General features: G+C 48.2%; 1 protein-coding gene across 1 annotated transcript; it reads right to left on the reverse strand.

Moving 5' to 3' along the window:
- Positions 1-20,032: 20,032 nt before the first annotated feature.
- On the reverse strand, positions 20,033-81,515 carry EPPK1 (epiplakin 1). The gene is made up of 2 exons (XM_075581172.1): positions 81,412-81,515; positions 20,033-42,696 (listed from the first exon to the last, which is right to left on the reverse strand). The coding sequence occupies exon 2, from the start codon at positions 42,616-42,618 to the stop codon at positions 21,688-21,690; it is 20,931 nt and encodes a 6,976-aa protein (XP_075437287.1). The 5' UTR covers positions 42,619-42,696; positions 81,412-81,515; the 3' UTR covers positions 20,033-21,687.
- Positions 81,516-144,179: the final 62,664 nt, after the last annotated feature.

The raw sequence follows: 144,179 nt of genomic DNA on the forward strand, positions 1-144,179 counted from the left end.
GAAAGTTACCACCGGGAGTCTTATGTCCGGTATGGGGTCTGCATGGCATTGCATGGGACCCAGTGGGTAGCGGTTTGTGGTGTCACCAAGTTCCAAACACTATTGGACTTGATGTTTCAGGAGCAACTTTTACAGCAGTGTCCCTCGGACATAAGGGCATGGGTTTTTGACCGTAAACCTAAGACCCATGTGGAAGCTGCTAAAATGGCAGATGAATTTGTGACCAGTCGAGCTTTGACGCACAAAAAGGGGGCTACCAAAGAAATGGCCACTCCGGCCAGGGGAGCGAAAACCACCCCATAGTGGACGAACAAGCCTGTAGCAGAGGGTAGCGCACCCAAAGCTGCAGAGTTCAAGCATGAGAGGAGGTGTTACCTGTGTAACAAAGTGGGTCACATCAGACCAGACTGTCCGGACCGTGCAAAGTCCAGTGGACCCCATCAGGGGCAACGCTCTCCAGCTGCAAGGCCGGTCGCCCGTGTGCGACTGTCACACACAGAGGAGCCAAGTACAGCCATCGGACCAGTCCAGGGAGGGACTTCCACAGAGAGATCTGCACTTGTCACCCGGGTATCAGCAGTGGAGACAGAGGGACATACTGTTGCACCAGTCGGGATGCAGCCCAGCGATGTCCGGCAGAAACATCTGCGACCAGTGACCATCGGAGATCGCCAAGCAGCCGGCTTGCTTGACTCCAGTGCCACTGTTACCCTGGTCCGACCTGATATGGTCCGGCCAGAGGATTTGCTCCCGGGCACCGGGATGCAAGTGACCATGCCAGACGGTGAACCGCGGTCCATCCACGTTGCCCGGGTCTTTTTTTATCAGGGTGCCAGGCATGGCATGAGGGAGGTGGGGGTATTGCCCAAGTTAGATGCTGAGGTCCTACTTGACAATGACCTGGGGCATGTAACATGCGTTTTCACGGCAGAGCTGGCTCCTGTTGCAGCGATTACCAGGAACCAGCCATCAGGAGTTGCACCTGAAGGATCCACCATCCCCCTGCATTTGGGACTAACAGTTCCCGGGGTCTCTGAGACCAGGCAGGTAAGCCAGACTGAGTCAAGACAGTCTACTGACTTTCTTTCTCCTTTACCTGTTCCCTATCCCCCTGACTTAGAGACAAAGGAAGGGTGGCCAGAATTAGGAACACAGTTTAGGGATGTGGTGATGTCTGATCCCAGCGTGGAGCGCATGAGGCTCCGGGTGTCCGAGCCTAACTCAGGCAGTGGGTTAGAACGGTTCTCATGGCACCGCGGGCTCTTATATAGTGAGCAGATGTCTATGGGTCTAGGTAGGGTCTGGACCTGCAGGCGACCGTTAGTGGTACCGAGGGAGTATAGGCAACAGTTGTTACAGGTAGCCCACTCCATACCGCCAGTGGGGCATCGGGGTCACTTGGACGAGAGCCCGGCTGTTGCAGCGTTGCTACTGGCTGGGGGCATTAGGGGCTGTGGCAGATTTCTTCCGCTCCTGTGATGCCTGCCAGCGAGAGGGTAAAGCGGGTGATAGTGTGAGGGCACCCCTGAACCCACAACCGGTAATCGTGGAACCTTTCCAGAGGGTAGCTATGGACATAGTGGGACCCCTCATGATCCCCAGTTGGTCTGGCAAGCGTTACATACTCACAGTGATGGACTTTTCCACCCGGTACCCTGAGGCTGTAGCACTTTCCACCATCGATGCTAGGGCAGTAGCAAAGCATTGATAGTTATTTTCACTAGAGTAGGTTTCCCTAGTGGGATTCTTACCGATTAAGGGTCGCAATTCATGAGTAAATTGCTACAGTGTCTCTGGGATGCATGCGGGGTGAAGCACCAGCGCAAGACCCTTTACCACCCCCAGGCCAATGGTTTATGTGAGAGGTTCAATGGTACTGCTGCGGCAGACTTTATTCTTACTAATCACTGGCTTGTACCTGGCATGTTCCTGGAATGTGACACTTTTCACCCAGAGCATGCCGGGCTCCTTTTGCCTTCCCAGCCAGGGGTCATGCCCGGCTGACGCGCGGTTGATGTGTTAATTAATAATGGTTCAGGATTTACTAGGCTGCAATGCTTCGCGTGTCCGCCAGATGGCATAAATTCATGAATTGTAATGCAGTATATATATATATACATATATATATATACTTTATAACAACAACCCCTATAACCCCTAACATACAGTACTGTACACATATAGTACTGTATATGCACATCAATGATACTGTAGGCCGGCGGGGGCGAGATGTGTTTGCAGCAGAGAGAGAACCGCTGCTCTCTCTGCGCAAACATCGGCACATTAAAAATTATTTAAAATACATTTTTATTCATAGTGTACATGTGCAGGGGGTCTCCGGAGCTGAACCGCGTTGGTTTCAGGTCGGGGGACCCCCTGCTCCCCGAGATACAGCCCCCTTTATGAGGTGCCGGTATCCCTCTGCGTTTAAAGGTCCCGATCACGTGACCGCGGCCTGTAAACCAAGCAGAGGGATACCGGCACCCCCTAAAGGGGCCTGTATCTCGGGGAGCAGGGGGTCCCCGGACCTAAAACCACAGCGGTTCTGCTCCGGAGACCCTCTGCACATGTACAGTATAAATAAAACACACACATCAATAACGAATCGTTCTTTACCTTAGCGGCTATGTGCTATGGTAATGAAGCAGCATTTCTGTATTTTAATAATATTGTACAGTGAGCAGGGGGTTCTCTGAGCCAGAAATTAATGCTCAGGGGACACCCTGCTCCTGCACAATATTATTAAAAATACAGAAATGCTGCTTCATTACCATAGTGAATAGCCGCTAAGGCAATGAAGGGGTTAACCCACCGTGCCCGCTTTTTTGTGGGTAGCGGGGGTGGGTGAGGGGGGTATTTGGCCCTTGGTGTGAGTTTAGGACTTGCGGGGGGGTTGCGGGTGCACTTAACCCCTTCACGACCGTAGCAGTTAATACCGCTACGGTCATGAAGGGGTTAAGTCCTCCCGCTACCCCCCGCAAGCCCTAAACAGCCACCGTTGGGACTAATACCCCCTTCACCCACTCCCGCTACCCACAATAAAAAAAAATCACACACAGCAGCCGCCAAAAAATAAATAAATAAATCTAAATAAATAAATGACTATAAATAAATACATTTGAAATACATTTTTATTTATAGTGTAGATGTGCACGGGGTCTCCGGAGCTGAACCGCGTTGGTTTCAGGTCGGGGGACCCCCTGCTCCCCGAGATACAGGCCCCTTTATGAGGTGCCGGTATCCCTCTGTGTTTAAAGGTCCCGATCACGTGACCGCGGCCTGTAAACCAAGCAGAGGGATACCGGCACCCCCTAAAGGGGCCTGTATCTCGGGTAGCAGGGGGTCCCCGGACCTAAAACCACAGCGGTTCTGCTCCGGAGACCCTCTGCACATGTACAGTATAAATAAAACACACACATCAATAAAGAATCGTTCCTTACCTTAGCGGCTATGTGCTATGGTAATGAAGCAGCATTTCTGTATTTTAATAATATTGTACAGTGAGCAGGGGGTTCCCTGAGCCAGAAATGAATGCTCAGGGGACCCCCTGCTCCTGCACAATATTATTAAAAATACAGAAATGCTGCTTCATTACCTTAGCTGATAGCCGCTAAGGCAATGAAGGCAGAATAGCATGTTTATTGGGGACATTTGATTTGCCCCCAATAAACATTGCAATAAACAACATACAGTACACCCCCTGTGTATTTAAAATACATAAACAATAAATACATGACGTACATATTTTTATTGTGTGTTGTAAACCTGCCTTCCTTCACTGTAATCTATGTAAACCCCCCCCCTATTGTGTGTTTTAAACCTCCTGCCTTCACTGTAATCTATAAAAAAAAAAACTCCCCCTATTGTGTGTGAAGCTTCCCTACCTTCACTGTAATCTATGTAAAACCCCCTCCCCCTATTGTGTCTGCTAAACTTCCCTGCTTTGACTAATCTGTGTAAGCCCCCCTCCCCCTATTGTGTCAGTTAAATCTGCCTGGCCTGTGTTTTCTGTGAGTGCAGTGTACTGTATGTAAATGTGGGGAGGGGGATCCCGTGTAAAGAACCACACCCACACCCACTACCCACTACCCACGGCCCCTCCGCTGCTTGCTGCAAAACAGAGACAAAAATTAAAACATACAAAGTAATGTCCCCTAACCCCTTAATCACCATAGCAGTTATTAACCGCTACAGTCATTAAGGGGTTAACCCACCCTCACCCACCACTCGGAATGCCTACATACCCTCCCACACTAACCCCCCCCCCCGTGAGGCCTAACCACCCAGTACCCACAAGGGAGGCCTACCCACATACCGTTGGGGAAACACCCCCCCCCCCACCCCCAGTACCCACAATAAAAACAGTAGTGACCCACAATAAACAGCATTATATTTATTAAATACATTACCCACCCCCTGTGCCCCCCCATAAATACAAGATTTATCCTTTTACATACAGGGTTCATAACGCAGCCCCACGCGAGTCCCCGGTGGGCTGGCGGGGCACCTGGACAGACCTACAGTTTACCAGCAGCCCTTTTTACACAGGTTCTGGAGGCCTGCTGGTGGATCCCGCCAGCACCATGGCCCCCAGGTGGTCTCCTTGGGTCACCGTGGGCCACAATTGGGTCCCCACGGTAGGCCCGCGGATGTCTGGGAGCCCCGGGTCAGACCCACAGGTGTCTGCGGGGCCTCGGGTGGTTCCCTCGGGGGTCTGGGGAACTCACGGGTGCTCACTACGGGTCCGCGGTGCCCCCACAGAAGTGGGACCACAAATCATCATCCCCGCACCTACGGGTCGGCGGTGCCCCCATAGAAGTGGGACCACACATCGTCATCCCCGCAGACTACGGGTCCGCGGTGCCCCCACAGAAGTGGGACCACACATCATCATCCCCGCATGTGTCACCCGTGGAACCACCAGCCTGATACCCTTGGGATACCCGAGGATACCCACAGGTGGTCTCCAGAGGTCTGGACAATGTTTGAACTGGGGCGCTCCCTAAATAGTTTGGCTTAAAAGTATTACAACGCCTTAACTATATTAAAAATAAAATGATATGAGTGTGAAGTAGTGTTCGTGGTGTAAAAGAGTATATAAAATGTATACTGGCCCTTTTTTTGGATTTGTGGTTGCTGCTTGACCTTGAAGAAGGGAACCCCGTGTCCTTCTTAGCGTGGCAGTGGTAGTGTAAAGATGGTCAGCGCAAACCTCGTGGACCTCAGGATATTTGATGGAACCGGATACAATTGATTTAAAAGAGGAATAAAAGAGGAATAAAAACACAAAATTAGTGCATCATATCCACATGTGTGGGGGATGTGGGGAGGGGGAGGGGGGGGATGGGTGTGAAAGGAGGATAAGCTGGAAGGGTTAATGATGATTTTCCACTATCTAATCAAAGAATACATAAATATATGGATTCAGTGACTCACACGGCCTTGTGTGGTGTCTCTCCCTCAACGCAGACTGAAGTGGGTTAATATAGACTCATAAGCTGGAGTCTTAATACATATAAAACTCACACGGCCTAATGTGAGTTCTTGCCCTCAGAGGGTGGTGTCCTGTAAGGATTGTGTCTGGTCATCTCAGCCAAATCTCCCCCAATAGGTGTGATGTGTGAGTGTCTCCTCTCCCCATTTCCCAGAAGACCAAAAAGAATGTGTGCAAACCAGGGTTAACAATTGAACAGGTCTTTATTGGGTTAACAGTTTAAGACATGAGCATAAAACATGCATACATGTTGTGAAACATAAACATAAAAGGTATAAAACAGTATATGACACAATGAACTAGACAAAAACAGAGTACACTCACACTTTAATTTAACTTCTGATGCCCAGCATCAGCCGCTCGGTACAATCCTGCACGGTCTCCTCCTCCGTTGTTGTTCACACTGGCGCGTCCGGCAGTGGAACCGGAAGAGGGGATCTGCACCGGATGTCCTGTGGTCGGCTGGGTCCCTCTCTCAATGAGCTCCGGCAGGGAACAACGCGTTTCGCAATAAGCTTCGTCAGGTTCCTGCCGGATGCTCATTGTGTGCTGTATATATAGGTGCCCTAATTGGATTAACTAGTAACACACCTGAAAATCATTAAATGTTGTCCGTTTTGAGATAGACTCTTATGGTGTTTTTATAAGTGTGACTGATCGTTGCCCTTAGGAACAGGGCCAATGAAATGTACCTAAACCTACATCTAGTTGATGTCTGTAGTGTTTAAGCCATTGTATCAAAAACAGTGTATTGCACACAAATCATCTGCTGTATTACAAGAATGGATATGACAGGAATTAAACACAATAGTACTGGATTGTTGTTGGAAAGAACATCAATTCGTAGTGCAGCATACTAAAATATACATGGTGTACTTTGTAATCAGTTAGGGTGACTCCGTGAACTGAATTTTACTGCAACCTTTTTGCTGTCAGTTAAAATCTCTTCATTTGTGATGCAATAGTGCCATCATGTGGCGACACTTGCAAATTACATTAACATTTTGACTATTCCTCATTGTGCCAAATTATGGCTGAGGATGTATTTTCACTGTGGGTAATGTGGCACACTTTTATGAACAGATAAAACAAAGTCCTTTGTAAAGAAATCAAAGGAAACTCAAAAAAAATACTTAAGACACAAAAAAATAATCTTTTCACAGGCATATATTAGTGAAATGTGATTTGTATATGTGATTTTGATGGTGGTGCCATCATGTGGCTGAGTGCTAAAATTACATATGTGTCCCTGGATGCTATTTTCACTCTAAGCCAGGGGTGAGCAAACTTTTTATGCCGAGCCCCCCTTTTAATCCATAAAATTTCTCGGGCCCCCCCTGCCTTATGTAATCAAAATCACATGACGTCAGTGCACGTGAGCTGGTTCAGCCATTGAGGGCGAACCAGCTTTGTAACGCCAGCGCCACGCGTCTACAAAAAAAGTATTTATAGCTGAAACTACATAACTTAAAAATAAATATTATAATATTTGTCTAATAGCGTTCCCATTTCTGCTGTATTATTAATCTCTCTCTTCCCGCCACATTAGAACCTCTCAGGACCTCTCTCCCTTCTTCCAGTCTCTCCCTCTCCCTGTATTTCTCACTCCCCCTCCAGTCCCTTTCAATTCCTCCCCTCAGTGTCTCCCCCTCCATCCCCCCAACTCTCTTTCCCTCCAGCCAGTGTGTCTCTTTCTCCCTCCACCCATTGTCTCTCACTCTCTCTCCTCTTCCAGTCTCACACTCCTCTTCCAATCTCTCCAACTCCCTGTATTTCTCACTCCCCCTCCAGTCCCTCCCCCACTCTCTTTCCCTCCCCGTGTGTCTCTCTCTCTTTCTCCCTCCCCCTAGTGTCTCCCTCCCTCCATTGTCTCTCACTCTCATTCCAGCCATTGCCTCTCCCTCCAGCCATTGCCTCTCCCTCCCTCCAGTGTCTCTCTTGCACTCTCCAACCAGCTATTGTTTCTCCCTCCACCCGGTGTCTCTCTCACACTCTCCCTCCAGCCATTGTGTGTCTCTCTCCCTCCTGCCAGTGTCTCTCTCATCCCCATCCCCATCCCCATGTAGCTCTTTCACCCCCCCTCCCCATGTCACACTCACTCTCACCCTCCTCCCCATCTCACACTCTCACCCCCCTCATGCCACTCACACCCTCCCCATGCCACAGTCTCACACTCACTCCCCCATGTCCCAGTCTCACTCTCCCACCCCCCCATGTCCCAGTCTCACTCCCCCCCATGTCCCAGTCTCACTCCCCCCTTATGTGCCAGTCTCACTCCCCCCCCATGTGCCAGTCTCACTCACCCCCCATGTGCCAGTCTCACTCACCCCCCATGTGCCAGTCTCACTCACCCCTTCTCCCCATGTCACACACGCTGCTGATACAGGAAGCAAGGAAATGCTGCTGTGTACTGTAGCACAGCGCCACCTAATGGCCAAAAGAAAAATTGCAGCTGCAGACGGCTTTTTTTCCTCTGCTACTGGCAATATCGCCGCTGCTTCCTGCGCCCCCCCTAAACAATCTTGCGCCCCCCCAGGGGGGCGCGACCCCCAGTTTGCGCACCGCTGCTCTAAGCTATTTTATACTTATATTTGGAATCTGCACAATTTAGAAATTAAAGATACCTCAATGGTATATGCATATGTATACGTAAAATCTTAAAAACAAACAACAAGTGTAGTAATGGTTATTAATAACTGATTTGTAATTCAAATCACATTTATATAATTTTTTTTAAATTTTATAAAAACTTTTATAAACTAAGTGTGTTCATTTGTTGACACGATGGTATGCGTCAGTTTGGTCTTCAAAGACTGGTTCAAGGTGGATTCGTATTTGAGTCGTGCACTCCTATTAAAAATGGGATATGAAATGAATCAGTGTGTGTTACATGTTAAAAAGACTACTTAGGAAATGTATTTTTGTTACCTAAAAATTAAATGTTAACAAGGTGGAATGAAAACAGATCAGTGTGTGTTCAAAGAAAGGCTGCGATATCTATTTCCACATTGAGGCCTGTGGGGGCCAGGCTTTTCAACTTATAGATCCAAAAAGTTTCTTTTCTAGATAAGGTTGTTAGTCTGTCCCCTCCCCTCCAATGTGGGGGGACTACTTCAATGCCCCTGAATTCAAGGCCTGATGTATCTCCTTGGTGGTGTAGTGCAAAATGTTTTGATACACTATGCGTCATGAGTTTCCATCTGATGTTCCCTAGGTGCTCCAGGATGCGCACCCTTAATGGTCTACTGGTACGCCCTACATACTGAAGTCCGCAGGGGCAATTTAGAAGATAGACTACGTATTCAGATTTACAATTGATGAAACTAGCGATTTTGAACTGTTCTCCTGTTGTTTTGGAGCTAAACTGAATTTTCTCTTTTGTTCCCTGTTTGCATGCTTTACAGGTGTTACATCTGTGGAAACCTTTTACTTTCTCCAGAGGTCCCACGCAGAACCACAGAACCAACCCTGAATGTAAAAAAAATAAACCTGGCCTATACATTCAATACATACACCCTCCCCCCCAACACCTACAGTATAATAATGTGCAAAATAACTATTATCCACATATGGATAATAGATTAATTGCCCATTATTAAAAACATTAACTAGCATACAGGCATACCCCACTTTAAGTACATTCACTTTAAGTACACTCGTGAGTAAGTACATATCGCCCAATAGGCAAACGGCAGCTCACGCATGCGCCTGTCATAACGTCCTGAACAGCAATACCAGCTCCCTACGTGTCCCGAAGCTGTGCGCAAGCGGGGAGACTATAGAGCCTGTTACAAATGTGTTATTTACATCAGTTATGCACGTATATGACGATTGCAGTACAGTACATGCATCAATAAGTGGGAAAAGGTAGTGCTTCACTTTAAGTACATTTTCGCTTTACATACATGCTCCGGTCCCATTGCGTACGTTAATGCGGGGTATGCCTGTATACAAATAAATAAAGTACTACTGACCTCATCAATACGAAGTGTCCGTCGCCAGCAAAATCCTTGTCTTGCCCACAACATACATAGCAAATACAAAGCCAATACATTGCAATTACATTCAGATATCAATTAACCCCTTAAACACCTTATCAGATAATAACCGCAAAGGTGATTAAGGGGTTAAGCCACAGTGGCCCGATACCCACCCTTCACCCATGAATTTGTACAGTGGCTTCATCATGCAACTATATATATATATATACTGTATATATATATATACAGAGATATATATATATATATATATATATATATATATACAGTATATATATATACTGTATATACACAATATATATACACACGATGAACCAATATACAAATAAATGTAGAAGGGTTATCAAAACTATACTGTCCTACAACCAAACACTTCTCCATACAGACACTACATTAAAATCAATTTCCTTTAATAATCCTAACTGATCTCACAATCTATATCATCACAAGCCAATGAAACACCGCACATTCCAATATAAATGATGCATAAAATCTATGCACCATATACATTCTGCAAATGAATCAACCAAGTAAACAAAAATCAATTAGCAATCATTATTTACATCCCTAAACAATTCACACTCCATCCTGAACAATTAAACAATTAACTAATTCACGCCTGGAGCAGAACAATTTAGCCTGTGAAAAAATACAGTACCGACCAGAATACAACCTTTAAAACCAAGGCAACACACAATACAATACCAACGATTACATCTATCTAATTTTAAAATACTTTAAACACACAATAAAGCATAGCAGCATAGACAAATTAATTTAAAACACATCAAATCAAGCTTTTAAAACAACATCACTTCTTACCCTGTATGTATATATCTCTCTAGACATATATACATACATACATACAGTGGCAAGAAATGATATACCACAAAAAAAAAAAATACACATGTTAAAAAAGCTTTTGAAAAAATTAACAAGTTAAATAAAATACATTTCTTTAGTTCACTTACCATTACTTGCCCCCACCGATTCCCGTTGCGCAGCTTACTCACGAACCAATCCACGATCAGGAACCCATAAAATAATAAACCATAAAAAAATAAACATTAATTTAAAAATCCAAATCAATCCACGTGTCTTCTATTTGTAATCCATCTTCATCTGTATTCTTCTTCTATCTCCTTCCAGCGGGGCGGGGTCTTCTCCCCGTCTGCGGCCACGCCCTGGTCTTCTTTCTTGCCCGGAGGTCCTTCCTCCGCAGCGTCTGGCTTCAAAATGAGACGACATAGGCTTTTAAAGGCCTATGACATCACATTTTTCGTCATGGTTCCCACGGTCCTGATTGGGCCGTGAAAACCATGTGTTTTGGCCGACAAATAAAAAAATGATGACGTCACTTAAAGGGAATGAAAGCACAGCCAATCAGAATGGCTTTGCTTCAATTGCCTTTAAGATGACGTCATGAAAAGGCACATAGCCGCCCTCACATGGTATGGTAGCCAATCAGAGCGTGGGAACTCCATCCCTACTCTGATTGGCTCTAGTATACCATGTGACAGAGGCTTGGGGGAAAAAAGGATGTGACGTCATTGAAAGCTTGTCACATGGTACTAGAGCCAATCAGAGCGTGGGAACTCCAGCCCTACTCTGATTGGCTGTAGTACGTCACATCCTTTTTCCACCCGCAACCCCCCCGCAAGTCCTAAACTCACACCAAGGGCCAAATACCCCCCTCACCCACCCCCGCTACCCACAATAAAGCGGGCACGGTGGGTTAACCCCTTCATTGCCTTAGCGGCTATACGCTATGGTAATGAAGCAGCATTTCTGTATTTTTAATAATATTGTGCAGGAGCAGGGGGTCCCCTGAGCATTAATTTCTGGCTCAGGGAACCCCCTGCTCACTGTACAATATTATTAAAATACAGAAATGCTGCTTCATTACCATAGCACATAGCCGCTAAGGTAAAGAACGATTCTTTATTGATGTGTGTGTTTTATTTATACTGTACATGTGCAGAGGGTCTCCGGAGCAGAACCGCTGTGGTTTTAGGTCCGGGGACCCCCTGTTCCCCGAGATACAGGCCCCTTTAGGGGGTGCCGGTATCCCTCTGCTTGGTTTACAGGCCGCGGTCACGTGATCGGGACCTTTAAACGCAGAGGGATACCGGCACCTCATAAAGGGGGCTGTATCTCGGGGAGCAGGGGGTCCCCCGACCTGAAACCAATGCGGTTCAGCTCCGGAGACCCCCTGCACATCTACACTATAAATAAAAATGTATTTCAAATGTATTTATTTATAGTCATTTATTTATTTATTTATTTAGATTTATTTATTTATTTTTTGGCGGCTGCTGTGTGTGATTTTTTTTATTGTGGGTAGCGGGAGTGGGTGAAGGGGGTATTAGCCCCAACGGTGGCTGTTTAGGGCTTGCGGGGGGTAGCGGGAGGACTTAACCCCTTCATGACCATAGCGGTATTAACTGCTACGGCCGTGAAGGGGTTAAGTGCACCCGCAACCCCCACGCAAGTCCTAAACTCACACCAAGGGCCAAATACCCCCCTCACCCCCCCCGCTACCCACAATAAAGCGGGCACAGTGAGCTAACCCCTTCATTGCCTTAGCGGCTATACGCTAAGGTAATGAAGCAGCATTTCTGTATTTTTAATAATATTGTGCAGGAGCAGGGGGTCCCTGAGCATTAATTTCTGGCTCAGGGAACCCCCTGCTCACTGTACAATATTATTAAAATACAGAAATGCTGCTTCGTTACCATAGCACATAGCCGCTAAGGTAAGGAATGAGTTTTTATTTATATATGTTTTTTATTCACAGTGTAGATGTGCAGAGGGTCTCCGGAGCAGAACCGCTGTGGTTTTAGGTCCGGGGACCCCCTGCTCCTAGAGATACAGGCCCTTTTAGGGGGTACCGGTATCCCTCTGCTTGGTTTACAGGCCGCGGTCACGTGATCGGGATTTTTAAACGCAGAGGGATACCGGCACCTCATAAAGGGGGCTGTATCTCGGGGAGCAGGGGGTCCCCCGACCTGAAATCAACGCAGTTCAGCTCCGGAGACCCCCTGTACATGTACACTATAAATAAAAATGTACAGTACTGTATGTTAGTGGTTATAGGGGACGGCTTTAAAGACAACCGCTCACAAACGCCCCCATGCATTTTTACACGGCATTGCAGTATTGCAGCCAGCGGGAATAAAATGCTTAAATCACAGCCGCGAATATAATGCTATATACCCCGGGAGAAAACGACACAAAACCGCACATCACCGGGGTCCTCTGAAATTCGCGGAGCTAGCCAAGTAAGAATAAAGTTGGTCGCCAGTGTACTCTGACGCAGATGCTGCAAGCTTTTATAGAGGCTGAAAGGAAGGATTGGGTGATTCACCTGCAGCACTTGCTGTTTGCATACCGAGAGGTACCACAATAATCTACTGGGTTCTCTCCCTTTGAGTTGCTATATGGTCGCAGGATACGAGACCTCTTGACCTATTCCGTGAGGGATGGGAAGGGGAGACTACTAATACGGATGCACCTGTAGGGAGGGAGACTGCAGCTCTGCTTGAGTACCCACATCCTGGGCTAACACAGGGCTATCCGGCCACCATTTGCCAGATCCCAGACTCTCTGGAGCCTGGGCAGTGGGTGGGCTCAGTATGCAAAGAGGCAGAGGTGCCAGTTTGGCGCATGCCCCTTTACAGTCTGAGAAAAGGTGCCATCCCGGCTATACAATACTGTAAAATCTGTGATTGGCTGGCAGGAGAATTCCCACGCTCCGATAGGCTGTAGATGTTGGTGAAGGGGACCCTGAAACCCATAGGGGGACTTGCAGCCAATCAAGAGCAGAGATTCCAAGCGCCAAACCATCAGTGGAAAATTCAAAATGCTCTGCACTGAATAGACGAGAGCCGGCTTCAAGGATTTTCAACTCAGAAAAGTCCCACTTTTGAGAACATAGCGGTTGCGGCTGGCATTGCATGCCTAAATCAGTTCCAAGACTTTTGTGAGTACCTACCGGTCAAAGAAAAGGGCTCCTACAGAGGTCATTTTTGCAAATTTCGTTCTAAGGATAGATTTATTCTTTATCCCCATTCCCAGTAAGTGTGTTAACCCTGTAAATTGTGTTACTTTGATGATCGGGGAGTCACGCCGCCTTCGGCGCACTCCCCGCTTACCACCCTCTACGACCGGGGCTCCTCTCTCTCCCGCGCGGGTCATCGGCCACGGCTCCAGCTCCCGCACAGGGCGCGCATGTGCTTCGCCTCCACAGGCTCATCCGCGCCGCTCGCCTCCACCTCCCGACGTGTCAGCCGGCTCCTGCTACACCACCACACGCGGCCCAAACTAAATAGGGCCGATCATGGGCGCGCGGGGCACGCACGCAGCCACGCACAGAAACGCGATCTTTAGCCCTGAAGATCTGCCTCCCTACTCTTAGAGGTTCTCCTTGCACCTGCACTCTACCTACCACAGCCCCTGCTGTTGTTGTCCCGCCTTGTTTGTGGTGAGCACAGTGTGACAGTTACATTGTGTGTATGTCTTTTCCTGAAATAAATTACAATTTATTTGACCTCCTTGCTTTGCTCAATCAATGAACCCGGTATAAAAAGGTGTTAATAAACCTGGTCTCCCGTGACAAGGCCCCCCTAAGGTCATTACCAGTGATTGGAGAACCCTTCCAGCCGATGGCGGTAGACATCATCGGGCCCCTGATGTTCCTCAGTAGATCGGGGAAAGGTATATTTTAACAGTCGTTGACTTTGCGACCAGGAACCCGGAGGCAGTGGCTCTTTCCTCCATTGACACCCGGAAGGTGGCCGAGGCGCTTATAAATATTTTTACTGACTGACCAGGGAGCACAGCTAATGAGTGAGCTGCTCCAAAGTCTCTGGGCTGCGTGTGGGGGGACCCCTCTCTGCACAGCCCCCTGCCATCCTCAGATCAACGGACTGGGTGAGAGGTTCAATGGCACCCTGAAACAAATACTGCAGGCATTTGTGGAGGTCGATGGGGGGAATGGGAAGCACACCTGCAGCACCAACTGTTTGCATACAAGGAGGTGCCACAGGAGTCTACCGGCTTCTCACCATTTGTGCATCTATACAAGCGCCGGGTCCATGGACCTCTCAACCTGTTCCAGGAGGGATGGGAGGGGGAGACCACCACAACAAGTGTATGGGGTGGAGCTCAGGGTTCGGTTGGCTGATCTGATGCAATTAGCGCAGGCTAACCTCAAGGGATCTCAGATCAGGCAGAAGCGCTGGTATGATAGAAATGCCGTAATAGAGAGTTCATCCCAGGTCAGCAGGTGCTTGTTCTTAGGCCAACTCACCAGAACAAGCTTCTGGTTTCCTGGTCGGTCCCGTACCCGCTAATCCTGTGAGTGAACAAGTCAAATTACGTGGTAGCTCTGGATCAGGAGTTAGGTAGAAAACGGAGTTGCCACATCAACATGTTAAAATAATACCATGCGAGTGGGCCAGTGGTGATGGAGGTGTGTAGCCCACCATCGGGAGATGCGGCGAACAGAGCTCTGCCCGATCTCCCAAGGAGATCTCTAGAGGACGTGGGGATAGGGTCCCAGCTCGCGGCTTCCCAACTGAAGCAGGCGCGAGAGGTTTTAGGAAGGTATGGTAGTCTGTACACTGACAAGCGGGGACGGAGCCAGTTCACTGATCATCCGGTCAACACTGGTGATCAGAGGCTCCTCCGTAGGTCCGCGTACTTAGTGTCTGTGGAGGTAAAGCGAAGCATGGAAAAGGAGATTGAGGAGATGGGGGCGATCTCCAGGTCGCAGAGGCAATCAGCCTCGCCAGTGTCCTTGTCCCCAAAAAGGAAGGAACTACCCGATTCTGCGTGGACTACCGACAGTTAAATGCCCAGACCGTGTTGGATGCCTATCCCATGCCTTGGATTGCTGATCTGTTAGATGAGCTCGCTGGGGCAAGGTATCTGACGACCATGGATCTAAACCAAGGGTACTGGCAGATCACATTAACCCAGGAGGCGCAGGAGATGTCGGCCTTTATCACCTGAGTGGCTTGTATGAATTTTCGGTTATGCCATTTGGGATGAAGAATGCGTTGGCTACTTTCCAGAGTCTGGTCAATCGCTTGCTGGAGGGAATGCAGGGGTATGTCCGGATGTACTTGGACAACCTAGCGGTCTTTAGTAATTCCTGGGCTGACTATCTTACTCATGTAACGGCAGTCCTAGCCTGCATCCAAGTGGCCGGGCTCACGCTAGAGGTTGTATACCTCTGACACAGGGTTGGCGGGGGGCATCTCAAGCCTGAGCCTGCCAAGGTGGAAGCCATTGTGGGGTGGCCGGTTCCCAGGACCAAAAAACAGGTGCTAGCCTTTCTGGGGATCACCGGGTATTACCGCAAGTTTGTACCCCACTACAGTGCCCTGGCCAAACCCTTGACCAACCTGATTAAAAAGAGGCTTCCTCACACGGTAACCTGGTAACAAGAGTGTGAGTGCCTTTTCAGCTCTCAAGACTACCCTGGGAAGTGCTCCAATCTTGGCAGCTCCCGACTATGACAAACGGTTCCTGATTCAAACTGATGCCTCTATCTGTGGTATCGGTGCAGAGCTGAGTCAGGTGGGTGCCGATGGAGGTGAACACCCAGTCGTGTACCTAAGCCGTAAGGTATTAGATTGGGAGGCTGCTTATGCTACAATTGAGAAGGAGTGCTTGGTCATAGTATAGGCCCTCCGCAAACTCCAACCATATGTGTATGGATGCCCTTTTGTGGTCATTACAGACCATAATCCCCTGAGCTGGTTGCAACGGGTCTCTGGGGATAATGCCAAGCTGCTGCGATGGAGTACCGTACAACACAAAAGGGGAATGAGCACGGCAATGCCGATTAACTTTCCCGGCAGGACGATCCAGGGCCATTTAAGCTCAGACCTTCAGGCGTCATGTTTGGGGATCAACCCGTTGGGGTCGCTACCCCAGCGATCTCTGCTTAAGGGGGAAGTGTGATGGTAGGAGTAAATGTGACTGCTTTTGATAAAGGTCAAGCCCTTCATTACCCCTACCGGTCAATAAAACATCTGTATTATGTGTATATATATCTATGTATTATGAAAAAATTACAGCGTTTCTTAATGACTCAGTTGAGCGGTTCATAGCATCAGGGAGAGACACAATACTATGTACACCAGTGGTTTTCAACCTTTGTTCTTTTGGGGCACCCCTAACCAGAGTACACAGTTGCTGAGGCACCCCCATAACAGGACAGGGTCATAGAAAACACAGGACACAGTGGCAGAGTCACAGGGGACAGAGACAGATAGACTGTCACAGGAGTCAGAGGGGGCTGAGTCACAGAAAACACACACACAACAGTCACAGAAAACACACACCAATAGAACAGGACAAATACACACACACTAACGTCTCTCAGTCCATGCTGTTTTGTTCCTCTGATTGACCACACCCCGCAGGCACCGCCTCCTGATTGGCTGCGGCTGGGTAATACAGATAATAAGGATGGAGGAAACTGCACAGCCCCTAGAAGCTACCCTGCTATTGGAGATCAGGGAAATCCCTCGGCATCCTTTTGATCCTCTCACGGAATCCCAGGGTGCCGCGGAACCTTAATTGGGAAACACTGATGTGGAGTACCTCAAGGATCGGTACTGGGACCCCTGCTTTTTAAATGTTTATTAATGACTTGGAGGTTGGCATCAAGAGCAAGGTATCCATCTTTGCTGATGATACTAAGTTGTGTTAGGTAGTAGAATCAGAGCAGGATGTAATTTCTCTTCAGAAGGACTTGGAGAGACTGGAAACGTGGGCAGGTAAATGGCAGATGAGGTTTAACACAGATACATGTAAGGTTATGCAATTCGGATGCAAGAATAAAAAGCCGACTTACAAATTAAATGGAGATATATTGGGGAAATCCTTGACGGAGAAGGATTTAGGAGTACTTGTAGACAGCAGGCTTAGCAATAGTGCCCAAAGTCATGCAGTAGCTGCAAAGGCAAACAAGATCGTATTTTACATCAAATGGGCAATGAATGGAAGGGAAGTAAACATAATTATGACCCTTTACAAAGCATTATTAAGGCAACACCTTGAATATGGAGTACAATTTTGGGCAGCAACCCTAAGAAAAGACATTATGGAACTAGAGAGAGTGCAGAGAAGAGCCACCAAATTAATAAAGGGGATGGACAATCTAACTTACGAGGAGAGGATAGCTAAATTAGATTTATTTACATTAGAAAACAGGCGTCTAAGAGGGAATATGATAACTATCTACAAATATATTCAGGGACAATACAAGGAGCTTTCAAAAGAACTATTCATCCCACGGGCAGAACAAAGGACTCGGGGGCAACCTGTTAGGTTGGAGGAAAGGAGATTTCACCAGTAACAAAGGAAAGGGTTCTTTACAGTAAGGGCAGTTACAATGTGGAATTCATTACCCATGGAGACTGTGATGGCAGATATAATAGATTTGTTCAAAAAAATGTTGGACATCTTTTTAGAAAGGAAATGTATACAGGGATATACCAAATAAGTATACATGGGGAAGATGTTTCTGTTTGCCTTCCTCTGGATCAATAAGTAAGTATAGATATAGGATAAAGTATCTGTTGTCTAAATTTAGCATAGGTTGAACTTGATGGACGTACGTCTTTTTTCAACCTCATCTACTATGTAACTATGTGACTATGTAACTATGTACACTATAGCTAATTGGAAAAGAAAATACAATGTGATATTTATTGTGGCTGTCTATACAATGTTTGTACAGTGAACCATGAACCCTCCCAACCCCCTCTCATTCCTCTCTGTTTTCTGTACTCACCCACCCCTTTCTTTGTTTTACTTTCTGTAGCCCCTATTTCACATACAATCCCCCAAAACCTTAATAGATCCAGCAGTATGGCTACTCAATCCTGAGACATATTCCATTCCAAAATGAGCAGCCACTTTATCTTTTGTTTTATCACAGACGAGGGAATACATGCAGGATATGGCAGAGCTTGTCCTTGATGCTGGGTAGGTGCAGTAAATGGCAGTGCTTGGCCACAATGGTTGGTATGAGTGACCATGGGTGTGGGACAGTAGCCATGAGTCCAGGCTATTGAAATGCTTAATTTAACAGGTTAGTTTTAAGGTTTGACTTAAAGGTGGGGAGAGAAGGTTCTTGGTGTATACTGAGTGTGAGGGAGTCCCACAGGTAAGGAGCAATTAGGGGGAAATGGTTTAAGGTGAGAGAGCAGTAGAGGTGAAAGGGGAGAGAGGAGACAGTTATATGTACAGCACAAGGCACGAGCAGGGGTATAACTAGAGATCAAAGATGATATGTAGCGAGGAGCAGATGAGTGGATAGACTTGATGGTAAGGAGGAAAACTTTGTAGGTGATCCAAAATTTGATGGGAAGGCAGGAGAGGAATTTAAGGAGGAAATGAGCAGAGACTGTTTTGGGAGAAAGTTAAATTATTCTAGCACCTGAATTTTTAATAGATTGTAATGGAAAACGTTGTGAGGCAGGGAGGCCTTTTAGCATTATGTTACAGTAATCCAGACAGGAGAGGATAAGGGCATGCATTAGAGTTTTAGCAGTAAACTGACACAGGAAAGCATTGGATCTTGGTAATATTATGGAAGAAGAAGTGACATTTTTAGCCATGTAGTTGAATGTGATTTGAGAAGGAAAGGGAAGAGTCAAATGTCACTCATAGGCAAGGTGCTTTGGTGTCAGGATAGATGGTAGTGCCGTTTAATGTGATGAAAATGGGGACATTTGGCCAGGTTTAGGGGGAAATATGAACAGCTCAGCTTTAGACATATTAAGTTTAAGGCGGCGGAGCAGCATCCATGAGGATATAACCAGGAGGCAATCTGAGACTTTGGACTGGATTGCAGGTATGGGGGTAGGGGTGGATAGATATATCTGCGTATAATCTGCATAGAGATGATACCTGAGGCCAAAAGAGTTGATGAGGTCAGCAAGTAATAGTGTGTAGAGAGAGAAAAGGAGAGGTCCCAGAATAGAGCCCTGAGGTAAAACCATCAGACAGATCAACAGAAGAAGTAGATATATTAGCAACAGAGACCGAAACTGTGCAATGTGAGAGATATGATGAGAACCAGAATAGAGCTTTGCTGCGGATACCAAGAGAGTTTAGAATATGAAGGAATATAAAGAAAGCAGCAAATAGATCGAGTAGCACTAGTAGGGAAAAATGACCATGAGATGTGGCTTCATGCAGATCATTGGCTACTTTAGTGAGCACAGTCTCTGTTGAGTGAGCTGTATGAAAGTCGGATTGTAAATGTACAGGAGGGCATGGGAATTAAGAAAGTTGATCATACGGGAGAGCACGAGACGTTCAAGCTATTTGGAGGCAAAAGACAGGAGGTGTACAAGCTGGTAGTTAGTAAGGTACATAGGGTCTAGGCTCGGTTTTCTGTTGGCTTATAGAATGCAAACAAAAATCTCCCACTCGTACAGAATACATACAGACATACACATACACGTCATAACTTCTCATTACTAGTGCACTAAATAAAACTCAGTACTGCGGATCATGATAACATGTTGCATGTTTATTATTTCAGACATATGTAGAAAAAGTTCCTGTGGGTCTTCCTTAACCAGGCATTGTTACCGTGCTCCAATTTAACAATAAGAGACAGGAGTAGGCAGTGGAGCATATATATATATATATATGAGTAAGCAAGCAAACTTATCAGCTCTATAATAATCCACTCTTACTGGTGTCAGTTTTAACCCAGCTTTCACTCTTTGATAACCATACAGCATTTCAGGAGTTTGGTTTCCATTCAGTAATCTGTATAGAAGTCGAATACAGTATCTTATCTGGATGCATATTTATGAATGGGAACCTAACCCCAATATCACTAGCCTGGCTCCATGTCATCATGAGGTTTTGACTCAGTCCTGTTTTTTTTTTGGCTCTTAGCCCTGTGCATTCTTGTCTTACGATGGTCCTGCACTTCTAGGGAAAGTGGAGATGTAGAGCAGCAGGAATGGGAAAAGCCATGGTGATGACACGGAGGAAGGTCGGCATTCCAATGCCTTGTTACAATTATGGCAACATTTCCAAAACGTATAAAAGCATTAGATGTTATTACACATTATTTACAAAAGGAAGAAAGAATTAAGAGGTTAGTGACCACTAGGTTCACAAGGACAGACTCAGCGAGTCCCTATTATAAGTTCTTATTCTCTGTGGCTATTAATGCAGATCTTCTTTGGTTTAAAATACTGGGATAGCCTGTATAAAGCTATCCTGGTCACTTCGGTTCCGGTGGTCCTCCTAAGTAGATTAGGCTCTTCTAAAACTAGATAACTAATTATGTGACCCGTAAAGGAATGAAGAATAACATGGATTAAGTTAGGGCCATTAACTAGGGTTGGCTGGGGAATAGTTCCAGTCAGTGCTGTTATTTTCGCATTTCATGAACCATCCTATATATTTATAGGGAAAAATTACCTAGTTTTGGAATCTCCCCATACAATGTAAAAGCCAGTACACTCTGCAGCTGTCCCTTTAACAACCTAGCCAATGAGTGGTATCATTGAAAGAAAGGTATCTTAGAGATGGGACACTACTGCATACAGAAAAGAGCCCAAGACAAACACCAGTTAGAGGAGCAGCGGGTGGAACTGGGGCTCCTGATCTCTTCTGTTGAGCAAACACATTTGAGAGGTAATATACCAAGATCTCCTGAATGACTCAGTTGATGAATTGGGTGCAATATTATATGGCTTATAGTTATCTACGAGTATTAGTTAACTACCCTATATTCTATTTGAAGTAGTAATAATAGAAGGGGATAACAAATCAATAATTTATTCGTAGGGACCACTCGAACTCAAGGGCGGCAAGGTTACAATTTTTTTTTTACCCCGTTGGGCTTCAAGGTGAACAAAAAGCTTGAAGACACAAAATGAGACAGATTCAACCCCACGCAGAGGGTCACACACATTTGGTGCACACGCACTGGTGTGCAACACGTTATACTGCTAGAAGTTGGTCACAGTTAGTATCTTGCAGTCAGTATCATGGAAGTGTCACATTTAAACGCTTTCAATTCATATTTCTACACATCTGAACCATTACTTCTTCAATTTCTTGGTATAATGTCTAGTATGGCTGATCATAGCCTGCTAAAGGCAAAACATTAGAACCATTTAAATCTCTTGCGTTGTCAATCTATTTCTTGGCCACCTCCAGCATATATAGACCAGTGTCTGGGTCTTGAATGCATCTCTTGACCAGCTGCAGGTAGGTGAGGTTCTCATGAGTGTTGGGGTCAAAGAATCCTTTGGTGTCATCAGAAGGGTCAGAAAGGATCTGGTTCATCTCTTCATCGAAATAGCCTCGTTTGTAAGCCACTTCCACAGGAACACGGTGGCTGTGCACTGGGTCGATGATGCCCCCAGTGGCAATCTGTGCTTCCAGCAGACGGATGCCGTGATCTTTCACAATAAGGTCTTTTTGCATGGCTTGGAAGAGGGAGATTTTGTCCCCGGTGTTCGGGTCAGTATAGCCAGTCACTCCTTTTTCTGCAGACAGAAGTTTATCATAAATCTCATGGCCAATCAGTCCAGCAGATAAAGCTTCATCTACAGAAAGCTTCTTATTGTGTAAAGGATCAATCACAAATCCAGTAGCTGCCTGAGCCTCAAGGAGAACCAACGCTGTCCCTGGTCTCAATATACGCTTTAACATGGCACTATAAATGTCCATCTTCTCTCTTTGTGATGGGTCTTTCTTGGATGGGACAAACACACCAGCAATGCAGCTGGTTCCTTCCAGGTATCTCTTTACCGAGTCCATCTGAGTCACCTGTTCTACTGTTTTGCTGCCCTGAGTCAGTTCATTCAAGGTACTCTGATCAATAATTTCAGACTGGAGCAGCTCAGTGGCTGTCACCTGCCTCCTGAAGCCTTTAAACTTTAAATTGTGGCTCCTCTCCTCTGTCTCCTCTATAATGGTAATGATAATTCTCAAAAAATCCCCCTGATTTAATGCCCCTGATTTGTACTTTTCAAGCAGTTCTTTCCTTTTCTCCTCAGTGATATATTTAGAGTGAAGAAGGGCCCATAGAGAAACCTTTTGTCCTTTGAACTCACCAACACTTAACTCAGTGGTCACCAGTTCTAATGCTCGTCGTATTTCATCATCAGTTTTTGCTACTGGATCTTGATCTAATTTTGTAAGAACTTGTTTAGTTTTTTCTACAGTGGCCTGGTGTTTGTTCAGCTGATCCTTGCGGGTATTTTTCAGGGTGACATTTAAGGCTTTCTGGAGTTGCTCATCTGTATGTGTTGATTCTTCAGGCTTTGGTATAGATGTTGCTATACTGACAATTTTTGTTTTTTCTAGTGCATCTTTTTTATCTTCTGTTTCATTAATAATGGATGTGATAAATTCAATTATCTCACCTATAGTCCAAGCCCCTGACATGTACTTTTGCAGAATCTCTTCCTTTTTAACTCCTGTGATGTATTTGGAGTTTAGCAGCTCCCAAACTGATAGCTTTTGACCCTTGAACTGGCCTTTGGTAATGGACACAAACACAGACTGCAGGGAACTTTGCTGGTTTTGTTTGACGGTTCCCACCTTATCTGTATCTTGAGCTGATTGTTCCTTGCTGGATCCATACGAGTTATGGCTACTATTACTTCTATTTTCTGTCGCCTCTATTATGGCGATGATTATTTTGATCATCTGATTTATACTCAATGTCCCAGACTTCAGCTTCCCCAGTAGCTCCTTCCTTTTCCCCTCTGATATGTATTTGGAGGTTAGTAGATCCCACACAGAATGTTTCTGACCTTTGAATTCTCCTACAGAGATATCAACCTGGATTGTCTTTAACAACTTGTGTATTTCCTCATCCGAGTCAAAGATTCTCATCTCATCCAAGTTGTATTCTGTCTTTAAAGATGACTTGCTGCTCTTGTTTTCTATCTCTTCAATAGTTTGAATGACAAAGGTCATGATGTCTTGGACAGTTAGTTTGTAATTCCCTAGCAGTTCTTGCCTCTTCACCTGTGTGATGTATTTGGAATGAAGAAGGTCCCACACAGAAACCTCCTGGCCTTGAAACTGTCCTGTCTTGACATGAATGCTGATACTCTGCAGGGCTTTCTGGATTTCATCCTCGTGTACTGATTGGTCAGATTTCTTGGACTGCTCCATTTGTACCTCCTGACCTTTGTGTATCTGCTCCCTCTTTTTAAGTTCTATTTCCTTTATGATTGTGGAAATAATACTAATAATTTCTTGTATGGTCAAAGTCTCTAATTTCATCTTCTCTAATAATTCTTTTCTTTTGTCTTCTGAGATATAATGAGAGTTGAGAAGTTCCCACACTGATACACTTTGTCCATTAAAATCACCTACTGTAACATCCACCTTTTCTGATTGCAACAATGTCTGATTTTGTTCATGTTGGTTAATCGAGTCTGTTGTATCCACATGTAATGATGTTGTCTGTTTGCTTTTATCTTGAGCTCTTTGTTTCTCTGTTTCAGTAATTATGCTGATGATTATCGTCATGAGTTCCTCTATGGATAAAGTGCTAGACCTAAACTTCTTAAGAAGCTCCTCTCTTTTTTCCATGGAGATGTATCGAGAATAGAGAAGTTCCCAAACAGAAAGATTCTTGCCTTGAAATTGACCAGTTGTGATATGAACAGTCTTAGACTGTAATGTAGTCTGCATTTTCTTATCTATCTGGAAATGTGATGACCTCTTGTCTTTCATCTCCAGCATATGCAGGCCAGTGTCTGGGTCTTCAGTGCATCTCATGAGCAGCTGCAGGTAGGTGAGGTTCTCATGAGTGTTGGGGTCAAAGAATCCTTTGGTGTCATCAGTGGGGTCAGAGAGGATCTGGTTCATCTCTTCATCAAAATAGCCTCGTTTGTAAGCCACTTCCACAGGGACACGGTGGCTGTGCACTGGGTCGATGATGCCCCCAGTGGCAATCTGTGCTTCCAGCAGACGGATGCCATGATCTTTCACAATAAGGTCTTTTTGCATGGCTTGGAAGAGGGAGATTTTGTCCCCGGTGTTGGGGTCAGTGTAGCCAGTCACTCCTTTTTCTGCAGAAAGAAGTTTATCATAAATCTCATGGCCAATCAATCCAGCAGATAAAGCTTCATCTACAGAAAGCTTCTTATTCTGTAAAGGATCAATCACAAATCCAGTAGCTGCCTGAGCCTCAAGGAGAACCAAAGCTGTCCCTGGTCTCAATATACGCTTTAACATGGCACTATAAATGTCCATCTTCTCTCTTTGTGATGGGTCTTTCTTGGATGGGACAAACACACCAGCAATGCAGCTGGTTCCTCCCAGGTATCTCTTTACCGAGTCCATCTGAGTCACCTGTTCTACTGTTTTGCTGCCCTGAGTCAGTTCATTCAAGGTACTCTGATCAATAATTTCAGACTGGAGCAGCTCAGTGGCTGTCACCTGCCTCCTGAAACCTTTAAATTTTAAATTGTGGCTCCTCTCCTCTGCCTCCTCTATGATGGTAATGATAATTCTCAAGATTTCTTCCTGCTTTAATGCCCCTGATTTGTATTTTTCAAGCATTTCTTTTCTTTTTTCCTCAGAAATATATTTAGAGTGAAGAAGGGCCCATAGAGAAACCTTTTGTCCTTTGAACTCACCAACACTCAACTCAGTGGTCACCAGTTCCAATGCTCGTTGCATTGCTTCATAATCCGTTTTTGCTTCTGGATCTTGAACTAATTGTGTAAGAACTTGTTTTGTGTTTTCTACAGTGACTTGGTGTTTGTTCAGCTGATCCTTACGTTTATTTTCTGGGATGTATTCGGAATGGAGAATTTCCCAGAGAGGCACCCTCTGTCCTTGGAAGTGGCCAGTCGGGACATTGACTTTGATGGCATTTAAGGCTTTCTGGAGTTGCTCATCTGTATGTGTTGATTCTTCAGGCTTTGGTAAAGAGGTTGCTTTGCTCACAATTTCTGTTTTTTCCAGTGCATCTTTTTTATCTTCTGTTTCATTAATAATAGTTGTGATGATTTTAATTATCTCATCTACAGTCCAAGCCCCTGACATGTACTTTTGCAAAATCTCTTCCTTTTTAACCCCTGTGATGTATTTGGAGTTTAGCAGCTCCCAAACTGATAGCTTTTGACCCTTGAACTGGCCTTTGGTAATTGACATAAACACCGACTTCAGGGAACTTTGCTGGTTTTCTTTGATGGTTCCCAACCTATCTGTATCTTGGGCTGACTGGTCCTTGCTAGTTCTATTCAAGTTATGGCTACTTCTGTTTTCTGTCTCCTCTATTATGGCGATGATTATTTTGATCATCTCATTTATACTGGATGTCCCAGACTTCAGCTTCCCCAATAGCTCCTTCCTTTTCCCCTCTGATATGTATTTGGAGGTCAGTAGATCCCACACAGAATGTTTCGGACCTTTGAAATCTCCTACAGAGATATCAACCTGGACAGTCTGTAAAAACTTGTGTATTTCCTCATCCGAGTCAAAGATTCTCATCTCATCCAAGTTGAATTCTTTCTTTAATGTTGACTTGCTGCCCTTGTTTTCTATCTCTTCAATAGTTTGAATGACAATGGTCATGATGTCTTGGACAGTTAATTTGTAATTCCCTAGCAGTTCTTGCCTCTTCACCTGTGTGAAGTATTTGGAGTGAAGAAGGTCCCACACAGAAACCTCCTGGCCTTGGAACTGTCCTTTCTTGACATGAATGCTGATACTCTGTAGGGCTTTCTGGATCTCATCTTCACGTACTGATTGGTCAGATTTCTTGGACTGCTCCACTGGAACCTCCTGACTTTGGTGTATCTGTTCCCTCTTTTTAAGTTCTATTTCCTTTATGATTGTGGTAATAATACTAATAATTTCTTGTATGGTCAAAGTCCCTGATTTCATCTTCTCTAATAATTCTTTTCTTTTGTCTTCTGAGATATAATGAGAGTTGAGAAGTTCCCACACTGATACACTTTGTCCATTAAAATCACCTACTGTAACATCCACCTTTTCTGATTGCAACAATGTCTGATTTTGTTCATGTTGGTTAATCGAGTCTGTTGTATCCACATATAATGATGTTGTCTGTTTGCTTTTATCTTGAGCTCTTTGTTTCTCTGTTTCAGTAATTATGCTGATGATGATCGTTATGAGTTCCTCAATGGATAAAGTGCCAGACCTGAACTTCTTAAGAAGCTCCTCTCTTTTTTCCATGGAGATGTATCGAGAATAGAGAAGTTCCCAAACAGAAACATTCTTGCCTTGGAATAGACCAGTTGTGATATGAACAGTCTTAGACTGTAATGTAGTCTGCATTTTCTTATCTATCTGGAAATATGAGGACCTCTTGTCTGTCATCTCCAGCATATGCAGGCCAGTGTCTGGGTCTTCAGTGCATCTCATGAGCAGCTGTAGGTAGGTGAGGTTCTCATGAGTGTTGGGGTCAAAGAATCCTTTGGTGTCATCAGTGGGGTCAGAGAGGATCTGGTTCATCTCTTCATCAAAATAGCCTCGTTTGTAAGCCACTTCCACAGGGACACGATGGCTGTGTACTGGGTCGATGATGCCCCCAGTGGCAATCTGTGCTTCCAGCAGACGGATGCCATGTTCTTTGACAATAAGGTCTTTTTGCATGGCTTGGAAGAGGGAGATTTTGTCCCCGGTGTTGGGGTCAGTATAGCCAGTCACTCCTTTTTCTGCAGACAGAAGTTTATCATAAATCTCATGGCCAATCAGTCCAGCAGATAAAGCTTCATCTACAGAAAGCTTCTTATTGTGTACAGGATCAATCACAAATCCAGTCGCTGCTTGAGCCTCAAGGAGAACCAAAGCTGTCCCTGGTCTCAATATACGCTTTAACATGGCACTATAAATGTCCATCTTCTCTCTTTGTGATGGGTCTTTCTTGGATGGAAAAAACACACCAGCGATGCAGCTGGTTCCTCCCAGGTATCTCTTTACCGAGTCCATCTGAGTCACTTGCTCTACTGTTTTGCTGCCCTGAGTCAGTTCATTCAAGGTACTCTGATCAATAATTTCAGACTGGAGCAGCTCAGTGGCTGTCACCTGCCTCCTGAAGCCTTTAAACTTTAAATTGTGACTCCTCTCCTCTGTCTCCTCTATAATGGTAATGATAATTCTCAAAAAATCCCCCTGATTTAATGCCCCTGATTTGTACTTTTCAAGCAGTTCTTTCCTTTTCTCCTCAGTGATATATTTAGAGTGAAGAAGGGCCCATAGAGAAACCTTTTGTCCTTTGAACTCACCAACACTTAACTCGGTGGTCACCAGTTCCAATGCTCGTCGCATTTCATCATCAGTTTTTGCTTCTGGGTTTTGATCTAATTTTGTAAGAACTTGTTTACTTTTTTCTACAGTGACCTGGTGTTTGTTCAGCTGATCCTTGCGGGTATTTTCCAGGGTGACATTTAAGGCTTTCTGGAGTTGCTCATCTGTATGTGTTGAATCTTCAGGCTTTGGTAGAGAGGTTGCTGTGCTCACAATTTCTGTTTGTTCTAGTGCATCTTTTTTATCTTCTGTTTCATTAATAATAGTTGTGATGATTTTAATGATCTCATCTACAGTCCAAGCCCCTGACATGTACTTTTGCAGAATCTCTTCCTTTTTACCTCCTGTGATGTATTTGGAGTTTAGCAGCTCCCACACTGATAGCTTTTGACCCTTGAACTGGCCTTTGGTAATGGACACAAACACAGACTTCAGGGAACTTTGCTGGTTTTCTTTGATGGTTCCCAACTTATCTGTGTCTTGGGCTGACTGGTCCTTGCTGGATCTATTCAAGTTATGGCTACTTCTACTTCTGTTTTCTGTCTCCTCTATTATGGCGATGATAATTTTGATCATCTCATTTATACTGAATGTTCCAGACTTCAGCTTCCCCAGTAGCTCCTTCCTTTTCTCCTCTGGTATGTATTTGGAGGTCAGTAGATCCCACACAGAATGTTTCTGACCTTTGAATTCTCCTACAGAGATATCAACCTGGATTGTCTTTAACATTTTGTGTATTTCCTCATCCGAGTCAAATATTTTAATGTCATCCAAGCTGTATTCTGCCTTTAAAGATGACTTGCTGCTCTTGTTTTCTATCTCTTCAATAGCTTGAATGACAAAGGTCATGATGTCTTGGACACTTACTTTGTAATTCCCTAGCAGTTCTTGCCTCTTCACCTGTGTGATGTATTTGGAATGAAGAAGGTCCCACACAGAAACCTCCTGACCTTGAAACTGTCCTTTCTTGACATGAATGCTGATACTCTGTAGGGCTTTTTGGATCTCATCCTCATGTACTGATTGGTCAGATTTCTTGGACTGCCCCATTTGTACCTTCTGACCTTTGTTTATCTGCTCCCTCTTTTTAAGTTCTATTTCCTTTATGATTGTGGTAATAATACTAATAATTTCTTGTATGGTCAAAGTCCCTGATTTCATCTTCTCTAATAATTCTTTTCTTTTGTCTTCTGAGATATAATGAGAGGTGAGAAGTTCCCAAACTGATACACTTTGTCCATTAAAATCCCCTACAGTGACATCCACCTTTTCTGATTGCAACAATGTCTGATTTTGTTCATGTTGGTTAATCGAGTCTGTTGTATCCACATGTAATGATGTTGTCTGTTTGCTTTTATCTTGAGCTCTTTGTTTCTCTGTTTCAGTAATTATGCTGATGATGATCGTTATGAGTTCCTCAATGGATAAAGTGCCAGACCTGAACTTCTTAAGAAGCTCCTCTCTTTTTTCCATGGAGATGTATCGAGAATAGAGAAGTTCCCAAACAGAAACATTCTTGCCTTGGAATAGACCAGTTGTGATATGAACAGTCTTAGACTGTAATGTAGTCTGCATTTTCTTATCTATCTGGAAATATGAGGACCTCTTGTCTGTCATCTCCAGCATATGCAGGCCAGTGTCTGGGTCTTCAGTGCACCTCATGAGCAGCTGTAGGTAGGTGAGGTTCTCATGAGTGTTGGGGTCAAAGAATCCTTTGGTGTCATCAGTGGGGTCAGAGAGGATCTGGTTCATCTCTTCATCAAAATAGCCTCGTTTGTAAGCCACTTCCACAGGGACACGATGGCTGTGCACTGGGTCGATGATGCCCCCAGTGGCAATCTGTGCTTCCAGCAGACGGATGCCATGATCTTTGACAATAAGGTCTTTTTGCATGGCTTGGAAGAGGGAGATTTTGTCCCCGGTGTTGGGGTCAGTATAGCCAGTCACTCCTTTTTCTGCAGACAGAAGTTTATCATAAATCTCATGGCCAATCAGTCCAGCAGATAAAGCTTCATCTACAGAAAGCTTCTTATTGTGTAAAGGATCAATCACAAATCCAGTCGCTGCCTGAGCCTCAAGGAGAACCAAAGCTGTCCCTGGTCTCAATATACGCTTTAACATGGCACTATAAATGTCCATCTTCTCTCTTTGTGATGGGTCTTTCTTGGATGGGACAAGCACACCAGCAATGCAGCTGGTTCCTCCCAGGTATCTCTTTACCGAGTCCATCTGAGTCACCTGTTCTACTGTTTTGCTGCCCTGAGTCAGTTCATTCAAGGTACTCTGATCAATAATTTCAGACTGGAGTAGCTCAGTGGCTGTCACCTGCCTCCTGAAACCTTTAAATTTTAAATTGTGGCTCCTCTCCTCTGCCTCCTCAATAATGGTAATGATAATTCTCAAGATTTCTTCCTGCTTTAATGCCCCTGATTTGTACTTTTCACGCATTTCTTGTCTTTTCTCCTCAGAAATATATTTAGAGTGAAGAAGGGCCCATAGAGAAACCTTTTGTCCTTTGAACTCACCAACATTCAACTCAGTGGTCACCAGTTCCAATGCTCGTTGCATTGCTTCATAATCCGTTTTTGCTTCTGGATCTTGAACTAATTGTGTAAGAACTTGTTTTGTGTTTTCTACAGTGACTTGGTGTTTGTTCAGCTGATCCTTACGTTTATTTTCTGGGATGTATTCGGAATGGAGAATTTCCCAGAGAGGCACCCTCTGTCCTTGGAACTGGCCAGTCGGGACATTGACTTTGATGGCATTTAAGGCTTTCTGGAGTTGCTCATCTGTATGTATTGATTCTTCAGGCTTTGGTAGAGAGGTTGCTGTGCTCACAATTTCTGTTTTTTCCAGTGCATCTTTTTTATCTTCTGTTTCATTAATAATAGTTGTGATGATTTTAATTATCTCATCTACAGTCCAAGCCCCTGACATGTACTTTTGCAAAATCTCTTCCTTTTTAACCCCTGTGATGTATTTGGAGTTTAGCAGCTCCCACACTGATAGCTTTTGACCCTTGAACTGGCCTTTGGTAATTGACATAAACACCGACTTCAGGGTACTTTGCTGGTTTTCTTTGATGGTTCCCAACTTATCTGTATCTTGGGCTGACTGGTCCTTGCTGGTTCTATTCAAGTTATGGCTACTTCTGTTTTCTGTCTCCTCTATTATGGCAATGATTATTTTGATCATCTCATTTATACTGGATGTCCCAGACTTCAGCTTCCCCAGTAGCTCCTTCCTTTTCCCCTCTGATATGTATTTGGAGGTCAGTAGATCCCACACAGAATGTTTCGGACCTTTGAAATCTCCTACAGAGATATCAACCTGGACAGTCTGTAAAAACTTGTGTATTTCCTCATCCGAGTCAAAGATTCTCATCTCATCCAAGTTGAATTCTTTCTTTAATGTTGACTTGCTGCCCTTGTTTTCTATCTCTTCAATAGTTTGAATGACAATGGTCATGATGTCTTGGACAGTTAATTTGTAATTCCCTAGCAGTTCTTGCCTCTTCACCTGTGTGAAGTATTTGGAGTGAAGAAGGTCCCACACAGAAACCTCCTGGCCTTGGAACTGTCCTTTCTTGACATGAATGCTGATACTCTGTAGGGCTTTCTGGATCTCATCTTCATGTACTGATTGGTCAGATTTCTTGGACTGCTCCACTGGAACTTCCTGACTTTGGTGTATCTGTTCCCCTTTTTTAAGTTCTGTTGCTTTTAAAGTAGTGGTAATGATACTAATAATTTCTTGTATGGTCAAAGTCCCTGATTTCATCTTCTCTAATAATTCTTTTCTTTTGTCTTCTGAGATATAATGAGAGTTGAGAAGTTCCCACACTGATACACTTTGTCCATTAAAATCACCTACAGTGACATTCACCTTTTCTGATAGTAATAATGTCTGAATTTGTTCATGTTGGTTAATCGAGTCTGTTGTATCCACATGTAATGATGTTGTCTGTTTGCTTTTATCTTGAGCTCTTTGTTTCTCTGTTTCAGTAATTATGCTGATGATTATCGTCATGAGTTCCTCTATGGATAAAGTGCCAGACTGGAACTTCTTAAGAAGCTCCTCTCTTTTTTCCATGGAGATGTATCGAGAATAGAGAAGTTCCCAAACAGAAACATTCTTGCCTTGGAATTGACCAGTTGTGATATGAACAGTCTTAGACTGTAATGTAGTCTGCATTTTCTTATCTATCTGGAAATATGAGGACCTCTTGTCTTTCATCTCCAGCATATGCAGACCAGTGTCTGGGTCCTCAGTGCATCTCATTAGCAGCTGCAGGTAGGTGAGATTTTCATGAGTGTTGGGGTCAAAAAATCCTTTGGTGTCATCAGTAGGGTCAGAGAGGATCTGGTTCATCTCTTCATCAAAATAGCCTCGTTTGTAAGCCACTTCCACAGGGACACGGTGGCTGTGCACTGGGTCGATGATGCCCCCAGTGGCAATTTGTGCTTCCAGCAGACGGATGCCATGATCTTTCACAATAAGGTCTTTTTGCATGGCTTGGAAGAGGGAGATTTTGTCCCCGGTGTAGGGGTCAGTGTAGCCAGTCACTCCTTTTTCTGCAGACAGAAGTTTATCATAAATCTCATGGCCAATCAGTGCAGCAGATAAAGCTTCATCTACAGAAAGCTTCTTATTGTGTACAGGATCAATCACAAATCCAGTCGCTGCCTGAGCCTCAAGGAGAACCAAAGCTGTCCCTGGTCTCAATATACGCTTTAACATGGCACTATAAATGTCCATCTTCTCTCTTTGTGATGGGTCTTTCTTGGATGGGACAAGCACACCAGCAATGCAGCTGGTTCCTCCCAGGTATCTCTTTACCGAGTCCATCTGAGTCACCTGTTCTACTGTTTTGCTGCCCTGAGTCAGTTCATTCAAGGTACTCTGATCAATAATTTCAGACTGGAGCAGCTCTGTAGCTGTCACCTGCCTTCTGAAACCTTTAAACTTTAAATTGCGGCTCCTCTCCTCTGCCTCCTCAATGATGGTAATGACAATTTTCAAGATTTCGCCCTGCTTTAATGCCCCTGATTTGTACTTTTCAAGCATTTCTTTTCTTTTCTCCTCAGAAATATATTTAGAGTGAAGAAGGGCCCATAGAGAAACCTTTTGTCCTTTGAACTCACCAACACTCAACTCAGTGGTCACCAGTTCCAATGCTCGTTCCATTGCTTGATAATCAGTTTTTGCTTCTGGTTCTTGAACTAATTTTGTAAGAACTTGTTTTGTTTTTTCTACAGTGACCTGGTGTTTGTTCAGCTGATCCTTGCGGGTATTTTCTGGGATGTATTCGGAGTGGAGAATTTCCCAGAGAGCCACCATCGGTCCTTGGAACTGGCCAGTTGGGACATTGACTTTGATGGCATTTAATGCTTTCTGGAGTTGCTCATCTGTATGTGTTGATTCTTCAGGCTTTGGTAGAGAGGTTGCTGTGCTCACAATTTCTGTTTTTTCAAGTGCATCTTTTTTATCTTCTGTTTCATTAATAATAGTTGTGATGATTTTAATTATCTTATCTATAGTCCAAGCCCCTGACATATACTTTTGCAGAATCTCTTCCTTTTTATTTCCTGTGATGTATTTGGAGTTTAGCAGCTCCCAAACTGATAGCTTTTGACCCTTCAACTGGCCTTTGGTAATGGACACAAACACCGACTTCAGGGAACTTTGCTGGTTTTCTTTGATGGTTCCCACCTTATCTGTATCTTGGGCTGACTGGTCCTTGCTGGATCCATTCAAGTTATGGCTACTTTTACTTCTGTTTTCTGTCTCCTCTATTATGGCGATGATTATTTTGATCATCTCATTTATACTGAATGTTCCAGACTTCAGCTTACCCAGTAGCTCCTTCCTTTTCCCCTCTGATATGTATTTGGAGGTCAGTAGATCCCACACAGAATGTTTCTGACCTTTGAATTCTCCTACAGAGATATCAACCTGGATTGTTTTTAAAATCTTGTGTATTTCTTCATCCGAGTCAAAGATTCTCACCTTATCTAAGCTGTATTCTGCCTTTAAAGATGACTTGCTGCTCTTGTTTTCTATCTCTTCAATAGTTTGAATGACAATGTTCATGATTTCTTGGACAGTTAGTTTGTAATCCCCTAGCAGTTCTTGCCTCTTCTCCTGTGTGATGTATTTGGAGTGAAGAAGGTCCCACACAGAAACCTCCTGGCCTTGAAACTGTCCTTTCTTGACATGAATGCTGATACTCTGTAGGGCTTTCTTGATCTCATCCTCATGTACTGATTGGTCAGATTTCTTGGACTGCTCCATTTGTACCTCCTGACCTTTGTGTATCTGCTCCCTCTTTTTAAGTTCTGTTTCCTTTATGATGGTGGTAATAATACTAATAATTTCTTGTATGGTCAAAGTCCCTGATTTCATCTTCTCTAATAATTCTTTTCTTTTGTCTTCTGAGATATAATGAGAGTTGAGAAGTTCCCACACTGATACACTTTGTCCATTAAAATCCCCTACTGTGACATCCACCTTTTCTGATTGCAACAATGTCTGATTTTGTTCATGTTGGTTAATCGAGTCTGTTGTATCCACATGTATTGATGTTGTTTGTTTGCTTTTATCTTTAGCTCTTTGTTGCTCTGTCTCAGTAATTATGCTGATAATGATAGTTATTAGCTCCTCAATGGATAAAGTGCCAGACCGGAAGTTCTTAAGAAGCTCCTCTCTTTTTTCTGTGGAGATGTACTGAGAATAGAGAAGTTCCCAAACAGAAACATTCTTGCCTTGGAATTGACCAGTTGTGACATGAACAGTCTTCGATTGTAATGTAGCCTGCATTTTCTTATCTATCTGGAATTCTGAAGACCTGTTGTCTTTCATCTCCAGCATATGCAGGCCAGTGTCTGGGTCCACAGTGCATCTCATGAGCAACTGCATGTAGGTGAGGTTCTCATTTGTATTTGGGTCAAAGAATCCTTTGGTATCATCAGTGGGGTCAGAGAGGATCTGGTTCATCTCCTCATCAAAATAGCCACGTTTGTAAGCCACTTTCACAGGGACACGGTGACTATGCACTGGGTCAATGATACCCCCAGTGGCAATCTGTGCTTCCAGCAGATGGATGCCGTGATCTTTCACAATGAGATCTTTTTTTATTGCTTGGAAAAGAGAGATTTTGTCCCCGGTGTTGGGGTCCGTGTAGCCAGTCACTCCTCTTTCAGCAGACAGAAGTTTATCATAAATCTCATGGCCAATCAACCTAGCAGATAAAGCTTCATCAACAGAAAGCTTCTTATTTTTTACAGGGTCAGTTACAAATCCAGTGGCTGCCTGAGCCTCAAGGAGAACCATAGCTGTATCTGGTCTCATTATATGCTTCAACATAGCATCATATATGGTCATCTTCTCTCTCTTTGTTGGATCAAGTTTAGAAGGCACAAGCACCCCAGCAATGCAACTGGTTCCTTCAAGATACCTTTTAACCGAATTGTTTTTAGCAATATCACTCACTGTCTGCTTGCTCTGCTCCAACCTTTCAAGTGTTTCTTTGTTAATAATTTCTGCATTATACAATTCAGATGCTGTAATTTGCTGTCTCAGTCCTTGAAACCAGATATCATTCCTACTTCTTTCCTTTTCTTCAATGAGTGCTAGGATAACATTGATGATGGTTTTAAGGATGGATGATGTCTCAGTTTTGTATTTCTTTATGAGTTCCTTTCTCTTCTCTTCCGAGATGTAGTCAGAACACAGAAGCTCCCACAGTGAAATATCTTGGTCTTTGAATTTTCCTACATTCATTTTCAACTTTGTGGACTTCAGGACATTTCTTGTTGGGTCATCAATATAGAAATAATCATCACGTCTCTCAACCAGTTGAAGTAGATACATCCCAGTTTTTGGGTCTTTGATGCACCTCTCCAGCATCGTTTTGTAAGTTATCTTTTCTTTTGTGTTGGGGTCCACAAATCCTTTTTTTCCATTAACAGCATCCAATATCATAATGTACATATATTCATCTAAGTAACCTTTCTTGTAGGCTACCTCTAGAGGCACTCTGTGACTGTAAATTGGATCAACAATACCACCAGTAGCCACCTGGGCTTCCAAAAGATAAAGACCGTGATCTTTTTTTACAATATTTTTTTGGATGGCTTGGAAAAGGGATATCTTGACGTCAGATTTGGGATCTGTAAATCCAGTAACGGCTTTCTCAGCAATTTGAAGCTGTTCTTGAACTTCATTATTAACCAGACCTACAGATAAAGCCTCAGAGACAGAGAACTTCTGATTTGTTACAGGATCTATAAGGAATCCAGTAGCAGCTTGAGCCTCAAGAAGTTTTAAGCCAATATCTTTCTCTAGAATACCTCTCTTCATGGCTTCATTGACGCTGATTGTCTCATTGTTTGGTGACACCAAAACACCAGCAATGCAGCTTGTTCCCTCCAAGTATCTTTTCACTGAGTCCATTTGGGCAACCTTCTCCACAGTTATCTTGCTTTCTTTCAGATTATCAAGTGTCTTTTTGTCAATTATCTCTGCATTGAACAAGTCTGTGGCTGCCACTTCACCCCTGAGCCCCTTGAATTTTAAACCACTACTTTTGACCTCGTTCTCCTGTATAAGAGTAGTGAGGATTGATACCAGCTGTTCCATAGTTAGAACGCCCATTGTATATTGTTTTACAAGCTCTCTCCTTTTGAGATCCGTGATATAGTGAGAGGTAAGTATTTCCCATATAGATACCGTTTGATTCTTGAACTTTCCAAAGTACATTTGCAGGGTTTTCGATCGGAACTCTTCTTTCATTTTGTCAGTAATGTAAAAGTAGTTCTCCCCTTTCTTCACCACCTGGAGAAGGTACAATCCAGTTTCAGGGTCTTGGATACATCTTTCTACAAGTTGCAGATAAGTGAGGTTCTCGTGGGTGTTGGGATCAAAGAACCCTTTGGTATCATCACTAGGATCAGAGAGGATCTTGTTCATTTCCTCATTAAAATAGCCACGCTTGTAAGCCACTTCTACAGGGACTCTGTGACTGTGTACTGGATCAATAATGCCACCTGTGGCAATCTGGGCTTCCAGAAGGCGGATTCCATGACACTCAATTATAAGTGTCCTGTTCATAGCCTGAAACAGGGAAATTTTTTCTTCATTGTTAGGATCTGTGTATCCAGTTACAGCTTTCTCTGCAGAGAGTAACTTATCATATATTTCATGTCCTATCAGCCCTTTGGCCATTGCTTCATCTACAGAAAGCTTCTCATTCTTCACTGGGTCAATAATAAATCCAGTGGCTGCTTGAGCCTCTAAAAGCACCAAGGCAGTTCCTGGTCTCAGAATTCGTTTCCACATGGCCTCATAAATGCTTATTTTCTTGTTAGTGGACTGTAGGAGTACTCCAGCTATGCAGTTTGTGCCTTGCAGATAACGCTGTACATTGTCCATTTCTGTGACTTCCATGATAGTTTTCTTGCCCAGGCTAAGCTCATCTAGGGTTTGCTTGTCTATCACCTCTGACTGGAACAGGTCACTGGCCGACACCTGTTTCCGGAGACCTTTAAACTTTATATTTTTGCTAGCACTTTCTGTCTCTTGGATGATGGTAGTGACAGTTTTTATGACCTGTTGGAGCACATCAGAACTGGTGCTGTTGTACATGCATAGTAGCTCTTTCAGTTTGCTCATGCTGATGTATTCAGAGTTCAGAAGGTCCCAGACAGAGACAGGTTGGCCTTTGAATCTTCCCACTTCCACATTGACATTTACAGATTTTAGCACAGCGATGGTGTGTGCTTCAGCATAAAAGGCAGCGCTTTCAGAAATAGACAGCAGCAAAAGACCTGTATCTGTGTCCACATGACATCTTTCCTTTAGCTGCAAGTAGGTTAGGTTTTCTTTGGTGTTTGGATCAAAGTATATCTTGAGAGCCTGTGTGGGGTTGGACAAGTCCATTTCTTCATCCAGAAAGCCCATCTTGTAAGCCACTTTCAGTGGGACATAATGACAGTGGGTTGGGTCAATAATCCCACCGGATGCCACCTGAGCTTGGAGCAGGGGGATCCCTTCTGCCTTTGGAATACGTTCTTTGCTGATAGCTTGTCCTAGAGAGATTTTGTTCCCTGTATATGGGTCCGTGTACCCAATCACGGCACTTTCTGCAACCAAGAGCTTTTCATGAAGTTCTGGCCCCACAACCCCAGTTTTCACTGCACTGTCCACAGAGAGTCTCTGATTCAGTATTGGATCAATCACAAACCCGGTAGCTGCCTGAGCTTCTAACAGCATTAGTCCATTGGCAGGCATAATGAAGTTCTTTTTCATTGCTTGATAAATGCTCATCTTCTCTTTTGTGGGCTGTAGGAAAACCCCAGTGATGCAACCTGTACCTTGCAAGCACTTCTTCACACTCTCCATCTCTGACACTTCCTCAATGGTCTTCAGCCCCTGTGCAAGCTCTTCAAATGTCTTTTGACTAATGATGCCCACATCCAACAACCTCACGGCAGGGACATTTCCTCGCAGGCCTTTGAAACTAATATGAGTCGTTACTTTGATTTCATTATCCTTGACAATTTGTAGAATTTTTGCAGTCAGCTCCTGAAGGTTGGATTTCTTGGACTTGTATTCTTCCAGGATTTCATTTCTCTGCTCTTCTGTGAAGTAGCCAGAATGAATCAGATCCCACAATGTCATGTTTCGCTCTTCAATCCTGGTGTTTTTGAACACCCGTCTTACTTCCTCATCAGAGTGCATGTTATCCATTGGGACCTCGAAAAAATCTTCATGCACAGGGAGCAAATGGATGCCAGTAGTTTTATCCTGTTGTGAGCGACTGATGAGCTGTGCGTAAGTCACCATTTCCTTGGTAGTGGGATCATAGTAGGTTTTATTTGCATCTGTAGGCGTGGAGAGGTTTTTATGCATTTCTTCATTAAAGTAACCATGCTTATTAGCTACTGCAACTGGGAGATGGAAGTTATTAACTGGATCAATGATTCCTCCGGTGGCCAGTTGGACTTCTAAGAGCTGTGTGGCATGTTTTTCATCCACAAGGCCCTTTTTCATGGCCTGAAAGAGTGATATTTTCTCTCCTGTATATGGGTCTGTGTAACCTGTTACAGCCTCTTCTGCTGACAGCAGTTTTTCATAGAACTGTGGACCAATAATGTCTGTTCTGAGTGCCTCTTCAACAGAGAGTTTCTGATTGTTTACTGGGTCAATTATAAAGCCAGTTGCCGCCTGGGCTTCAAGCAATGGCAGAATTGTACTAGATGACAGAATATTCTTTTTTGTTGCCTCGTAGAAATCAATTCTTTCGTTAGATGGTTTCATAATGATGCCGCCGAGGATACCAAAACCATGTAGGTGCTTTTGAACCTCTTCCATTTTTAATACATCTTCCGTGGTTACCTTTCCTTCCAGGATCTGCTCAAATAGCTCTTTGTCGATGATCTCAGACTCTAGCAACTGAGAAATGTTGACCTGGCCTCTAATCGCGGGGAAACTGATGTTAGAACATTTTTTGATTTCCTCTTTTATCAATGTGGTGATTTGCTCCAGTGTCATTTTTCTTAACTTGTACTGCTGTAAGATGTCTCTCCTCTTCCACTCACTGAAGTACTCAGAGTTAATCAGCACCCACGCTGAAAGAGTTTGCCCTTCGAACCTACCATATTTCACATAGATCTCCAAATTCCTTAAGGAGTCCTTGACGAAGTCATCAACGCTAAACTGGCTCTTCTTACTGTGTAGGGGAAGTAGGCAGAGCTCAGTTGAAGGTTCTATTATGCACTTTTCTTTAAGCTGCATGTAGGTGAGATTTTCATTGGTGTTTGGATCGAAAAACCCTTTAGTATCATCACTTGGATCTGAAAGAATGATATTCATTTTTTTGTCAAAATACCCACGCTTGTAAGCAACTTCAACAGGAATCCTGTGGCTGTTTATTGGGTCAATGATGCCGCCAGTGGCAATTTGGGCTTCTAGAAGTCGAATTCCATGTTCCTTCACAATCAAGTCCTTGCTCATGGCCTGGAAGAGGGAGATCATTTCATCTGTGTAAGGATCTTTGTAACCAGTCACTGATTTCTCTGCTGACAACAGCTTCTCATAGAATTCTAGGCCAATTACTTTGGCCCTAAGAGCCTCTTCTACTGAATATTTTCGGTTTTCTACTGGATCAATTACAAAGCCTGTTGCTGCCTGAGCTTCTAAGAGGATGAGTGATGTCCCTGGCCTTAAAAGTCCTTTCTTCCTTGCTTGGTAGATACCAATCTTCTCTTGAGTCTCTGTAACGATAAGTCCACTAATACTTCCAGTGCCTTGCAGGTATTTCTTTACGGTGTCAATCTTTACCACGTCCTTAGCCGACGTTTCACCTTGCTGTAGCTTTTCAAACAAGTCTTTGTTGATAATTTCAGAATTCAGCAGCTGTCCGGGAGTCACAGATTCCCTAAGTCCCTCAAATGTGATCTTGGTGGTAGAGACGAGTTGTTGAATGGCTGTGGCAATCTTGCTAGCTAACTCTTCCACTGAAATACTTCCTGATTTATATTGCTTAACGAAAGACTCCCTTTGCTCAGTTGTAAAATAGTCAGAGAATAGAAGTTTCCAAAGGGAGACTGGTTGCCCTTTGTATTTCCCTGATGTCACAGTCACTTTTGCGGTTTTGAAAGCCACTTGCGTCTGGTAATCTATAAATGTATGTGATGTTTTGAGTACATCCTCTTTATCGAACAATGGAAAGAGACAGAGGCCTGTGTGAGGATCAACAACGCATTTCTGCAAAAGCTGGGCATAAGTCATATTTTTTTTAGAGTTGGGGTCAAAAAAACCCTTAGTGTCATCTGTTTGATCTAGTAAACTCTTGTTCATTTCTTCATCGAAGTAGCCACGCTTGTAAGCCACCTCCAATGGGAGACGATGCTTCTGCACTGGATCAATTATGCCGCCAGTGGCAATCTGTGCTTCCAGAAGATGGATGCCATGATCTTTCCCAATGAAACCTTTCTTTATGGCTTGGAAGAGAGAAATCTTTGTCCCAGTGTATGGATCCTTGTATCCTGTCACAGCTTTTTCTGCAGAGAGTAACTTCTCACGAAACTCTGGCCCAACCAGGCTGATTTTAACTGCATCATCCACGGTGAATTTCACATTCCTCACGGGGTCCACCAAAAATCCAGTGGCTGCTTGGGCTTCTAGCAGGGCCATGGAAGTACCTGGCATAACAAGATGCTCTTTCATTGCTTGGTAAATGCTTTTCCTCTCATTGGTAGACAGTATAGCCACACCAGCAATACACCCCGTTCCCTCAAGGTACTGTTTCACTGATTCTCTTTCAGCAACCTGTTGAACAGAAGTATTTCCCTGTTGTAGGTCTTTGTAAGTTTGTTTATCAATGATCATGGAGTCCAGCAACTCTTCACTTGTGACTGTGACCCTTAAGCCTTGGAAGGTGAGTTTCAGAGGGAGAAAGTACAGCCTTGAGTCAGGGTCAACAGTACACCTCTTTTTCAGCTCCAGATAAGTGACCATTTCATTAGTGTTTGGATCCAGGAATCCCTTTGGACCATTAATAGGGTCAGATATTATGTTGGACATCTCCTCATTGAACAAGCCCTGCTTGTAGGCAACTTCAATTGGAACACGGTGACTGTGAACTGGGTCAATGATGCCTCCTGTGGCAACCTGGACTTCAAGCAGATTAAGGCCCTGTTTTTTATCAATAAGCTCTTTCTTTATAGCTTGGAAAAGGGAGATCTTGTTTCCTGTGTATGGGTCAGTAAATCCAGTCACTGCCCTTTCAGCATTCACCAGTTTCTCTTTGAGTTCAAGTCCCACCAGTCCCTCCTGAATGGCCTGTGTGACAAAGAACTTTGCATTGCTCACTGGGTCAGTGATGAAGCCAGTGGCTGCTTGAGCTTCCAGCAGAGCAACTGCTGAGTCTGACGTGAGAAAGTTCTGCTTCATAGCATGGTAAATGCTCATTTTCTCTTTGGTACTCTCTATGTAAACACCATCAATGCTTCCCAATCCATGCAGGTACTGCTGAACATTCTGCAGTTTCCCCACCTTCTCCAATGTCATTTTGCCTTGTTTGATGTCATCGTATAAAGCTTGATCAATGATGTTGGCCATTAAAAGCTGGTCTGATGTCACAGGCTTCCTCAGTCCCTGCAAAGTATCTTTCAGAGGCAGCAGTGGTAACCCAGTTTCTGCATCTGTGATGCATTTGGCCAATAGCTCCTGGTAAGTCGAATACTCTTGTGTGTTGGGGTCAAGATAGCATTTGGCAGCTTCAGTGCTTTCAGAGAGTATTTTGTACATTTCTTGATCTATGTAGTTAAGTTTGTAGGCCTCTGACAAAGATACACAGTTGCTGCTCACTGGGTCAATTACACCACCGGTGGCTATTTGAGCCTCCAGGAAACGTATTGCATCATTTTTAACAACCAGACTCTTCTTGAATGCTTGGAAGAGAGAGACTGTTTCATCCTTGAGTTTGTATCCAGTCACAGCATTTGTTGCAGAGGTCAGTTCTTTGTGGTACTCTGGCCCGACAACCCCATTATGGATGGCTTCCTCAACGGACAGTCTTTGGTTGGTTGTTGGGTCAATGATGTAACCAGTGGCAGCCTGGGCTTCCAGCAGAGCCAAAGCCACTGTACCTGACACCAGCTTCTTCAGCAGAGCTTGGTAGATGCTGACTTTCTCCTTGGTGTGTTCCACTAAGAAGCCAGCAATGCAGGTGGAGATCTTGCTTGCTTTGATATCCTGGGAGATCTTGAGGCCTTGCAAAGGCTGTCCATCCACTACATTTATTGCGTGCTCCATTGTCCTAGTTGATGTTATGCCCCGAGATTTTGTACCGCTCTCTGGTCTTTATCCTCTTCTCAGATGGAACAGCAATGTCTGTAAATAGAAGACAAGAGGGTTATTACATTTTAGAGAACGCTGCAGTCAGAGGACTGATGCACTGTAGTACTTAAAGCAGTGGTTTCCAAAATGTTCTTGTTTAAAGAACCCTATGTGAAATTCTGAGGAACCCCAACGCTCTCTAACAGCGCCTCTGAGATCAGACGCATTGTAAATTCTTCTCTATTTGGTACAATTTTAAAATGATCTTAAAACTACAGGAAACCCTCTAGAGATGCTCGAGGAGCCCTAGGGTTCATAGGAACCCAGGTTGAAAAAAAATGACAAAGTCTGGAGCACAACAGCCTTTCTGGGGACTGCAGAAAGGCTGTTGTGGGTTCAATCCATGCCTGGGTCACTTTCATTTATTCTAATCTTAACTAAAACCTGTTCGCTTGTTGGCTCCTATTCAATATGCTGTGAAGCTGCTTTCCAGTTCTGCAGATCAGCTGAGTTTAAATGAACTGAACTACAATCTTGTATAGGAAAAATGACAAAAACTGAAGCATACAGTATGCTTCCAAAATCAGGGCTCTAAAGTGTGCAGGTACAACCAAAGTAATATATAACAATGTCATTTGTATGTATATGTAATTAGAACCATGATGAAGTTGGTGATGTGTCTGGGTCCACCGTTAGAGTAGAAACAGGTCACGAATGCTCATATTTACAGGGTATAAACAAATAAAGAAACTAGGGATGTAAAAAAAAAAAAAAACAGAAAAGGGAAATTCAGACCCCCAGTAAGCTAATACTACACAACCCATAGAGCTACACCTTGGAGTGGTTTAAGTTTGAAAGTCCATAAGATTCAAAAATATAACGAGTACTCACAAACTTGTGGAGTTATTTGCCTGAACACAGCGTGCTCTCGGCCTGGATGGTTGCCAGCAATGGTGTCCAAGGGAAAGAGCGTAATAGCGATGTACAGGGTAAAAACCGGGAAAACGGAGACTGGGTCGATAAAACAACTACTTTATTGAGTCAACATACTGACAGACAAGAACCCTGGGGGGAACCTCTAATGCATTTCGCGCATGCGTACGCTTTGTCAAATGCATCGCTATTGCACTCCTTCCCTTTGCTACAATCTTTTATAGGGAAGCCATCTTTAATAAGGGCCCTCAGGATTTCTGAGCACACAGTTGAAAATGAATAAGACACAGAACGTCACTGGTACAGGAGACACAGAAAGTCACTAGTACTGGAGTCACAGAACATCACAAGTACGGGAGACACAGAACCTCACAAGTATGGGAAACACAAAACGTCACTAGTATGGCAGAAACAGAACATCACTAGTATGGGAGACACAGAACGTCACTAGTATGGGAGTCACAGAACGTCACAAGTAACACTCCTTTTATTTTAATTTGACCCAAATCTGACACCTATAAGTTTGTTTAAAAAATGTTTTAAAGTAAGTTTGTAAACACGGTGAGCTAAGACTTGGGAGGGGTTTGATTTCCCCTGGCTGACCCCTCTTGTCACTGTGTGTTCAGCATGTACTTCCACTGGCAAAGCCCCCGCACCCCTCTTTCCTTTTCCGCTGATCTTTATTGGCTCTCTGATAGGGGCTTAGCGGGTTAATTGTGGAGAATAAAAAGATGGGGAATTAGGTCAAGCCACTTGGGATCCCCCTGCAAGGGTTCCGGCCAAGGATGGACAATCATGAGCAAAAGAGAGCCGAGCACACCAAAAAATAGGAAAAAATCAAAAGGTAGCAAAAAAGTGATTAATTTACATTTTTTTTGCAACTTTTTAGATTTTCCCTATTTTTTGGTGTGTTCGACTCCCTTTTGCTATTAATTGTGGAGAAAACACTTGATTGACAAAACACTTTCCTATTCCAGGGGCCCTAATGAATGCCATTTTTAATGTCCAGAGAACCAAAAGAAACAAAATTGTTGCTTTTAGGATATTTAGATTAGTTAAGGGAGCCCAATGAGATTGTATGGCATTATATGGCAACAAAGTCTTATTAGTGAAGGGGTTAAGAGACTGCTATTTTCGTTTAGTTAATAAAAATAAGTGCATTGAGCCGAGGTTTGGGCGTTGCCTCGGCCTATCCACATTCTTTGTTCGATATAAAAAGTTCACGTATTGAAAATGATTTCATAATTTAAAAGCAAAAGCCTCAGGCCAAGATTCCCAAGCAAGAGGAGGATTCTTCTCAGTACCCCGCTGGTCACAAGGATTACGTGGTCAGAGGCCGATCATTCTCTAGTTCCGATGTTTCTGGAGCCGCCGCTGAAAAAAACCTGAAAGCTGTGGTTCCGGCGACAGTGCTGCCGATTAGTTCTAGCTTAGCTACATGTGTACAGTAAGTAGTGAGCAGATTAAAAGTAGGATGTGACAGGGATACTACCAACCGGCTGGGTTTAGCTCACACTGCTAGAGCTGCGGCCTAGAAAAGCAGTGGTCGTGGGCTTTAGCCCTGTTGGGTCTGACACCGTTCCAGTCATTAGGTTGGTGCCTTAGGCTTATTAGCAACCCTATATATTGGGTATGGGAATCCTTTTAGGAAGTGTGGGAAGGAACTCATTCATATGTACTTTGCACACCATTAGCATATCTCCCAGCTGTGTAACTCAGGTGCGCTCCTTATTCAGCACAGACGTCTCCTTAATTTATTTGGAGACGTGCGTGCGCAGAACTGGCGATATTTACGGTATTACATTTGAATCTCTGTTTCTCAACCACGGACCAAAGGAACCGGATGGTCCAAATCTGTAAAATAAATTCTGCCATTGGTACTCATATCAATGCAAAGTACAGTTTGTTTTCACATAATGCACTGTCTTCTCATTGGTGTTCAGCGCCCCCAGCCATAGTGGGTTGCAGGGTGTCCAGAAATCAGCCCCTACTATTGCATACTTCACCCTCCTGACCAAGGACTGATACTTAGACAGAAGTGTGATTATAAGGGTATTTTTTGTATGGCAGGCATCCACTGCAGATCTCCTTACAGCGATGCAGAGTCTCAGGGGTCCCAGACCTCTGGATGGTGATGGCCCCTGATCTTACAGGGCCTCTGTGGCTGAATCTGATGTTCCCCAGTCAAAGGCTGAAGGTGTGCACGCTCATCCCACCATGGGAGAGACTCACAGCTCTCTGCTTCCTCTATCCTCCAGAGCAGAAACAGGACTAAGCTAAATTTACCACTCCCTCCTAGGAGGAACAAGAAGGGACGGGCTCATGGTTTATACCTCTCCCAGATAGGCTTACACAGGCCCCGGGTCACCACCATACTTCTGTCACTCATAGGATGGGCATGAGGGGGGTCAACAAGCCTGCAGATTAACCCCTTAGCAGGACTTACATAACAGAGTGGGAAAGACAAGCAGAATAACATACCCTGTTACATAAGGGACTTGCATGAGGTTTTTGTGTGTGTACATGGAGAATGCATGAGGTTTTTGTGTGTGTATATGGGGCATGCATGAGGTGTCTGTTTGTACATGGTACATGCAGGAGGTGTCTGTGGGAACATGAGGCATGCATGAGAAGTCTGTGTGTGTACATAGGGCATACATGATGTGTCTGTGTGTGTATATAGGGCATGCATGAGGTGTCTGTTTGTACATGGTACATGAAGGATGTGTCTGTGGGAACATGGGGCATGCATGAGGTGTGTGTGGGAACATGGGGCATGCATGAGAAGTCTGTGTGTGTACATAGGGCATACATTAGGTGTCTGTGTGTGTATATGGGGCATACATGAGGTGTTTGTGGGAACATGGGGCAAGCATGAGGTGTCTGTGTGTACATGGGGCAGGCATGAGGTGTCTGTGTGCACATGGGGCAGGCATGAGGTGTCTGTGTGTACATGGGGCATGCATGAGGTGTCTGTGTGTGTATACGGGACATGCATGAGGCGTCTGTGTGTGTATACGGGACATGCCCGAGGTGTCTGTGGGAACATGGGACATGTATGAGGTGTCTGTAGGTATACGGGACATGCATGAGGTGTCTGTGTGTACATGGGGCAGGCATGAGGTGTCTGTGTGTACATGGGGCAGGCATGAGGTGTCTGTGTGTGTATACCGGACATGCATGAGGTGTCTGTGTGTGTATACGGGACATGCCCGAGGTGTCTGTGGGAACATGGGACATGTATGAGGTGTCCGTGTATGTACATGGGACAAGCATGGGTGTCTGTGTGTGTATGGGACATACATGAGGTGTCTGTGTATGTATATGGGGCATACATGAGGTGTCTGTGGGAACATGGGGCAGGCATGAGGTGTCTGTAGGTATGCGGGACATGCATGAGGTGTCTGTGTGTGTATACGGGACATGCATAAGGTGTCTGTGTGTACATGGGGCAGGCATGAGGTGTATGTGTGTACATGGAGAGAGAGGATGGGGGAGGAGAGGATGGGGGAGAGGGAGGAGATAGGATGGGGGAGGAGAGGATGGCAGAGAGGGAGGAGATTGGATGGGGGAGAGGGAGAAGAGAGGATGGGGGAGGGAGGATAGAGGATGGGGGAGAGGGAGGAGAGAGAGGATGGGGGGAGGGAGGAGAGAGGGAGGCAGGCAGGAGCGTGCGTGCATGCGTGTGTGTGTGTGCGTGCAAACAATGTAGATTCCATGTTTATACATGTGGCACTTGACAGATTACATTTCTTTATTAATCTCGCCCTCAGCTAAATGCGTTTGGACACCGCTGCATTAAGAAGACAAATGTGTGCTGAAGAAGCGTACACTGATATTATACGGAGCATGTATGGAAATGCCACATCATCCATTAAATGACGTGACGATACAAGTAAGGACGAGCACGGTGTGCGTACGGGGGACTCCGTGTCACCAAAGCTTTTCACAGCAACACGTGAGAAGCAAAAGTAATCAACATCAATGGAGTCATCATTGAGTTACCTGTGATTTGCAGACGACATTGTTATTTCTGCCACAAATCCAGAGGATTTGTAGCAAAAATTCAGAGAACCCGTCGAAGCGAGTAAATAAGTGTATTTCCATATGAATCCCAGCCAGACCAAAAGGACGTTCAACAAATGTGTCAACTCAACAACGGTTACAACAAATGGAATAGAAGTGAAAGACGGTGAAAATGTCGTCTACCTTGGAAAGTATCAATAAATGAGAACCTTCCGAATGAAATGAATAGGAGCATTAAGATTGGACGGGGCTCCTTTTCAAGACACAAGACAATCTTCCAAGTTTTGGAATACAGAAAAACTGGGGCGCTCCCTCTTAATCCAATACTGATGTATTAATGTTCAATAAATGAACCAGACTAGGCCATGAGGTAATGATGTTGGCTGCTGCACAGCCCCAAAGAGAGGATCTTCCCACGATCCTCGTAGTGGAAATATGTTGACGAAAGGAAAGGCGTTGGGAGGAAAAGGTCTTTGTTGACAAGCCGTCAGAAGTGAAAGATACCATTATTTCGTCCAGTACCACACTCGGCCGTGTGAGTACACTGATATATGTATATATCCCATCACCCTATTAGTATAGACACTGTCTATTGTTTATGTGTTAGGGACATCTTCTGATCCCTTTTTTATGTGCATTCCCCCCCCCCTACTCTTCTTTTCACAATTTTCCAAGCTTGAAAGAAGAAGTGTTTCTGCCCATGCTCACGTATGGGTGTGAAACTTGAACCCTAACTATAAAGCTAATTGAGAAACTTCAGACAACTCAAAGAATTCTGGAGAGATGTATGCTGAGGGCTCCGCGGGGCCCAAGGCGGCACGCTGCCAGCAGGGCCCCACGGTAAAATAAAAAGAGGGACTTACCTAGACGAGCAGCCCTCCTCTGGCAGCGTCGAGGCGGCGTGACGTTATATGGCGTCGTGATGTTACGTTGCCATGGCAACACGACACAGCCGGAGGCGGCCGGCTACGGAGAAGGTAAAAGGACACACATGCACACATGCCACCCAGACACCCCCACACCTACCTCTCTGCCGGTCCGGAGGCCCCATGCTTCCTCTTCCTGTCGGCGCCTGGAGGAAGGAGAGCGGGGCCACCGGAGGCGCAGGAACCCAAGGTGGTCACCTTGCTCGCCTTACCCTAAGGCCGGCCCTGCGCTATTACCCGAAGAGACAGGAAAAAGAATGAATGGTTTCAAAGCAAACAAAAGCCTGTAACAGCATGAGAAGGATGGAGACATTTTAATGGCGGTGGGCACAACATATCGCAAGAAGAAATGACCATACAGTAGTTAGACAAAGATGGCGCTCGACTGGATTCCAAGGGAAATTACAAGACCAAGACGACGACCAAAAGTAAGATAGGAAGATGGAATGAGAACAATCTGTGGGAGCGACGTGGAGAAGAGAGGCTGTAACTGCAGGACCTGGGAGATCACTGGGGAGATTTCATCCAGCAGTGGGGAGACATGGCTGGAGAGGATGAGATGAGGGAATGTGTGGGAGTGACGTGGAGAAGAGAGGCTGTAACCGCAGGACGTGGGAGATCATTTGGAGGCTTCATCCAGCAGTGGGGAGACATGGCTGGAGAGGATGGGATGAGGGAATCTGTGGGAGTGACGTGGAGAAGAGAGGCTGGTACTGCAGGACCTGGGAGATCACTGGGGAGGCTTCATCCAGCAGTGGGGAGACACAAGCTGGAGAGGATGGGATGAGGGAATGTGTGGGAGTGACGTGGAGAAGAGAGGCTGTAACCGCAGGACCTGGGAGATCACTGGGGATGCTTCATCCAGCAGTGGGGAGACATGGGCTGGAAAGGATGGGATGAGGGAATGTGTGGGAGCGACGTGGAGAAGAGAGGCTGTAACCGCAGGACCTGGGAGATCACTGGGGAGGCTTCATCCAGCAGTGGGGAGACATGGGCTGGAGAGGATGGGATGAGGGAATGTGTGGGAGCGACGTGGAGAAGAGAGGCTGTAACTGCAGGACCTGGGAGATCACTGGGGAGGCTTCGATTTGAACTTTGTTCAGCAGTTGTTTGAATAATCATTTTGTACAGTAGATCAGATAATGTATTCTGAACGCTAGAGATATATTGTGATACAAATAACAGGAAGATGAATGTTTTGATAAGGCAGCGGGAGTGGAGTGCCGCCGTGTTTCTCGTGCACAGTCATTTAATTAATATGGACGCTCCCTGCCAGTTAAATAACACGCAATACACATTTCTCTGAAGACAAAAATCTGTTCTGTTTTGTGAGACGCTGACAGGAATCAGCTTGAAGACTGCTGTATAGCTGTGGGTTGCACAATTATTCACGTGAAAGCAGCATGTCACCTGTACCGGCCCAGTTCCCAAAATTAAGGCTGAAATAATAATTAAAACAATAAAAAGTGAAACAACGGTCTTTGAGTTGGTTTGCTGGCTCTGTACTTCCTTAACCCAGTCTGGACCCTCTTTACTTCAGCCTCAGGGATAATACCCGGGCTGTATTCCCTCCCAGCATCCTCCCTTCCTTATTGACTCTCAATTCAAACATTCTCTAGCATGGAAGTGGGGGGGGGGTTTAATAAGGGAATAAAAGAGCCCCTCAATATTTTGGGTCAGTGTGTCACGCGGTTCCTCACTTTAGCCCCGCGTGTGCCAGCCACTGATTTGCAGAGAGTTTATACACTAAAGAGGTGTTACATGATACATATATTATAATGGGATGTGTCAAATTCTACTTCCTCGTAAGTCACTTTCTCCCCCTTTTACTAAAAACTCATCAGCTCCGAGGTTGTATAATCCTGGATAATGATCTGCGTGGCATGCCCCTCCGGCAGTGAAAGGGTTAACGTGTGTCTTTCACAGGCGGAAGCCACACATAGAAAATGTGCCCAAAACGCGGGTACTAAGGGGATGTTCAAACCCTGTCAGCTGTTGGAAAAGCACAGGCTGCAGTTATACAGTAATTGGGATTTGCATTGTCTACAAGTGTGGTCATTGTCCTGGCTTCTATACCCAGAATGCTTTGCGGCCCGTCCTGTACAGTTTGTATCTTTTACAAATGTTATTTGTATCTGGTAGTGTTTGCATATAAGCAAACACGCGAATACAGGAAGTACTGCACGTAGTAATAAACTTACTGTATATAATATGCCATCACTGTCCATGTTCCCTAAGCCAACCAGGATGGGGTTAACAGTATTGGGAAAAGCGACACTTCAACGCTTCCCAGACCACCTGGAGCTCATCAGTCCCTCCCCCCGACATGTCTGCCGCGAGGTGCAGAACTGCACTATCCTACTGTTTAATTCTACCAAAGAATCGCTAGGACATAACACCTGAGTCGCCCCAAAGGCGTCAACCGAGGAGCGGTCAAAGCGCGTCACCATTTGCTGCTGTTCGCTGATGTCTGGTAATGTTACAGCTGCTCTATTGCTTTCTGAAACCCACCAACTCTCTCATCCCCTGTACCCAATGTTTCAGCCTACCCTGCCTATAGATTATAAGCTCCTATTATTATTATTATTGTATTGTATGTCTTTATTTATATAGCGCCATAAATATACATAGCGCTTCACAGTAGTAATACATGTTGTAATCATATAAATAACAAATAATATAAATAACAGATCATGGGAATAAGTGCTTCAGACATAAAAGTAACATTTAGGAAGAGGAGTCCCTGCTCCGAGGAGCTTACAATCTAATTGGTAGGTAGGGAGAACGTACAGAGACAGTAGGAGGGAGTTCTGGTAAGTGCGTCTGCAGGGGGCCAAGCTTTATGTATCATGTGTCCATGATTATCCAGTGCTATTCATATTCTTCTTTAAGCAAATGTGTCTTAAGGTGGGTCTTAAAGGTGGATAGATAGGGTGCTAGTCGGGTACTGAGGGGAAGGGCATTCCAGAGGTGCGAGGCAGTCAGTGAGAAAGGTTTAAGGCGGGAGAGGGCTTTAGATACAAAGGGGGTAGAAAGAAGACATCCTTGAGAAGACCGCAAGAGTCGGGATGGTGCATAGCGAGAAATTAGGGCTGAGATGTAAGGGAGGGGCAGAGGAGTGTAAAGCTTTAAAAGTGAGGAGGAGAATTGAGTATGAGATGCGGGATTTGATCGGAAGCCAGGAGAGGGATTTCAGGAGGGGAGATGCTGAGACAGATTTAGGAAAGAGTAGAGTGATTCTGGCAGCAGCGTTTAGGATAGATTGTAGGGGAGACAGGTGAGAGGCAGGGAGGCCGGACAGCAGGAGGTTGCAGTAATCGAGATGGGAGAGAATGAGGGCCTGAGTCAGAGTTTTAGCAGACGAGTAACAGAGGAAAGGGTGTATCTTTGTAATATTGCGGAGGAAAAAGCGACAGGTTTTAGAAACGTTTTGAATGTGAGGGGCAAATGTGAGAGAGGAGTCGAGTGTGACCCCTAGGCTGCGTGCTTGGGCTACTGGGTGAATGATCGTATTTCCAACAGTAATGTGGAAGGAGGTAGTAGGGCCAGGTTTGGGAGGAAGTATAAGGAGCTCTGTTTTTGCCATGTTAAGTTTCAGTCGGCGGATGGCCATCCAGGATGATATTCCAGAGAGACATTCAGAAACTTTGGTCTGTATAGCAGGTGTAAGGTCAGGGGTTGAAAGGTAAATTTGTGTGTCGTCAGCATAGAGGTGATATTTAAACCCAAAAGATGTGATTAGGTCACCTAGAGAGAGTGTGTAAAGAGAGAAGAGAAGGGGTCCCAGGACAGAGCCCTGGGGTATCCCCACAGAAAGATTGATAGAGGAGGAGGAGGTGTTGGCAAAAGAGACGCTGAAAGTACGATGGGAGAGGTAAGAGGAGATCCAGGATAGAGCTTTGTTCCGAATACCAAGAGTATGGAAAATGTGGAGGAGAAGAGGGTGGTCCACAGTGTCAAATGCTGCAGAGAGGTCAAATAATATGAGCAGAGTGTAATGACCTCTGTCTTTGGCAGCATGGAGGTCATCGGTTATTTTAGTGAGGGCTGTTTCAGTAGAGTGAGCAGTGCGGAAGCCAGATTGTAGAGGGTCTAAAAGAGAATAGGTGTTGAGAAAATAGAGCAATCGACAGAATACAAGACGTTCAAGGAGTTTGGAGGCAAAAGGCAGGAGGGAGACAGGTCGATAGTTAGAAAGACAGGTAGGGTCAAGCTTGTTTTTGAGTAATGGTATCACGGTTGCATGTTTGAAAGAGGATGGAAAAGTACCAGAGTAGAGGGAAGAGTTAAAGATCTGTGTAAGCATAGTGATTATAGAAGGAGCAAGAGGTTTTAGGAGATGGGAGGGAATGGGATCAAGAGGGCAGGTGGTAGAGGGAGAAGAGGAGATCAGCAGTGACACACCCTCCGAGATAGCAGAAAAAGAGTCCAGAAAGGCAGGACTAGAGTTAGGAAGCAGTGTGGGATGGGAGGAGGCAACAGATGGGATGTTCTGACGTATGGATTCCACTTTTTCCTTAAAAAAGTCAGCAAAGTCCTGAGGTGAGATGGAGGAAGAAGAGGAGGCAGCCGAGGGTGGTCTGAGTAGAGAGTCAAAGACAGAAAAGAGTCGACGTGGGTTAGACTTGTGCGTGTTGATTAGTGATGAAAAGTAGGTTTGTTTAGCCTGAGAGAGGGCAGAGTTGAAACAGGACAGCATAAATTTGTAGTGAAGGAAGTCTGCGAGCGTATGAGATTTCCTCCAGAGGCGTTCAGAGGAGCGAGTGGAGGAACGAAGCATGCATGTATTGGAATTTAGCCAGGGTCTGGGGTTAGAAGGGCGAGGACGGCAGAGAGAAAGCGGGGCATGTAGGTCAAGAGAGGAGGATAAGGCAGAGTTTTAGTTCCTGACCAGGTTGTCAGGGTCTGAAGTAGAACTGAGAGAGGAGAGGGAGGAGCGTAAAGTGGAATCAAAAGCTGGTAGGTTAATAGAGCGTAGGTTTCTGCAAAAACGAGGGCGAGATGGAGATGGAGAGGGGAAGAAGCGTGATAGAGAAAATGAGATGAGGTGATGGTCAGAGAGAGGAAAAGGAGAAATGGAGAAATCGGTGAGAGAAAAGTTTTTAGTGAAAACCAGGTCTAGGTAGTGGCCATCTTTGTGGGTGCTGGCTGCAGTCCACTGTTGAAGGCCAAAAGAAGAGGTTAGAGAGAGAAAGCAGGAGGCCCAAGGGAGAGAGGGGTCATCAATGTGGCTGTTGAAGTCCCCAAGGAGAAGAACAGGGGAGTCTGAGGAGAGAAAGAAAGAGAGCCAGGATTCAAAGTGAGAGAGAAAGGCAGAAGGGGGATGAGTAGAGGTAGGTGGGCGATAGATGACCGCCACGTGGACTGGGAGAGGCGAGAAGATCTGGACTGTGTGAACCTCAAAGGAGGGAAAAGCAAGAGAGGGAGGAATAGGAAGAGTTCGGTAACGGCAGCGAGAGGAGAGCAGGAGCCCCACGCCTCCACCCCTGCCATCAGTGCGTGGAGTTTGGGAGAAGGAAAGGCCACCATAGGAGAGGACAGCTTCCAGAGCAGTCAGACTAAATGAGCCAGGTCTCAGTTATAGCAAAGAGAAGCAGGGAGTGAGAGAGAAAGAAGTCATGCACAGAGTTATATGACACACAGACTATAATGATATAGATCTCATTATGCTTCTGTCAAACTTGTCCCTTTCTTTAGCCCTAAAAATAGACTCTGAGATGCTGCAAACCTCCCTGGCTAACAACCTGCATCGCAGATTAGCGGGTACATAAATCCCCGAGGCAATATGAGCTGGCTTCCTTCACACTATGATGTGCAGGCTGTGCCTTTTCTAAAGACTTGGACTTCTCTGCCAGGCTCCAGCTTTCTCAAACCTCACAACTGCGCAAGAACCCCAGACTGCTCCACTGTGCTCAGACATGGCACAGACCCCAGACTGCTCCACTGTGCTCAGACATGGCACAGACCCCAGACTGCTCCACTGTGCTCAGACATGGCAGAGACCCCAGTGTGCCCACTCTGCTCAGACATGGCAGAGACCCCAGTCTGCTACACTGTGCTCAAACATGGCAGAGAACCCAGTGTGCCCACTGTGCTCAGACATGGCAGAGACCCCAGTCTGCTACACTTTGCTCAGACATGGCAGAGACCCCAGTGTGCCCACTGTGCTCAGACATGGCAGAGACCCCAGTCTGCTACACTTTGCTCAGACATGGCAGAGACCCCAGTGTGCCCACTGTGCTCAGGCATGACAGACACATTAACATGCTGATACACACAAACATTAACACACTGATACACACACACATTAACACACTGATACACACACATTAACACGATGATACACACACACACTAACACGCGGATACACAAACATTAACATGCTCATACACAAATTAACACGCTGATACACACACATTAACACACTGATACACACACACATATTAACACGTGGATACACAAACATTAACATGCTCATACACACACATTAACACGCTGATACACACACATATTAACATGCTGATATACACACACATTAACACGCTGATACACACACACACATGAACATGCTGATACACACACAAACATGCTGATACACACATATATTAACATGATGATACACATACATTAACATGCGGATACACACATTAACATGCTGATAGACACACACATTAACATGATGATAGACACACACACACATTAACATGCGGAAACACACATATTAACACACTGATGCACACATTCACAACGAAAGCACTGATACACAAATCTTAAATGCAGACACACTAATATAGACAAGAATATAAACAGATTTACACAAGTACACAGATATTCACAGACCCACACACGTCTATTTGTTGGTACTGTATATACAGGGCCGGGTCACATCACGCCCCCAAATCCTATGTATGTGTAGCATGTCAGTCCTATAGAAGAGGCTAATAAGTGCTCTGCCCATGTGCTGCCACTCTCTGCCCATGTGCTGTCACTCTCTGCCCATGTGCCGTCACTCTCTGCCCATGTGCCGTCACTCTGCCCATGTGCCGTCACTCTCTGCCCATGTGCCGTCACTCTCTGCCCATGTGCCGTCACTCTCTGCCCATGTGCCGTCACTCTCTGCCCATGTGCCGTCACTCTGCCCATGTGCCGTCACTCTCTGCCCATGTGCCGTCACTCTCTGCCCATGTGCCGTCACTCTCTGCCCATGTGCCGTCACTCTCTGCCCATGTGCTGTCACTCTCTGCCCATGTGTTGTCACTCTCTGCCCATGTGCCGTCACTCTCTGCCCATGTGCCGTCACTCTCTGCCCCATGTGCCGTCACTCTCTGCCCCATGTGCCGTCACTCTGCCCCATGTGCCGTCACTCTCTGCCCATGTGCCGTCACTCTCTGCCCATGTGCCGTCACTCTCTGTCCATGTGCCGTCACTCTCTGTCCATGTGCCTTCACTCTCTGCCCATGTGCCGTCACTCTCTGCCCATGTGCCGTCACTCTCTGTCCATGTGCCGTCACTCTCTGTCCATGTGCCTTCACTCTCTGCCCATGTGCCGTCACTCTCTGCCCATGTGCCGTCACTCTCTGTCCATGTGCCGTCACTCTCTGTCCATGTGCCTTCACTCTCTGCCCATGTGCCGTCACTCTCTACCCATGTGCCGTCACTCTCTACCCATGTGCCGTCACTCTGCCCCATGTGCCGTCACTCTGCCCCATGTGCCGTCAGTCTCTGCCCCATGTGCCGTCAGTCTCTGCCCCATGTGCCGTCAGTCTCTGCCCCATGTGCCATCACATCTGCCCCATGTGCCGTCACTCTCTGCCCATGTGCCATCACACCTCTGCGCATGTGCCGTCACTCTCTACCCATGTGCCGTCAGTCTCTGCCCATGTGCCGTCAGTCTCTGCCCATGTGCCGTCACTCTCTGCCCATGTGCCATTACACCTCTGCGCAGACGTACCGTGATGTAAGTGGGATGGTGCGTGGGTCACGTCAGTGTGAGATTGGAAGACACCATACAGTCCATGGATGTGTAAGGGGCCATATTAAGTAAGGCGCCTTATTGTGTAGCACTGCTAAGTAAACGTGGCCCATAATCTGCCTGTCAGATATTAAGGATGAGGTCATCGTTCCCCTGCAGACTCTCTCACCCGACCTGCTGAGCTCTCGCTTGCCTCACCCTCTGCGGTTATGCCGAGCATGGACACCGGGGCGGGGAGACGTCTCTCCCGGTATGTGAGAGGGAGCCTGCTGAGGCCTGCGTGTGAATACAAATCCAGGACCCGGCCCCTGAGCGTGACGCCATGACTGCCACACCTGCCACACCTGTACTCTGCTGGGATTAGAGCAGAGTGGGACACTGAAGGCGCGTCACGGGGGTTCCAGGCGCCAGTCATCAATGGCTCAATCTTCGACTGCATCACCTGTGCTGATGCAGGGATAGCCTGAAAACCTGACCTGTTGGATATGCCTTGAGCACCCCTGGGTTATAATGTTCGTCTCCCATATTATGGTTGATGGGTTGAATTCCCTGCTTAGTCACTCACATTCACTCCGTGTGATCCTAAGCAAATCCCTTTACCTTTCTGTGCCTCAATGACCCTCCTACACTATTATCGGGTCACAATAAATATAATTGTCCCTTATTTCACCTTTGTAGGGTAAGTTAAGATATACTTGTCAGATTATGCGCAGCGATAAATACGTTTCCACCCCAGTGCTGTCTGCATGAGACCATTTACATTAGGGCTGCATTGCGTGGAATGGGGTTAGTACACATTACTCCTGTAGCACCCTGCTATATCTCTATGGTCTGGCATATGAGTCCTGGTAATAGCAGGCAGTGTAAGGGTTAATAACTAGCACATGTCCCTACATGTGAGTTAGGCGGAGCACATGGCTGCGGTATGGGCATGCGCGCACTCCTGCAGCCCCAGAGATGTGTGCGCTAGCTGCAGGAGATTGGAGTGGCGAACACGTCACGGACGCGTCACGGACCTGGTTTGCCCTTATTGGCTGAACCAGCGCACGTGACGCTGATGTCATGCGACTGCCGCCCAAAATCTCAATTTGAGTGGTGGCGGCAAAATGTAGCATCGTCGGCGCACGCAGTGCCGCGCGCACTTGAGGAACTGGCATAGGCAATCAGGTAGGAGTCCCGGAAGTGCGTGCGGATGCAAGCGTGCGCACAAAGCAACGCCGCCACCTTGAGCTCGGCCTTAAGTTCCTCTAGAAGCACACCATGTTGCAGCTCTCAGGCACATGTGTGGGAGCCGTTGGTGTCGCCTGCAGGGTAAGTGGCTTTGGACACCACCAGATCTGCCCAGTTACTGGGGAAGGGGGGTTGCCCACTCCCCTGGTATAAGAAGGCAATTCCTCCGTTATAGAGAGGCCTGGGTTCTGTTCCAGTCCAGACCCTCAGGGGTGGACTATCATATCCTGCCCAGGGGGTAGTGAGGCCTCGTGGGTGGGGAAACCATTCTACAGAGTTCTAGTCCTACCCATGGGAAGGGTACGGGAGACAGGCAGGGACCTGTGTCTGCAGTCCTAAGCGAGGGCCAGGGGCTTAGACGCACTGGAAGCCTCTCCTACCAAGAATGACAGTTCCTGAGGCAAGAGAGAGTACTTCATCCTACCCCCCAGTTTAAGTAGGGATTGGAAGGGAAGGTGGAGGCCATCACTCTGGGTTATGTAGGGACCAGGGAGGTGAACTATCTCAAGTGCAAGAGGGAAAGGAACTATTCAGTCCATGACTGTGTGCTGATCTGTGACCCAATAAATACTCTCGTTGAAATGTTCCTGGCGCCCTGTTCTATTATTCACTCCACTACAGCCTTGGCTTGAACCCACAGAGAAAGACCCTGAGATCAAAGGTAAGATTAACACACTGATACACATACATTAACACGCTGATACACATACATTAACACGCTGATACACACACATTAACACGCTGATACACATACATTAACACCACATTAACACGTTGATACACATACATTAACACGCTGATACACATACATTAACACACTGATACACACATTAATACTCTGATACACACACATTAACACGCGGATACACACACATTAACACACTGATACACACACATTAACACGCTGATACACATACATTAATACGCTGATACACACACATTAACACTCTGATACACACACATTAACACTCTGATACACACACAATAACACTGATACACACACATTAACACGCTGATACACACACATTAACATGCTGATACACATACATTAACACGCTGACACACATACATTAACACGCTGATACACACACATTAACACACTGATACACATACATTAACATGCTGATACACACACATTAACACACTGATACACATACATTAACATGCTGATACACATACATTAACACACTGATACACACATTAACACTCTGATACACACACATTAACACGCGGATACACACACATTAACACACTGATACACACACATTAACACACTGATACACACACATTAACACGCTGATACACATACATTAATACGCTGATACACACACATTAACACTCTGATACACACACATTAACACTCTGATACACACACAATAACACTGATACACACACATTAACACGCTGATACACACACATTAACATGCTGATACACATACATTAACACGCTGACACACATACATTAACACGCTGATACACACACATTAACACACTGATACACATACATTAACATGCTGATACACACACATTAACACACTGATACACATACATTAACATGCTGATACACATACATTAACACGCTGATACACATACATTAACATGCTGATACACATACATTAACACGCTGATACACATACAGTACATTAACACGCTGATACACACACATTAACACACTGATACACATACAGTAACATGCTGATACACATACATTAACACGCTGATACACACACATTAACACGCTGATACACATACATTAACACATACATTAACACACTGGTACACATACATTAACACACTGATACACATACATTAACACACTGATACACATACATTAACACACTGATACACACACATTAACACACTGATACACATACATTAACACATACATTAACACACTGATACACACACATTAACCCGCTGATACACATACATTAACACGCTGATACACAAACATTAACACACTGATACCCACACATTAACACGCTGATACACATACATTAACACGCTGATACACATACATTAACACGCTGATACACATACATTAACACGCTGATACACATACATTAACACGCTGATACACATACATTAACACACTGATACCCACACATTAACACGCTGATACACATACATTAACACGCTGATACACATACATTAACACGTTAATGCTGAGATCACTGATCAAACACTCTAGTTGAACAGGTCTAACCCCTGTCTGAAAAGATCAGAGACGGTGATATATATTTGTACAATCTAGCCCTGCAGCCGGGGGGGATAGGTTCATTACACTTCTATTAAGACATACCACCCATTTTCACTAAGCTCTGTTGTCCAATCTTTTGGGTCAAAAAGTGTCTTGAAGTTGCACATATTTATACAGTGTAATTATTCACCCATTATTCTTAATAATATTCCATATACTGTGGCTCTTTTATCTCAATGGGACGTGAAGTGCTTCACAATTACAGTACAGTAACAAGATACAGAGTTTGCAATCTGCTTTTGGCGCCTCAGGCACAGGGAGATAAGTGGACTTCCTCAGGGTCACAAGGAGTTGACACCAGGAACTGAACCAGGTTCCCGTGTTGTGAAACTCCGTGTCACTGTACAGAGTCAGGTCCTTATTCCCCGCACCTTCACCCATAACATTTCTTTCACGTCTTTCCTTGTATATTTGGGGTGTTGGGGGCTGGAGTTGAGAATCCCTGCACTTAAATGTCTATAGTGTTTTGTAAACCTACTAACACAAAATAATTTACTTTCAAATACACAAGCCATCTAAATATCGGGCTCAGAAAGTGGCGTCCAAAAGCAGTTGGCCCATTTTCTAAACGTATTTCTCCTGAATGTCGCCAAAGTCCCCAAATGTAGCACTGCTTTAAAATGAGCAAAGGATTGGGCAAAATCACAGATTGCATAAAAAAATTCACACGTTAGAAAAAATGTATACAACAAAAGGCAGAAAAAGCCCAATGCTACATCCAATGTGCAAAATATATAGTAATTAGTATATGGTTAAATACTTCAATAATAATATTCTCGTGAATAAGGTTAATTTAGCAAAAGCGTTATAAGCCTGCATGCCAATGTCAAGGCATAACCACATTTGCAGGTCCTAACACTAAACTGGGAACCTTCTCTTTTACCCCTGTAGGAGGGAGAATAACCGCAGCGGTTCTTGTCCACACGGCAAAATGAAAAAAACCTTCGAAATTAAAAAGTGGGGAGGGGTGAGCTGAAACCCTGGGAGGAGGGGGTCACGAACCTCCAAACAACTGACGCCAGTTGAAAATGATTTATGCGGTGGGTGTTGGGGTTCTGAAATTGCTGGAAATGTGTTTGTTAATTTTTTTTTTTTACACTTTTGCCAAGCCCCTTTAAGGCATTCCGGACCCTAACACAGGCCTTTGCTGGAGAGAACACAAGTCGTACAGGAGGGCCCCGGGTATATGGCAGGTTCCGTTCCAGAGGCCGCGGGTATACGGCGGGTTCCGTTCCAGAGGCCCCGGGTACACGGCGGGTTCCGTTCCTGAGGCCCCGGGTATACGGCGGGTTCCGTTCCAGAGGCCCCGGGTACACGGCGGGTTCCGTTCCAGAGGCCCCGGGTACACGGCGGGTTCCGTTCCAGAGGCCCCGGGTACACGGCGGGTTCCGTTCCAGAGGCCGCGGGTATACGGCAGGTTCCGTTCCAGAGGCCCCGGGTATACGGCAGGTTCCGTTCCAGAGGCCCCGGGTATACGGCGGGTTCCGTTCCAGAGGCCCCGGGTATACGGCGGGTTCCGTTCCAGGGCCCCGGGTATACGGCGGGTTTCGTTCCAGAGGCCCCGGGTATACGGCGGGTTCCGTTCCAGAGGCCGCGGGTATACGGCGGGTTCCGTTCCAGAGGCCGCGGGTATACGGCGGGTTCCGTTCCAGAGGCCCCGGGTATACGGCAGGTTCCGTTCCAGAGGCCGCGGGTATACGGCGGGTTCCGTTCCAGAGGCCCCGGGTATACGGCGGGTTCCGTTCCTGAGGCCCCGGGTATACGGCGGGTTCCGTTCCAGGGGCCCCGGGTATACGGCGGGTTCCATTCCAGAGGCCCCGGGTATACGGCGGGTTCCGTTCCAGAGGCCGCGGGTATACGGCGGGTTCCGTTCCAGAGGCCGCGGGTATACGGCGGGTTCCGTTCCAGAGGCCCCGGGTATACGGCAGGTTCCGTTCCAGAGGCCGCGGGTATACGGCGGGTTCCGTTCCAGAGGCCCCGGGTATACGGCGGGTTCCGTTCCTGAGGCCCCGGGTATACGGCGGGTTCCATTCCAGAGGCCCCGGGTATCCGGAAAGCGGATCCGGCGATTTTCAGTTCTGCCATGCGCAGACCGGCATTTTCGCCATTCTGCGCATGTGCAACCTATGCTATGCGCCTGCAAACTACGGTATGCGTGCGCAAACTGCGGTCTGCGCATGTGCGCCGGGCACACCCATCCGTTCTGCGCATGTGCGACTTTTGATTCAACATGGCGGCCCCCATCTCGGTGCCGCCGTATCAGCGGATCGCCGAAAAGCGGAGCGCCGAGAAGCGGGGCACTGCTGTATTTCACGATCTGGTATAAATGGCTTAGTGTAGGGGTTCTCAACTCCTGTCCCCAAGACCCCTCCCCCAACATGTTTAAAGGATATCCCTGCTTCAGCACAGGTGGCTCAATCAGTGGCTCAGTCTTCGATTGCATCACTCGTGCTGAAGCGGGGATGTCCTGAAAACCTGTGAATCACTTGCAAACTCTGCAAAAAAAAAAATGTTTCCGGCTTACAAAAGGGGCAAATTTCACCCGGTTTGCGAATTTGGGACGAAACTTTCGCACATTTCCAAAAGTGAGATTTCACAGAGCGGTGAGAAGCTTTACAGGATCATTAGCGGTGGAAGTATAAAAATACCAGGTTCCCACTCAAAGTATATCCCCTCCCTGCCCATCCCTCCTAACACACCCCAGCATGTGTCATGGAATTAACCTGGCTGGCTCCATCATCAAAGTATCTCCCATAACACCATTTCCTTGGCTACAGTATGTTAACGAGGGCAGCTCCCCAGAGATCCCGTAACCTGTGCTACAGGTGTATACACTCACCTTGCCGCTGAACACACAGGGGTCCCATCTATCCACAAAGGGGTCTCCGCTGATGCATTGGGGTATAGGAATAAACCAGTTTTTGAAAGTGAAAAGCACCATCTCGTGATGGAATGTGACGCACGCCGCGCCTGTATTCTGCGGTGAAAAAAAAAAGCCGCGCTCCCCCTCTCGGGACGGAGAAAAGCAACGCAGAAAACCGTAACGAAAAACGACGCAAGATGCGCATAAACCGACGCCAGTATGTAAATGTGACCCCGCCCTAATGCCACGCGCTCGCTCCATAAATCCCTCAGCGCGACGCAGACGCACACAGGCCCAAACATGGCGACACTCCCATTGCTACATAGATGTATAATATATTTCCGCGCCGGTTGCGACAAAATAAAAACTTTGCGCTGACATTTTGCGTTTGATGCAGAGAGCCCATAAGGTTAATTTTAAGGCACCTGCAGCAGGATGGCCCACCCAGTCCTCAAGGGCCACCAACAGGTCAGGTTTTCAGGATATCCCTGCTTCAGCACAGGTGGCTCAATCAGTGGCGGACTCGAAGACTGAGCCAATTGTGCTAAAGCAGGGCTATCCTGAAAACCTGACCTGTTGATGGCTTTAAAGTTTAAAGCTCCCGCATCACATGGGCCAATAGGAATCCGCACCGATCACATCTCAGCTTCCTATTGCCCAACCGGGCCCGAGATCTCTGAGCAGCGGACTTATTGGGAACCCTGGTAGCCGAGGAGAGCGGATAGCGGCACCTACTTCGCAGGTAGGTATCTCCGGAAGCAGGGGGTCCCCGGGACTGAAATGAATGGGGTCCAGCTATTTGAAGTCTTGGATTGCCTCTTTAAAGGAATCAGAACCAGGGACGTATTAGTGAGACTTACATAGAGTGAGATGTCCCGTCTACGTGGCCCAAGAAGAGCCCAGTGACTGGTGGAGAGATTACATTCCAATCTGTGGCTCCCCCGTGTCTGGGATATTAAGGTGATTGACCACACAGTACTGACACGGGGCTCACCCTCACTGGCACCCAATGGAAACCCGATGACCACACAGTGCACAGTACTGACACCGGGCTCACCCTCACAGGCACCCAATGGAAACCCGATGACCACACAGTGCACAGTACTGACACCGGGCTCACCTTCACTGGCACCCAATGGAAACCCGATGACCACACAGTACACAGTATTGACACCGGGCTCACCCTCACTGGCACCCAATGGAAACCCGATGACCACACAGTACACAGTATTGACACCGGGCTCACCTTCACTCCGGCGCCCAATGGAAACCCGATAACCATATTCGTAGCTTTTTTCTTTTTAACTGCAAATTTATTCCGTCAAATCTCAGGGACCAGGGTGTGCGGGCGGTGGGACCAGGGGGAGCGGGCGGTGGGACCAGGGGATGCAGGCGGTGGGACCAGGGGGTGCGGGCTGTGGGACCAGGGGATGCGGGCGGTGGGACCAGGGGGTGTGGGCGGTGGGACCAGGGGGAGCGGGCGGTGGGACCAGGGGGAGCGGGCGGTGGGACCAGGGGATGCGGGCGGTGGGACCAGGGGATGCGGGCGGTGGGACCAGGGGGTGCGGGCAGTGCGACCAGGGGGTGCAGGCGGTGGGAACAGGGGGTGCGGGCGGTGGGACCAGGGGGGCGGGCGGTGGGGCCAAGGGGTGCGGGCGGTGGGACCAGGGGGAGCGGGCGTGGGACCAGGGGGAGCGGGCGGTGGGACCAGGGGATGCGGGCGGTGGGACCAGGGGATGCGGGCGGTGGGACCAGGGGGTGCGGGCAGTGCGACCAGGGGGTGCGGGCAGTGCGACCAGGGGGTGCAGGCGGTGGGAACAGGGGGTGTGGGCGGTGGGACCAGGGGGAGCGGGCGGTGGGACCAGGGGGAGCGGGCGGTGGGACCAGGGGATGCGGGCGGTGGGACCAGGGGGTGCGGGCAGTGCGACCAGGGGGTGCAGGCGGTGGGAACAGGGGGTGCGGGCGGTGGGACCAGGGGGTGTGGGCGGTGGGACCAGGGGGTGCGGGCGGTGGGGCCAGGGGGTGCGGGCGGTGGGACCAGGGGGTGTGGGCGGTGGGACCAGGGGGTGCGGGCGGTGAGGCCAGGGGGTGCATGCGGTGGGACCAGGGGGTGTGGGCGGTGGGACCAGGGGGTGCGGGCGGTGAGGCCAGGGGGTGCATGCGGTGGGACCAGGGGGTGCGGGCGGTGAGACCAGGGGGTGCGAGCGGTGCGACCAGGGGGTGTGGGCGGTGGGACCAGGGGGTGCGGGCGGTGGGACCAGGGGGTACGGGGAGTGGGACCAGGGGGTGCGGCGGTGGGACCAGGGGGTACGGGCAGTGGGACCAGGGGGTGCGGGCGGTGGGACCAGGGGGTGCGGGCGGTGGGACCAGGGGGTACGGGGGTGGGGCCATGGGGTGCAGGCGGTGGGGCCAGGGGGTGCAGGGATGGGAACAGGGGGTGTGGGCGGTGGGACCAGGGGGTGCAGGGGTGGGAACAGGGGGTGAGGGGGTGGGGCCATGGGGTGCAGGCGGTGGGACCAGGGGGTGCGGGCGGTGGGACCAGGGGGTGCAGGCGGTGGGACCAGGGGGTGCGGGCGTTGCGACCAGGGGGTGCGGGCAGTGGGACCAGGGGGTGCATGCGGTGGGACCAGGGGGTGCAGGCGGTGGGACCAGGGTGTGCAGGCGGTGGGACCAGGGGGTGCGGGCGGTGGGACCAGGGGGTGCGGGCGGTGGGACCAGGGGGTGTGGGCGGTGGGACCAGGGGGTGTGGGCGGTGGGACCAGGGGGTGTGGGCGGTGGGACCAGGGGGTGCGGGCGGTGGGGCCCGTGTCAGTCAACTCGGGGAAACCCCCTGGTTTAGATATGGTAAAAAAATTAAAGCTCAGCACAGATCGGTGCTCTCCGTTACAAAGTGTTACATTGTAACGTTACACCGTCTTTTATTCCCCCTATAGCGCCCTTCTGAGGTTCTTGGTACATTATGGCTAACCTCTTTAATGGGGTAACTTCCCCGTCCCTCTCCTCCCGTCAGCTGGAGGGCACTGGTGGTCATGTGATCGCTCCAAAAAGCGTTGATGGTTAAATAATAATAATAAGAAGAATAATAATAACTTTATTTCATACAGCGCTTTTCTCCCAATGGGACTCCCCAAAATCACTTCGCAATGACAGTATAGCGCTCGGTGCGCAGTACATAGGAATGTTACAGACACCGTCCCTGCCCTGCAGAGCTTACAATCTATGGTTTTGGTGCCTGAGGCACAGGGAGATAAAGTGAATTGCCAAAGGGTGCAAGGAGCCGACACCGGGAGTTGAACCAGGTTCATACTCTGTGCCATCGATATTAGAGTCCGTATTAGTGAGTCACTCCTCTTGGTTGGTAGGTGTAAGCCAAACTGGATGTGCTGCAGTGAAACCAACTTTGCCGTAATCCGTGGGACCTGCTAAATAACAAAGCATTTTTCACAAAGTCCTTCCTCTCCCGTCTCCCCCTCCATCCCAGGCATCATCCCTCACTAATCCCGCTCGCCCTGCGGCCGTGAGCAAGTCCTCCCCATCCTGCTTCAAGACTTCTCCCAGGCTGTGCCACGCCCAGGCATGCCACCTTCTGCTGAAGGATAACCGGGAGACATTCAACAAGACTTCTCCCAGGCTGTGCCACACCCAGGCATGCCACCTTCTACTGAAGGATAACCGGGAGACATTCTACAAGACTTCTCCCAGGCTGTGCCACGCCCAGGGATGCCACCTTCTGCTGAAGGATAACCGGGAGATAGTTTACAAGACTTCTCCCAGGCTGTGCCACGCCCAGGGGTGCCACCTTCTGCTGAAGGGTAACCGGGAGACATTCTACAAGACCTCTCCCAGGCTGTGCCACGCCCAGGGGTGCCACCTTCTGCTGAAGGCTAACCAGGAGACATTCTACAAGACTTCTCCTAGGCTGTGCCACGCCCAGGCATGCCACCTTCTGCTGAAGGATAACCGGGAGACATTCTACAAGACCTCTCCCAGGCTGTGCCACGCCCAGGCATGCCACCTTCTGCTGAAGGATAACCGGGAGACATTCTACAAGACTTCTCCTAGGCTGTGCCACGCCCAGGCATGCCACCTTCTGCTGAAGGATAACCGGGAGACATTCTACAAGACTTCTCCTAGGCTGTGCTACGCCCAGGGATGCCACCTTCTGCTGAAGGATAACCGGGAGACATTCTACAAGACTTCTCCTAGGCTGTGCCACGCCCAGGCATGCCACCTTCTGCTGAAGATAACCGGGAGACATTCTACAAGACCTCTCCCAGGCTGTGCCACGCCCAGGCATGCCACCTTCTGCTGAAGGATAACCGGGAGACATTCTACAAGACTTCTCCCAGGCTGTGCCACGCCCAGGGGTGCCACCTTCTGCTGAAGGATAACCGGGAGACATTCTGCAAGACTTCTCCCAGGCTGTGCCACGCCCAGGCATGCCACCTTCTGCTGAAGGATAACCGGGAGACATTCTACAAGACTTCTCCCAGGCTGTGCCACGCCCAGGCATGCCACCTTCTGCTGAAGGATAACCGGGAGACATTCTACAAGACTTCTCCTAGGCTGTGCCACGCCCAGGCATGCCACCTTCTGCTGAAGATAACCGGGAGACATTCTACAAGACCTCTCCCAGGCTGTGCCACGCCCAGGCATGCCACCTTCTGCTGAAGGATAACCGGGAGACATTCTACAAGACTTCTCCCAGGCTGTGCCACGCCCAGGGGTGCCACCTTCTGCTGAAGGATAACCGGGAGACATTCTGCAAGACTTCTCCCAGGCTGTGCCACGCCCAGGCATGCCACCTTCTGCTGAAGGATAACCGGGAGACATTCTACAAGACTTCTCCCAGGCTGTGCCACGCCCAGGCATGCCACCTTCTACTGAAGGATAACCGGGAGACATTCTACAAGACTTCTCCCAGGCTGTGCCACGCCCAGGCATGCCACCTTCTGCTGAAGGATAACCGGGAGACATTCAACAAGACTTCTCCCAGGCTGTGCCACGCCCAGGCATGCCACCTTCTACTGAAGGATAACCGGGAGACATTCTACAAGACCTCTCCCAGGCTGTGCCACGCCCAGGCATGCCACCTTCTGCTGAAGGATAACCGGGAGACATTCTACAAGACTTCTCCCAGGCTGTGCCACGCCCAGGCATGCCACCTTCTGCTGAAGGATAACCGGGAGACATTCTACAAGACTTCTCCCAGGCTGTGCCACGCCCAGGCATGCCACCTTCTGCTGAAGGATAACCGGGAGACATTCTACAAGACCTCTCCCAGGCTGTGCCACGCCCAGGCATGCCACCTTCTGCTGAAGGATAACCGGGAGACATTCTACAAGACTTCTCCCAGGCTGTGCCACGCCCAGGCATGCCACCTTCTGCTGAAGGATAACCGGGAGACATTCTACAAGACTTCTCCCAGGCTGTGCCACGCCCAGGCATGCCACCTTCTGCTGAAGGATAACCGGGAGACATTCTACAAGACTTCTCCCAGGCTGTGCCACGCCCAGGGGTGCCACCTTCTGCTGAAGGATAACCGGGAGACATGCTACAAGACTTCTCCCAGGCTGTGCCACTCCCAGGCATGCCACCTTCTGCTGAAGGATAACCGGGAGACATGCTACAAGACTTCTCCCAGGCTGTGCCACGCCCAGGCATGCCACCTTCTGCTGAAGGATAACCGGGAGACATGCTACAAGACTTCTCCCAGGCTGTGCCACGCCCAGGCATGCCACCTTCTGCTGAAGGGTAACCGGGAGACATTCTACAAGACCTCTCCCAGGCTGTGCCACGCCCAGGCGTGCCACCTTCTGCTGAAGGATAACCGGGAGACATTCTACAAGACCTCTCCCAGGCTGTGCCACGCCCAGGGGTGCCACCTTCTGCTGAAGGATAACCGGGAGACATGCTACAAGACTTCTCCCAGGCTGTGCCACGCCCAGGCATGCCACCTTCTGCTGAAGGATAACCGGGAGACATGCTACAAGACTTCTCCCAGGCTGTGCCACGCCCAGGCATGCCACCTTCTGCTGAAGGATAACCGGGAGACATGCTACAAGACTTCTCCCAGGCTGTGCCACGCCCAGGCATGCCACCTTCTGCTGAAGGGTAACCGGGAGACATTCTACAAGACCTCTCCCAGGCTGTGCCACGCCCAGGGATGCCACCTTCTGCTGAAGGATAACCGTGAGACATTCTACAAGACTTCTCCCAGGCTGTGCCACGCCCAGGGATGCCACCTTCTGCTGAAGGATAACCGGGAGACATTCTACAAGACTTCTCCCAGGCTGTGCCACGCCCAGGGATGCCACCTTCTGCTGAAGGATAACCGGGAGACATGCTACAAGACTTCTCCCAGGCTGTGCCACGCCCAGGGGTGCCACCTTCTGCTGAAGGCTAACCGGGAGACATTCTACAAGACTTCTCCCAGGCTGTGCCACGCCCAGGCATGCCACCTTCTGCTGAAGGGTAACCGTGAGACATTCTACAAGACTTCTCCCAGGCTGTGCCACGCCCAGGCGTGCCACCTTCTGCTGAAGGGTAACCGGGAGACATTCTACAAGACTTCTCCCAGGCTGTGCCACGCCCAGGCGTGCCACCTTCTGCTGAAGGATAACCGGGAGACATTCTACAAGACCTCTCCCAGGCTGTGCCACGCCCAGGGGTGCCACCTTCTGCTGAAGGATAACCGGGAGACATTGAACAAGACCTCTCCCAGGCTGTGCCACGCCCAGGCATGCCACCTTCTGCTGAAAGCTAACCGTGAGACATTCTACAAGACTTCTCCCAGGCTGTGCCACGCCCAGGGATGCCACCTTCTGCTGAAGGATAACCGGGAGACATTCTACAAGACCTCTCCCAGGCTGTGCCACGCCCAGGGGTGCCACCTTCTGCTGAAGGGTAACCGGGAGACATTCTACAAGACCTCTCCCAGGCTGTGCCACGCCCAGGGGTGCCACCTTCTGCTGAAGGATAACCGGGAGACATTGAACAAGACCTCTCCCAGGCTGTGCCACGCCCAGGCATGCCACCTTCTGCTGAAAGCTAACCGTGAGACATTCTACAAGACTTCTCCCAGGCTGTGCCACGCCCAGGGGTGCCACCTTCTGCTGAAGGGTAACCGGGAGACATTCTACAAGACCTCTCCCAGGCTGTGCCACGCCCAGGCGTGCCACCTTCTACTGAAGGATAACCGTGAGACATGCTACAAGACTTCTCCCAGGCTGTGCCACGCCCAGGGGTGCCACCTTCTGCTGAAGGGTAACCGGGAGACATTCTACAAGACCTCTCCCAGGCTGTGCCACGCCCAGGCATGCCACCTTCTGCTGAAGGATAACCGGGAGACATTCTACAAGACCTCTCCCAGGCTGTGCCACGCCCAGGGGTGCCACCTTCTGCTGAAGGGTAACCGGGAGACATTCTACAAGACCTCTCCCAGGCTGTGCCACGCCCAGGCATGCCACCTTCTGCTGAAGGATAACCGGGAGACATTCTACAAGACCTCTCCCAGGCTGTGCCACGCCCAGGGATGCCACCTTCTGCTGAAGGGTAACCGGGAGACATTCTACAAGACCTCTCCCAGGCTGTGCCACGCCCAGGGGTGCCACCTTCTGCTGAAGGATAACCGGGAGACATTCTACAAGACCTCTCCCAGGCATTGTGCAGTCTGCATGGTTCCGCGACTTCAGCACTCTCTCCAGCCTTCAGCACTCTCTCCAGCCTTCAGCACTCTCTCCAGGCTTCACACATTCATACTGCCTTCTGCACTCTCTCCAGCCTTCACACATTCATACTGCCTTCAGCACTCTCTCCAGCCTTCAGCACTCTCTCCAGCCTTCACACATTCATACTGCCTTCAGCACTCTCTCCAGCCTTCAGCACTCTCTCCAGCCTTCACACATTCATACTGCCTTCAGCACTCTCTCCAGGCTTCACACATTCATACAGCCTTCAGCACTCTCTCCAGGCTTCACACATTCATACTGCCTTCAGCACTCTCTCCAGCCTTCACGCATTCATACTGCCTTCAGCACTCTCTCCAGCCTTCACGCATTCATACTGCCTTCAGCACTCTCTCCAGCCTTCACGCATTCATACTGCCTTCAGCACTCTCTCCAGCCTTCACACATTCATACTGCCTTCAGCACTCTCTCCAGGCTTCACACATTCATACAGCCTTCAGCACTCTCTCCAGGCTTCACACATTCATACTGCCTTCAGCACTCTCTCCAGCCTTCACACATTCATACAGCCTTCAGCATTCTCTCCAGGCTTCACACATTCATACTGCCTTCAGCACTCTCTCCAGCCTTCACGCATTCATACTGCCTTCAGCACTCTCTCCAGCCTTCACACATTCATACTGCCTTCAGCACTCTCTCCAGCCTTCAGCACTCTCTCCAGCCTTCACACATTCATACTGCCTTCAGCACTCTCTCCAGCCTTCAGCACTCTCTCCAGCCTTCACACATTCATACTGCCTTCAGCACTCTCTCCAGCCTTCACACATTCATACTGCCTTCAGCACTCTCTCCAGCCTTCACACATTCATACTGCCATTAGTAAGACCACACCTTGAATATGGAGCACAATTTTGGGCACCAATCCTTAGAAAAGACATTAGGGAACTAGAGAGAGTGCAGAGAAGAGCTACCAAATTAATAAAGGGGATGGACAGTCTAATTTATGAGGAGAGGCTAGCTAAATTAGATTTATTTACATTAGAAAAGAGGCGTCTAAGAGGGGATATGATAACTATATACAAATATATTCGGGACAGTACAAGGAACTTTCAAATGAACTTTTCATCCCAAGGACATTACAAAGGACTTAGGGCCATCCCTTTAGGTTCACCAGCAACAAAGGAAAGGGTTCTTTACAGTAAGGGCAGTTACAATGTGGAATTCATTACCCATGGAGACTGTGATGGCAGATACAATAGATTTGTTCAAAAAAATGTTGGACATCTTTTTAGAAAGGAAAGGTATACAGGGATATACCAAATAAGTATACATGGGAAGGATGTTGATCCAGGGAGTAATCTGATTGGCAATTCTTGGAGTTAGGAAGGAATTTCATTGGATGATGTGTCACTGGAGATTTTTGTTTGCCTTCCTCTTTATCAATATACTGTAAGTACGGATATAGGATAAAGTATCTGTTGTCTAAACTTAGCATAGGTTGAACTTGATGGATGTACGTCTTTTTTCAACCTCATCTACTATGTAACTATGTGAATATGTAACTATGTAATTACGTAACTATGTAACTACGTAACTGTGTAACTATGTGAATATGTAACTATGTAACTACGTAACTATGTAACTACGTAACTACGTAACTATGTAACTACGTAACTATGCTGCTGTAGCTTCATGGCATGAGGCCAAAAGTTATACACCAACCTCTCCCCTGCACTGTACCTTATGTGTCCTTTTAGATTGTAAGCTCCTTGAATCAGAGTCCGTATGTACGGAACCACTGTATAATAATGTTATCATCCCGCAGTTAATGTCTCCGCCTCTCCGTCGTCCTGTGCGGCGGAACATGTCGGAGAGTCATAAACAAACGAAACTATCCCAATATCTCTCAGCGTGACAGACCCTACTTTTTAAAATCACTGCAGAATAAAAAAAAAATATTGGTTTAGCGCAAATAGTTTGCCGAATATCACAACAACAAAAAATGCCGGGGCAATATTGAGATTGTCCCGCATTTATGTAAAGAAAATAAACTTGCGGCAGCTAGACGCGAGTATTGAAATCCAAACCGGTAACGTTGACGTGCCATGGACGGGTGACAGTGATTGATGCAGGAAAGCGGGCGGCAGTGCAGTGATTCTGCATTGTTTGCTTAAACGTACAGCGCAGCCAGCCAGGGAGCTCGAGTTGTATGTATAAGCCAGGCTCAAGCTTCGCATCGTGCGTGTCTTGTTGTGTAATTTGCGGGCCCCTGTGGAATGTAGCATTTCTGTCACAGGACAATTTGGAGGTCCCAATCTAGTGCAGGGGAAGGTCAACTCCTGATCTTCAAGGGCCACCAACAGGTCAATGTTTCAGGATATTCCTGCTTCAGCACAGGTGGCTCGATGAGTGGCACAGTCATAATGACTGACCCACCTGTGCTGAAGCAGGGATGTTACTAAGGCTTCATCCATAGTGCAGGCTACGGAACGAGCTACGTAGTTTGCACCGAAACAAACACTAGGATGGCAATGTAGCAGTGCACAGTGCACGAGCGCTACAGGGAGAGCGGCGATTCGCAATACAAACAAGTTTGTTTTGCAAGCGCGAAGCCGGGGAGGAGGAGGAGCGCGGAAGCTAGCGCGTCCTACTATGGACAAAGCCTAAGACATCAACCTCCAAGGACCCAAACCAAGGGAAGTTTGGGGGCTCTGCAGCAAAAAATGTTAAAATGTGAAAGTGCTGATTTCAATCAGTGGGTCTCCGGTGAAGCTGGAGGCTCTTACTGGACGTGCTGTGAAACCACCTTGTTCCTAGGGAGGATTTAGCCCCATGCATATGAAGGAGAAGACTGCAGTTACAGTAAGTACTGAACCGGAGCATACGGGAGCAGTGAGTGAGACTGCGTTAAGGACTCACAGTTTTGGAAAGCACGTATTGAATGATGAAACATACATGTTGAGCTAATAAGGAAGGCTTTCCATGAGTGAGATATTATTTCTAATGTATGTAGCTAAGTGGGAGTGTGCCTCCATACAGCGGCTGGAAGAACAACCCTCGAAATTCCTTATGTTGCTGCTTGTTTGGATAGTAACTGATAACGACACCCCAAAGCGATGTAACGCATCTGCAATCCGACTAAATAACAAACGTTTCTAACCCTATCTCATAAGTCTTAGGGCCTCTATAAAAACAGTAGTGGGTTCAATCCCAGATACTGAACGCAAAGATCTGGCTGGATGCCAGCTGCTCTGCACTACAGATAATATTTACTAATGCTGCAAGCCCACAATACACACAGGCTTGGTGCCAACTCTCACCAGTGAAGCAGGATTCCATGCCAACAGAGAGAATCTCGGAGTGGTATAGTGGGTGTAGGCGGTATAGGAGTATAGGGGCTTAGTGACTAGGGCACCTGTCTTTGAAGTGATTGCATCTGTTTATTTCTGTTAGGTCTCAAACAACAAGAATGTGTAAAGGGGAAAATGACCAGGAAATATTGGAATTTTCACTGTAGTGAAGGACAGGAGGAAGATTTGCAACCAACTGACTAATTTTTGCCACATTCCCCCAAGTGGTGGGGTGCTTGGGGCTTTGGTTTTGAATGTTTGAAGCTGAAGGACAGATGGGCTAAGAAAAGGTCAGATAAACGTGGTCCTCAATAAAGAAACTTTGGCCTCAATAAGAGGTTGGTGGAAACCTGGATTCACCGGTAAGAGGGGAGTTTCTGGGCGCAAAAGCAGCAATGGATGTAAAAAGTGCTTCGCACATGGTATCCCCTCGGGGTTAGAGAAGGGGAATGCAGGTCTTGTAATGTCTTTGTTATTACAGTACGTGGGAAATACAGGCAGACAAGATGGACAAAGTGGTCCTTACCTGCAATCCCCTTTAATGCAAGTAACAATTCTTGGATTACCAAAGTGAGAGTGAACATCAGAGGGTAATGTCAGGGTTTGAGCTGCATCCTGCACAGCTCCCCACAAGCTGGAACCCCCGTATAAAGACCAGAACTGAATTCAGCAGAGATCTTTGCTGGTGCAGTAAGAGGCGCCCGTACTGAGATATTGGCAGGTGAGCCGCTGCCTGTGTTTAGTCTTGGCACTGCCCCACCCTAAATACTACTGCTCCTTTCCCCTTGTCTACCAGGTCTTCTGTTTACCCACACGCAATGCTAACACAGGCTAATTGTCATGCTACTGGTATCGTTTCATGGCGTGCCAAGGCCAACACGTAACATATAGAAACAATAACAGTGACATCAGGTCTGGAAGTCAGGGCAACCTTTCAGCTTCGCCTAAAGGGGTTTTACTGCACCGGATTTATCAACGGAGGAAACCTCTTTGGTCTCAATGGGAAAGATGGTTTGTTGATACATTTGCTGCAGTTATTTTGTCAGAGTTAGGCTGCAGTCCCAGTCATGCCTGTGACATGCGCGCAGTACGGCGCAGCTGCACCTTCAGCGTGAAGGTGCGTACTGGGCCCTTCCCCATTGAGGGGCGGTGCTTACACGCACAGCGCACGCCGAGCCGTGCGCTGTAGCAGTGACTGGGACCGCAGCCTTATGCAGCAGCTAGACACTGATAGAGTATCTCTAAGGCTGGGGCCATGGTGCCGCAGACCGTGTGGATGCTGAGCGAACCGACTGCCTTAAGGCAGTGTTCGCGTCCATGCGGCATGTGTGCGCGTGCACGCGGAAGCGAGAGGGGGCGTGCACCGCACAAGAAAATCAGTTCAAACTGATTTCTTAGCGCGACAGGCCGGTCACGTGAGCTGTTCGCCCAATGAGGGCGGACCCTCCGTGAGGTCACTGGCACGCCCCTAGACACGCACACGGACGGCACGCGTACCATGGCCGAAAAACAAACCCGCTTCACGCGGGTGATGCCACGGCCGCGCACGCCTCCGCCCGGGCGAAGGCGCTATGGCCTCGGCCTAAGTGTATTCAGACAGTCTGGGGTTTTAGCACAAAGGAATTATTCAGTTGGTCCCGGGGTTTTTAAAGTGGGATTATGAAACTGTGATAGGGTTTGCCATGAACGGGGCCTGGGATAGTGCCCTAGGCAGACCTATTGCCGTTTATTGAATAACCCCCAAAATGTAGTCCGGGGGCCAGAAGACCTTGGTTGTGTTAGTGAACCCCCTTTATAAGTCACTTCAGTGAATCCGGAATCACACGGAGTAATTTATTAACACAACACATTAATAATACAAACTTATTAGAGATTTCTCTTGCATTTTTGCAACATTTTCCATCTTTTATCCAGACCTCAATACAGCATCATAACACAACACGACCCACAATACTGCGTCACAACACAACAGCAGCACACACCACGACCCACAATACAGCCTCACAACACAACACCAGCACACACCACGACCCACAATACTGCATCCCAACACAACACCAGCACACACCACGACCCACAATACTGCATCACAACACAACACCAGCACACACCACGACCCACAATACTGCGTGCCAACACAACACCAGCACACACCACGACCCACAATACAGCCTCACAACACAACACCAGCACACACCACGACCCACAATACAGCCTCACAACACAACACCAGCACACACCATAACCCACAATACTGCGTCACATACTTTGATACATAACAATACTCACCCTGACCCACAATATTGCATCACACACTGTCATACATAACACAACACCAACACACACCCTGACTCACAATATTGCTTCACAGACTTCAATACATCACACAACACCAACACATACCCTGACCCACAATACTGCATCACAACACAACACCAGCACACACCACGACCCACAATACTGCGTCACATACTTTGATACATAACAACACTCGCCCTGACCCACAATATTGCATCACACACTGCCATACATAACACAACATCAACACACACCCTAACACACAATACAGCTCCACAGACTGCAATACATCACACAACACCAACACACACACTGACCCACAATACTGCATCACAGACTGAAATACATTACACAACACCAACACACACCCTGACCCACAATACAGCTTCACAGACTGCAATACATTACACAACACCAACACACACCCTGACCTACAATACTGCGTCATACACTGCGATACATCACACAACACCAACACACACCCTTACTCACAATACTGCGTCACACACTGCGATACATCACACAACACCAACACACACCCTGACTCACAATACTGCATCACACACTGCGATACATCACACAACACCAACACACAACCAGACTCACAATACTGTGTCACACACTGCGATACATCACACAACATCAACACACACCCTGACTCACAACACTGCGTCACACACTGCGATACATCACACAACACCAGCACACACCCTGACTCACAATACTGCATCACACACTGCGATACATCACACAACACCAACACCCAACACCAACCCACAACCAGACTCACAATACTGCGTCACACTGCAATATATCACACAACACCAACACACACCCTGACTCACAACAGTGCGTCAAACACTGCGATACATCACACAACACCAACACACACCCTAACTCACAATACTGCGTCACACACTGCGATACATCACACAACATCAACACACAAACTGACTCACAACACTGCAGTGTAAATCCTCCCCTGCTAAGTATCTGTGTACAGTACGTACAGTACAATGACAACATTGCAATTTTTGCCGCTTGATGCCAAGCCATTTAGCCGGTAAACTCTGAGACATTCCCTTCCTCACCCGATGCTCTAAACATCGCTCCCACGCACCGTTGGTTAATTCAGCACGGAAGGGGCTTAAATCCCCTCGTTCCAGCCAAACCTGATTTTCCAGACCCATTTCTCAAACCTGCTGAATCCCTGTTTACATAAAGCATACCTGTCCCAGGTACGAGGCCTGCAGGGCGGAGAGGGAGGACAGGTACGAGAGAAGGAGAAAAACTGGAAGAGCACTACCGTAGGTATCAAAAAAGTAGAAAGGAGGGTGCGGATCCCATAAAAAGATTATTTATTGGTCATGGAAAAACAGGGCAATGTAGAGCCCTACCTGGTACCAGGTAGGGCTCTCCATTGCCCTGTTTTTCCATGACCAATAAATAATCTTTTTATGGGATCCGCACCCTTCTTTCTACTTTTTTGATACCTACAGTAGTGCTCTTCCAGTTTTTCTCCTTCTCCACTAGCCTACCCCTTGCACGGAAGCACACCTGGGGACCCCTCACCTTTGGACGGAAGCACACCTGGGGACCCCTCACCTTTGGACGGAAGCACACCTGGGGACCCCTCACCTTTGGACGGAAGCACACCTGGGGACCCCTCACCTTTGGACGGAAGCACACCTGGGGACCCCTCACCTTTGGACGGAAGCACACCTGGGGACCCCTCACCTTTGGACGGAAGCACACCTGGGGACCCCTCACCTTTGGACGGAAGCACACCTGGGGACCCCTCGCCTTTGGATCGCATGGACTGTGCAGCACTCAGAGTGAGTCAGTCGCTTGCTACATGTTCTCCTGTTCAGGACTTTATTTAGACAATTGGTACGTTATAGGGTGTTATTATGCTCAATCTTCCTGGTGTTATTGTTAACAACCGCGTCACTTATTAGTGAGCTTACCATCCGGGACTGCGACCCAGTACCTGTCTTCTATCAAGTTTATGTTTAGGGGTCCCCCCCCCAAGTATCTGGTTATTCATTTCGTTCATTTATCCTACTGTTGGGGTCTTTAGCATTACGCAGCCACAAGGACAGGTACAAGGCCTGAATGAAGCCTTAGAAGACATCATTTATTTCACACATCCAGATGCACTTATGAAGGTGGGAGGAACTTTCCAAATGGCTTATAATGGAACAGTACTGCAGATAGAATAGGACAGGGGCAGAGAGAAGGTGTGTGCGGGGTACAGGGGCAGAGAGAAGGTGTGTGCGGGGGACAGGGGCAGAGAGAAGGTGTGTGCGGGGGACAGGGGCAGAGAGAAGGTGTGTGCGGGGGACAGGGGCAGAGAGAAGGTGTGTGCGGGGGACAGGGGCAGAGAGAAGGTGTGTGCGGGGGACAGGGGCAGAGAGAACATGTGTGCGGGGAACAGGGGCAGAGAGAAGGTGTGTGCGGGGGACAGGGGCAGAGAGAAGGTGTGTGCGGGGGACAGGGGCAGAGAGAAGGTGTGTGCGGGGGACAGGGGCAGAGAGAAGGTGTGTGCGGGGGACAGGCGCAGAGAGAAGGTGTGTGCGGGGGACAGGGGCAGAGAGAACGTGTGTGCGGGGGACAGGGGCAGAGAGAAGGTGTGTGCGGGGGACAGGGGCAGAGAGAAGATGTGTGCGGGGGATAGCTAGAGAGACGGGAGAGAAGAGAACTTAGCAGGTATTTACATCAAATGTATTATGGAGAGGACTGAACATGTGGAGAGGCTGTGTGAGAGGGAGGGGGAGAGGGAGAGGCTGTGTGAGAGGGAGGGGGAGAGGGAGAGGGTGCTGTAAGGATTGTATGCGGCTATTTATTACATTAGCAGCATGAAAGGTGGAATGGGAGAGAGAGGGAAAGGGAAAGTGAAAGAACGGGAAAAAATAGTAAGGCAGAGAAAGAATGTGCAGCAGGAGGAATGAGAGAGAGGGAGAGAGAGGGAGAGAGAGAGGCGGAAAGAGAGAGAGATGCGGAAAGAGAGAGATACGCGGAAAGAGAAAGAGAGAGGTGTAAAGAGAAAGACAGAGAGAGAGAGGTAGGTAGGAAGAGAGGGATAGAGGCGGAAAGAGAAAGAGAGAGAAAGACGGAAAGAGAGAGGTGGAAAGAGAAAGATAGACAGAGAGATATGGGAAGAGAGAGGTGGAAAGAGAGAGAAATGTTCTTTCATCATGCCAATAAAGCTGATGAGAGAGAGAGAGAGAGAGAGAGAGAGAGAGAGAGAGAGAGAGAGAGAGAGAGAGAGAGAGAGAGAGAGAGAGAGAGAGAGAGAGAGAGAGAGAGAGAGAGAGAGAGAGAGAGAGAGAGAGGAAGAGAGAGGAAGAGAGAGGAAGAGAGAGGAAGAGAGAGGAAGAGAGGGAGAGGGGCGGAAAGAGAAAGATAGAGAGAGATATGGAAAGAGAAGGAGAGAGGCGGAAAGAGAAAGATAGAGAGAGAGATATGGGAAGAGAGAGGTGGAGAGAGAGAGAAAGAGAGAGAGAGGAGAGAGAGGAAGAGAGGTAGAGAGGCGGAAAGAGAAAGATAGAGAGAGAGATATGGAAAGAGAGAGGCAGAAAGAGAAAGATAGAGAGAGAGATATGGGAAGAGAGAGAGGTGGAAAGAGAGAGAGTTAGAGAATGAAAGGGTGATGGGAAAAGAGATAAAAGTAGTCAAATGTTTTGGGGGGAAGAAGAAAAGATAATAAAAAAATAGAAAAATAAAGGAAATACAGAGGGAAATACGAAAGGAAGTAAAGTCACTTCATAATTCAAATTCTTCAGTTGTTGCACATTCACGGTGTGAATTATCTTTAACAGACAGTACAATATGTCTCAGACCTGCAGTGTTTGTGCAGCCTCTAGTCAAGTGTTTTTCAACAGGGGTTCCCCGGGCGCCCCTAAAGGGATCCCTGCAATTTTCAGGTCATTTGCAAATTGTGCCAAATACAGATGTCTTATACTATCAATTGTTAGATCAAATAAAAAAGTATCACCTAACACTGAAGTACTCATCTAACCAAATCCAGAGGAATTTACAATGCATCTGATCTCAGTCGCGCTATTAGAGAGGGTTGGGGTTCCTTACAATGCGTCATATCAGACACGCTATTAGAGAAGGTTGGGGTTCCTTACAATGAATCTGATCTCAGATGCGCTATTAGAGAGGGTTGGGGTTCCTTACAATGCATCTGATCTCAGACGCACTATTAGAGAGGGTTGGGGTTCCTTACAATGCATCTGATCTCAGACGCGCTATTAGAGAGGGCTGGGGTTCCTTACAATGCATCTGATCTCAGAAGCGCTATTAGAGAGGGTTGGGGTTCCTTACAATGCATCTGATCTCAGACGCGCTATAAGAGAGGGTTGGGGTTCCTTACAATGCATCTGATCTCAGACGTGCTATTAGAGAGGGTTGGGGTTCCTTACAATGCATCTGATCTCAGTCGCGCTATTAGAGAGGGTTGGGGTTCCTTACAATGCGTCATATCAGACACGCTATTAGAGAAGGTTGGGGTTCCTTACAATGAATCTGATCTCAGATGCGCTATTAGAGAGGGTTGGGGTTCCTTACAATGCATCTGATCTCAGACGCACTATTAGAGAGGGTTGGGGTTCCTTACAATGCATCTGATCTCAGACGCGCTATTAGAGAGGGCTGGGGTTCCTTACAATGCATCTGATCTCAGAAGCGCTATTAGAGAGGGTTGGGGTTCCTTACAATGCATCTGATCTCAGACGCGCTATAAGAGAGGGTTGGGGTTCCTTACAATGCATCTGATCTCAGACGTGCTATTAGAGAGGGTTGGGGTTCCTTACAATGCATCTGATCTCAGACGTGCTATTAGAGAGGGTTGGGGTTCCTTACACTGCATCTGGTCTCAGACTCGCTATTAGAGAGGTTTGGGGTTCCTTACAATGCATCTGATCTCAGACACGCTATAATTGAGGGTTGGGGTTCCTTACAATGCATCCGATCTCAGACGCGCTATTAGAGAGGGTTGGAGTTCCTTACAATGCATCTGATCTCAGACGCGCTATTAGAGAGGGTTGGGGTTCCTTAAAATGCATCTAATATCAGACACACTATTAGGGAGGGTTGGGGTTCCTTACAATGTATCTGATCTTAAAATTTCACATTATAATTGTAGGGTTCCTTCACCAAAACAAGGTTGAAACCCCCTGCTATAGACACACAGCTACCTGGAGCAGTCACACTTACCTGTCCTGTTGCGGGCTCCCTGTGCTGTCCTGTATTTTTAGCAGCCTCCCTTGTCACCTCATTCCTCCGCTGTGTCTCACACACACATGTGCACACAGCTCTTGTGCTTATTTAAAGGGCTGGGACAGCTCAGACCTCCCCTCCCCGCCTCCTGCCATACCCAGTGTAAGGATCCCACCCAACCTGCACAGGTGTGTCACCTGCCTCTCTGTGTATTATACAGTATGTGACAGTGCCAACCATGTACTCAGCACCTTACAGACAAACGAAATAAACAAGTGCAAGGCATACAGTGCAAAGGAATAGCAGTTAGGGAGAGTTAGAAAGGGAAAGGGAACAGGCAGAGCGTGCATAAGGGAGAAGAAAAGAGACGAGAATGAAGGCGAGAGAGAGAGAGAAGTGACAGGAGGCAGAGTAGGAGAGAGACAGTGTTAGGATACTGAGTACATGCTGTGTATCAGGGTACTGTGTAATGTACCATAGAGCAGGGCTGTGCAAACTGGGGGGCACGAGATTTTTCAGGAGAGGGGGGGAAAGCGTAATGGTTGCAGAGACCAGAGCTCTTCGCGTGGGGCCTCTGTAACTTCTCTTACTTTACATTCAGATGGCCAGTGTGACGCACGTGACCCCGCACCGTCATTTGACGCTGGATACAAGGTGGTGGGGGGCGCGAGCAGTGGGGGAGAGCAGGCAGGGGGGCGCAGGACAAAAAGTTTGCGCACCCCTGCCACGGAGAGAAGTGACAGGAGGCCGAGTAGGAGAGAAAGCGGTTTAGGATACTGAGTACATGCTGTATAGTATAGTAGTACATACGGGGCATACAGTGCACACAGTATATACCGTGCATGCAGTATATACAGGAGGTACAGTTCATACAGTACATACAGGGCATGCATCTGATCTGAGACGTGCTATTAGACAGTGCATACAATAATACAGTATATGCAGCACATGCAGTCCATGCAGTCCATGCAGTCCATGCAGTCCATGCAGTATATGTAGTGGATGCCGTACATATAGTGCATTTAGTACATACTGTGCATGCAGTACACACAGTGCATACCGTACACACAGTGGATACAGTATATACAGGGCATTCATATACTGTATACAGTGCATACAGTACAGTATGTATAGCACATACAGTGCATATAGTATATGCAGTGTATGTAGTGGATGCAGTATATACAGGGCATACCATATACTGTATACAGTGCATACAGTACAGTATGTATAGTACATACAGTGCATATAGTATATGCAGTGTATGTAGTGGATGCAGTATATACAGGGCATACCATATACTGTATACAGTGCATACAGTACAGTATGTATAGTACATACAGTGCATTCCGTATATACAATACATACAGTATATACAGTGCAGTCAGTATATACAATAGATACAGTGTATGCAGTGTATGCAGTGTGTACAATACATTGTGGAAGAAACAAAGTTCATTCTAACTTTAGGGAAATAATCTGTTCAGAGACTTGTTGTTATTATGACTCCAGCTGTAGTAAGAAGACATTACATAGGGTCAGACATTTCCTCTGATTAATATAAGCACACAGCCCGACTTACTCCTAAACAGTCTATGTTACACCCTAAGCAAGGAGGCGTGACTGCAGCATGTCACAATGTCACCATGTCTTACTGTACAACACTGGGAGTTTCACTTGCTATCTTAGCATCTACATAGTTAGTTGTTATACGAATGTAGCCAGGTCCCCTGTCGGTGCGGGGGCGTGCGCGAGCACAGCGCGACTCGCTCTTGAATGCGGTCGCGTTGCTGCGGTCCCGGCGGCTCGGGGAGCAGGGCGCCGCCATTGCGAGTGGAGTTGCGCATACGCAGGAGCCAGAAGCGCGGGAGACCCACAGACAGCTCGCACATGCGCAGTGATAGCGCGAACGGCCTGGCCAATAGGAAGAGGGCTCTTGAAAGGGACTACATATCCCATGAGCCTAGGAGCGCCCCACGTGACCCCAGGGAGCCAATAGGGCTGCAGCATCTCCCTGCAGAGGGATTGATACATTTCGCGGGCTTGCAGCACGTTTGCAGTTGGTGACCGGAGCAGCTAGGGGAAGGAGGTAGGGTGCAGGAGTCAGTGACTCCCTGCACTAGGCCAGCAGCCCCCTAGGCCCCAGATAGCCCTGAGTCACAGTAGCTGAGTGTTGTAGGGACAGGCCCCAGATTAGGGACCCTGCCCCTTATTATCCAGAGGAAGTTAGGGACACAGCGGACGCTGCGTTTCCATTCTGAGGTTTGGGCTCAGACCTCCGCTGCAGCTGCAGCAGTCATCCGGGTGGGATCGCCCTGGATGGTGGTTCCAGTGTCGTCGCTCATCGGATCCTTTGTGAAGCCAGTTGCAGGCCCGAGCACTGGAGTGCTCGGCAGGTAATCCATAACAACAAGTGCACCAACAATCCTATTATCAGACATAGTGGCTGCACAGTCACACACATTTATCTCACTTGAGGGTGGAGGACAGTTGTGTGGGGTTACTGGACACGGGGTGGGATCACCCGGTGAAGGGGGGGATAGCGTCCTGCGAGACGCCGTAGTTAGTGTCTCCTCTAGGGAGGGACACCGGTTGATATTATATGCAAGTACGTTTCTATGCTCGCAAGTAAAGTCATTGGTTGTATTACATGCTGTTGTGTGATCTATATATATTGTCCTGCGAGGATCCCTCCCCCTCGGGTGGGAGCCATCGCAGGTGGAGGCGCTGCACCGAGTACGAGGTTACTCCTATTATTATTATTCGTGCCCCAGGCTCCCGTGGCGGAGGCTTAGGCCCCCTGTGAGCCTAACAGGTAAAGCACCACACCTGGTAACACTAAGTTCCCCGCACACACACATTATGGGCCTTATTCAGAAAGCCTCGATAAGGCCCTTATCGAGCACTTATCGACCAAAATGGCTACTGGTATTCAGATAGCCTCGATAAGTGCTCGATAACGGCCTGTATCGACGCAAATTTTTTATCTCCGTCCGAAATTCGCTGACTGAGCAGCGATCAGGCCCTTATCGACCATTTTCGGAGGGTTGATAAACTCCCGCAATTCAGAGACCCGCGAGTCGGGTGTCGCGGCCCATCGCAGCCCATCGCAGGCTTAAAAAACGATTTTCTCCCCAAATCCACTTCCCCACAAAATTGTTGGACAATTGGTGGGGAAATGCCTCGATGAGCTGCGATGGGTCGGGACTTAGAAGAAATCAGGCCCCTTTCCTGCTTCGGATTGATGCCGGGGGTCTCCGGAGCTGATAGCCATTAATAACAGCTCCGGACCCCCCCGGCATGCATCCGAGGCAGGAAACATGCATGTACAGCAACTTCATTACCTTAGCGGCTAACCGCTAAGGCAATGAAGGGGTTAAACACCCGTGCCAGGCTTACTGTAATAAACATACAGTACAATACAATACAGTGGCTATCGGGGGTGGGTGAAGGGGGAATTTGGCCCTTAGTGGCTGTTTAGGCATTGCGGGGGTTTTGCAAGGTCTAAACACCCATCCTTAGGGCTAATACCCCCTTCACTCGTGGAACCAATTCCACACGCTGATTGGCTAAAATACCTTGTGACACAGCGGCCATCTTGGATTTACTGACGTCATGTTAAAGGTAAATGAAGCACAGCCATTCTGATTGGCTGGCATCATTCCCTTTAAGTGACGTCACAGCAAAAAATTTTTTTTTAAGTCTGCACATGGTTTTAACAGCCAATCAGGTGGCTGTTAACCATTGTGAGGGTAAATGTGACGTCACAAGCCATATTTAAGGCCGTGACGCCTCATTTGAGCCCAAGAAGCCGACGAGACAACATCGGCTGGGATTTAACATGGGGTTTTATGGATTGACAGATGAAGAAAGAAGATAAAGAACAACAAGAAATGGTTACAGATGAAGATAGAAGACGGTGAGTAAAGAAAGAAAAAAGAAGTTTGGGGTACCTGAGCCGGATCCTGATGGATGATGGCATCGGATGCTGTTGGAGGCCTTCAAGGTACGTGAGCTTCCTGTTTCCCCGGGAGTCGGAGGGCCACCGCTTCTAATGGTAAGTAATATATTCAATGTTTGTAAATGTCTCTTTTTACAGGTTTATTCTTTGGATGTGTTTTTTGATTTTTTGGGGGAGGCACATTGACTGATAATATATTAATCTGTACCTTTTTCGGGTACAGATTAATACATTATTATGCCAATATTTGGGGGGGCATTTCTCGCTTGTTATTGATGTGGATGTGATTGTTTGTTTATGGTTAATGTAAGAAAAGGTTTGCGATTGGTGTTCGCTTGTACTTAAAGTTATATTATGTTAGCTAATGTGTTTTATGGATACTTCAGAGATAGTTTTAATGTATTTATTTGTCTTTTAATGGTTACATTAATTAATGTAGGATTAATTCATTGTTTACATTGGTTAGTGTTACTATTCATTTTGAGTTGCTTTAGGGATTAATTGGTTTGATTGGGTAATGGTTTAATTAATTCATTGTTGATGTTGTAATTGCTTCTATTGATTGGATTAGCTGGCTACTGATTTTATTTAGTGAAGTGTGTTTTTTGGGAGTATAGTTAGGTTTTATTACTGTGTGTCTTGTGTATTACTGTATTTTTATTAGGGTGCCCATTGAGTGCTATAGAGGCTTATCATGCCCATATTATTATTATATGGGTATGATGTACCACTATACTACTCAATGGGTATAGGGTGGGTATAGTCAGTCTGGGGTGGGTGCTTAGGCCTCACGGGTCAGGGTGGGTAGGTGATTAAGGGGTTAGGGACCATTAGAATGTATTTTTTTTCAATACAGGCATACCCCGGTTTAAGGACACTCACTTTAAGTACACTCGCGAGTAAGTACATCTCGCTCAATAGGCAAACGGCAGCTCACGCATGCGCCTGTCAGCACGTCCTGAACAGCAATACCGGCTCCCTACCTGTACCGAAGCTATGCGCAAGCAGGGAGACTATAGAGCCTGTTACACATGCGTTATTTACATCAGTTATGCACGTATATAACGATTGCAGCACAGTACATGCATCGATAAGTGGGAAAAGGTAGTGCTTCACTTTAAGTACATTTTCGCTTTACATACATGCTCCGGTCCCATTGTGTACGTTAATGCGGGGTATGCCTGTATATGCTTTCTGGCAACAGAGGACAGAGGGACCTGCTGTTGTGGTAAGTATAACTGTATTTATTTATTTTATTTATGTATGCGACTGCAGTGTTTAATAATGGGCAAATAATATATTATCCATATCTGGATAATAGTTAATTTGCCCATTACTGTACTGTATGGATTTGGGCAGGGGGGGGGGGGGTGTATTGATGTGTTTTTACATATTTATTTAAATATACATTCCTTTAATAGTGTAGAGGTGCAGGGGGTCTCCGGAGTTGAACCATGTTGGTTTTGTGTCCGGGGACCCCCTGCTTCCCGAGATACAGGCCCCATTATGGGGTGCCGGTTTCCCTCTGCATTGAAATGTCCCGCGTCACGTGACCGGGACATTTCAATGCAGAGGGAAACCGGCACCCCATAAAGGTGCCTGTATCTCGGGAAGCAGGGGGTCCCCGGACACAAAACCAACATGGTTCAACTCCGGAGACCCCCTGCACCTCTACACTATTAAAGGAATGTATATTTAAATAAATAAATTTCGGGCGACATTTCCGCTGGGAGAGGCGGCTCTCTCAGAGCCACTCTCTCTGCAGCAGAAATGAATCGCTGGTTTAGGCCTTTTCAGAGGCTCGATGCTCTCGCTGGCAGCAACTCGCCAGGTTTGGGCATTCTGCTATCACAGGTATTCGAGCCTTTCTGAATACCGTGATAGCAACGCCCAAAAAACATTCATTTTAAAATCCCTGGCGAATTTTTTTATGAATGTTCTCTGAATAAGGCCCTATATGCGATTGTATGGGTGAATACCCGTTACACGAATTTGCATATTCTAGCAGTGTAAGCAAAAACAAAGCCATATGATAAATGACAGACTCATCTGTTAAGATGGAGTAAATAGATAAGGAAGCAAGGAGGCGGGAGAGGGACCGTTAGCGACGACAAAGAAACAGCAGTCTGTGCAATTTATAATGTTAAGCAAAGTTAAGGGAAACTAGAAAAACATTCCTTTAATCACATACACAGTTTTACTTCTACCCACAATGCACTGTTATACAACGCAAGAGTTTAAAGTTATAGTTATGGGAAAACGAGTCTGTTATAGTTATACAGAAAAAGAGTCTGAATTTATATATATCCCACAGCATACAGTACATACAATACATTCAGAACATACAGTGCAGTGCGTATTATACATATAGTACATATAGTGCAATACATTCAGTGCATACAGTACATACAATATATTCAGTGCATACAGTGCATACAGTACATACAATACATTCAGAACATACAGTGCAGTGCGTATTATACATATAGTACAGTACATACAGTGCAATATATTCAGTGCATACAGTACATACAGTGCATACTGTACAGTACATACAATACATTCAGAACATACAGTGCAGTGCGTATTATACATATAGTACGTACAGTGCAATACATTCAGTGCATGCAGTACATACAATATATTCAGTCCATACAGTACATACAATACATTCAGAACATACAGTGCATACAGTACATACAATACATTCAGAACATACAGTGCATACAGTACATACAATACATTCAGAACATACAGTGCAGTGCGTATTATACATATAGTACATACAGTGCAATACATTCAGTGCATGCAATACATACAATATATTCAGTGCATACAGTGCATACAGTACATACAATATATTCGGTGCATACAGTGCATACAGTACATACAGTGCACACAGTACATACAATACATTCAGAACATACAGTGCAGTGCGTATTATACATATAGTACATACAGTGCAATACATTCAGTGCATACAGTACATACAATATATTCAGAACATACAGTGCAGTACGTATTATACATATAGTACATATAGTGCAATACATTTAGTGCATACAGTACATACAATACATTCAGAACATACAGTGCAGTGCGTATTATACATATAGTACATATAGTGCAATACATTCAGTGCATGCAATACATACAATATATTCAGTGCATAAAGTACATGCAATATATTCAGTCCATACAGTACATACAATACATTCAGAACATACAGTGCAGTGCGTATTATACATATAGTACATACAGTGCAATACATTCAGTGCATGCAATACATACAATATATTCAGTGCATACAGTGCATACAGTACATACAATATATTCGGTGCATACAGTGCATACAGTACATACAGTGCATACAGTACATACAATACATTCAGAACATACAGTGCAGTGCGTATTATACATATAGTACATACAGTGCAATACATTCAGTGCATGCAGTACATACAATATATTCAGTGCATTCAGTGCATACAGTACATACAATACATTCAGTGCATACAGTACATACAATATATTCAGTGCATGCAGTGCATACAGTACATACAATATATTCAGTGCTTACAGTACATACATTCAGTGTGTACAGTACATGCAGTGCTTACAGTACATGCAATACATAGAGTACATACAGTACATACCGTGCATACAGGCCATACGGTGTATACAGTATATACAGTACATACAAGACATACAGTGCATACAGTACTTACATTGCATGCAATGCATGCAGTGCATAGAGTATATACAGGGCATGCAGTGCGTACAGTGCGTACAGTATATACAGTGCATACAGTACGTACAGTACATTCAGTTCATACAGTATATACAATACATACAGTACATACACTGCATACGGTACATACAGTACATACAGTGCATATGGCACATACAGTGTATACGATACATACAATACATACAGTGCATGGTCAGTAGCGCAGTACAAACATTTCACCTACTGTAAATTCATGAAACGTGAGCAATTTGCCTCTTTTCGTGAAAGAAAAATGTGCCCAGTTGTAAACGTTCACAAGCAGTTAACCCGGGCGAGAGTTTCCAGCAGTTACCCAGCATGCTCTCTTCTAATGTCTGTGTCACATCTAATAAACACTTGGTACCTGTGAGACCGCTGGAATCTGCACATGATATATTACAGGGGGGGCTCAACTCCACCCCTCCCCCCCCCACAGGTCAGGTTATCAGGATATCCCTGCTTCAGCACAGATGTGATTGAGCCACCTCTGCTGAAGCAGGGACTGATTGTGCCAACTGTGCTGAAGCTGGGATATCCTGAAAACCTGACTTGGGGGGGGGGGGGGAGATTGATGACTGGAGTTGAGCCCAACTGATATATAACATATTACATTATATGCAGGGCCGCCGACAGGGGGGGACAGAAGGGGGGGACAGTGTCCCGGACCCGGTGGCTGGGAGGGGGGGGAGCCCGGCCGGCTCTGCATGTTCACTCGCTGCCGGGCCCCTGGCTCTTCCTCAGCTGCAGACCTATCCCTCTGCCCCACGCCGAGCTTCCGATACTGCCGTGCGACGGGCCTCTCTGACGTCAGCACGCCGAGCTTCCGATACTGCCGTGCGACGGGCCTCTCTGACGTCAGCACGCCGAGCTTCCGATACTGCCGTGCGACGGGCCTCTCTGACGTCAGCACGCCGAGCTTCCGATACTGCCGTGCGACGGGCCTCTCTGACGTCAGCACGCCGAGCTTCCGATACTGCCGTGCGACGGGCCTCTCTGACGTCAGCACGCCGAGCTTCCGATACTGCCGTGCGACGGGCCTCTCTGACGTCAGCACGCCGAGCTTCCGATACTGCCGTGCGACGGGCCTCTCTGACGTCAGCACGCCGAGCTTCCGATACTGCCGTGCGACGGGCCTCTCTGACGTCAGCACGCCGAGCTTCCGATACTGCCGTGCGACGGGCCTCTCTGACGTCAGCACGCCGAGCTTCCGATACTGCCGTGCGACGGGCCTCTCTGACGTCAGCACGCCGAGCTTCCGATACTGCCGTGCGACGGGCCTCTCTGACGTCAGCACGCCGAGCTTCCGATACTGCCGTGCGACGGGCCTCTCTGACGTCAGCACGCCGAGCTTCCGATACTGCCGTGCGACGGGCCTCTCTGACGTCAGCACGCCGAGCTTCCGATACTGCCGTGCGACGGGCCTCTCTGACGTCAGCACGCCGAGCTTCCGATACTGCCGTGCGACGGGCCTCTCTGACGTCAGCACGCCGAGCTTCCGATACTGCCGTGCGACGGGCCTCTCTGACGTCAGCACGCCGGAAGTAAGCACGACCCAGCACCCGGCGTGCGCGCTGACGTCGGATAGAGGCCTGCAGCTGAGGGAGAGCCGGGGGCCCGGCCGCGAGAGGACCGGCAGCTGCGCCTGGCCAGGGGTCGGGCCCAACGTGCCGCGACCCCCACAGCAACTGGACCCGGCCTGAACAACCACAAGGTAAGTCTGTTTTTATTATATGTATTGGTCGGATGTGGTGGTCTTTTTTAGTATGCATTGGGGAGTGGGGATATATTTTTTAATATGCATTTGGGGATGGGGGGGTGTATTTTTTAATATACATTGGGGCTGTGGGGTGTATTTTCTAACATGTGTGGGGGTGAGTGTATTTTTTATTATGTGTGGGGGTGGGGTTATATGTATTTAGGAGGGTGTTTCTTGTGGTATGTATTTTACGGAGGGGATTGAGTGAGAGTGGGGTTATTGACGGAAGGTGGGGGCGAGTGAGATGAGAGGGGGGCAGGGAGGGGGGAAAAGAGGGAGTAAGACTGAGGCGCAGGGGAGAGAAGGGAGGAAGTGAGAGGGGGGAGTGAGAGGGAGGAAGTGAGAGGGGGGAGTGAGGAAGGAGTGAGATGGAGGGGAGAGAAATACACGGGAAGAGGGTGGGAAATAGAGGGGGAGGAGTAAGGTGTGAAATGGAGGAGTGGGGGCTCGCAATACCGACGAGGGCGAGAGGAGGGGGGGTCCCAGAGTTAACTCTAGTCCTGTTCCCCTGGGAAATCTATCAGCGGCCCTGAGTATATGGGACAATGGAATACGAGGCCTTGCAGACCGCCCTGGGAGGCGAAAACCCATGTTCCTGGTCAGAGAATCCATGTTTCTTCTGTCTATGTTCTGGGCGAGTAAACAGCGCTGTACTGTATGTAGGATTATAGAGGCACGGCGAGTGCTGGTCCCAAGAGCTTATCATCTAACCGTCGGCCCTCGAAGCTGCGAAGGACAGTCATTGGGGTGTGTAGGTACTTTTTCTTTACTAAACCGAGATGCCACCATTTTTGTCATTCTTAGGGCCAGTGTCGTGCCACCTGCTTGGCCACGGACGGATCACGTGTCCACGTTCTGAGCAATCACGTGATCGCTTCCAGGCTCCGGCGGGCGGTTCGGAAGAGCTTGGCGTAGAATGGGTGGGTCCTAACAGCCCCTACAAAACAAGCCCCTACAAAGCAAGAGACCCTAGGGTCTCTAGGGTGGCACTTTTTATGACGTAATCTGTACGTCACTAAGACACGGAACGGGTCAGCAATACGTGAGTGCCACTACTGCCACTACTGCCACTTAATGTGGAAATGTCGAGCAGCTGAACTTTTATTTACAAAACAAATGACGAGACAGACTTAGCGGGCGGTAGGGGCTTGCTGTGGTGGGAGGGGGACAGGCTTAGCGGGCGGTAGGGGCTTGCTGTGGTGGGAGGGGGACAGACTTAGCGGGCGGTAGGGGCTTGCTGTAGTCGGAGGGGGACAGACTTAGCGGGCGGTAGGGGCTTGCTGTGGTGGGAGGGGGACAGACTTAGCGGGCGGTAGGGGCTTGCCGTAGTGGGAGGGGGACAGACTTAGCGGGTGGTAGGGGCTTGCTGTAGTGGGAGGGGGACATATGCAGGACCGCAGATAGATTTCCCAGGGCCCAGAACTCGAGTTTCACCCCCTCCCCCCCGTGTCGGCGCCGTACCATCCACCCGTGCCGGCAGCACCCACAACCTGTGTCGGTGGCACGCGCCCACTCTCCACCGTGTCGGCAGCCTTGCGAGCCCTACCCTTTCACACCTATATTTCTCTCCCCTCCTCTCTTCCTCACTCACTGTCTTCCCTCTTTCCACTCACGCTCCCCCCTCCACTATCACTCAATTACCCCTCTCCCTTAATCCCCTCCCCTGGCCACACACACACACACACACACACACACAATTTCCCCCAATACCCATATAACCCCCTGCACACAATAATTACCCCTCCACAATACCTCCTCCCAATACAGACACCACAACACCCCCCCCAGATACAGACAGCAACCCCCAAAGTACAATTACTCCCCTTGCAACCCTCCAATACAATTACCCCCACCACACCACCCCCAAAACAAATACCCCCACCACCCCAATATAATTACCCCCACCCCCAATACAATTACCTCCACAATGCCCCCAATACAATTACCCCCAACCTACCACCCTTCAAATACAAGACCCCCACACACACCACAATACAATTACCACTTACCTCTAGTCGCCACCGCTGGGGCTCCGGCTCTCCCCAGATGCGGTGCCTTGCTTCTTCCCACGCCGTCCGCACTCTCCCGCCGGTGTGCGCTGGAAGCTGGGAAGTCAGGCCCAGCTTCCGGTGCGCACCGCCGGGAGAGAGAGGACGGCGTGGGAAGAAGCAAGGCACCGCATCTGGGGAGAGCCGGGAGCCAGGGCCGACGGGCTGCAGGGGGCCTGCCGGGCCCAACTCCCAGAACCGGCAGGCCCCCCACAGCCTCCGGGCCCGGGACCCTTTGCCCCGGCTCGCCCCCCTGCCAGCGGCCCTGCACACATGTATTGGTTTATATACCACCCGCCCACTTCCAGCGATCATTTACCCGATGTCACCCGTGGGCGCTGTCATTGTTACTGCGCTGTCCCCGTCTTTGGTTTCTCGTCCAAGTAAACACGCTCTAGGACATTTGGTTGTGGCCATCGTGCCGCGATCAGTCACCGCCGGCGTTTAACTGCCACTCACCTGGCCGCAGGGACATCTCGCCGTTTGCCGCCACGGTAAACCCCTAAAAAACCCTAATCTTAAACCCTAATACCAACACTAACCCCTACCTTAAAAACCTTAACCCCTTATCCTAGTTCCCCACCCTAAACCCCTAATACTAATCCCCTTACCCTAAACTCCTTACCCGAAACCCTTAATACTAATCCCCCTACCCTAAACCCCTTACTCTAAACCCCTAATACTAATCCCCTTACCCTAAACTCCTAATACTAATCCCCTTACCCTAAACCCCTTAATCTAAACCCCTAATACTAATCCCCTTACTCTAAACCCCTTATTCTAAACCCCTCACTCTAAACCCCTTACCCTAAACCCCTTATACTAATCCCCTTACCCTAAACCCCTTACTCTAAACCCTTATCCTAAACCCCTTACCCTAAATCCATACCCTAAACCCCTTATACTAATCCCCTTATCATAAACCCCTCACTCTAAACCCCTTACCCTAAACCCCTTATACTAATCCCCTTACCCTAAACCCTTACCCTAATCCCATACCCTAAAAACCTAACCCCTTACCCTAAAACCTCTATCCTTCAACCAGTACCCTAACCGATAAAACCCCTTAAGTTCAGTTACCTTATTGGCGAGTGTTTAGCGGCAGAGCGGCAGCAGCGAAGGGTCACTCGGGGGCGGTGACGTGGTCATGGCAAGATGGCAATGACCAAATGTCCGATTCCGAATGAAACATACCAATGCCATGATACTGTGTCACTGCAGCCTCAGGGGGTCTCGCACCTCCCCCCCCCACCTGGCACCTACTGTATCACTGCAGCCTCAGGGGGTCTCACACCCCCCCCACCTGGCACCTACTGTGTCACTGCAGCCTCAGGGGGTCTCACACCCCCTCCCTGCCTGGCACCTACTGTATCACTGCAGCCTCAGGGGGTGTCACACCTCCCCCCGCCTGGCACCTACTGTGTCACTGCAGCCTCAGGGAGTCTCACGCCGCCCCCCACCTGGCACCTACTGTGTCACTGCAGCCTCAGGGAGTCTCACACCGCCCCCCACCTGGCACCTACATGCAATGTCTCCCCCAGCAGAGAAGAATGGAATGTGATGGAGAGGTTAAGAGGTCAATGTGATGGAGAGGTTAACAGAGATTACCCCCGGGGGGGGGGTTAAAAGCTGGTGGGTGAACCTGTCTGAAATACTTTTACTGTTTACTGGCCCCAAATCATGAGAAAGTGTTTCCACGACAATATACTAAAGACATGTGAAATACTGAGATATATAGATAAATACTATACAGGCTCATCAATTAGCGTGCCACAGAGTATGATCGAGAGTAACCGGGTATCATTCCCCAGTATAATAATAATAATAACACCTTTATGCGGTACAGCAGTGTTCTCCCGCTAGCACTCCGAGCATGTCACAATGATAAAAAAAAAAAGTAAAACATTTGCAAATAGAAAAGAAAGTAAACAGGAAAGATATGTAAACGTTACAAAGTACAGAACGACGCGGTTCTGTATTACATGCAGGACTGCTGGGGATACATACAATGCCTGGTGTAAAGAACAGGGCAGAAATGATGAAGTATTATTGAATCTGGCACACAAGGGGTTAACATTGGTTACAAATTGTTTATATGGGCGGTTAATCTCCCGGCCAGGCCTGTGGTTTATAGGACTGATGTTATCTCGACACCTGGGTTGCCAAGTGTTGGGATAGAGATATGGCTTCCCTGACACTAGAATAAACAGGACCCTTTTACCTGTACCCTGACATGTATTCTCTGTGTGGGATTCTGCAGAGTATCGGGGGTTCGGGGCTAAGAAGGCATTGTGACGATAGAGAGGATTTGGCCCGGGATTAAAGGGGTTACACCCCCATTTGGCCACCTTCTACTCTCATCAGGGAAGCAAGGGGTTAACTGGACTGAGGTCCAGTAATGTGTTTTGCCTTGCTTCAATATTGAAATGTTTATTCCCCCTGTATAAATGTATTGTTTCTGGGCCAGTGTCTGCACCAAACACACATTGGGGCTTAAGGGGTTAATGAGCTACAGTTTAAGAAAATACAAATGTGGTGTGTCTTTTCAGAAAAATCTGGGCTTCAAAAGGCTTGATTGAAGTTTGGGTGTGAAAAGGTACAGAGGGGGTTTGGTGTATGTTAACATATATTGCTGGGAGACAGCTAGGACAGGAGGTCTGGGGCATTGGGTGTGAAATCTAACACCAGGTGACAAATGTTCGCTACACAGGGGTCCCTGCTTCAAAGGATGTATTGATGGGGGCCAGGGGTGCGGTTACGCAAGGAGATATCAGAATGAGTGACCGTATTAAATATAAGAATATTATGAGATGTCCTCGGCTGAATGTGCTAAAAGCTACATATGTGTATTCGTGGGACTGATTCGCACATACGGAATACAAACACCTGATGTGTAGCAGGTCCTAAGCGACAGATATTAATATCTCTCTTAATTTTAGTATTACACGGTAATATTTAGTCTTATTGGGAGCGTCATGCGTGCCGGAATGTATTAATATGTCTTGCGTGCCAGTAAGTATTACTGAACGGAAGTTATGAAGTTATTTAGATAGGAAAAGCAGTTTTTAAACATCCTTGGGTGGGAGGAGTTTTACTCTGAGGAAAACTGTCAACCTCACCACTGATCTATGAGAGGGGCTGGGTTTAGGTTGTGTTCAATGGGAAATAATTGTATAAGAACCAGGCTCAGCCTATGGCTATTGTCTTTCGTGTCTTGATGATTATGAAGATTGCTGTATGAACTGCCAGTCCAGATATGACTGTTTCATCATTTCCATCTTAAGTAAGTGTCCATATTTTGTCTGTTATTTGTATATCTTGTGTGTTCACCTTTATCAAGGAATAAATTATATTTGATCATATCTAAGTCTCGTACCAGTTCAACCCAGTTATATATATTTGGTGTAAATTACAACCTGTCATAAGTTACCGTGACAGGCATTCCAAAGCGAGTACATTTATAAAATATGAACATACCGTGGGGCTCACACCTATTCACAAGAATAAGAAATAGATATTTGTAACAGTTGCGATTACACGAATCAAATCATTCCAAACAGTTCATGTTTAGGGGGCGCCAAGAACAGATACTGTATCAGTTTCTCGCTCAAACTTAGGAGCAAGCCGGTCACAATTAGTCTTGTTACATTAGGCAAACTCGCTCAAACTGATTGATATGATTCACGTTATTCCAAGTATTATAAAAATAAAGTTAGGAGCATGTTTCTATATTCAGCAAACTTTAAACGTCAAAAGGACAGGTTTTTTTTTTCCAGTTGTAAAACTGTCATTTATGATGGATGAAAAGGGTGGGCTTATATTGTTCTCAATGAAGGGCATTTAAAATATAAAGCCCTACTTTTTCAATATGAGTTAGATTTCAACCAAGGGAGTGTCTGACGGCAACAAGATACTGTACGCAAAGTCTAAGGCTATTCAGCTCAACACCTTTGTGAGGAAGAAACATCATACATGTTTAGTGGTAACAAATAGGAATTCTTGGTTTATCCCTGAAACAGTCTGCATTTATTATAACTGTATGTTATTGTAATAATCTTTTTCTGTAACCTAACCTCTGTATTTTTGTATATTAAAGTTTAACTTTAATAAGTAATGCTTTGAGGCTCTGATTGAACAGTTTGCAGAGAGTTATATACATTTTCGGACACATTTTGCTACAACAGATTTGTGTGTATTACGTGCATAGTTTTTTTGATAAACAGAGACCAGAGACTCTGTACGTACATCTTTTAATAATTCCTTTGTTGGTGGAAGCGGATACATTTATATATTGTAACGGAATATGGGTAAATGTGAACTAATTTCAAGTAGGAGAAAGGTGAGGCAGCTAGTTTAGCCGTGTGTATTAACCCTGGTTGCATAGAGTATATATCACATGCTCACGTGTGCCGTTCACAACAGATGGTATACTGGGATGGATAGAGGGGAGATATTATTCATTTGTGGGTCCTTGCATGGAGAAAAGTGAATCGGCTACATAGCTGTGTGTATTAACCCTTGTCGCATATACAGGTCACGTGCTCACAGGTGTGCTGTATGTGACACCTGGGTTACCAGACAAGTCTTGAATCTGTTTTAAAAGATTACCAGAGGGGGCGTCTTGGACCATACAAGGCTGAGAGCTCCAGAGAGTAGGAACAGCTTGGGCTCCAGGGGTGTCAAATAGATTTTGGGAACTGTTAAAAGACCTTCGGATGGGAGTGAGTGAGTGGGATTGTAGGGAACCAGAATCTCCTTTAGACATATACTGTAGTGCTTTATAGCTGCCAGTTCGGTAATACTGCATAGAGAATCCTATTCAAGTCAATGGGAGGCTCCTTGAAGTAGTGCTGAATAAGCCCCTCCCAGGTTTTCTGAGTAAGTGGGAGTGTGGGGAGGTAGAGCAGTGAGTGCAGGTAATGTGTGAGGGAGTTGGTGTTGGGGAAGCAGTAAGTGGGAGTGCGTGGAGGTAGAGCAGTGAGTGCAGGTAATGTGTGAGGGAGTTGGTGTTGGGGAAGCAGTAAGTGGGAGTGTGTGGAGGAAGAGCAGTGAGTGCAGGTAATGTGTGAGGGAGTTGGCATTGGGGAAGCAGTACATGGGAGTGTGCGGAGGTAGAGCAGTGAGTGCATGGAGGTAGAGCAGTGAGTGCAGGTAATGTGTGAGGGAGTTGGTGTGGGGGGAGCAGTAAGTAGGAGTGTGCGGAGGTAGAGCTGTGAGAGCAGGTAATGTGTGAGGGAGTTGGTGTTGGGGAAGCAGTAAGTGGGAGTGTGTGGAGGTAGAGCTGTGAGAGCAGGTAATGTGGGAGGGAGTTGGTATTAGGGAAGCAGTAAGTGGGAGTGTGTGGAGGTAGAGCTGTGAGAGCAGGTAATGTGTGAGGGAGTTGGCGTTGGGGAAGCAGTAATTGGGAGTGTGCGGAGGTAGAGCTGTGAGAGCAGGTAATGTGTGAGGGAGTTGGTGTTGGGGAAGCAGTAAGTGGGAGTGTGCGGAGGTAGAGCTGTGAGAGCAGGTAATGTGTGAGGGAGTTGGCGTTGGGGAAGCAGTAAGTGGGATTGGGCGGAGGTAGAGCTGTGAGAGCAGGTAATGTGTGAGGGAGTTGGTGTTGGGGAAGCAGTAAGTGGGAGTGTGTGGAGGTAGAGCTGTGAGAGCAGGTAATGTGTGAGGGAGTTGGCGTTGGGGAAGCAGTAAGTGGGAGTGTGCGGAGGTAGAGCTGTGAGAGCAGGTAATGTGTGAGGGAGTTGGTGTTGGGGAAGCAGTAAGTGGGAGTTTGCGGAGGTAGAGCTGTGAGAGCAGGTAATGTGTGAGGGAATTGGTATTGGGGAAGCAGTAAGTGGGAGTGTGCGGAGGTAGAGCTGTGTGAGCAGGTAATGTGTGAGGGAGTTGAGGAAACAGTAAGTGGGAGTGTGCGGAGGTAGAGCTGTGAGAGCAGGTAATGTGTGAGAGAGTTGGTGTTGGGGAAGCAGTAAGTGGGAGTGTGCGGAGGTAGAGCTGTGAGAGCAGGTAATGTGTGAGGGAGTTGGCGTTGGGGAAGCAGTAAGTGGGATTGGGCGGAGGTAGAGCTGTGAGAGCAGGTAATGTGAGGGAGTTGGCGTTGGGGAAGCAGTAAGTGGGAATGTGCGGTGGTAGAGCTGTGAGAGCAGGTAATGTGTGAGGGAGTTGGCGTTGGGGAAGCAGTAAGTGGGAGTGTGCGGAGGTAGAGCTGTGAGAGCAGGTAATGTGTGAGGGAGTTGGTGTTGGGGAAGCAGTAAGTGGGAGTTTGCGGAGGTAGAGCTGTGAGAGCAGGTAATGTGTGAGGGAATTGGTATTGGGGAAGCAGTAAGTGGGAGTGTGCGGAGGTAGAGCTGTGTGAGCAGGTAATGTGTGAGGGAGTTGAGGAAACAGTAAGTGGGAGTGTGCGGAGGTAGAGCTGTGAGAGCAGGTAATGTGTGAGGGAGTTGGCGTTGGGGAAGCAGTAAGTGGGATTGGGCGGAGGTAGAGCTGTGAGAGCAGGTAATGTGAGGGAGTTGGCGTTGGGGAAGCAGTAAGTGGGAATGTGCGGTGGTAGAGCTGTGAGAGCAGGTAATGTGTGAGGGAGTTGGCGTTGGGGAAGCAGTAAGTGGGAGTGTGCGGAGGTAGAGCTGTGAGAGCAGGTAATGTGTGAGGGAGTTGGTGTTGGGGAAGCAGTAAGTGGGAGTTTGCGGAGGTAGAGCTGTGAGAGCAGGTAATGTGTGAGGGAATTGGTATTGGGGAAGCAGTAAGTGGGAGTGTGCGGAGGTAGAGCTGTGTGAGCAGGTAATATGTGAGGGAGTTGAGGAAACAGTAAGTGGGAGTGTGCGGAGGTAGAGCTGTGAGAGCAGGTAATGTGTGAGGGAGTTGGTGTTGGGGAAGCAGTAAGTGGGAGTGTGCGGAGGTAGAGCTGTGAGAGCAGGTAATGTGTGAGGGAGTTGGCGTTGGGGAAGCAGTAAGTGGGATTGGGCGGAGGTAGAGCTGTGAGAGCAGGTAATGTGAGGGAGTTGGCGTTGGGGAAGCAGTAAGTGGGAGTGTGCGGTGGTAGAGCTGTGAGAGCAGGTAATGTGTGAGGGAGTTGGCGTTGGGGAAGCAGTAAGTGGGAGTGTGCGGAGGTAGAGCTGTGAGAGCAGGTAATGTGTGAGGGAGTTGGTGTTGGGGAAGCAGTAAGTGGGAGTTTGCGGAGGTAGAGCTGTGAGAGCAGGTAATGTGTGAGGGAATTGGTATTGGGGAAGCAGTAAGTGGGAGTGTGCGGAGGTAGAGCTGTGTGAGCAGGTAATGTGTGAGGGAGTTGAGGAAACAGTAAGTGGGAGTGTGCGGAGGTAGAGCTGTGAGAGTAGGTAATGTGTGAGGGAGTTGGGAAGCAGTAAGTGGGAGTGTGCGGAGGTAGAGCTGTGAGAGTAGGTAATGTGTGAGGGAGTTGGGAAGCAGTAAGTGGGAGTGTGCGGAGGTAGAGCTGTGAGAGCAGGTAATGTGTGAGGGAGTTGGGAAGCAGTAAGTAGGAGTGTACGGAGGTAGAGCTGTGAGAGCAGGTACTTTAATGTGTGAAGATGGGAATGCTTAAATATACAACTGAATTATTTTTCCCAAGACCAATTACAGAGTTGCAGCTGTGCCAGCAGCCGTATGGCAGAAAACGGTTGACACCCTTTGGATGCCCTTCAGTTGCCACCTTTGCTGCAACTCTGGTTTTTCTCAGAGCGTCTGAGGTGAAGTGAAAACAGTTGAGCAGCAAACTTACCGCCACAGCGGAGACGTACTGGGGAGGTGCAGACAATATTCAGGTCTTTGGAATTGTGTCTGTCCATTGATGTCCCCCCTGTCCATGTTGTGTTTGTGGACAGGAGCAGCGAAGGTCCCCTAAGCATGGGGGGGGGGGGGGGGGAGGAGGCAACTCCAGTCATCTAGGGCGACCAACAGGTCAGGTTTTCAGGATATCCCTGCTTCAGCACAGGTGGCTCAATCAGTGGCTCAGTCGAAGCCACAGGAGGGGCCGACTCTTGTCTTCAAGGGCCACCAACAGGTCAGGTTTTCAGGATATCACTGCTTCAGCACAGGTGGCTCAATCAGTGGCTTAGATTGAGCCACGTGTGCTGAAGAAGGGGTATCCTGAAAACCTGACCTGTTGGTGGCCATTGAGGTCTGACCCACCCCTTCCTTAGTATGTACCTCACTTCATACCGCCCTCCATTCCCCATCTGCACTGGGTGGATGTCCCTTGTATTGCTAGCAGTACCCTCCAGGTGTGGCAGAATTCATTAGAATGACCTTTGCCCGTGGGATGACAGCCAACAGATTGCACGGGCTGTTTACATGTTGCCGTATTTGTCCCCATGCCAGTCCGAGCCTTCCCCGAACCATTCTGACTTCTTGTTTTGATATGGGATGTGCGCTGTAACAAAGCTTCATCCTGAGATAATTGAGCATTAGAGACAATGAGACAAGAAAGAGACACGTTACACAGACATCCTCCTCCCAAATCCGAGCGGGTGTCACGGCTTGTCGCTTTCACAGAAATATACACCCAAGCTTAAAATAGCTTCAAAGCTGGAGACCAGGTTCCCTGAGCCGGACGGTACCACTCACACGGATTATCTGTGAGTCTCACTGATATGGAGTCACTCTCAGGAATATCTAGCATCACTGTCTCGTAAACCTCCGTGGCATCTCACGGGCATCTCACTCACTGCCGGCCCTGTTTTATTTTATTGGAATCTTTTGCCAAAACTTCACCAGTCTCGCCCTCGAAGATTGACATCTATTGCTAGACAGACCAGGAAACCCCCCATGAGATATTTCTCTTCCAATACACTGAATTGTATGGGAATTTAAAATGGCTGCTACTGAAGATTTAAATAAATAAATATATATATATATATATATATATATATAAATATACACACCCAAGCCTATTTGTCTGTGTATATCAGGCTGCGGTAGGGATAACCCAATTAGACGTTACTCCAACCTGGGGCTTTTACCCACTAGAGCAGGGGTGGCCAACTCCAGTCCTCAAGGGGCACCAACAGGTCAGGTTTTCAGAATATCCCTGCTTTAGCACAGGGGGTGCAGTCGTCGACTTAGCCACTGATTGAGCCACCTGTGCTGAAGCTGGGATATCCTGAAAACCTGACCTGTTGGTGGCCCTTGAGGACTGGAGTTGGCCGCCCCTGAACTAGAGTGTGTAAGGTGCTAACCCAAGCCGTAGCACCCCGAGGCATGTACAGACCATTTAACATTGGTCCCTTTAATTGCTAATGTGAGCTACAGGTGCTTAAAAGATAGCTGCGATGAACCCATATCCCATACTTATTATATGCAATGTATTTGTATAAAGTAATGTATGTGTAGCCATGCATAATAATGGACTGCAGACATCTTCCCTGTTGGCAGCAAGTCCTGGTAAGAGCAGGTATGCCAACAGTAGTTATGGAGGTTTTCCCTCACACCCTGGTGAGGTGCCCTATGTATGGAGGGGAGAGGCTACATGCTCTGAGTCCCTGGATAGTGACATCAGGGATGTGCCTGCCTCCTGAAGTATATAAGGCACAACACTATTAGTTGTTAGTGTTGGTGAAGTAGCTGGTAAAGTGTATGCTCCTGCATAAGGGATTGTAGGAACACTTTGTGACCCTAGTGCAGTAACTAGCGGTCCAGGTTGACCAATCAAGTCTGTCTAGGCCACTCTGTGTCCAGGGACCTGGCACAGAGGTGATCTCCCTAGGAGAAGGGGGAATCCCACTTCAATACGGGAGGCCCTACCTGGTAAAGGGACAGCACGGAGAAATGTGCGGCTAGAGCCGGCAGCTGCATGGGGCAGTCTGCTACCTACCGATCATCAATAAAGATGGCCTTGTTAAAGATATCCCCACTGTGTGAGTGTGAGATTACTCTACAGTGGCGGTCACCACCGAGAAGGAGTTCCTCACCAGGACCATCTCCCTGCGAAAGCAGAGATCCTGATGAGGTGGAGGCGCTGCACGTGAAGTAAGTTGGACTCGCACCCACTACCTCAGCTACCTGTCCTGATGACATCCCCTAATACCACCAAGCGGGAGACTCAAGAGTCCTGTTACTTGCAGATGCACCACCACACACGATCATGTAATGGGGACTGGTTAGACCACACGGGCCAAGGTGAGATTGGGTGGGTCATACCAGGGGGATACACCCGTTACATATGTATGTCTTTATTTATATAGCTCCATTAATGTACATAGCGCTTTACATACATATATCTATAACAGAACTAGTGATGACTTACACCTATAACACTGATACTAATGTTATCAAATCGGTCGCTTATCTTCCTGTTGATGTGATCGCTCGAGGTTCTGAGCTACAGGACAGCCAGTAGGAGCCAGTAGGAGGTGCACCTACCAGCTCTCACACACCTGCAGAAATATGTACAATAGGCACAGCTGGTTGGAATAGGTACTGAACATAAATTAGGTACAGTACCTGCTAATTAGGGACAGTTTGGTATTGTAGCATGTATACATTTGGATTGAATCAATTAATTTTATAAATAGGGTCAAAGGATACTGTAAATAGGGTATCAGGGTGCTATAAATAGGGTCTCAGGGTGCTATAAATAGGGTCCAACTGTACCTTAAATAGGGTCCCAGGGTACTATAAATAGTGTCCTGTGGCAATATAAATAGTATCCTGTAGTAATATAAATAGTCTCATGTGGCAATATAAATAGTATCCTGTAGTAATATAAATAGTGTCCTGTGGTAATATAAATAGTATCCTGTAGTAATATAAATAGTATCCTGTAGTAATATAAATAGTGTCCTGTGGCAATATAAATAGTATCCTGTAGTAATATAAATAGTGTCCTCTGGCAATATAAATAGTGTCCTGTGGCAATATAAATAGTGTCCTCTGGCAATATAAATAGTGTCCTGTGGCAATATAAATAGTGTCCTGTGGCAATATAAATAGTGTCCTCTGGCAATATAAATAGTGTCCTGTGGCAATATAAATAGTGTCCTGTGGCAATATAAATAGTATCCTATAGTAAGATAAATAGTGTCCTGTGGCAATATAAATAGTATCCTGTAGTAATATAGTGTCCTGTGGTACTATAAATAGGGTCCCATAGTACTATAAATAGGGTTCCAGCATAAGTTACTGTATATACAGTAGGGTCCTAGGGCAGGGGTATGCAAAGTGGGGGGACGTGAGATTTTCCAAGGGGGGGGGGGCGTGGCGGTAACAGAGGTCCTGCACTCTTCCCCAAGGCCTTTCAATTAGATGCCGGGGGACCGGGCGAGGCCTCTGTAACTTCCCTTATCTTGGCTTCCAGCAATGCATCATCATGGCAATGTGACGTCAAATGATAGTCAGATACTATAAATAGGGGTCTGTCATGATAATATCATGATATATTAAGTATTTTAATCAATCTGGTTCTTCAGGGGTTAATAAGGTTACAGTTTGAAATAAAATGACAAAGAAATGTTTTTTTTTGTATGGCCTGTTAAACCCGTGATCATGTTTAGCTGATAGGACTGATATAATCTAGAGATAAGAACATCTGTTTTGCCATCGATCACTTTTAAAGGAACTTTCAAAGCATTCTGGGAAAGGGTTCTGCGGAGTGCCAGGGCACGTGACTAACCCTACCGTTCAAAAGATATGAAACATGGACCTGACACCTATTCTGAAGTATACCGGATAGATATTTGTAATTAAACAAATCAAATTATGCCAAACCTTTCATGTTTAGGAGGTGATAAGGGACAGATATTCATTTGTCGCTCAAACTTAGGGGTAAGTTGGTCAAAATGAGTCTCGTTACATTCTAGAGCTTGCTGGGTATCTCTGTGTTTATTAACTTTGTCCAGCTGGTCTCAGCTGTTTTGGAGGTTAGTGGCTCTTCCCTCCCAGGGTTTAAGCTCACTTCTCCCCACTTTAAAAGTAGGCAGTTCTCTTTCATGCAGCTGGTTGTGATATGCAATCATTCTTCCTCTAACTATAGAGGTAAATAAGATTTTTTCAAGAGATATATAGGTATTTCACAATATATTTTTGTTATATTGGATGTAGCTTTGGGCGTCTTTGTTTTTTGTTCATTACATTTGCCAAACTTGCCTGAACCTATTGATATGAATCACTTTATTCCTAGTATTAGAGAAATTAAATTAAAAAGTCTTTTATATATTGAGCCAACTTTTAAACGTCTTTTAATAGTCATAAATGTATAGGCCGAGCTGATTTACGACATGGCTGTGCTCAGGTTAATTCAATGGGACACAAATGGGCTATATTGCTTAGCAAGAAGTGATTAAAGTTAGAATTCAACCCGAGGTGTGTCTTGGGATCAGACACGTGAGTTCTCATCTTTCCTACGCCAGTGACCTCTCTGGGAAAAGCCTGTGGCGCGGTCAAATATAGGGATTTCATCTAATGTTTTATCCTTTTATTTTAAGAAACTTCTGCATTTATTGTAACTGTATGTAACCCTATTTCCCCCACCCAATATCACATAGGGTCTCCTAAGGGAAATACTGCCCTGGTTACATGGGTCTGAGTGGTGCATACCTGCTGGTAACAGGGGGCCCTGGGTCTCCCGCATGATGGTAAAGGGGAATACCAGCACAGGCGTCTGGGGTTGTGCCCAAATTCTACTTACAGGTGCAGCGCCTCCATCTTGTGCAGCCCCAGTGGTGTGGGGTGAAGTATCTGCAAAAGAACTTGTCCCCTCCTCCCAATATACTTCACTCTCAGGCAGGAGGTATAGGTAAAATGCAGCAGTCTTTATTGGTCTTCCTTGTAGCCGCAGTCTCAATCACAGCAGACAGAAGGCTCTTCACCTTCAGGATGTCCCTGAACTCACTCCTGGCCAAGGGCACCTCTTTTAGGGTAGGAGGTATGGGGTTACCCCAGACTCCCCTAAGGGAGGGCCCCAAGCTTACCAGGACACTGGCAGCTCGGCACGGGTACCCTGTCTCTCTCAAGGGTAGAGACCAACTGACTAAATAGGAAGTTGCAGTACATTAAGCAGCTCCAACAGGCACCACCCCTGTGTCTCTGATTGGACACAGAGCCTGATGACACTGCCTTCACTGACTCACTGCACTGCATGAAGTGGGGAATACCCATAATTGCTCCTGGCACCTGCCGTTTCCCAGGTATTACTGCCAGGAGGAGGGCAGACATATAGCCCAAACCACATAGGGCTACATGTATGTTCTTGTAATAATCTTTTTCTGCAATCTAAAGCACTGTATTTATATACACAGCTGATTTAAAAACATCTCCATTTTTTTAAACAACACACACACACACACACACACACACACACACACACACACACACACACACACACACACACACACACACACACACACACACACATTGAACCAAGGAACCTTTCATTTGCTAGACCAATTCTCTACCTGCTACACCACAGGATCGATGTGTTGTCACAGACGCTATAAATATACTTAACCTCTGCAGCATATTGCAGTGGACTGCACTGTGTACTATATGTTAAGTTTGTCTTTAGAGCCTGTGACATAGCAGGTAGAGATTGGTACTAGCACGTGAAAGGTCCTGCGCTCGTTTCCTGTATGATATGGTATAATTGATAAATTATTATTTTATATATATTATAAATAAATTATATATTATAATTAAAATAAAAATAATAATATATAAATTATTTTATTTTAATTACAATGTATAATTTATAAATTATTATTTTATAATTTATAAAGTATCATATAAAATAATAATTCGTAAATTATATCATATCAGACAGGAATCGAACCAGGGACACATCACACCAATCCTGTGGCGTAGCAGGTAGAGAATTGGTCTAGCAAATGTAAGGTCCTGGGTTCGATTCCTGCATGTGTATTATATAAAATGTATTCATGTTCAATTCCCACATGGCGTAGCGTGTAGGAGTGTATGTATGTGTCAGTTAGCAATAAAGCATTGAATGTATATTAAAAAAAAATCCCACATGGTGTAGGGGGATGTGTGTGTGTCTCATGTGACCCTCCTCTGCGCTTGAAAGTCTACAGCAGGGAGAGGAGCCCATTTGTGCACTGTTCATATACCAGATGGTATATAGTGACCGATGGTGTATATAGTGACCGATGGTGTATATAGTGACCGATGGTGTATAGTGACAGATGGTGTATAGTGACAGATGGTGTATAGTGACAGATGGTGTATAGTGACAGATGGTGTATAGTGACAGATTTAGGGGAGATATTGTTTATTTGCGGAAGGTGAAAAGTGGGACCGCTTGCGAGCTGTGCATTAACCCTCTTATGCAGGTCACGTGTTCACAGGTGACCCATACATGACAGGGTTCCAGGTTGTGTTGGTTTAAAGAAATGCAGCCCTTAGGTACTTACCTCATGCTCCAGATGCTGGACGCGCATGCGTGACCGGTGCTTGCCATGCGGGCTTTCGCACTAGCAGCTGGCTAGTGCCGCTCGACCATGCACGCACGTGTCGCCCCTCAAATTCTGCCACCTCAAAATGCTGCCGTCGTAGGCCTGGGCCTATTGAGCCTAATGGGAAATCCACCACTGGCCCCAGGTACTACAAATAAGGTCCCAGGGTACTATAAATAGGGTAGTATTGTAACCCTCTGTGTGAGGCAATCAACACACTCACATTTCCCCCTGACAGGTTTCTCTCCAATGTGCTCTCGACATGTGACTGTTGATGGACATAAGAGCAGCCAGTAACAAAGGCTGTGGAAGAGGTGGGACTAAGAGGGAGAAGAGCCTTTAAAGCTGCACTCCAAGATGCCGTTCCCCCCTCCACCCCCCCCCTTTAATATCAATACAATCCACACAATGAGAAGTAATTAGCTAAGTTGCCGATCGATCCATTCTCCTGTGATCGATTGGCGAAGATTCAGCCTGGGGGTTCACTAAATGGCCGTCAGTGCAGCAGAAGAGGACCAAAGATGCAAAGTTCTGTGGGGAAGATCATGCAACCAGGCAGTCACTAGATACAATTGGTGCACTAGATGGTGGCTAGAGAGAGGGCCGGGCTCAAAAAGGGGTGTGCCAGAGCCTGTTTCAGAAGAGGAAGGGGATGTGACTTTGTAAATGGTTGCTATAGAAGCAAAAAAACGCTTGTTACATTATAATACTTTAAAATGTCTTTCAAGTTGTTTAAAAAAATAAATGCTACAAGTATTTTCTCAAAGCACAGAACGGATTTATTGAAAAAAAAAAAACCACCTGTAGGATATTGCTTGGTCTGCAGCTTTAAGATGAGATCAGATCTACACAAGCCTGAATGCTCGATCAAGAGTGACCCGGGGCACGGTCGAGTCCCATTGATAGTGAGGCCGAGAGTTGCCTAAGTGAGAGCAGAACATTGTGGCGAGAGGCCCAGTGGATCCACGCTCGGAAGCAGCATAGAGCGCTGTACCGTTGTACCGAAGCACCATTGTGAAGTACAGGCCTGCAACAATACAGACATGGTGTATTTATATATCACTTTATAAAACATCACGGTGCTAGTTTAATTACAACTAGTAAAACCAAAAGGCAGTGAGGTGGAATATGGGGGACACACAATTACACTTAACCCCTTCTGTGCTGCACCGGTCAGCATCTCATTGCATCGCTGGACACCAGATAAAACGTGGAACTCAACAGGGTTAATTCATTCTGTCCCAAGCCTTAATTAATGGGGAATTTTGGGAGCCGAATTTTAACAGGATTGTATTTTACAGTAATGTCCCCCCCCCCCGGTGTAACGGTGTATTCCCCTTACCTCCGTTGACATAGGGGGTGATGCGGGAGGCGTGGGACTGCTGCTGGGGCGAGCGCATCTCCAGAGGCTCCGGCGGCTGCCTCTGCAGGGCGCCGCCATGTTAGGTTGCGTGCGAGCACACTCACGGAAGTTTGCGCATGCGCAGAGAGATTCGCGGCAGCCATGTAAAGGCCTGCAACACTTTAATACACTAAGAGCTCCCACGGTGTGGCGGCATAAGCGCAAGGCCAATAAACGCAGGATTGGGGTGGCCCATTCTCTACTGACACTGTGCAGGAGTGGTATGGAGATCCCACAGCTCCGGAGAGGCCCGGCTGTGCAATCCGAAGAGGCCCCGCTGTGCAATCCGGAGAGGCCCAGCTGTGCAATCCGGAGAGGCCCGGCTGTGCAATCCGGAGAGGCCCGGCTGTGCACTCGTTGGACGAGGAGGAACCCAAAGCGTTGGCAGCGAGTAAAGCAACCGACGAGGACTCCACAGAAAGACTGCAAAGACCTCTGCTAACCAGGCTCATGACCGAGCGATTTCTTGTGAGTGCGATTCCAATTTTACTCACCGACGTTGAAAGCAACGGATAAGAATTCTATTTGTTCAATCGGGCCGGTTTGACCATGCCGCACGTTGTTGTTTTGAATGATTTCTTATTAAATCATTTTTTTATTGGGTATCTATAATTCAACTGTTTGTTCCTGCAATACCATTCAATGTTTGATCTAGATTAGACTAATCTCCAATTGTGTCTAGTAAACCTGACACCTAATATCCACACAATTTAGAGGATGAATCACCTGAGATAACGCACTTTGTTTTCACTTTATTTTCTCTTACATGTGGGATATCATCGTCATGATCTGCGGAAGAAGTCCCCGCTGCAGAGCAGAATTCCCAGGAACTAGCTGCACTGGGTTTGAACTCACAAATTAATTGGGTGTGACGGGTAGGGGGTAACCAGGCTCTGAAATAAAGGTTAAGCTGTTTTTGGTTACCCCATATCCGTATATAAGGGTCCAAGAGAGTTAGCTCTTGGGCCCAGTAACATTGCACCTTTACCACGTGTTATCTGTAATAAAAGCATTTGTTGTGTTTTTCCCTTTCCGGGCGTGCCAGCGAGCAGGGATTGCTGGGGGAGGAGTTTCCGGGCGTGCCAGCGAGCAGGGATTGCTGGGGGATGAGTTTCCGGGCGTGCCAGCGAGCAGGGATTGCTGGGAGAGGAGTTTCCTGGCGTGCCAGTGAGCAGGGATTGCTGGGGTATGAGTTTCCGGGCGTGCCAGCGAGCAGGGATTGCTGGGGGATGAGTTTCCGGGCGTGCCAGCGAGCAGGGATTGCTGGGGGATGAGTTTCCGGGCGTGCCAGCGAGCAGGGATTACTGGGGGAGGAGTTTCCGGGCGTGCCAGCGAGCAGGGATTGCTGGGGGAGGAGTTTCCTGGCGTGCCAGTGAGCAGGGATTGCTGGGGGAGGAGTTTCCTGGCGTGCCAGTGAGCAGGGATAGCTACAGGATGAGTTTTCGGGCATGCCAGCGAGCAGGGATTGCTGGGGGAGGAGTTTCCGGGCGTGCCAACGAGCAGGGATTGCTGGGGGATGAGTTTCCGGGCGTGCCAGCGAGCAGGGATTGCTGGGGGAGGAGTTTCCGGGCGTGCCAGCGAGCAGGGATTGCTGGGGGAGGAGTTTCCGGGCGTGCCAGCGAGCAGTGATCGCTGGGGGATGAGTTTCCGGGCGTGCCAGCGAGCATGGAGTGCCAGCGAGCAGGGATTGCTGGGGGATGAGTTTCCGGGCGTGCCAGCTAGCGGGGATTGCTGGGGGATGAGTTTCCGGGCGTGCCAGCGAGCAGGGATTGCTGGGATGAGTTTCCGGGCGTGCCAGTGAGCAGGGATTGCTGGGGTATGAGTTTCCGGGCGTGCCAGCGAGCAGGGATTGCTGGGGGATGAGTTTCCGGGCGTGCCAGCGAGCAGGGATTGCTGGGGATGAGTTTCCGGGCGTGCCAGCGAGCAGGGATTGCTGGGGGAGGAGTTTCCGGGCGTGCCAGCGAGCAGGGATTGCTGGGGGAGGAGTTTCCGGGCGTGCCAGCGAGCAGGGATTGCTGGGGGAGGAGTTTCCGGGCATGCCAGCGAGCAGTGATTGCTGGGGGATGAGTTTCCGGGCGTGCCAGCGAGCAGGGAGTGCCAGTGAGCAGGGATTGCTGGGGGAGGAGTTTCCGGGCGTGCCAGCGAGCAGGGATTGCTGGGGGAGGAGTTTCCGGGCGTGCCAGCGAGCAGGGATTGCTGGGGGAGGAGTTTCCGGGCGTGCAGAATTGTTGACAGAATGTGTCTAGGAGTTTGGGGTCCGGAGTTGGCGATTCCTCTAAAAATGTACCCCCGAAAATCATCGAAGTCATGAACGAAACAATGAAAGACAACATAGTGTGGTACGATTTCAACCAGGGTAATATAGTTGTGTTGAATAATTACACTCACACTTTTCTCCTTTTCAATAAAGCAGTACAGAGACACTCCTCTCTCTGATTGGAGCAGCAGGTCAGGAACTTGGCACATGAAACCCCTTTTGTAAGAGAATCCTTCCCATCCGTGGTTTGTATACCCAAAGGAATAAAGAAATACTAATTGCGCAGTATATCTCAATAATGTATTAAAAAATTGGACATTAAAAACACATATAGATGTACACTCACATTTTGTACATTACATCAATTCGTGGTTTCAGGAATCCTGAAGAAGTCGTACCGGCGAAACGCGTTGAATCAGTAAGCTTCATAGCGTGTTCATGACTTCATGACTTCGATGTGAACATTGGCGCTCCCCTGACTTTTTGAAGAAAACTTGGATTTATCAGACTAGAGAACAGTCTTTTAAGGGTTTTTCGAGCCACTTTTCAATTAGCTCTATACACTGACTGGTGTAGAGGATTTTTTTTATAGGTCCATACGTCACAATTTATTTTCACTAATTGATCACAGTTCACTTTATTATTAATGGTGATTGTGGGGGAATGAACCCCTGTGATCCGGTGCTTCTAAAAATCCATAAGTGAATCTGGGTGTATGTAGACAATGTCAGACACGTGTAGAACAAGAAAGGCTGCTACACAGGCATAAAGATCCTGTTAGAGGGGACCGGCAACCGCAGCAGCATACGGCAGAATGAGAGATAAAACCCGGGTAGGGGGCTATTGCACAGGGAAAGGTGTAGAGACAGGGAAAGAGGCAACCGTAAGCTACCTCTCCCGTGTACTCACGAAACCGTCGCCTGCTGCCCTGAAACGACCCGGTCTGTTCACTGCCTGTGCTTGGCCGGTCCCGTCTCCTCGGGTGTCGCGCTGGTTCATGACGTCATCCCCGAGGGCCGATAGCTATGCTGGAGATGAACGGGAACTGCACTGCCAAATCAGCGATCCTGAGTAGCCCTGGAACAAGTACAAGGGGCGGATCCAAGTGCAGTCATCAGGAAGGGAAGTGAAGACCAGCTCCCAGCTCCGTGTAGCAGCCTGCGTGCTCCGCCAGAAGTAGCAATAACAATTTGTGGTGTGTAGGCGGTCACTGCAGTGACCGCCTACACACCACAAATTGTCACTTTATTATTAAAGTCACAATATATTGTTTATATAAACTTTTCTCACATACATAGGACTTAATGCACTAAGTAAGCGCCGAAAACAAATATTTTCTTTTTCTACCCCGAAAATCATGCCTGATTCTCTGATACATGTAGGCACATTGTCCCGGCAATATCTCCCCTTGAAAACGCAAGCGCGACTCACCACTAGGGTACCCTGCTTCAGCATAGCCCAGAAAGGTGAATGGGGCACAGGGATGAACAAGTGTCCCTGTAGCTGAGGGGATCCCTAGGTAAAGTGGGGTACCCCAGCTAGTGCCCAGGTGACCCAGAACCTGTATTGGGTTTGTGGGTACCCCAACCGTATATAAGGTTGAGGGGGGACTCTCAGAGTTCAGATTAAGTCGCAAAAGATAGTGTACGGGGAATAAGGCTGATAGGAATAAAAGTGCAGCTTTCCTATTCTATTCCCCAGACCCAGAGACTTAGGACAAGTATTAAAACCATACTTTAATCTCATGTACTGTAATGTATGTACTGTAATATGCTTGGGACTTTCGGAACCGATGCCCAAACAGACTGCCAGGGCTACCCATAGGTGCCAGTAAGTCTGCTGGACATCGGAGTTCATAGTAGCCAGAGATGCCAAAGGTGTGAAAGCCATGTGGGTGTCAGGGAAGTGCTCAAGTACCCAGGTCCGGGTAATAATGGCAGTCATCCAGGCTGCCATTTGCTCTGCCAGACATAGTGGAGCCTGACCCAGTGGGTGTCATTGAGATAGCCAAGAACGGAGGTGGCAAGCTTGCACTTGTCCCTTGGCAATTTCCTATTTCCCGCTGACCCGGCTTTTCATACCGGCTTGGCTCTGATTGGCTACTGAGAAAGTGCCCATGCGATGATTGGCTGCTGAGTTTCATGAATGGTACTCAGAATACTATAAAGAATGTATGAGCCAATGAGATTGGAGTTCCCCGGTAGTAAGAGCGCGGGCGGGCTTTCCAACGGTGCTCTTGCGCGAATAGCAGAGCAACCGGCTTCGATTTCAAGCCTGAAAAGTCTGCCCGCTGGAGTCTATGTCCCGTCTTTCTGTGGCCAAGTTCTCAATATCGAACGTAGCGGACGCGGCTGGGATTTCATGACGATTTCGGTTCCAGAGGATCGGTGGTAGCTCGCGGTCAAGAAAAGTCCAAGTTCTCAGAAGAGAAGGGAGCGGAGGCGTGCGGAACTTTACGCCGATTTGGGAACCAGGAGATTCCAGGCTACAGTAAGTCCCGGTCAGGGTAAAACTCTTATTTAGAGTTCCCTGCACCTAGGAAAGTCTAGTTTTGACCCAGACCCCCAGTAAGTGTGTCTTTTTGTCTGTATTCCATTCTGTGTAAGCGAATTTGTGCGAATAAACTTCAATTTATTTCATTACCTTGTTTTGCTCAGTGAGCGATCCCGGCTAAAAAGGTGTAAACTGCCTGGTCTCCCGTGACATTGGGATATATACAATTGATGTTTTTATTCGTCCAGCGCCATGAAGTCATTTCCTGTCTCTGGTTTCCCCAGAAAATCAGCTGACTTTTTAGGCAGCTCACGGACTTACTGTTTTAAGTGTCGGACGTTGCTTCATATAAATGTGTATATCATTTTGGTAGTAATAACTTTTTGCACAACTACTGTAGCGCTTTTTCACTAATGAGCACTTTATTGCTGTGTGCGGAGAGCTGAGTATCCTTTGTTTAGGAGATTGGGTAGCCATGATATAAAAGCAGTTGTACCACACACACTGTGTACTTATTTCCCGCTGTGTGACCGTTGGCCACGTGTGGCATATTGAGCAGCCATAAAGGACACAGGCCACCACCTCAGCACCAGGGGCGATGCCTAGAAGAAAGAGGGGCTACATATGCAACAGCAGTTTTTGTTTTTCACACATACAATAAGCTTTCGGTAGCTCCCTATAACACTGAGAATTTCTGCCTCAGTGCAAAAATGGTGTATTTATATCACTTGATTAAACATCACGGTGCTAGTTTAATTACAACTAGTAAAACCAAAAGGCAGTGAGATGGAATATGGGGGACACACAATTACACTTAACCCCTTCTGTGCTGCATCGCTGGACACCAGATAAAACGTGGAACTCAACAGGGTTAATTCATTCTGTCCCAAGCCTTAATTAATGGGGAATTTTGGGAGCCGAATTTTAGCAGGAATGTATGTTACATTAATGTGTACAGTAAATGAGAAGCCATAGACAATGAGAATCATTTCACATGTTCTCCCAGCAAGAACAAAAGATGAAATGCTGGCTGGGAGTAGAAGATTTAACTGGAATTCCAATTCAGAGCGTTGGCCTTTGGCTGTTTGTCCCAGCGTTGTAACTTCCATAACATGAGTCAGATTACCTGGAAGTGAAACTGTGATAATCTCCCCCAAAGCCCCCACCCCCGCGAGATTCTTGGGAATCTGCAGGAACAGGACAGTATATTCCCAGCTGTGCTGTACCTGTGCTGTACCTGTGCTGTACCTGTGCTGTACCAGTTCTGTACCTGTGCTATACCTGTGCTCTACCAGTTATGTACCTGTGCTACAGTATACCTGTGCTGTATCTGTGCTGTACCTGTGCTATACCTGTGCTCTACCAGTTATGTACCTGTGCTACAGTATACCTGTGCTGTATCTGTGCTGTACCTGTGCTGTACCTGTGCTGTACCTGTGCTATACCAGTTCTGTACCTGTGCTATACCTCTCTCTACCAGTTCTGTACCTGTGCTGTATCTGTGCTGTACCTGTGCTATACCTGTGCTATACCAGTTCTGTACCTGTGCTATACCTGTGCTCTACCAGTTCTGTACCTGTGCTACAGTATACCTCTGCTGTACCTGTGCTATACCAGTTCTGTACCTGTGCTATACCTGTGCTCTACCAGTTCTGTACCTGTGCTACAGTATACCTCTGCTGTACCTGTGCTATACCTGTGCTCTACCAGTTCTGTACCTGTGCTACAGTATACCTCTGCTGTACCTGTGCTATACCTGTTCTAACGTCTCCTGTGGTATTTTAAATCTCTTTTTTTATGCGTTTTCTCGCACCAAACGTGAAAAGAAATAGGGAATTTGGCATTAATCTAATGGTTTCCAGCTGCATTCAGAATAATTCATGCGGCAAATCTCATAAACAGCCCTGGCTCCCTGGCCCCAGCTCCAACCCTGTCCCCAGCTCCCGGCCCCAACTCCAACCCTGTCCCCAGCGCCAACTCTGTCCCCAGGTCCAACCCTGTCCCCAGCTCCAACACTGTCCCCAGCTCCAACCCTGTCCCCAGCTCCCGGCCCTGTCCCCAGTGGCAAAGCGGCCGGCGGAGAGATGTTCCAGTGGTGATTCAGTAGCGGCAAAACGACCGTGACCAAAGGTCCTACACCGCCATGAGGCCCCTGTCTCGGGGCGACTTTAAGAATGGCTCACCGCCATGTTACGCTCGCACCGCCTCCCAGCAGGGGACCGGTATGGAACTGCGCTGTAAAGAGGCAAAACCAATGCAAGGAACAGCACCAGATTTATCTGGAGAGAGGGCATTTCCACGGGGTTCCTTTTTTGGGGGGGAGGGCCTTGGATCCACCCCAGTTTGCAGCCGGGGGAGTAAATAGACCCCTGACCCTTAACATGGCTATGCTGCATCTGACCTATCATCGGCAACAATGGGTTAACAGCCGCTGAACAATGGGCCGGGTTTGGGGGAGCTGAGTGAGAAGTGGGGGTACCCGCTGCAGGGTTATTTTGTCCTCACAGCTGGAGTTAAAAAACAAACCTAATGAAACTATTAATATTAGGTGAACAAATACAAACCAGCGCCCACAACAATAAATGATAATGTCCAATGGGTCAAAATTGGGTGAAAGACCCATTGGACATTATCATTTATTGTTGTGGGTGCTGGTTTGTATTAGGTCGAGTCCATAGACGGACAGGCCGTGCTGAGGCGTGCGGACGCTCCGCGCTGAGCCCCTGCATCCTCCATGAGGATGTCTTTAGAGGGGGCTCACGCGAGCGTCCGCAGGCGTGCTGAGGCGCTGGAGTTTTCAGCCGACAGCCAAGCTGATTTTCAGAGCGCTGTCGGCTGAAAACATCCAATCAGCGCGGAGCAGCGTCAACGTCACGGCGCCGTGATGTCGGCGCCGTGACGTCAACGTCAGTGCGTCGCGGGCGATTGGCCCAGCGACGTCACTGCCCCGCCTCCCACAGTCTCCCCCCGCCTCCGATCGCGCCCGCTGGCTCGCCTGCATGGGCATGAAATCACGCAGATTTCAGCAGGCGAGCCTCAGCGTCAGCGCGGCTCGGAACTCCTCACCCCTCTATGGCCCCAGCCTTAGTTTTTCTGTTTCCCACCTGCTGTTGTTTCTACCAGTTGATTCCTGGCTGCCCCGGCCAGATCTTAAGTTTATTTTATTGCATATTTTGTTGCACATTTATTACAGTTTGCATGTTACAGTGATTAGCGCTTTGTAAGCACATTTCTTGTTGTGTTACTAATAGTAGGTGAGCAGAGTGAGGAAGAGCTACGAGCGCTGGAAGAAATGTAACACCGGGTAACACTAAGGAGTGGACGGGAGAATTCCCCGCCCGTCAGGCTTCACACGCCGGTGCCAGGAGAGGGCCGGTTATTAAAAGGCTGCTTCAGCATTAGCTATACCGCCTGCTATGCAAGGTCAATGAGCGTTCAAGGTCACTCCCCACCCACACACACATACTGGCAGGGAAAATGTCCTCATATAATACACAGGGGGCAGGCTAAGGAATGCCCTCTTATTTACCAGGTGGGGGCCACCCCAATATCACAGTAGTGTTAAAGAGAAGAGCATACTTTTGGATGTTTTACTAAGCATGTCGTTCAGGGGGGTGGCACATTCCAGTTCTCAAGGGACACCAACAGGTCAGGTTTCCAGGTTATCCCTCCTTCAGCATAGGTGGCTCAATCAGTGGCTCGGTCAACGACACACAGTAGTGGCCAACTCCAATCCTCAAGGGCCACCAACAGGTCAGGTTTTCAGGATATCCCTGCTTTAGCACCAGTGGCTCAGTCAAAGACTGAAGCAGGGATATCCAAAATCCCTGTGCTGAAGCAGGGATATGCAAAATCCCTGACCTGTTGGTGGCCCTTGAGGACTGGAATTGGCCACCCGTGACCTAGTTCACCGAGCCACTGATTAAGCCACATGTGCTGAAGCAGGGATATCCTGAAAACCTGACCTAATGGTGGCCCTTGAGAACTGGAGTTGTCCGCCCCTGACGTAGTTGAACCCTCCCACTGCCGGATGTCCGAGGGCACTCTGGTGAGGCCAACTGAAGTTGAGCGTCTTCCACTTCTGTGTTCACCGCTCCGAGGAAACGGCGATCTCCACTTAGTAAATATCTCTCAACGCGACTTGGCAAAGAACCCTAAAGGGAGGGGCGGGTTCCAGGCAAAAAACGAAAGTGTAAATGCAAAGGTAGTGTTATTGTGTACTAATGAGACACACACACCCTTTACCAGCTCAAAACCCAGACTCACAGTGTTATATATTTATATATGTAATTGTGCCAGTGGGAGGGACACTGGGAAACACGCAATGCACAGTCAATGACTAATTGTTTCGTTCATTTATATGTTTTCCTTCTCATAAGTATGGGATGTACGTATAATGTATTTATTAATTATTTTGGTCTGTGGCCGCAATGAGGAGCATGTGTGCCGTGGTGGGAAACCGCTGAGACCCCTCAAAGTGGGGGTGAGGACTGAGGACCCTGCAAATGGGGGGCTACATATGAGTGTTAGGCAGAGTGCATATGAGTAGTGGGTCTGTGTATGAGGGTGGGGTATATATGAAGGGTGTATGCGTGAGCGGTGGGGTGTATATTATTATATTTATATGGTGCTAACATATTCCGTAGCACAGCACAACGTGGGAGGAAGCACAATAACAATGTATGACAAAAGAGAACATATATGTTAAGACAAACTTTTGACAATAGGAAAGAGATCCCTGTCCAAGCTTAGTCTGCACAGGCAGAGTGGAGCGTAGACACAAGGAATAGCGTGTTAGTTACTCAGCGCGAGTTGGATATCAACATCGGGAATACGCGGCTCCAGGATGAAAGTGGGGAGTCGGGAGTGCGATACAGAAGTGTCTGTGAAAAGGTGTCTTGCTGTGGAACCTGGAAATGTCTGTATGCTTGGGGGAGAGTCTGATTGTGGGTGGCAGGGTATTCAGGTGCAGTAAGGGAGAAGTCTTGGAGGCGGGAGTGAGAGGAAGTAATAAGAGGGGGTGGGGAGACGCAGATCAGAGAGTAGCCTGCGTGTGGGAGACTACTTGGACATTAGGAAAGGTGTTATATACAGTATTGTAGGTGGGCACAGGTGCCGGGAATTCGCCTCCCTAGGGTACCGCATGGGCGGCCAGCATAGTGACTTGCGCAATGGTTAGACAGCGGAGGAGCGGGTAGGGAGGTGATGGAGCCTGGCAGAAGCATTTATTAAGGACTGCAGAGGAGACCAGCTAAAAGCAGGTTGCAGTAGTCGGGATATAATATGAGTGATTTGGGGTACATATAAGGGGTGGGGGTGTATTTATTGAGTGGGGGTGAATAGAAGGGCTGTGGGTAGAATGTTCCTCTGGGAGTTGTTTGCGGGTATGCAGGGTCCCAGGGCTGGGGTCCCGCGGCTGGGGTCCCAGGGCTGGGGTCCCGCGGCTGGGGTCCGGCGGCTGGGCTTGGCTATATCTTGTAGCTGTCCTTATTGCTCCCTCTGATGTGTTCTGGCGGAATATTCTGTGTTCCAGTCCTGCTTATTTACATCTCTGTTTACATAGAAAAGCAGAAGAATTGATACCCAAGAATGCACGGGACCGCGAGCGGGAAAACCAGGACTGGATCACTCACAAAATGAGGGGAGTATGCGAACAGGAAAACCAGGACTGGATCAGTGTCACATGATGAGGGGAGTCTGCTAGCAGGAGAACCAGGACTGGATCAGTGTCACATGATGAGGGGAGTCTGCTAGCAGGAGAACCAGGACTGGATCAGAGTCCCACGATGAGAGGAGTCTGTGATCAGGAAACCCAGGACTGGATCAGTGTCACATGACGACGGGGAGTCTGCTAGCAGGAACACCAGGACTGGCTCAGTGTCACATGCTGACGGGGAGTTGTGGTTGCAATCCTGAGAACAGGTCGACAAAATAATTGCAGACTTCTTCTTTCATTCAATAACATATTTTCATAAAACAACATGTCAATCAAATGTGGTTTTTTTACTTCTAACATAATAGATTTAGTAAAATGTCAATTGTGTCATTCTGTCAACAAAATGTGATGTGAAAAATGTGCAGTATAGTAAGTTAGCATGTTACCGTATATAGGTGCGACCCGAACCATTAAATGGCCTGCCCCACATTCACGTTTAAACAACTGTGTAATTGGCGTGAGTAGAAAGATTCAGGCCCAAAGTTAAAATACCACTTATTTTCCTCATGTGAAAATGAATCGGTTTCTGCTTTCCTTGTAGCCTGCGGCACTGGGACGGTTAATTTAAATGCTACCATTAGCCAAACAAAGCCTCCAAAGACAAAGGCTGCGGATCAATTATCTCTCCCCCTGTACAACCAATCACAGCCTCATCTCAAAAGAGATTAGGAGAAGGACGTACAGACCGTCCCAAGCATTGCATTGCTATGGAGACATTAAGAGTTTTAAAATAAATATTTTAAAATACGTATCCTTGTCCTTGATTTGGGGTGAATCATTTCCATTGAACATACAGAATATGTGATATGGGGGACCCCTGGACCCCTAGCACGGCCTTAAACAGCGCATTACGAACAGGAACAATTTTGCGTTAGTGTGTCATCTGCGTGGAGATAATGCCTACAGCCAAAGTGGTCGGTGAAGTCACCAAGAGATAGTGAGTACCGAGATACGGGGAGGTCCCCGGCACAGATATAGACGACCACGCGGGAATCCACAGATCTCCGGTAATGGCATAACGAGGCGTTAAGTCCTTCGAAGCTCAGTAACGATGCGCTAAGTGCAGGTTTCGGACGTAACGAGCACTTGCATTACTGGAACGGAAGTTAGTGCTAATTATTCTGGCCCAAGCCCACTGTGGCAAGTGAGTAGGAGCAGGTAGCTAAACCCATCTCCTTTAAATGCACACAGAGTCCTTCTATGTTCTGTAACTTCTATCAGAGAGGGTGTGCAGGGGGGGATAAAATAACAGTCAGGTAACATTTTGGGGAGCAGGTAAAAAGGAATGCTTTTCCGGGGGGGGAGCAGTGAAAGGTGCATCTGATCACTGGTACTGCTGGTTATAAAAGAAAGCCTGCTTTCCTGTCCAGGCAGGAACAAGACATGGGGTATACCAACTAGCAGGCGTTAGCAGGGGAGGATAGCCAAACCAACTCAGGTTTGAGCAGAGGGGGGTTGCCAAGGCAACAGGCTGGCAAGCCACAAGGGAAGCAACAATGTTGCAATTTACACTGAGGAGTGCTGGCAGTCGCAGAGTGGGGTAAACATGCACTCTGGTTCCAGGACAGTAATGATATGGAGAAGAGGCGTTCCCTGTAACAGCACCGATCCCCAGAGCTGTAGTTTAGTTACTGCACGGATTTAATGTAATGTTAGAGATAGCGGTGGTGTTACTCCCTTCTAGGTCCTGAGATAGGTCTGCTCCAGGGTCCGGATAAGTGTTAGGTCACAGGTAGGTCTGCTACAGGGTCCGGATAAGTGTAAGGTCACAGGTAGGTCTGTTACAGGGTCCGGATAAGTGTAAGGTCACAGGTCTGTTACAGGGTCCGGATAAGTGTAAGGTCACAGGTAGGTCTGCTACAGGGTCTGGATAAGTGTTAGGTCGCAGGTAGGTCTGTTACAGGGTCCGGATACGTGTAAGGTCACAGGTAGGTCTGTTATAGGGTCTCGATAAGTGTAAGGTCACAGGTAGGTCTGTTACAGGGTCAGGATAAGTGTAAGGTCACAGGTAGGTCTGTTACAGGGTCCGGATAAGTGTAAGGTCACAGGTAGGTCTGTTACAGGGTCCGGATATGTGTAAGGTCACAGGTAGGTCTGTTACAGGGTCTGGATAAGTGTAAGGTCACAGGTAGGTCTGTTACAGGGTCCGGATATGTGTAAGCTCACAGGTAGGACTGTTACAGGGTCCGGATAAGTGTAAGGTCACAGGTAGGTCTGTTACAGGTTCGGATAAGTGTAAGGTCACAGGTAGGACTGTTACAGGGTCAGGATAAGTGTAAGGTCACAGGTAGGTCTGTTACAGGGTCAGGATAAGTGTAAGGTCACAGGTAGGTCTGTTACAGGGTCCGGATAAGTGTAAGGTCACAGGTAGGACTGTTACAGGGTCAGGATAAGTGTAAGGTCACAGGTAGGTCTGTTACAGGGTCCGGATAAGTGTGAGGTCACAGGTAGGTCTGTTACAGGGTCCGGATAAGTGTAAGGTCACAGGTAGGTCTGTTACAGGGTCCGGATATGTGTAAGGTCACAGGTAGGACTGTTACAGGGTCCGGATATGTGTAAGGTCACAGGTAGGTCTGTTACAGGGTCCGGATAAGTGTAAGGTCACAGGTAGGACTGTTACAGGGTCAGGATAAGTGTAAGGTCACAGGTAGGTCTGTTACAGGGTCTGGATAAGTGTGAGGTCACAGGTAGGTCTGTTACAGGGTCCGGATAAGTGTAAGGTCACAGGTAGGTCTGTTACAGGGTCCGGATATGTGTAAGGTCACAGGTAGGCCTGTTACAGGGTCCGGATACGTGTAAGGTCACAGGTAGAAGGTTTGGGGTAAGACTCCCCACAACAGTGCTCAATCCGATTCGGACTCAAACGTCACTTCATAGGTTAATGTCCACATATCATGGTGTAGAGGAAGCACATAAAGCCAAGAGGTAGAGCATTGGACCCAGTGTATTAAAGTGCAGCAGTGGTACTATATAGTATGACTGTCCATATGTTGGAGTAAGTGAGGGGTTAACATACCATCAATCTTTTTGACTCCGCTGGATGGAACATCTTTGCTGCAACACTGTTCCTGGTCAGCAAATCCCCACGTGAAGGAGAAAGACAATACTCACCAATGGCAGCTTCCTGTGGTGCGTGCATCACGCTCAGTGTTGCTGTAGGGAAGAAATCCTAGGATTGCAGCGGTGCACAGCCAAATAGGAGAGGGGGACCAGCAGGGTGTGGGTTAAAAAATATATTTATTGCTGCTACATGGTAACGGGGACACACACTCTGACGCTTTTCGGACAAAAAGTGTCCTTTATGTCCGAAACTTTTTGTCCAAAACGCGTCAGAGTGTGTGTCCCCGTTACCATGTAGCACCAATAAATATATTTTTTAACCCACACCCTGCAGGTCCCCCTCTCCTATTTGGCTGTGCACCGCTGCAATCCTAGGATTTCTTCCCTAAGGTCACAGGTAGGTCTGTTACAGGGTCCGGATACGTGTAAGGTCACAGGTAGGCCTGTTACAGGGTCCGGATAAGTGTAAGGTCACAGGTAGGTCTGTTACAGCGTCCGGATAAGTGTAAGGTCACAGGTAGGCCGGTTACAGGGTCCGGATAAGTGTAAGGTCACAGGTAGGTCTGTTACAGGGTACGGATACGTTTAAGGTCACAGGTACGACTGTTATAGGGTCCGGATACGTGTAAGGTCGCAGGTAGGTCTGTTACAGGTTCGGATAAGTGTAAGGTCACAGGTAGGCCTGTTACAGGGTCCGGATACGTGTAAGGTCACAGGTAGGTCTGTTACAGGTTCGGATAAGTGTAAGGTCACAGGTAGGCCTGTTACAGGGTCCGGATAAGTGTTAGGTCACAGGTAGGTCTGTTACAGGGTCCGGAAAAGTGTTAGGTCACAGGTGGGTCTGTTACAGGGTCCGGATACGTGTAAGGTCACAGGTAGGTCTGTTACAGGTTCGGATAAGTGTAAGGTCACAGGTAGGCCTGTTACAGGGTCCGGATAAGTGTAAGGTCACAGGTAGGTTTGTTACAGGGTCCGGATAAGTGTAAGGTCACAGGTAGGACTGTTACAGGGTCCGGATAAGTGTAAGGTCACAGGTAGGACTGTTACAGGTTCGGATATGTGTAAGGTCACAGGTAGGTCTGTTACAGGGTCCGGATAAGTGTACGGTCACAGGTAGGTTTGTTACAGGGTCCGGATAAGTGTAAGGTCACAGGTAGGTCTGTTACAGGGTCCGGATAAGTGTAAGGTCACAGGTAGGCCGGTTACAGGTTCGGATAAGTGTAAGGTCACAGGTAGGACTGTTACAGGGTCCGGATAAGTGTAAGGTCACAGGTAGGACTGTTACAGGGTCCGGATAAGTGTAAGGTCACAGGTAGGACTGTTACAGGTTCGGATAAGTGTAAGGTCACAGGTAGGTCTGTTACAGGGTCCGGATAAGTGTAAGGTCACAGGTAGGTTTGTTACAGGGTCCGGATAAGTGTAAGGTCACAGGTAGGTCTGTTACAGGGTCCGGATAAGTGTAAGGTCACAGGTAGGCCGGTTACAGGTTCGGATAAGTGTAAGGTCACAGGTAGGACTGTTACAGGGTCCGGATAAGTGTGAGGTCACAGGTAGACCTGTTACAGGGTCCGGATACGTGTGAGGTCACAGGTAGGCCTGTTACAGGGTCCGGATAAGTGTAAGGTCACAGGTAGGTCTGTTACAGGTTCCGGATAAGTGTACGGTCACAGATAGGTCTGTTACAGGGTCCGAATATGTGTAAGGTCACAGGTAGGTCTGTTACAGGTAGGTAGGCCTACATGTTTCGCCTGACGAAGTAGTTCGCTACGAAACGCGTAGGAATGTTTATACTACATTGGACACTCTCCTGCAATACTACCAGCGTCTTTGATCCAGCTTGCGCTACCCACGGGACTTTCGTTTACTTCACTGATCACTGGGGGGCCCGTTGTGGACCTGCGGCGTGAGAGTCCTGGTCTGTGAGTGTGGCGAGTCGGAAGCTTTGCTGTTCCCTGACGGGCTTTGAGCTGAAGCGGATCGGACGGAGCAGGAGAGGTTTGCTTCCATTTGTTTCTTCAATATAACCTTTATTGGCTGCTGTGTTATGGACAATACGTGCTAGTGGTGTTTGGCTGCCCCTGCTGCTACTTAATATACTGGATCAGGAGCAGTGTGCTGAAGGAGCCTCACGCAGCAGGTCCCCATCTTCCAGAGGGGTAACATGTACCCTAAACACGCCCTGCTTATATGATTAGTACTTCTTGTACGTGCAATCATTTACACTTTATTACCGCCACAATATAATCACTTTTTTACGCTGTGAGAGTCGTACGCGGTTCTTTTTCTCTTTTACAATTTGCTGCAGGCTCAGTTTGCAGGCGCAGGCGCAGGCGCAGGCGCAGGCGCGTGTAACAGGTTTCTCAGGAGCAGAGCTGTATATAACCACCCCAGACCCCGGGGCTTCTCATGCAAAGAGAGAGCGAAATGCACCTGTTATACTGATGCAGCGGCCGTTATTCGAACACATCTCGGCGCCGATTTTGAGTTCTCTGCTGCTCCCCACGCAGCATGAAACGCAGCCAATCGCCCCAGGCACACGCGCTTATCGCCCCAGGAACCCGCGCTAATCGCCCCAGGCACCCGCGCTTATCGCCCCAGGCACACGCGCTTATCGCCCCAGGCACCCGCGCTAATCGCCCCAGGCACCCGCGCTTATCGCCCCAGGCACCCGCGCTAATCGCCCCAGGCACACGCGCTTATCGTGGATGTTTTGTTTGAATTTCATGGATTCTGTTTCTTTTGTTTGCAATAAAATGGATGAATTGTAATGTGTACAGTACTGTGTTATTGTGTCACTGTGCGACTGCGCTACTGCGCTACTGTGCTACTGTGTTACTGTGCTACTGTGTTACTGTGCTACTGTGTTACTGTGTCACTGTGTTACTGTGTCACTGTGTCACTGTGCTACTGTGCTACTGTGTTACTGTGTTACTGTGCTACTGTGTTACTGTGCTACTGTGTCACTGTGTCACTGTGCTACTGTGCTACTGTGTTACTGCGCTACTGTGTCACTCTGTTACTGTGTCACTGTGCTACTGCGCTACTGTGTCACTCTGTTACTGTGCTACTGTGCTACTGCGCTACTGTGTCACTCTGTTATTGTGTTACTGCGCTACTGTGTTACTGTGTTACTGTGCTACTGCGCTACTGTGTCACTCTGTTACTGTGTTACTGTGTTACTGCGCTACTGTGTCACTCTGTTACTGTGTTACTGTGCTACTGTGTCACTCTGTTACTGTGTTACTGCGCTACTGTGTCACTGTGTTACTGTGCTACTGCGCTACTTTGTCACTCTGTTACTGTGTTACTGTGTCACTCTGTTACTGTGTTACTGTGTTACTGTGTTACTGCGCTACTGTGTCACTCTGTTACTGTGTTACTGCGCTACTGTGTCACTGTGTTACTGTGTTACTGTGCTACTGTGTCACTCTGTTACTGTGTTACTGTGCTACTGCGCTACTGTGTCACTCTGTTACTGTGTTACTGTGCTACTGTGTCACTCTGTTACTGTGTTACTGTGTTACTGTGCTACTGCGCTACTGTGTCACTCTGTTACTGTGTTACTGTGCTACTGTGTCACTCTGTTACTGTGTTACTGCGCTACTGTGTCACTCTGTTATTGTGTTACTGCGCTACTGTGTCACTGTGTTACTGTGTTACTGTGTTACTGCGCTACTGTGTCACTCTGTTATTGTGTTACTGCGCTACTGTGTCACTGTGTTACTGTGTTACTGTGCTACTGCTCTACTTTGTCACTCTGTTACTGTGTTACTGCGCTACTGTGTCACTCTGTTACTGTGTTACTGTGTTACTGCGCTACTGTGTCACTCTGTTACTGTGTTACTGCGCTACTGTGTCACTGTGTTACTGTGCTACTGCGCTACTTTGTCACTCTGTTACTGTGTTACTGTGTCACTCTGTTACTGTGTTACTGTGTTACTGTGTTACTGCGCTACTGTGTCACTCTGTTACTGTGTTACTGCGCTACTGTGTCACTGTGTTACTGTGCTACTGTGTCACTCTGTCACTCTGTTACTGTGTTACTGTGTTACTGTGCTACTGTGTCACTCTGTTACTGTGTTACTGTGTTACTGTGCTACTGCGCTACTGTGTCACTGAGTTCTCTGCTGCTCCCCACGCAGCATGAAACGCAGCCAATCGCCCCAGGCACACGCGCTTATCGCCCCAGGAACCCGCGCTAATCACCCCAGGCACCCGCGCTTATCGCCCCAGGCACACGCGCTTATCGCCCCAGGCACCCGCGCTAATCGCCCCAGGCACCCGCGCTTATCGCCCCAGGCACCCGCGCTAATCGCCCCAGGCACACGCGCTTATCGTGGATGTTTTGTTTGAATTTCATGGATTCTGTTTCTTTTGTTTGCAATAAAATGGATGAATTGTAATGTGTACAGTACTGTGTTATTGTGTCACTGTGCGACTGCGCTACTGCGCTACTGTGCTACTGTGTTACTGTGCTACTGTGTTACTGTGTCACTGTGTTACTGTGTCACTGTGTCACTATGCTACTGTGCTACTGTGTTACTGTGTTACTGTGCTACTGTGTTACTGTGCTACTGTGTCACTGTGTCACTGTGCTACTGTGCTACTGTGTTACTGCGCTACTGTGTCACTCTGTTACTGTGTCACTGTGCTACTGCGCTACTGTGTCACTCTGTTACTGTGTTACTGTGCTACTGTGTCACTCTGTTACTGTGTTACTGCGCTACTGTGTCACTGTGTTACTGTGCTACTGCGCTACTTTGTCACTCTGTTACTGTGTTACTGTGTCACTCTGTTACTGTGTTACTGTGTTACTGTGTTACTGCGCTACTGTGTCACTCTGTTACTGCGCTACTGTGTCACTGTGTTACTGTGTTACTGTGCTACTGTGTCACTCTGTTACTGTGTTACTGTGTTACTGTGCTACTGCGCTACTGTGTCACTCTGTTACTGTGTTACTGTGCTACTGTGTCACTCTGTTACTGTGTTACTGCGCTACTGTGTCACTGTGTCACTCTGTTATTGTGTTACTGCGCTACTGTGTCACTGTGTTACTGTGTTACTGTGTTACTGCGCTACTGTGTCACTCTGTTATTGTGTTACTGCGCTACTGTGTCACTGTGTTACTGTGCTACTGCGCTACTGTGTCACTCTGTTACTGTGTTACTGTGTTACTGCGCTACTGTGTCACTCTGTTACTGTGTTACTGTGCTACTGTGTCACTCTGTTACTGTGTTACTGCGCTACTGTGTCACTGTGTTACTGTGCTACTGCGCTACTTTGTCACTCTGTTACTGTGTTACTGTGTCACTCTGTTACTGTGTTACTGTGTTACTGTGTTACTGCGCTACTGTGTCACTCTGTTACTGCGCTACTGTGTCACTGTGTTACTGTGTTACTGTGCTACTGTGTCACTCTGTTACTGTGTTACTGTGTTACTGTGCTACTGCGCTACTGTGTCACTCTGTTACTGTGTTACTGTGCTACTGTGTCACTCTGTTACTGTGTTACTGCGCTACTGTGTCACTGTGTCACTCTGTTATTGTGTTACTGCGCTACTGTGTCACTGTGTTACTGTGTTACTGTGTTACTGCGCTACTGTGTCACTCTGTTATTGTGTTACTGCGCTACTGTGTCACTGTGTTACTGTGTTACTGTGCTACTGCTCTACTTTGTCACTCTGTTACTGTGTTACTGCGCTACTGTGTCACTCTGTTACTGTGTTACTGTGTTACTGCGCTACTGTGTCACTCTGTTACTGTGTTACTGCGCTACTGTGTCACTGTGTTACTGTGCTACTGCGCTACTTTGTCACTCTGTTACTGTGTTACTGTGTCACTCTGTTACTGTGTTACTGTGTTACTGCGCTACTGTGTCACTCTGTTACTGTGTTACTGCGCTACTGTGTCACTGTGTTACTGTGCTACTGTGTCACTCTGTCACTCTGTTACTGTGTTACTGTGTTACTGTGCTACTGTGTCACTCTGTTACTGTGTTACTGTGTTACTGTGCTACTGCGCTACTGTGTCACTCTGTTACTGTGTTACTGTGCTACTGTGTCACTCTGTTACTGTGTTACTGCGCTACTGTGTCACTGTGTCACTCTGTTATTGTGTTACTGCGCTACTGTGTCACTGTGTTACTGTGTTACTGTGCTACTGCGCTACTGCGCTACTGTGTCACTCTGTTATTGTGTTACTGCGCTACTGTGTCACTGTGTCACTCTGTTATTGTGTTACTGCGCTACTGTGTCACTGTGTTACTGTGTTACTGTGCTACTGCTCTACTTTGTCACTCTGTTACTGTGTTACTGTGTTACTGCGCTACTGTGTCACTCTGTTACTGTGTTACTGTGTTACTGCGCTACTGTGTCACTCTTTTACTGTGTTACTGCGCTACTGTGTCACTCTGTTACTGCGCCACTGTGTTACTGTGTTACTGTGCTACTGCGCTACTTTGTCACTCTGTTACTGTGTTACTGTGTTACTGCACTACTGTGTCACTCTGTTACTGTGTTACTGTGCTACTGTGTCACTCTGTTACTGTGCTACTGTGTCACTCTGTTACTGTGTTACTGTGTTACTGTGTTACTGCGCTACTGTGTCACTCTGTTACTGTGTTACTGTGTTACTGTGCTACTGTGTCACTCTGTTACTGTGTTACTGTGTTACTGCGCTACTTTGTCACTCTGTTACTGTGTTACTGTGTCACTCTGTTACTGTGTTACTGTGTTACTGTGTTACTGCGCTACTGTGTCACTCTGTTACTGTGTTACTGCGCTACTGTGTCACTGTGTTACTGTGCTACTGCGCTACTGTGTCACTCTGTTACTGTGTTACTGTGTTACTGTGCTACTGTGTCACTCTGTTACTGTGTTACTGTGTTACTGTGCTACTGCGCTACTGTGTCACTCTGTTACTGTGTTACTGTGCTACTGTGTCACTCTGTTACTGTGTTACTGCGCTACTGTGTCACTGTGTCACTCTGTTATTGTGTTACTGCGCTACTGTGTCACTGTGTTACTGTGTTACTGTGTTACTGCGCTACTGCGCTACTGTGTCACTCTGTTATTGTGTTACTGCGCTACTGTGTCACTCTGTTATTGTGTTACTGCGCTACTGTGTCACTGTGTTACTGTGTTACTGTGCTACTGCTCTACTTTGTCACTCTGTTACTGTGTTACTGTGTTACTGCGCTACTGTGTCACTCTGTTACTGTGTTACTGTGTTACTGCGCTACTGTGTCACTCTTTTACTGTGTTACTGCGCTACTGTGTCACTCTGTTACTGTGCTACTGCGCTACTGCGCTACTTTGATACTCTGTTACTGTGTTACTGTGTTACTGCGCTACTGTGTCACTCTGTTACTGTGTTACTGTGCTACTGCGCTACTTTGTCACTCTGTTACTGTGTTACTGTGTTACTGCACTACTGTGTCACTCTGTTACTGTGTTACTGCGCTACTGTGTCACTTTGTTACTGTGCTACTGCGCTACTGTGTCACTGTTACTGTGTTACTGCGCTACTGTGTCACTGTGTCACTGTGTCACTGCGCTACTGTGTCACTCTGTTACTGTGTTACTGTGCTACTGTGTCACTGTGTCACTGTGTCACTGTGTCACTCTGTCACTGTGTCACTGTGTCACTGTGTCACTGTGTCACTGTGTCAGTGTGTTACTGTGCTACTGTGTCACTGTGCTACTGCGCTACTGTGTCACTCTGTTACTGTGTCACTGCGCTACTGTGTCACTCTGTTACTGTGTTACTGTGCTACTGTATCACTGTGCTACTGTGTTACTGTGTCACTGTGCTACTGTGTCTGTGTCGCTGTGTCGCTGTGTCAATTTCATGTTTTTAAAAGCCAGAAAACTAAACTTCGTTTTTCTGCTCTCGCCGCGCTCGCAGCTTAGTGCGGGAACGCTGGGATTCATCCCGCGGTTTCACACCGGGATTCCGAAGTACATGACGCGTGAAGTGTTCGAATAACGGCCGCTGCATCAGTAGCTATCTCATTATATTGCTGCTCTGACTCTCTGCACCCCAAACTCCTCCAGTAACCGCTCCCCAAAACGCTCACAGCCCAAGTGGAGCAACGTTAGAGCAAAACAGCTTCTTACAGTGGTGCAGAGTCGCAATGATGTCAACTGCGCCTGTGTTTTTGCTGCAGTTTGTCTCGCTTGGCTGATATTTCCCTTTGTAACAATCTGACATGGAACTATTTGCTGTTATATATGTGTATGCTCAGCAGAGCCGTCTGACTGGTGCTGAATATGCCACAGTATATACAGCACATATATTATATATGTGTATGCTCAGCAGAGCCGTCTGACTGGTGCTGAATATGCCACAGTATATACAGCACATATATTATATATGTGTATGCTCAGCAGAGCCGTCTGACTAGTGCTGAATATGCCACAGTATATACAGCACATATATTATATATGTGTATGCTCAGCAGAGCCGTCTGACTGGTGCTGAATATGCCACAGTATATACAGCACATATATTATATATGTGTATGCTCAGCAGAGCCGTCTGACTGGTGCTGAATATGCCACAGTATATACTGCACATATATTATATATGTGTATGCTCAGCAGAGCCGTCTGACTGACGCTGCATATTCCACAGTATATACAGCACATATATTATATATGTGTATGCTCAGCAGAGCCGTCTGACTGGTGCTGAATATGCCACAGTATATACAGCACATATATTATATATGTTTACAGTAGACAGAGTAAGATTCCCGCTGCCACGGGGAAGAACGCTGACGTTGAGCTGCTGAGGCTTTCACGTCCCCCGAGGCCATGTGATTTTATTTCTTTTTTCCGGTGCCTCTGGGGAATGTTAGTCCAGCTACATCTGCATGCGTGTGCGTGTGTACAGATGTAGCAGACGTTATTGCTCTCGCTGGTGCGATGCGGCACACACAACATGCACACAACACACCCACACATGCACACAACACGCAAGAGAGATACGCGCCATTGTGTTGGATCAACAGCGTGCTAAAAGTAAGGTGCGCTAAGTCGCTATTTTGCCCACGGGACCGCGCCTGCTACATCTGTATATCAGGACGGGAGCCCCGGGTGGCGTTTCGGTCGTGTATTATATCTCTCCTTCTGGGTGTTGTGATCTGCATGGAGCCGCCGCTCAGCGGAGGTGGCCACAGGTAATAAAGTGAGAGATATTAAAACGGCTCAGGATATACACACAGGGATTCTACATTTCCATGAAACAGGGATCACGAGGCACGCTGAGGCCAGGGCCGAAAACAGATATCCTGGGGCCCAGGACTAGAGCTTCCTCCCCCCCCCCCGTGTCTCGCCCCCTCCCCCCCCATGCCAGTGGCTTTGCGAGCCCTCCCCTTTCACATCTGTAATTCTCTTCCCCCCTCCACTATCGCTCAATTACCACCTCTCACTCTATCCCCCGTTTCCTCACACTCATTTGCCCCTCCTGCTCTTGCCACACACACAATTACCCCCAATATCCATGCAATTCCCCCTCCCACTCATACCCCCCAGATGCAAATACCCCCCCAGATACAATTACCACTGCTATCCCCAGATACAATTACTACTACCAGCCCTAAATACAATTACCCCCACCCCGCTCCCAAATACAATTACCCCCCCACTCCCAAATACAATTAACCCCCCAAACAAATACAATATCCACTTGCCCTCCACGCCAAAAACAATTCTCTCTCCCCCCCACGCCAAATATAATTGCCCCTTGCCTCTGGCTGTGGTAGCTGGGCTCCTTCTCCCAGCTATCTCCAGCTGCTGCCTCTTCCCACTGCATCCTATCTCTCCCGCCGGTGCACGCCAGAAACTGGGTGCGCCCAGAAGTGTTATATAGTATATGCAAGTGATCCAATGCTAGGTAAAATCCATATTTGAATGCTGTTTTCTGTCTACCCCTAATCAAATTAAGTGTTGCCACCTAGGCAGGGAACACCCTGTGTAGAAAACCATTTGTTTGAATGTGCCTCAGATGTGCTAATTAAGCAGACAGAACAACATTGTCAGGTGACTTTTTAGGCCTATATAAACCCAGTCAGAACAGCTAGTCTGCTTGCAGCCCATGTCCAAGTGGCCCATTATAAGTGGCATGTCTACTGAACAACTGAAGTTTAAAAGGAAGGTCAAAAGAAGTGAGAAAGAAGTGGACACCCCATCTGGCCCTGATTCCTGCATTTGAACTACGCTGGAAAGGAGGATATCATCAATACCAGACTGCATCATTACTGCTGTGATGCTGCGTTTACCATTTATATTTGCTGTGTGTTCACTTCTTCTCAAATTATGCACTTCTTTCTACCAGCCTCAGTATGTCTCAAACTCTATTCATATATCTCCATCTCTCCTTTCTTCACCACTTCTCAGTTCACATGAACTCCTTTCTTACCTGCGTCCTGACACCACACAGCTATATCCCCTGCACTAAAACACACCCCTACAAATCCTCCTCACACATTCTCTTTCTGTCCATGCTTCTCCTCCTTGCTTCTGTGGATATCTCTCCCAATCCTGGTCCCTGTCTTATTTCAACTTGCTCTCGTCCTCGCCTCCCACATGCAACTTCTACTCCTTCTGGTGTCAACCCCTCCAACCTCATACCCATCCCCTGGCACCCTCCCTCCTCTCTCCCTTTCTCCTGTGCCCTTTGGAACGCATGCTCTCTTGCTAACAAGTTCCTCTCTGTACATGACTTCTTTCTCTCTCACTCCCTGCTTCTCTTTGCTATAACTGAGACCTGGCTCACTCAGTCTGACTCTGCTCTGGAAGCTGCCCTCTCCTATGGTGGCCTTTCCTTCTCCCACACTCTGCGCCCTGATGGCAGGGGTGGAGGCGTGGGGCTCCTGCTCTCCTCTGTCTGCCGTTACCGATCCCTTCCTATTCCCCCCTCTCTTGCTTTTCCCTCCTTTGAGGCTCACACTGTCCAGATCTTCTCTCCTCTCCCAGTTCATGTGGCTGTCATCTATCGCCCACCTACCTCTACTCATCCCCCTTCTGCCTTTCTCTCTCACTTTGAATCCTGGCTCTCTTTCTTTCTCTCCTCAGACTCCCCTGTTCTTCTCCTTGGGGACTTCAATTGCCACATTGATGACCCCTCTCTCTCTTGGGCTTCCCGCTTTCTTTCTCTTACCTCTTCTTTTGGCCTTCAACAGTGGACTGCAGCCAGCACCCACAAGGATGGCCACTACTTAGACCTGGTTTTCACTAAAAACTTCTCTCTCTCTGATTTCTCCATTTCCCCTTTTCCTCTCTCTGACCATCATCTCATCTCATTCTCTTTATCTCGCTTCTCCCCTTCTCCACCTCCATCTACCCCCCGGTTCTGCAGAAACCTGCGCTCTATTCACTTACCTGACTTTGAGTCCACTTTACACTCCTCCCTCTCCTCTCTCAGCTCTGCTACAGACCCTGACAACCTGGTCAGAAAGTACAACTCTGTCTTGTCCTCCTCTCTTGATCTACATGCCCCGCTTTCTCTCTGCCGCCCTCGCCCTTCTAACCCTAGACCCTGGCTAAATTCCCACACGCGAATGCTGCGTTCCTCCACTCGTTCCTCTGAACGCCTCTGGAGGAAGTCTCACACTCTCGCAGACTTCCTTCACTACAAATTTATGCTATCCTTTTTCAACTCTGCCCTCTCGCAAGCTAAACAAGCCTACTTTTCTGCACTAATCAACATGCACAAGTCTAACCCACGCCGACTGTTCTCTGTCTTTGATACTCTACTCAAACCACCCTCAGCTGCCTCTCCTTCCTTCATCTCCGCTCAGGACTTTGCTGACTATTTTAAGGAAAAGGTGAAATCCATACGGCAGAACATCCCCTCTGTTTCTTCCCCCCATCCTACACCTCTTCCTAACTCTCCTCCTGCCTCCCTTGAGTCTTTTTCCACTGTCTCAGAGGAGGATGTGTCGCTGTTGATCTCCTCTTCTCCCTCTACCACTTGCCCTCTTGACCCCATTCCCTCCCATCTCCTAAAACCTCTTGGTCCTACTATAATCCCTACGCTCACACACATCTTTAACTCCTCCCTCTGCTCTGGAACCTTTCCATCCTCCTTCAAACATGCAACAGTCATACCATTACTCAAAAACAGCAAGCTTGACCCTACCTGTCTTTCTAACTATCGACCTGTCTCCCTCCTGCCTTTTGCCTCTAAACTACTTGAACGTCTTGTATTCTCTCGCTTACTCCATTTTCTCAACACCTATTCTCTCCTAGACCCTCTACAATCTGGCTTCCGCACTGCTCACTCCACCGAAACAGCCCTCACTAAAATAACTGACGACCTCCATGCTGCCAAAGACAGAGGTCATTACACTCTGCTCATATTACTCGACCTCTCTGCAGCATTTGACACCGTGGACCACCCTCTTCTCCTCCACATTCTCCATACTCTAGGTCAGCGTTTCCCAAACGGTGGGTCGTGACCCGGCACCGGGCCACGGCACCAAAATTGCCGGGTCGCAGCGAGGCTGGCCGCGCGGTGTCTCCCGTCCCCCCTGCTCAATTTTAAAAAAATGCCGGCGATTTCCCCCTGCGGTCCCGCGCGCTTGCGCAGGGCAAGCAAGGCCTGCTCCCTTCCTCCCCCCCCGCTCCCAACGTGGGACGGAAGAGGAAGTACCAGCTCCTCTGCGGCCCGCACGTTACGTGGGATGTAGGGGGAAGTTCAAGCTCCTACTGCGGCCCGCTTCCCCCCGCAGCCAGCTTCCCCCCGCAGCCAGTTTCCCGAGCTCACCTCCCGTGGCACCCCCTCCCGAGCCCACCTCCCGTCCCCCCAAGCCCACCTCCCGTCCCGGGCAGCAGGGGATATCGGGGGCAGCAGGGGAAAGCATCCGGCGGCAAGGTAAGTCACCCCACCCAGTCACTGCCTCCCACCCAAGTGCCCCTGGTCCCCCTCCCACCCACCCAAGTGCCCCTGGTCCCCCTCCCACCCACCCAAGTGCCCCTGGTCCCCCTCCCACCCACCCAAGTGCCCCTGGTCCCCCTACCACCCACCCAAGTGCCCCTGGTCCCCCTCCCACCCACCCAAGTGCCCCTGGTCCCCCTCCCACCCACCCAAGAGCCCCTGGTCCCCCTCCCACCCACCCAAGAGCCCCTGGTCCCCCTCCCACCCACCCAAGAGCCCCTGGTCCCCCTCCCACCCACCCAAGAGCCCCTGGTCCCCCTCCCACCCACCCAAGAGCCCCTGGTCCCCCTCCCACCCACCCAAGAGCCCCTGGTCCCCTTCCCACCCAAGTGCCCCTGGTCCCCCTCCCACCCACCCAAGTGCCCCTGGTCCCCCTCCCACCCACCCAAGTGCCCCTGGTCCCCCTCCCACCCACCCAAGTGCCCCTGGTCCCCCTCCCACCCACCCAAGAGCCCCTGGTCCCCCTCCCACCCACCCAAGAGCCCCTGGTCCAAAAGTGCCCCTGGTCCCCCTCCCACCCACCCAAGTGCCCCTGGTCCCCCTCCCACCCACCCAAGTGCCCCTGGTCCCCCTCCCACCCACCCAAGTGCCCCTGGTCCCCCTCCCACCCACCCAAGTGCCCCTGGTCCCCCTCCCACCCACCCAAGTGCCCCTGGTCCCCCTCCCACCCACCCAAGTGCCCCATGTCCCCCTCCCTCCCACCCACCCAAGTGCCCCTGGTCCCCCTCCCTCCCTCCCTCCCACCCACCCAAGTGCCCCTGGTCCCCCTCCCTCCCTCCCACCCACCCAAGTGCCCCTGGTCCCCCTCCCTCCCTCCCACCCACCCAAGTGCCCCTGGTCCCCCTCCCTCCCTCCCACCCAAGTGCCCCTGGTCCCCCTCCCTCCCTCCCACCCACCCAAGTGCCCCTGGTCCCCCTCCCTCCCACCCACCCAAGTGCCCCTGGTCCCCCTCCCTCCCTCCCTCCCACCCAAGTGCCCCTGGCCCCCTCTCCAGTCACTCACATCCGTCATTGCCTGTAATTCACTGTTTGTGTCTGTGTGGGTATAGGGGAGAGCGAGTGTGTGTGTGTGTGTATCTGTATCAGTGTGTGTGTGTGTATCAGTGTGCGTGTGTATCTGTGTGGCTGCGTGTGTGTCAGTGGCTGCGTGTGTGTGTCAGTGGCTGCGTGTGTGTGTGTCAGTGGCTGCGTGTGTGTGTCAGTGGCTGCGTGTGTGTGTCAGTGGCTGCGTGTGTGTGTATCAGAGGCTGTGTGTATGTATCAGTGTGTGTGTCAGTGGCTGCGTGTGTCAGTGGCTGCGTGTCTGTCAGTGGCTTTGTGTGTGTGTGTATCAGTGGCTGTGTGTGTGTGTATCAGTGGCTGTGTGTGTGTGTGTCTGTGCAGCCCCTATAGGCCAGTATAGGCGATAAAATTTTTAGTGGGTCACGAAGGAGAAGTTCAAAAATAACCGGGTCAAGGAAAAAAAAGTTTGGGAAACCCTGCTCTAGGTATTCGGAACAAAGCTCTATCCTGGATCTCCTCTTACCTCTCCCATCGTACTTTTAGTGTCTCTTCTACTAACACCTCCTCCTCCTCTATTGATCTCTCTGTGGGGGTACCCCAGGGCTCTGTCCTGGGACCTCTTCTCTTTTCTCTGTACACACTCTCTCTAGGTGACCTAATAACATCTTTTGGGTTTAATTATCACCTCTATGCCGACGACACACAAATATACTTTTCAACACCTGACCTTACACCTGCTGTACAAACCAAAGTTTCTGAATGTCTCTCTGCTATATCATCCTGGATGGCCCTCTGACGCCTTAAACTCAACATGGCTAAAACAGAGCTCCTCATACTTCCTCCCAAACCTGGCCCTACTACCTCCTTCCACATTACTGTTGGAACTACAATCATTCACCCAGTAGCCCAAGCACGCTGCCTAGGGGTCACATTCGACTCCTCTCTCACATTCGCCCCTCACATTCAAAACATTTCTAAAACTTGTCGCTTTTTCCTCCGCAATATAACTAAGATACGCCCTTTCCTCTGTTGTTCGACTGCTAAAACTCTGACTCAGGCCCTCATTCTCTCCCGTCTTGATTACTGTAACCTCCTGCTGTCCGGCCTTCCTGCCTCTCACCTGTCTCCCCTACAATCTATCCTAAATGCTGCTGCCAGAATCACTCTACTCTTTCCTAGATCTGTCTCAGCATCTCCCCTCATGAAATCCCTCTCCTGGCTTCCGATCAAATCCCGCATCTCACACTCCATTCTTCTCCTCACTTTTAAAGCTTTACATTCTTCTGCCCCTCCTTACATCTCATCCCTAATTTCTCGGTATGCACCATCCAGACTCTTGCGTTCTTCTCAAGGATGTCTTCTTTCTACCCCCTTTGTATCTAAAGCCCTCTCCCGCCTTAAACCTTTTTCACTGACTGCCCCACACCTCTGGAATGCCCTTCCCCTCAGTACCCGACTAGCACCCTCTCTATCCACCTTTAAGACCCAACTTAAGACACACTTGCTTAAAGAAGCATATGAATAGCACTGTGAATATTCTAAACATGATACATAAAGCTTGGCCCCCTGCAGACGCACTTACCAGAACTCCCTCCTACTGTCTCTGTACGTTCTCACTACCTACCAATTAGACTGTAAGCTCCTCGGGGCAGGGACTCCTCTTCCGAAATGTTACTTTTATGTCTAAAGCACTTATTCCCATTATCTGTTATTTATATTATCTGTTATTTATATGATTACCACGTGTATTACTGCTGTGAAGCGCTATGTACATTAATGGCGCTATATAAATAAAGACATACAATACAATACAATACAAGTGACGCTCAGCTTCCAGCACGCAGCGGCGGGAGAGGGACACCCGGCATGGGAAGGGGAAGCAGGTGGGGAGAGACCAGGCCCGGCAGCGGGATGCAGAAACTGGCTGTGACGGTAAGGGGGTAACCAGGCTATACAATGAAGGTTAAGCCCATCTGGTTACCCCTGAAACCGTGGGGTTCCTGGCAGTTACCTAGCACCATAAGCCAGGGGCCGGGTATCATCGCATGTAGAAGTTAAAGTGCCCCCCGCTTTCCCACTTTCCATGTTCCCTTCGTCCCAGACTCAGAAAACTTTCCGTGTGTAAGTGTTAGGGGGGATATTTGGGTAGAAATGGAATTATTTTGTTTGCAGGAGTTCGGGGGCCAAAGTTACCGGTAGTCCCCTAATTCTCCCCGGCGAGCGGTCATGATTTGCCGGTACGCAGGTGGAATTATACCGGTGCTACCCAGTGTCCCCCAGACTCCTGGTTTTCGAGCCCAGATATCAAGCCCTATTTCCCTGACAGGTATGGGCCTCCCCAAGTTATCCCATGTATGAAACTATATTTTACTATGTTTGATGCATTTGTTATACGTCTCTATCCACTCAGCCCAGGCATCTACATAGGCGCCGGCATGTCTGCATAGAGCCCGTAGCTCAAAGAGGAGAGGATGTCCAGAGGTGAGAAAACCATTTGGATGGGCGAGGAAGGGCGATTGTCCAGGTCCGGAGAACAAAGGGCACCCTGTGGGGAAACCTTTTGAGTCTCCCAGACTTGGCGGAGTCTGCCCAGCGGGTGGCAATGAGTTAGCCGGGGGACATACAGCTCGTTGCGCTTCTCCCATTGGCTAATTCATATTTCCCGCCCACCCGGCTTTTCAAGCTGGCTTGGCACGCCTCCTCCTCTGACATCAGCCAAGAGAATAGCCCCCGTTTCTATAGTCTAGTGGGATAGGGTTCCCACGCTCTGATTGGTCGCTCCCCCTACCTCCATGATAAGGATAGCTTAGCGTAGTGTATGTAAGGAGATGGCCCAGTCAGAGAACCAAATAATCCAGTGACTTGTGTCGATGAAGCTACCGGCTTCGTTTTGGAGCTAGGAAACCCTGCCCCGCAGAGACTAGGCCAGGCGTCAGGACCAAGTTCTCGTTTTAGAACGTAGCGGTCGCGGCTAAGGATTTTACCCGAAAAGAGGACCGGGAAATCCCGGTCAGGGTAAGCCTACCGAAGCAGGCGCCCTGCACCTATTTGAGCCTAGATTTCACCCCCAGGGCCCCAGTAAGTGTGTTTGTATCTGTTTCTTGTGTAATCCTTTGTGTTGTACGCGGGTTTACCCGAATAAACTGCATTTTGTTTTTACCGCCTTGTTTTGCCTGGTGCATGATCCCAGCGCAAATATAAATATAAAAGTCCTGGTCTCTCGTGACGCTGGCTTCTAGCGCCGGCCAGGCCCCAAACAGCCACCAGCCCTCGGACACGTGTCCCGACTCTTCTTCCCTGTCTGGGGTCCGGCAAGGTGTGAGGCCGACTGGGGGGGTCCAGAGGTCTCCTCAGCTGTGAACATGTCTAAGCATTGTGGCTGGGGATTACCACTTCCTGTACAATGTCCCGCCCATTTCTATCTGGTCATTTAAATTCAACCAAACGAAGACGAGAGCGGCAGGATTGTGAAAGTCACGCACATCACATATGTGGGGAACCCGTGTCCATTCGTTCGGAGAAACCACGATCTGCACCACAATTCTTAACTGGACTCAGCCAACCCCATAGATCAGGGGCAGGCAACTATGGTCCTCAAGGGTCACCAACAGGTTAGGTTTTCAGGATATCCCTGCTTCAGCACAGGTAGCTTAATCAGTGGCTCCGTCTTGGATTGCTTCTGCACAGGTGGCTCAATCTGTGGCTCCATCTTTGAGCACTTCAGCAGAGGTGGCTCAGTCTGACTCAGTCAAAGAATGAGCCACTGATTGAGCCACCTGTGCTGAAGCAGGGATATCCTGGAAAACTTAACCTGTTGGTGGACCCTTGAGGATTGGCGTTGCCCACCCCTGAGATAAATGTATGGTTACCCCCTAGTATTAGGGTTCAGAGGATGAGAAGGGCAGAGCTGTGATCCAAATGACTTCATCTTCTGGGAAGGTGAGTTAGCAGGCGGCAACCTGCCAGGATTTCCCCACAGACCCGGCGTCAAGTCACGGCAAGCCTGTGCGCTTCCTGCCGTCTGAGGGAGGATTCGGGGCTTTATTCTCTCGCTTACACCTCTTCCCTTTCTTTCTAATTCAAACCGCCCTGTAATCGTAAAATAAACAGCCTGTTATGCAGATAGGTTACAGCTCGCGGGATACTAATTATCCGCCAGCTTCAGCAGCAAACACAAACCGCTGCCGCTGGGAACACAAGGCTGATTGTTCCGGAACTCATCTGTAACAGATATGCAGCATGCGGTCACAGGCGCACGGTAATCCCTTACAACAGGAGCGGCCAACTCCAGTCCTCACGGGCCGCCAGCAGGCCAGGTATTAGGGATATCTCTGCCTCAGCACAGGTGGCTCAATCAGTGGCTCGGTCAAAGACTGTGCTGAAGCAGGGATATCCTCTAAGCTTGGTCTGTTGGTGGCCCTTGAGGACTGGAGTTAGCCACTCCTGCCTTAGGGCTCGTCCAGGGTGGCGCTGATCGGGCGCACACGCTCACGCTAGACACGTTGCGACAATGCACGTGGCCTGGGTGAGCGGGCGGGAGCGCCTGCTCGGTCGCTCAGCCACTTGCCGAGCGAGCAAATTTGAATTTGTCGCTCGCAAGCGCGTCACGTGAGCTGGTTCGCCCAATGAGGGCGAACCAGCTCCGTGACGTAGAGGCCGCGCGCCCAGACGCTCGCTCACCTAGCCGGCCAGGAAAAGCACGGCCGAGCAGGGAATTGAACGTGTGCCACTGAATTCCAGCACGCCGGTTACTTCTGTGTATCTGTTTGTCGAACGATTGCTACATAGTTACTTTGCAAACATTGGGGAAACAAGAGAAGTGAACCTCCGGCTTTCAGGACTGGCACGCGGTTACAAACAGATAAAGATGGCAAAAACCATGGGAATAAAGAGATTTCAGTAAGCTCGATGCAACCCATTACACATGTCACTACCCACAGTACAAGTGTCTGACAAATGGCTGAGTAACGATGGGCAAGAGTGGCAGGGTAACACCTCCGGATCATACCACATCTTCACCAGGCCCGCGGCCGGCAGCTTTCCTGGCGCCCAGGACTAAAGTCTTTACCTAGGCACCAGGCTGTTGAGTGGGGGGGGGGGGGGGGCGGGGACAGGGGGGGGGAGGTGGCGACTGTGCACACGTTGTTTCTGTTTGTACCGGCAGACGAAGGGGCCAGTCCATCCATGAAATCGAGCCCAAATTCCGGTCCGCCCCTGACCCGACTGCTGGGAACGAGCAGCTGGGCCCCTGTCCTCTGCCAGGGCTCCTGCCCTCTGACCTTTTCAGCTGCCCCGGATCTTAACCTGCATAACCTAACCTCCGACCCATTCCCCTTTTATGTACAGCAAATAATAATCTCACGGTCCCACTTCTCAGTCAGGTCTCCAACCCTGCCCTTCAACATTATCGCTTATCATAGTGCTTCCACTGCAGCCAGGGATTCTGGGTAATGACCAGGGTTGCCTCTCAGGCGGCGTTCTGCAGGCGCAGCAGCCAGTGGCTCTCAGGCGGCTTTCTGCAGGCGCAGCAGCCAGTGGCTCTCAGGCGGCGTTCTGCAGGCGCAGCAGCCAGCGCCTCTCAGGCAGCGTACTGCAGGCGCAGCAGCCAGCGCCTCTCAGGCAGCGTTCTGCAGGCGCAGCAGGCAGCGCCTCTCAGGCGGCGTTCTGCAGGCACAGCAGCCAGTGGCTCTCAGGCGGCGTTCTGCATGTGCAGCAGCCAGTGGCTCTCAGGCGGCGTTCTGCAGGCGCAGCAGCCAGCGCCTCTCAGGCAGCGTTCTGCAGGCGCAGCAGCCAGTGCCTCTCAGGCGGCGTTCTGCAGGCGCAGCAGCCAGCGCCTCTCAGGCAGCGTTCTGCAGGCGCAGCAGCCAGCACCTCTCAGGCGGCATTCTGCAGGTGCAGCAGCCAGTGGCTCTCAGGCGGCGTTCTGCAGGCGCAGCAGCCAGCGCCTCTCAGGCAGCGTGCTGCATGCGCAGCAGCCAGTGCCTCTCAGGCGGCGTTCTGCAGGCGCAGCAGCCAGCGCCTCTCAGGCAGCGTTCTGCAGGCGCAGCAGCCAGCGCCTCTGAGGCGGCGTTCTGCAGGCGCAGCAGCCAGTGCCTCTCAGGCGGCGTTCTGCAGGCGCAGCAGCCAGTGGCTCTCAGGTGGCGTTCTGCAGGCGCAGCAGCCAGTGGCTCTCAGGCGGCGTTCTGCAGGCGCAGCAGCCAGTGGCTCTCAGGCGGCGTTCTGCAGGCGCAGCAGCCAGCGCCTCTCAGGCGGCGTTCTGCAGGTGCAGCAACCGGTGGCTCTCAGGCGGCGTTCTGCAGGCGCAGCAACCGGTGGCTCTCAGGCGGCGTTCTGCAGGCGCAGCAGCCAGTGGCTCTCAGGCGGCGTTCTGCAGGCGCAGCAGCCAGTGGCTCTCAGGCGGCGTTCTGCAGGCGCAGCTCTCCTGCAGCACGCCGGGGCAAAATGTGCACGCCATAACCATGGGAGATTAAAATAATGCTAGTACTCTATATCAGGGATTCTCAACTCCTGTCCTCAAGACCCCCCAACAGTCAGGTTTTCAGAATATCCCTGCTTCAGCAAACGTGGCTCAAGCAGTCTCTGCTTCAGCACAGGTGGCTCAATCAGAGGCTCAGTCAAAGCCACCTGTGCTGAAGCTGCAAAATCCTGAAAACCTTAACTGTTGGGGGGCTTGAGGACTGGCATTCAGCCCCCTGCTCTATATCATAACCAGAAACTGGGCAGGGGCTTTCTTTGTATGCCGCCATCTTGTATTTTGGGGGGCTGTCCTTGTGGCATGTTCCCATGTAGTAGCTGTGAGTAATTTGCTGGCAATTTAGTGGACCTGTGTAGACTTTGCAGAGTGTCTGTACGATGTGTTCATTCTCGGGGTCAGACGCTTGTACAGAAGAGCCAGCAGGAGGGTGTACGTAATTAAGTAAATAACCTACTTTTTTAATCTCAGGTTCAGGCTCGCACAGATTTTGTTCAAGTCTGAAGGGATTCTGGTAATGACCAGGGTTGCCACCACTATGGGTTTTGACCACGTATCTCCGAGGGGCTCTTGGTTTACCTAGTAAACCTCCGGGTGGTGGCGTTCGGCGGCGGCGGCGGCGGCGGCAGCTCTCTGCGGCCTCGGAATCTTCCCCATGCTAGTAATTCCTTTCAATCTGGCATCACGCTGCCATGGCAACGGGGGGATAAGGGTGTGAGGAGGGGGGGATTGAGGGAGCGGGATTGAGTTAGGGGGTAATAGCGTGATAGCGGAGGGGAGAGAGAGAGAAGAGAGAGGGGGTGTAAGAGGGAGGAGGGAGAGTGAGTGAGGAGGAGAGGGGTTAAGAGTGAGAGACAGAGGGGGAGAGATATAAAGGTGTGACAGGGGAGGGCTCGCAAGGCTGCTGGGGGGGGGGGGAGGGGAGGGGGATCCAGGCGGAGCTCTCGTCCTGGAAATCTGTTGGCGGCCCTGCTCACACTTTTAATTAGGACCCCAGATTCCCAATCTTCTTTCCCCAATTGTGTAGTTGTGAGGACAGCAGCAGGAGCTCGGGGTGTGAATTCTGTCTTTGGGTAACGGTCACTATTTATCTTTAGAATGTGTTAATCATTTCTGCAGGCGCAGCAGCCAGCGCCTCTCAGGCGGCGTTCTGCAGGCGCAGCAGCCAGCGCCTCTCAGGCGGCGTTCTGCAGGCGCAGCAGCCAGCGCCTCTCAGGCGGCGTTCTGCAGGCGCAGCAGCCAGCGCCTCTCAGGCGGCGTTCTGCAGGCGCAGCAGCCAGCGCCTCTCAGGCGGCGTTCTGCAGGCGCAGCAGCCAGTGGCTCTCAGGCGGCGTTCTGCAGGCGCAGCAGCCAGCGCCTCTCAGGCGGCGTTCTGCAGGCGCAGCAGCCAGCGCCTCTCAGGCAGCGTTCTGCAGGCGCAGCAGCCAGTGGCTCTCAGGTGGCGTTCTGCAGGCGCAGCAGCCAGCGCCTCTCAGGCGGCGTTC

Source organism: Ascaphus truei, chromosome 2 (genome assembly GCF_040206685.1).
Source record: "Ascaphus truei isolate aAscTru1 chromosome 2, aAscTru1.hap1, whole genome shotgun sequence".
NCBI lineage: Eukaryota > Metazoa > Chordata > Amphibia > Anura > Ascaphidae > Ascaphus > Ascaphus truei.

What these genes read in the sequence shown, in the direction of transcription:
- EPPK1 (XM_075581172.1), bottom strand. Translation starts at nt 42,618, where the DNA reads ATGGAGCACGCAATAAATGTAGTGGATGGACAGCCTTTGCAAGGCCTC.